This window comes from Anopheles ziemanni, chromosome 3, assembly GCF_943734765.1.
Source record: "Anopheles ziemanni chromosome 3, idAnoZiCoDA_A2_x.2, whole genome shotgun sequence".
Taxonomy (NCBI): Eukaryota; Metazoa; Arthropoda; class Insecta; order Diptera; family Culicidae; genus Anopheles; species Anopheles ziemanni.
The window spans coordinates 95107819-95229714 of record NC_080706.1 but is presented as its reverse complement, the minus strand read 5'-3'; the positions used below and the strand labels follow the sequence as shown (position 1 = coordinate 95229714).

General features: G+C 46.5%; 13 protein-coding genes across 13 annotated transcripts; 3 read left to right on the top strand and 10 right to left on the bottom strand.

Moving 5' to 3' along the window:
* Positions 1-1331: 1331 nt before the first annotated feature.
* On the bottom strand, positions 1332-12047 carry LOC131289904 (1-acylglycerol-3-phosphate O-acyltransferase Pnpla3-like). Its single transcript, XM_058319245.1, has 9 exons — positions 11760-12047; positions 4922-5154; positions 4189-4841; positions 3635-3703; positions 3297-3402; positions 3108-3229; positions 2881-3025; positions 2670-2790; positions 1332-2103 (listed from the first exon to the last, which is right to left on the bottom strand). Exons 1-9 carry the CDS (start codon positions 11944-11946, stop codon positions 1784-1786), a joined length of 1956 nt encoding a protein of 651 aa, XP_058175228.1. The 5' UTR covers positions 11947-12047; the 3' UTR covers positions 1332-1783.
* Positions 12048-14967: 2920 nt separating this feature from the next.
* On the bottom strand, positions 14968-22188 carry LOC131288189 (T-related protein). The gene is made up of 5 exons (XM_058317302.1): positions 21869-22188; positions 17129-17249; positions 15662-16564; positions 15407-15591; positions 14968-15334 (listed from the first exon to the last, which is right to left on the bottom strand). The coding sequence occupies exons 1-5, from the start codon at positions 22186-22188 to the stop codon at positions 14968-14970; spliced, it is 1896 nt and encodes a 631-aa protein (XP_058173285.1).
* A 10256-nt stretch (positions 22189-32444) lies between these two features.
* Positions 32445-34453, bottom strand: LOC131288826 (F-box and leucine-rich repeat protein 13-like). The gene is made up of 3 exons (XM_058318003.1): positions 34346-34453; positions 33045-34247; positions 32445-32963 (listed from the first exon to the last, which is right to left on the bottom strand). Exons 1-3 carry the CDS (start codon positions 34451-34453, stop codon positions 32445-32447), a joined length of 1830 nt encoding a protein of 609 aa, XP_058173986.1.
* Positions 34454-35190: 737 nt separating this feature from the next.
* Positions 35191-37298, bottom strand: LOC131285919 (F-box and leucine-rich repeat protein 13-like). The gene is made up of 5 exons (XM_058314772.1): positions 37236-37298; positions 35953-37158; positions 35649-35852; positions 35367-35573; positions 35191-35283 (listed from the first exon to the last, which is right to left on the bottom strand). The coding sequence occupies exons 1-5, from the start codon at positions 37296-37298 to the stop codon at positions 35191-35193; spliced, it is 1773 nt and encodes a 590-aa protein (XP_058170755.1).
* A 428-nt stretch (positions 37299-37726) lies between these two features.
* Positions 37727-39379, bottom strand: LOC131285918 (F-box/LRR-repeat protein 7-like). Its single transcript, XM_058314771.1, has one exon. The coding sequence runs from the start codon at positions 39377-39379 to the stop codon at positions 37727-37729; it is 1653 nt and encodes a 550-aa protein (XP_058170754.1).
* A 610-nt stretch (positions 39380-39989) lies between these two features.
* Positions 39990-42125, bottom strand: LOC131288968 (F-box/LRR-repeat protein 2-like). The gene is made up of 4 exons (XM_058318153.1): positions 41901-42125; positions 40632-41828; positions 40358-40561; positions 39990-40289 (listed from the first exon to the last, which is right to left on the bottom strand). The coding sequence occupies exons 1-4, from the start codon at positions 42123-42125 to the stop codon at positions 39990-39992; spliced, it is 1926 nt and encodes a 641-aa protein (XP_058174136.1).
* Positions 42126-42771: 646 nt separating this feature from the next.
* On the bottom strand, positions 42772-45008 carry LOC131288972 (F-box/LRR-repeat protein 20-like). The gene is made up of 4 exons (XM_058318156.1): positions 44820-45008; positions 43260-44756; positions 42984-43190; positions 42772-42864 (listed from the first exon to the last, which is right to left on the bottom strand). Exons 1-4 carry the CDS (start codon positions 45006-45008, stop codon positions 42772-42774), a joined length of 1986 nt encoding a protein of 661 aa, XP_058174139.1.
* A 680-nt stretch (positions 45009-45688) lies between these two features.
* Positions 45689-46951, top strand: LOC131287271 (small ribosomal subunit protein mS31). The gene is made up of 2 exons (XM_058316305.1): positions 45689-45720; positions 45794-46951. The coding sequence occupies exons 1-2, from the start codon at positions 45689-45691 to the stop codon at positions 46923-46925; spliced, it is 1164 nt and encodes a 387-aa protein (XP_058172288.1). The 3' UTR covers positions 46926-46951.
* An 815-nt stretch (positions 46952-47766) lies between these two features.
* Positions 47767-53504, bottom strand: LOC131289110 (E3 ubiquitin-protein ligase MIB1). Its single transcript, XM_058318311.1, has 7 exons — positions 53063-53504; positions 50772-51764; positions 50428-50535; positions 49283-50350; positions 48882-49219; positions 48035-48776; positions 47767-47951 (listed from the first exon to the last, which is right to left on the bottom strand). The coding sequence occupies exons 1-7, from the start codon at positions 53213-53215 to the stop codon at positions 47811-47813; spliced, it is 3543 nt and encodes a 1180-aa protein (XP_058174294.1). The 5' UTR covers positions 53216-53504; the 3' UTR covers positions 47767-47810.
* Positions 53505-55458: 1954 nt separating this feature from the next.
* LOC131289424 (mRNA (2'-O-methyladenosine-N(6)-)-methyltransferase) lies at positions 55459-59900 on the bottom strand. The gene is made up of 4 exons (XM_058318676.1): positions 59362-59900; positions 56603-58591; positions 56274-56417; positions 55459-56201 (listed from the first exon to the last, which is right to left on the bottom strand). Exons 2-4 carry the CDS (start codon positions 58567-58569, stop codon positions 55928-55930), a joined length of 2385 nt encoding a protein of 794 aa, XP_058174659.1. The 5' UTR covers positions 58570-58591; positions 59362-59900; the 3' UTR covers positions 55459-55927.
* A 712-nt stretch (positions 59901-60612) lies between these two features.
* Positions 60613-62369, top strand: LOC131287178 (trafficking protein particle complex subunit 12). Its single transcript, XM_058316204.1, has 3 exons — positions 60613-60754; positions 60823-61786; positions 61853-62369. The coding sequence occupies exons 1-3, from the start codon at positions 60667-60669 to the stop codon at positions 62229-62231; spliced, it is 1431 nt and encodes a 476-aa protein (XP_058172187.1). The 5' UTR covers positions 60613-60666; the 3' UTR covers positions 62232-62369.
* A 389-nt stretch (positions 62370-62758) lies between these two features.
* Positions 62759-64094, top strand: LOC131287740 (protein 60A-like). Its single transcript, XM_058316822.1, has 2 exons — positions 62759-62919; positions 62996-64094. The coding sequence occupies exons 1-2, from the start codon at positions 62759-62761 to the stop codon at positions 64092-64094; spliced, it is 1260 nt and encodes a 419-aa protein (XP_058172805.1).
* A 2410-nt stretch (positions 64095-66504) lies between these two features.
* On the bottom strand, positions 66505-74098 carry LOC131285917 (uncharacterized). Its single transcript, XM_058314770.1, has 4 exons — positions 74093-74098; positions 67523-67816; positions 66977-67449; positions 66505-66895 (listed from the first exon to the last, which is right to left on the bottom strand). The coding sequence occupies exons 1-4, from the start codon at positions 74096-74098 to the stop codon at positions 66505-66507; spliced, it is 1164 nt and encodes a 387-aa protein (XP_058170753.1).
* Between the last annotated feature and the right edge of the window lie 47798 nt (positions 74099-121896).

Below are 121896 nucleotides of genomic sequence, written 5' to 3'. Positions count from 1 at the left end.
GTACACGGTGGTGATGGCTTTCGGAGTACGGCACCATCACAAAACTGCTGCAGTACACCACCAGAGTCCTGCGATCCGATCGATTGATTTTTTTCCTCGTTGTTTGACTACCGAAAAGAATTTGACATTTGTGTCCACTTTTGACGGGGGGGAAAAGGCACGGCCCCTAGTGCGCATGCCACGCATCGAAAAAGGACCTAACAATACATACACAGCATTGTATTTATGGTTAGCCCGTGAGATGAACTCGTAGTTCACTTCAAGATACACGTGCAGGACACGTCCTTCTATATGCTTTTGTTGACAGCGCGCGGAAAAGAATACACAAATTAAAAAAAAAGGACCGTATTTGTCGTTCTTATATTTCTTTATTTATCTCATTTAAATCATTTATAAATAATAAACTTTCCCTACAACTACTGATAATCTGATCAGGCAACGGTTGTTGCGATAATCCTCTCCCTAACTCATACTCATCCCCATTTTCTTACCCCTCCTCTTGGTCAGCAATTCATTTTCCTAACTTTAAGAACTTTCTCGTGGCAGTGAGCCGCCTGGAAGAAAATGCCTAGCTAATTAAAATGATCACCGTCTTTTCTTCACATTCTACTACTTATTCTCTCTTTGAACACAATTCTCGTTTTTCAGGTAGCACGTCCTTGGCCATCGATATACACACAAAAAAGCCTCACAAAACACACACACACATAATTACTTTCTCCTCCTATTGCACAGCCATTGAAAAAGACATCTTATTCGCTAGCTTCTATTGATCACCGTTATTTAAATGTACACGCGTCTCCAACCGTTACGACATACAAGTTTCTTAGCACGAGGGATAGAATGGGGGGGAACGAGAAGGGAGTGGGGAACTATAGCTAAATCCTACTGGGAAGGAGAAAATACCTTCCAAATGGTTTTGTTTTGTTATTTGCATTGTAGATCACATCCGTTAATAAATCGCCTCCATTGTTCATTGGCTACATTGGTTTCAAAAATCAAGAAAATACACATTTAGGAAAATATATATAAAAATGTTCAAAATTAATCATAAGAATAAAACAGAGCCATAGAGAGAGATAGTGAGAGAAAAATAAGAAACAGACCAGTCGCTGTATTCTTGAAAGAAAAAACTAACCCCGTACACAACCTCCGGTCATTGCAAATAAAATTAAACATGTTTCCCCTACTACTGACTATCGGTTTTACTCTGTTTCAGATTCCGCTTTAAAACGTTTCAAAAATCAAATCCGGTGTGTGCAGGGTCTCACTTTTCATATCAATGCCAAACAAAATTGCAGGAATGCTCTTTTGGATTGTCTCTGCAAACCCCTTCTTTCGTGTACGGTCGCAATCGCTGTGAGTGAGTCTAACTCAGATCCGATTCAACCTTTTCTTCGAAAGATAAACAAGTAGCTGCCGTCTTTTTAACTTTTCAGGTTCCTGCCCATGAGTCCTCGAATGGAGTCTCTACCGAACCGCCATGTGTTCATCGTTTGAACCCCCTTTTTCAGGTGCCCATCGGGGACCAGCACGGCATCACAACAACCACCTATCGGGTGGTTGACATGTCCGCATGTCGCTTTTGAAGCGTACGCTATCATGCATGCGCAGCTGCTGCTTGCTCTAAGAAGGTAACTTTGGTTGCAGGTCAATATGGTAATATCATTCCGGTAAAACGTCGGCGTCGGGATAGAGGCCACTGAGTCGCCGTCATCGTCATGTTCCGTGTACTGGTTTCGTTTGTGAGCTCGTCCAGTTCCATTTTGCGGTTGCAACGCAACTACATCTCGATCGAGTACGACGAGGGAGGCTTGCTCAGGAGCAACGTGGCCGATTCCGACATAAGGCTTGTCTGCTGGTCTGCTTCTGGTTCTAGCGAGGGATCGTTGAAGTCACTCGGAAGCTCCTCGATCTGGACCTGCGAATATTCCCACGCGTTGACCGGATACTGCGTCGATTGAATTCCGTTGTTGTTATTGTTGTTATTATTGTTGTTGTTCAAATGATGATGATGGGTGCCATTCATAAATATGCTGGGATCGATAAACTCCTCGATGTCGATCATATTGTCTCCATCGTACGAGTTGGTGTAGAGGAAATCTGCATGGATAATAAGAGAAAGGAAAGTGGATATAGAATAACTTTCTTAAAATCCTTTTGCAACACAAATTTTCTTATTTTCTAAATTATGTCCCCCAAAAAACAATCAGCTATCTACCATAAGCCCTGAAGCCCTGTGTTGTTGAGAAACAACAGACTTTCGTGGGAAAAATTAAATAAATATACTCGAATACTGGTTTCTTAACACATTACACACATAGATTAACAAACAGCGTTCGGTGAGAAGAGAGTATTATGATTAGCTGAGGTGAAGGTTATTGAAGAAAGAACTCGCTCTAAACGCTACGGGTAGAGTTTCGTGAGGAGTCTGCGAATCGATAAAAGAAAACATCACACATGCATTACTGAACAATACCGCCTGCTGCGTTTTGAAAATTATTCAAATGACCCAGGGGTATCTACTAAGGTTTTAGAGCAAAGAACAAAATCATACGACTGGTGGTAAGTGGCACCAAACAACACTCTGGCGAGCTTTGGATGGGAAATGAAGGGACGTACACAATGAGCCATGGTTGATGTCCAACTATAACGTTTCCGCCCTGTACCTGGCTGTGTTGTTTCCCAGTCGGTATCGAACTCCAGCTGCTGATTGAGCTCCCGCTCGTTGGCCGTCTGTATGGCCGGGTTGTCACTCTCGCTCATGTCGAAAATCTCCGTCACCTTGACCTGCGAGACCGACGAGAACAAGGGTTTCGAATGAGGTTAATACATGGACGCTCCATGGCGGGAACGGAATGGAGTGGGTGACAACGCTACCTTATTGTCTTCGTCCATGTAATAGTAGGCGTACATTGCGTCATGATTGGAGGACACCTGCAGTATGTGATCGAACGCATCAATATCACCGACCACCGAATGATGGCCCGAGTAGCTTGGGGTCATCTCCTTGCCGAAAGATTTGCTGCAATACAAAACAGAAATGAAGCTTAGTTTATTGACCATATTTTCCGAAACACCAGTCCTCCTTTCGCTTTCATACATACCCTTCTTCCATTCGCATATCGATGATCGAACTACGGTGACTGTGGTGATGCTGCTGCTGCGTCGCACTTTGATTGTACTCGGTCAGGGCGATCTGGCATTGCAAGTTGGCGGTCAGTTGTTGCTGAGAAGAGGAAAATTTCATTAACTTACTACTCCAGGGCGGTGTGTGCACGAAGTTTTTTCCTTACCTTTTGTCGCCGACGCACCTTCAGCAGCATGGTGCTGAGGTTCTTCAGCACAAACTCACTGACGGCCCAAAGTTGTTTTCCTATCGATGGAGCTGCACCCATGAGCCTGCGAGAGGGGGGAATGAGAAACGGTAGTGGCTTTTTAGTAACCCATCTTTCTATATGGTCACCATGAACGAAAAACGCTACTGAGCACACCCGAATTTCCGCCACCAGCCACAAAAAAAAGGACAAGGGACACAGGTCAAACAACTGACAACGAACACAGGCCTTTGCCTTGCAACAGTTTGTAGTTACACCAACGTTGGTTGGTTTTGGTATAGAGAGACCGCGCTTACCGGTACACCAGACGGGATTCTAGTTGCGCCATAAAGCGCTGCCGATCGAGCGCACCCAGTGTCATCAGTCTGCCGAAGGGAAACGACGGATGGGAAACGGAGCGAGACGTGAAGGAGGAGGAGCATACGAGATGGTGGTTACAACGGTTGGTACGCTGGCAATCTGTACCGTTGGTGTCACTCTCCGTGGGACACACTACGTTACCGATCACTTTGTAGCTGAATTGCCTTTGCTCGATCATATCACCGACGGCACTAGCGGATTATTTAGCGGGGAGTTTTTGTTTTTTTTTTTGGGAAGAGGATGGCGGGACAGAACGGGGGTTGGTTTTTGCGGTTAGTTTAGGTTTTCTACTTGCAACTACATTAGCGACGATGGGAAGATGACGGGACAAACACAATAAGTCTAGAATGGAAGTAAACCCTGGTGGGGTTAGAACGCAATGTGTCTAACAAGAAATGGTGGCGATCAATTGGGGTGTGGTGGCGCGAGCGGAAGGAAAAAAGCATGATTTCGTATCAGATCTCAGGCTGTTCGATTCGGCGGTACTCACTTCGTCAGCGTGGCACAGACAATGTCGGCCGGTAGGGTTGCCGGAAGCGAAAGAGCCGTCAGCAGTTTGCCACCCCGGTGCCGGAATACCCAGTTGATAAGTCCCTTGTTCGCCTGCTCGATGTACGTTTGGAATACGGTAAGCACGTTGTCGGGCATACTGCCCACGAGGGCGTTGTTACGATGCTGCGTACACTCCTTGCACTCGCTACACTCCGGATCGTACTCCTCCAGGATCTTCTCCTCCAGGTTCGACGATGGCTGCTCGGCCACGACGAACGTCGACTGAACAGCGAGGCAGCGCGTGCAGCTGATCAGATTGTTTCGGTGCAGGAAGTTTAACGCATCGTCGAAGCCCTGCTGGCAGAAGGACGATAGGATCTCCGGTTTCGGTGGGAACAGGATGCGCCCGAAGCGGTTGATGTTTTCCTTCGACAGCTCAATGCTGGTGTTGGCCCAGTTTACGTGGAACATCTGGGAGCTGTTATCACGCGGGCAGATATCGCTCTCGCCACAGAAAGGGCTGACGGTGACCGTGTTTTCGTCCAGTGTTGGCAAGTTGTCCGAGAACGCACCATCCATGTACCGAACGCCGTGGAAGCGGGGCGGAAGCAAGCCAGAGAACACCGGAATAAAGCACGCGCACAAGAGGGCCTAAAACAAACAAGGAATAGATGGATAAGTGATGATGTTCAATTTCCCGCTTCGTAAAAGGGGAGATGATGGTCTCGTACCTGAAGCAGATCCTCGCGGCTGTTAAACTGCGACACGATCACGTTCTTGCCATCGTACACGCGGGTCAGCGAGATGTGCAGCTTTCCGTTGACGCGCTCGTGCGCATCGGGCGGCAGGAACTTCTGTAGCCCTTCCAGCAGGCACGTTTGGATGTTGAATCGTGGGCTGAACGGTCCGAGCGAGTGCGAGCGGGCTTCGTTTACCACCCGGAAGAAATCCGACGTCATTTCACCTACACGTCGTCGAGTGGGAGGAGAGACAAGTGGGACAATTATAATCTTTGATAAACACGGGTGCAGGTACAAACTGATTGATAGTTGTCGGCCTAACCTAGATGTTGTGCAACTGCAAGGTTAACCACTTGAACGTGATAGACTTGGGTCAAGTCGAGAAGAGTTCCGGGGATTTGCCTTGACTTGCTTAAAGTGGGTTCAAAGTTTTCAACAACATATGCGGGCACAGCAAAATATTTGCTTTCAATGTGGAAAATCAAAGCTTTTAAAAAAAACATCACAGCGTTTTACATTTCAGCTAGCAAACTCGGTAGTGTACGTAGAACATCAAAAATGCTAGCCTACTGTAAAGTATTTGATGTTGAATCGTTAAACCTCCAAATGGCAACACAAACGGGTCAAGTAGACAATTCATGGCTTTCTAGGATCTTCCGCAATGATAGTTGTCGCATGGATGTTTTTAGTAGACACGACCAGTCGAGAGGTGCAGGTAAAAGTAGGGGAAAATCGCTTTCCGGTCGAAAACATACTTTTGCGAGGATTGCTGTGATTCGCCTTCGTTTTCTGATGCGAAAAAGCGATCATAGCCTACCTTATCCTGTACGTTTATAAAAATATCTTTTTAAATTAAGTTCGACTAGTTAAAATGAATTATCTATTCTTCCTCTTGTAAAAGGGGCTTAGTCTTCGTAAAAAAAAAAATCAACGCGTATCTGTTGCGCGGTATCCTTAATTAGCCCCGTTGCAGCCGTTAGAGGCCGTTAGGTTGTCCGTTTCCATGTTCGTTTCCATTTCGCTGACGTCATCATGCACAACCGCCGACACACCTTTTTTCCATCCCTAGGCCAGCATCTGCAGCGGGGTCGATACCGGATCGTCGAGAGACGGGCCTCCAAAATTTTAGTGTGTCGAAAGCGGGCGCGTTCCCTTCAGTTCGACCGTTAGAGCGAGGCAAGTGCCGGCGCGCGGCAGATTATACATGCCACAGACTACCGTTTCCCTTTTCGGCGTCTCTTCTTGTGTTTCCCGGTGTGCGCTTCCCCCCGTTGCCCTTCCCTTGATCGACCCACCGTCGCCACACCGGCTATTTCTCAACATAAGTCGGCGGCGCAAGAGAGGAGGACGGTTGGAATCTGCTGCCTCTATATATATTTCGAAACGGCACCCTTAGGGTTGGCTTTTTGTACGTGTGTGTTTGTGTGATCGCAACATATCGTACGATGTTTTTCAGTTTCCCTCTCGTCGGGTCGACCAGCTCTCCCTCTTTCCCTTATATGCTTCCCTCCAAGGGCTTCGTGCGCACGCACAATTCGAAAGGGCCATGCGTCTCTACGCAGTTCCCGAAGCTTGTCGGTTGGCGGTCCCGGGACACTGTGGGCGAGTGGAGAAGTTTCTAGCAACACGTAACACCAGCCCCGGTGGCAGCTGGGGAAACGAAGGCAAGGGTCCACATTTTTGGAGGCCCGTCCGGTCGTCGGGATTTGGTGTGTCAGTTAAGCGAGGGGTTTTTTTTGCGTCGCAGTTAAACCAAATAATACCCCAGAGCCGGGTACGGACCCGAGATAAAATAACATCTCGAGGTCACACGACTCGCCAACCGACGCCACAATTTACGCACCACCCCCCCGACGGGGGACGAGCCCTTCGGATGGCGTTGAACACGGCGTGCGGACTGTTTGTTTTTGATTAGGAGGAATTCGTATCCGCCTCTGGCCGTGCTTGTTATTGCGTTGTCTGCGCGGATCATTGACACGATTTAGTTCAATGTCGCAAAACACGATTGCCAGCGGGAGGCAGAGAATAAAAATGTAAAGAACTCGTTAAATTGTTTAGTCAAAAATGGTCTCTTCTTATGCTTCTAAGTACACTTAAAAGTTCATCAACTTGGTGCCTTTTATCTAAGCAACACTTATCAAGCAAGTTTATCGCATGGAAACGGCATTAGCAAAGGGAACAGCTGCTCAAGGTAATACTCGCTAACCCTAACTACCGCCCCACATGGAGCACATCTAGTGGACGATTGTTGGCCGGAACCCAGAGGAAGGGGGCTCTGCCCTGCAAATCGACTACGCGTTAGAACGATAACAGGACAGGCATTGATTTGTGGCGAGACCTTTTCCTCGCAAGCGTCCACAAGCGAAACGAGCTGACGTCAATACACGACGACGGATGGGTTTTTCTTATCAGTGAACCACACCAAAACTCAACCGAACGCCATCAGATGTTACGTGGCGTTGCCTTTGAAACCCAATTCTATGCGAATTTTGCTGGACGGTAGATGTGCGACACGTCAACACCATTCCAGTTTGTCGCCCTAGAAAAGTAAAAATAAAAAAATCAAACCAGATTAGAATTGCTGCTTCCACCTCAGCACAGTTCTATTATTGGACGACGACACGGCCTGAAACCGAGAAACACATGGGGGGTCGGCGTTAGTGCGCGCGGGGTATAGGATGAACAACTTCCGATCATCCGATCCGCTCGCGCCATAACACCACGACCATGGCAATGGCATCTCAATGGCCATGCCGCCGCCACCGTCAACAGCCAGGTCACAGAGATCAACGTTCCCCGTCGGTTGGTGGTGGTGATGGTCACTACTCGCGAGCAGCTTCAGCCGTTCCAGCAGCTGCTCTGCCAAAGGGACGCAATCCATCACGTCCCTTCCCGGGGGGTCAGAGAGAAAGGTTATCGAAGGCCCTCGATCAATCAGGAAACTTTATCAACTAGGACAACGCGTCTCGAAGGGAGGTGAATTTCGGTGATCGAGCACGATGATCACGACTACAACCAGCCATCAATGAATGGAAAGGATCCGATTTACTACCACTCCATCGCGAGCGGGCAAGCAGGACGTTGGTTTCTTTGTTCCGGCGTGAACCGTTTTGTCTTTCCAGGTCAACTTGTGCCCCTGATAGAAGCGAGCACTAATCAGAGGCAAACCAAATGTTTACGTTCGCGAACAACGCTAAACGGTCCCCGTGTGTGTTTCGAACGGCTTCGGAACCCCGCCAGGCCGCAATATGGATTGATCAATCAACTACGCCCTTATCGCTCGCGTTCCGATGGCCCCACAACAGAAAAAAACGACGACCAACAGGGAGCGCGATTTGTATTGTACGATTGTGTTTTGTTTTCTAGGCGGTTGTTTTAAAGCTTGCCCCACAGCCACATTTGCGTCACAAATCCCGATCGCCATGTTTCTTCTCTCGGCGAATAGAATATTTTTTCACCTCTTTTTTCGTTACGAAATTTGATAATGACTCCCCCGGAAAGATACCACAAATAATGCAGCATAGCACACACGTTGGAGAAGACGTGGATGCCAACGTGCCTCCTTAAATTATCCTTAAACCCTAGAGAGAGCACGACATGCCACGTTTTTCACAATTGGTACTGATTGGACGGAGTTACTTCAAGACAGTGCGGTTCGCCTTATTTGTCACGTGTTATGCAACGAACGGTATCTGATATCCATGCAGAGCCTAACAAATCTTGCAAACACCTGACCCTCCACGTGACCAACTTGGATCACAACCTCGGAACATAGAAATCACAAAAGTAACATTGTATTAAAATATATTTAATGGCGATCGAAATTAGACATATCGTAGTATCGATAAATTGGTTTCCTTTTCTAGGTTAACTTTTGCGCACTTGACAAGTTGTTTACGTTTGTGCGGACTGGTGCGGTTCCGGTCACACATTCCCGGCAAGGCTCCATAGCGTAAACACTCGAGAACGGAGACTGTCGCAAGCCCACGTGGATTTGACCTTCGCATGAATAATTGCGCGCGTATGTCATCGCGTTACATCGGACATGTTTGCGAGATGGTGTGTTGGCGAGGCGTGGCGCAAAAGTGCAACGAAGGCCAATAAAACACGATACGCAGGCACAATATCATGCGTTGAGGGGGTTTTTTTTCCTTCCCTCGAAGCCAAACACAATCGCGTGTTGCTGTAAAACCGCCCCGAGGGCTGTTTACATCGGCCCACGTGCGCGAGTGTGTGCGTTTGTGTGTGACAGTGAAAGGCCTTCCTCCCTTCTCCCGGCCCCCTCTGCCACATGATAATCAATACACCGACCCTCATTCCCCCACTCTGCGCCCCACTGATGCAGATAAGACCATAAACAAGTGCATTCGTGTTTGCGTGGGGATGCGTTTACCGCGAAGGGAAAGTCGTATTTTGTTACCGTTGCTGTGCGGCAATGCAATATATCCCCACCCCATCCGTCTTCTCGTCTTCCTCCTCCCCGCCAGCGACGCATATTGCAAGCCATGCGCTTTCGAGATGAATTGCATCAAATGAAGAAAACAAAACGCATGTAACGTAATGCAATCGTCTCTTCTCTTGACCGACAACCAAGTTGTGGAGTTTATTTGGGGTAAGTTTGTCAATCGATTGTGGCAAACTCCTTGCCGGGCGGTCACATATAGCAAGCGGATGGTTAGGCAACTTAGACAGCTCAAATGTAAGCCGGCACACTTCGGGGTAATGGGAATAATTTATGCAAAGTCAGCCACACGGCACGCGCTAACGAGGCTAGGTTTCTATTCTAGATCTTGCGCAAAGTGTAAAGCACGTTGGCCGCAAAGCCACAAACATGAACGCGTACGTAGCGTGTGTCCGTTGTTATTTATTTTACCTACGATTTTAACACATGGGACAGTGGTTTAAATGTCTTGCATTTGCTTCAAAAGCGAGCAAACAATTCATAGAAAATCCTCCTTACGTTTACACCTGACCGGACAACTATCATGACAGCAAGTTCTTGAATCAATCGTCACAAAACAGCGTTCTAATCACCCATCGTTCAGTATAAGATGCTTTCCTCCAACACAAAACCGTGTGTACATTAATTCGCCCCAAGTATGTGGAGCAGCACAAACATCAACTACATGCAAAAAGTAACGTAAATACAAAGCATTGAATTCCTTCCCGCGATAACCTTACGAGGCACAGTTCACAAGGAACCGCGAGACGGAGTGAGACAGAACTGACCCAGCAAAACCCGCTCATTTTTACCACCAGTAGAGACTGATCAAGAACTTAACCCCCGGTTGGTTCGGTTTTGCGTCATAGCCACACCATCCCCAGGGCGAAGTGTGCGGTAGTTGCCCTTCACCTGCCTAATCTTGATCGCTTTCTTTTCAATCGAAAATTTTGTAGTCGCATTTCCAAATGCGTAGTACCACCGAATGTTGACCCCCACCTGGGGGTATGTGAAGGAAGGTAATTGCGCAAAAAAGAATTTCAAGGTTATTCTTAATGATGATTGCGCCGAGGGATATTTTCGGGAGCAACATAAATCCCCCCCGGTGGTAAAACCGATGCACTGGAACCGTATTAGAAGGATAAAATCAATCAGCATTGTTTTTAGATAACGCAGCGCCATGTCGCAGGTAATGCAAAAAGGCTCTAACTCCCTTCGGAGGACTGTCCGTTTAGATTAGATATAACGACACTGTGATTGCACGTGATAACGAAACTCCTACCCAGCTGGAAAGCACCAAATGTTCGATAAAGCCGAACACTGGCCTTTTCCCGCGAAGCCGTTCAAAGGGCATTCTGAATTCAAATCCGCTTCACAAGAATGATCTCATCGTTTGCGATTAGGGCACGCGACGTCAAACAAGCGACGTTTGGACTGCTGACTAACCTGCCGCCCGCCCCCAACCACCCACCCCCAACCTGAAATGAAACTAAAGGGTGGCGCGCGGCTTATCTTTCCGGTTGATGAAATTGGATCTGATTTCAACCTCATTCGATCACCCTTCCCCCATCTTCCCTTTTGCGTGTTGGAAGGCTTCCCTTGTCCGATGCAGCTTGCAAGCTTCTCCTGGACAAAGAGCTGAAAGTTGAACTTTAGACCGTGTTCTACCTCCTTCTCTTGACGCGTTCGGCATCAGCTGACTGATCGGAGATTAGTCGTCCCGGCCCTTTCCATATATGCATGAGCCTGTTCTTTCTTTGGTTCCGTGCACGATGGAAACGGATGGCGGATTTCCGCCGAAACGGAAATCCCCACAAAACTCTGGGGCCAGGTCGAGGTGCCGCCTGGACTGACCGGGGCTGTCTGAAGCTAGACACGCGTTTCCGTGTCTAAAGCAAATCATGATTATTCCGGTTTAGACAATCAATTGGTTCAGAACGTTGATCAACAAACAGAATCCCATTTGTTCGAACCGAATCCAAAGTTCATTACTCCTACGGGATGGCAGCGTATTGACGTCCCACAAGGCCATGATTCAGCCGGTCTGTAGCCCAAACGGTGACGCCAGCCGACAATTTTCAAACACACAAGAGTAATGATGTAGCAATTAGGTGCACCTTGCAATGTACCTCCTCTCTTAACGACAGCGATGTTACCTGACGTCAAACTTTGGTACCGTAATTTGCTACCAGGTTTAATGGTTCGCTAATTTCTTGCACGTCCGCCCTAGTCCTTGGTGGAAGTAGCGAGGCTCGTTGGCCATTTCCATAAGCCCGTGTTCCTCACGTTGCCCGACACACTCGTGTCGGCACTTTATCCGACACACGTTTCAAGGCGAAGGTCCCGGTCCGTCATGTCCAGGTAGGCTTTCTTCCTCGCAACACTTACCTAGTGGCATGTCGCACAGCAAACAGCAGGCCGCTAAGGATCCGGCGGAAGCGCCACTAATGCGATGCAGCAACAGGTGCGGGGCGTACTTCTTGAATGCCACCGCCACGCCGACATGGTAGATGCCCAGGAATCCACAGCCGGCGAACGACAGATTCATCTTGTTGGCTGAATTTAGTTGACTCATAAAAATTGTATGTGTGCTACTGTCGTACACACGATCACAAGGGACGTCCTTTTGTGTCGAATTTCCGCGGAGCGGATCGTTGTCTAAAACGGCTAAATCGTCTCACTCGATTGCACGGGAGGGTATTTCCCCAAGTGCTAGCTCAACAAATCACACCGCCACTACACAGTTTTTTAACCACTTTACGTAAAACTTTCTTCCACTGCAAGTGCCCACTTCAGGATTGGGAATGTTTGGAATCTGCTGTTTCACTTTTCAATTGACACACTTTTATTGCTCACGCGCGAAACGGTTTACATTATAGTAAGGCTGTAAAAGACAAAAAGAAAAGGAGGATAACATGTTAGTGATGCAGGACACTGTGCATTAGAAAAGATTACACCATAGTTATAAATGTTTGCACTTATTCGCACCGTGAATCTTTCTCTGAAACAAAGTAGATCGAAGTAGATCGAAGTAGTAGTGAAATCAACAAGGCGAAAATCAACCCAGACTGGTCACTTGCTCGTCCGGAAGAAGACTGAAAGTCGTGCGCCTGCTTGCATCGCAGTTTTATACACGCTAATCATTATATTATCGCGTAGACTTGTATTATCAAAACGTTCCACTACCACTCCTCCTGGCCCCTGCTCTAAGACCGCAACCAAAACACATACTGACAGCTGGGAGTTCGTATTGCGGATAATGTAAACAAACATATTTCTTCGACAGTTTTTACTCCCGCGTAACCAAAGAAACGAAAATACGATTCCTTCGTGGAACATGTTATCTGCTGTGAAGTACTACTGTAAACATGATGCTGGGAGGAATTGATCAAGCCTGCAACACATTTTTAACACCCGACCGTAGTTAAAAGGGGCGTAGTATGTAGTTTCCTTCTCTGTACGTTTTCTTTTAAACTCACTTTCTTCAGGTCCCACGGTATCAGTGATGCACCGAAATTAACCTTCCTCGAAAACTGGTATTCCAGCCGAATTCCGCAATCTTTGCATTCCAGAGCCCTTCGAAGAAGTGCTGCCCTGCGTCACGTACGAAACAACCCAAAGCAATTTCCGTTGCCTAGCAACGACCGACCGACCGACCTGGTAACCGTTGATTGCTTTTTCCTTCTTCTGCACGTTCGTTCGTCCGTTCGTTCGTTCGTTTGTGCGAGAAGGATCTACCTGTTTCTTAACTTTTTCCGGTTTTTCCCACCTTTTTCCCCGCACCAGCGGAAACAACTGACGAAAAATCAGAGGATCTCGCGCCAAAAAGGAAACGCCGATGGAAAAGCACCAGATGCTCCGCTTTACTGCATGCCATTTCGACACCGCTTATGCCTTTATTCTTCAATTTTTCTTTGTTGATATCCTTCTGCCATATCCTTCGACCGCAAGATCGTTTTTCTACAATGCACGTTTACCTGCAAAATGTTGTGCCATTCTCATTATCCTATCTGAGCATTCATCCCAACGGAGTTGCTTCATAAAAATTACGCGTTTCGAAAAGGACTGTAATGTATTCGACTGCCTTGCTTAGTGACTCGATTAGCATAGCGCCGAAGGACATAATTATTAATCATAGAACAAAAGCACTTACACTATACGTTTCGCGCAAATCTGCTTATAATGGACACACCCAAACGTATATTTCTCTTTTCCACTGTTTGTAAAATTTGATTACACTACGAACTTTTCTTCTAGCTTATATTTTCAAATACAATGCTTGCGAAGGATACGATCTTTTAACCACTTTACTTCGCTGTTTTACTTTCCACCAGAATACTATCACCAATATGTTTCTAATTTCACGCGCAATTCACTTGTACGTCCGACTTCCGACGCGGTCGACGAAAGAATGACTTCGGGTTGGCAGCTGACAAGCTTTAAAACCCCAAGGCAACTGCCTAAAAAAGCCAATTATCGAATAACTTTTTAGTTTCTTAACCGATTTCTACAAATGACCCCTCAAACGAATGGTCTTTTCAAAACGCGCAACTTTACAGAAGGTAAAATGGTTATGATAATGATTTTTAATTTATTAAGATTCGGATGGTGAGCAAGTGGATTGGGATTCGGGTTCGAAGATCCGGATCTCAAAACAGATTTGAATCAAAAGATTGGAATCCCAACCGGGAATCGATTTTCCCATCACTACTGCTGTCAACGACCAATCGGGAATAACCGGTTCGGTAAGAATCCATGGCCCGCGTTTATAGTGTAGTGTCAAAGGGTACAATGTTGTGTAAAGTGTCAACTCGGGTTTATGGCGGTTTAAATAGACTTGTTCAAATATACGTTACTAAAAATTAGTGGTTGCATCGTAGAATCGTTCAAATGCATCAACGAATGTTTTTGATATGTTATTTTCTTCTTTCCATAGTTTCTATCTACTTATGAACACGAGAAATCTACTTTAATATAAATAATCAAAGCAATTCGATTAATTTTGCCTGAGAAAAAATTGCGGTTGATTTGGTAATTGTGTTTAAAAATGGGATTGAACAAAATTGTTGTTAACCAGTATTCTTTCAGAATGATCATCCCGAACAAACGTATTGTTCACTAAAAGGATTCCTTTAATTTTGTTCCTCTGCCTGACACAAGTTTACAAAGGCCACAGACTAGCCTTCAACTCCAATTTTGCTGCTTCTATCCTACCTGTTTTACCAAATCTTTTAAAGTGTTGAGCCACTTTATCATTTACATTTACTTCGCTCTCATAGGAACGCTGGATACAAATAAAAAAACTCCAATTATTTTTACATGTTTATATTTTGTATTCTATCTTATTTAAAATTAGTTTAAAACATTTGTTGCTACTTACTACAAGTACTTTTGATCGCCTTTGAAATAACAAATAGCTCAAGTTTCAAAAGAGTGTACACCATGCCTCACTGTCGTACCGATCGCGATCATAAAACCCGGCAGCAGGTCGATGCTTGCTTGGTTCGGTACATCCCTGTTTAATCTTCGTGGAATGTTACGTGTCATACCCTTAACTATGTTTTAATACTGTTTTCTCTTCAGTATCTTTGCTTTCTCAAATGCTGGTGGTCTGCGGTGGAGTTAGTGGAGTCCACGCACTGCCGACGGGGTTTAGAGACGTCCGCCCAGGGCTTTGCGAGAGTTGATTAGCCCCAGCGGTGTTCGGTGACGAGGCGACCGAGTTGAGGGCGGACGAAACGACCGTTCCTGGCGCTGGTTCTGGACTTTGATTTTCGCTGCACTGGCCAACTCCCTGGCCGTGCTGGTGATGGGATGGCATCAGCGATGATCCTTCGCTCAAGTGATGGCTATGGTGATGCGTATGGTACTGGAGTGAAGACGCAGTTCCTGTGGGTTCCATGTGACGATGCGATGCTCCAACCGACGTCAGCTCGGTTATATCAGACGGATGATTGTACGTGCTAGCGAAACCAAAGGTAAGCGAATCAGATCATAAACAACAACCCATGGTCTGAAGTGGTGGAGTTACTCACTTGATCTCTCCTATCATGGGAATGTACTCGGCCGTCGGGTAGTGGTAAGTGCTTTGGTAGACACTAAAGTCGCTAGCGGCATGCCACGAGGTGGAGTAGCCTAGGTTGGTGATGGAAGGGGCATTCAGCACGTTCCCATACAGTTGGTGATTCGGTGATACCTGCGTCGGTGTAGGATGATAGATCTGGAAAGGAGTGAAATCCGATATATGAAGACAGATCCACAAGACCGTGGAAGTCAATCGTAAGTCTTACCTGATGACTCGAAGGTGTATAGACTTGCTGAGGAGACCCTGCCGGTTGATAGACTCCTTCCATCTGAGCACCGGATACCGGCACATACTGAGGATGCTGTGGAGTCAACGCCGGATGACTGGTCGGGTACGTTGGCGAGGATGTTGCGTAGGACGGCGAGCCATTTGAAGGCGTAGGAGAAATGTTAGGCGCCACTGAGTTAGGACTCCCGGGATTGACACCAGATTGCACCGTCCCCACCGATGGGTTGCTCCAGTAGGGCCCACTGGATGTGGTCTGCGTCTGCCAGGTCGAAGGATACGACGAAAAGACGGGCGTCGAGACGGAATCGAGTGGTAGGTAGGAGCTACCGTGCTGCGGCGAGGAACTCCCACTGGTGTTCCGCGAACGCTGAGTCGTGTAGGGAGTCACACGGTTCGTTCTCGGTACGGGATGTGAATGTTGGTACGATCGGTCCACCTGCGCCTGCAGCGGAGACTGGGCCGTCGCGTAGGACGGATGAAAGTTGAGCCACCCGTAGGTGGAGCTCTCACGGGAGTACACCGAGTCGGGCCGCTCCTTGGCATCCAGGAAGGCCTTCGCGAACGGATTGTACTTGATCTTGAGCGAGGTGACCTCCTCGTTCTGGTACGCCGTTACCGCGATGAACTGCGTCTCTGGGAACGGGTACGTGTGAACGTTCCGCTGATCCCGTCCGTCCGACACCACCTGCACCAGATGCACCCGTGGTTCGTACTTGTGCAGCGAGTTCAGCATGATCTGCCCGTTGCCGTTGGTTTTGTTCGTCAGCTTCACCTTGGCGAACGAGATCGGCTCCTTCATCCAGTGCTGGCCAAAGTTGGGTGACTCCGGGTGCACATACACGGGGTTCGGTGGGGGTGCTTCCGCCTTACCTCCTGCTACCTACAAGCAGGAGAAGAAAAAAAAGAAGGGCCAGCGCGTTACAGCCACGTTGAAACATTGCAATTTGCGGAGGGCTGGCGAAAGGACGAAGCAACAAGCGAAACCTTGCAACGGCCATCGGGCCGAGTTTTCCATTCTCATTAGCACCGCCAAGGGAGGGGTTTTGTTGTTCCCGTGCATTAATTAGCGTAATGTAAATAGTTTGTTACGGAATAAACAAGCGCTATTTAGTCTTTGCCTAGTTCGCTGCTAGTCTGCGCCCAAGTGTGCGGCCTTTGTGCGGTAAACTAGGAACGTTTCGCTTCCGATGGTCCGTGATGCACTCGCAACGGTTGATGCAGATGATGCACCCATCCTCAGGGCTGCCGGACGCCGTCCCGCGAGTAGATGTTTACCGTATCAATAGCGGGCACAGACAACAGCGCGAATGCAATCAAAGCCCGTATTCGGAATCGTGTTTGTCTAATCATTGCCAACGCACCAGCGGTGTCCGGATGTGGGATTTCTAGCTAAAAAGCTAGCCCTTCTGTGCCGTCGGGACTGACGGGATTGACGAACACTCACCCATTCGCCGTTGACGTACTTCCAGCGATGCGAGTCGACTTGGGAAAATTCCAGCAGCACCGTGTACATTGCCGTCGGGTCGAGTCCGGTTGCGGTCACCTTCACCACCGGGAACATGCGTCTGGTGTAGAAAAGGAAAAAGATTTACTAGAAAGTTAAAACAACTTTCCTAAGAATAATCCAAAATAACTTAAATCAAGTGCAGAGTTCTATGGATTCATATCTGTTCTGTTCTGTCATATGTTCTCATATCTGAATAGTTTTTCTTCTTGTAATAAAATTAAAATGCCATTATAGCAGTGGCAGATTTACACTCATGGGGGCCCTAAGCGGTAAAATAAACGGGACCGTAAAAAATTACAAATTTTCATCTTGTTTATATTCATTTCAACAAAATCAATGTGAGATATTACTTTTATTCAACAATCAATAAGTTTTCTGTCTGACCTCTCGAAGTTTGATTTTATAAATCTAGTTTAACAATTCTTATTCAATAGCTAGAGCCGAAAATCCGTAGGAAATATTATTTTAAACACGTACCTCGTTGTACAAGGACAGATGATATAATTATAATGTCAAACGGGATATGTCAAAAACGCATTGCTTTCTTTGAAAATGTTTTATTAATTCATCGCATTATTTTAATCCTATGCTTGATATTTTGAAAAATCTTGTTGTTTTCATGCAAATACATGCTTGTTTCCAATTGATAAATTATAAAACATGTATCTCCTGTTTCTGTAAAGGGTTGGATCCGACGCCTCCTGAAGGCTACTATAGGCTCTCCTCCCCAACTCCTACTCAATACGTCCGCGACGTACAGAACGGTAACTTGTCGCCTAAATATCCAAGCTTGGGTACACGGGGAAACCCACCCCCTTGGGCGGATGGGCGGCAAGGCTGAATTGAGAGGGGGAATGGACTGCTACTTGCTAGTAGTTCATCCCCGAGCGTCTGTTCTCCATGTTAGGAGCGGCTCGAACCAGCGTCTGTTCCCCATGTTAGGGGCGGCTGTACACCCTGTCCTGGCATCCTACGGGACGTAAAACAGCTAGGATGCGTTGTTCCACCGACGAGATAGGAGGCGGGGGGAGAGGCCTTGCAAGCCACCCCCTGTATAACCGCAACGAAAAGTCACTACGAAGAAAAACCGATTTGGACCAATCATGCCCGACCCTCGCAACGGAAGAAGGACTATGATTGGAAGCTCGGTACATGGAACTGCAGGTCTCTTACATCACCCGGGAGTACCAGAATACTCACAGAGGAAGTGAGAGCCCGCGGCTTCGAGATAGTAGCACTTCAAGAGGTTCGCTGGAAGGGAGTTTCGGAGCGCCGCTACCGCAGCGATTGCATGATCTACCAGAGTGGTGGAGATAAGCACGAGCTCGGTACGGCGTTCCTTGTTATGGGTGCTATGAGGAAGCGTGTGATCGGATGGTGGCCGATCAACGACAGGATGTGCAGGTTGAGGATACGTGGACGCTTCTTCAACCTGAGCATTATAAATGTGCACAGCCCGCACCTTGGGAGCAGCGATGACGACAAAGACGCGTTTTATACGCAGCTGGAAAGGGAGTACGACCGCTGCCCACAACATGATGTGAAGATAGTCATCGGAGATCTAAATGCTCAGGTCGGGCGAGAGGAGGCCTATAAACCTACGATTGGTAGCTTTAGCGTCCACCAGCTAACCAACGACAACGGCCTCCGGCTCATCAACTTCGCATCCTCGAGGCACATGAACATCCGTAGCACCTTCTTCCAGCACAAACCTCGTTTCAGCTACACCTGGAGATCACCACAGCAGACATATTCCCAAATAGACCACGTTCTCATAGACGGAAGGCACTTCTCGGACATCATCGACGTACGTACGTACAGGGGCGCAAACGTCGACTCGGACCACTTCCTGGTTATGGTGAAGCTACGGCAGAAGCTCTGCGCTGTCAACACACTGCGTCACCGGCCTACCCCACGCCTAAACACGGATCGGCTGCGAACACCTGCTGTTGCCGAGGGCTACGCGTCAGCGCTTGGGGAAGCGCTACCGGACAACAACGCGACCGCCACGATGTCCCTCGATGACCACTGGCGTATGATGGAGCGAGTCATCAGCAGCACAGCCGAGCAGACACTGGGCCATAAGCCACGTAACCAGAGGAAAGAGTGGTTCGATGACGAGTGCAGGCGGGCACTATCCGAGAAGAACGCAGCGCGCGCCCGAATGCTGCAGCGCGAAACCCGTCAGAACGTGGAACACTACAAACGACTGAGGACACAGCAAACCCGGCTCTTCGAGAGCAAGAAGCGCCGCTTCGAGGAGTCGGATGAACAACTGATGCAGCAGCTAACTCAGTCGGGGGAAACTCGCCAGTTCTACAGGATGTTGAAGAAGACACGAGGCGGCTACACGCCAAACGTCGCAATGTGTCGTGACGAGGAGGGCAACATTCTTACGGACGAGCGAGAGGTGATCGAAAGGTGGAAGTGCTACTTCAACGGACACCTGAACGGAGCGGAATTAGGGGAGTCCAGCAGCGGCGCAGGCAGAATTGAGCATCACATTAGCCAGGAGGTAGATGACGATGTGCTCCCACCATCCTTGGACGAAGTCACTAGTGCCATCAAGCAGCTGAAACAGAACAAAGCAGCTGGCAGCGATGGGCTGGTGGCAGAACTATTCAAGATGGGTTCGGTAGAGCTTGCCGTCAGTATGCACCAGCTAATTGTGAAAATCTGGGAACAGGAAAGGATACCGGATGACTGGAAGCTGGGTGTCATCCACCCAGTGTACAAGAAGGGTGACAGAATGGACTGTGCCAACTTTCGAGCCATCACAGTCCTCAATGCCGCCTACAAAATCCTATCCCAGATACTCTTCTGCAGACTCGCGCCCCTTGCTACAGATTTCGTCGGAAGCTACCAAGCTGGGTTTGTTGGAGGCAAATCCACCACCGACCAGATCTTCACTCTACGGCAGATCCTCCAGAAGTGCCGGGAGCACCAGATCCCGACGCACCACCTCTTCATCGACTTCAAGGCGGCCTACGATACCATAGATAGGAAGGAGCTATGGAAGACCATGCGGCAGTACAGCTTCCCCGAGAAGTTGGTTCGACTGCTAGAGGCCACAATGGAGGGGGTGCAGTGTAAGGTGAGGATTTCGAACATGCTGTCGGATCCGTTCGAATCTCATCGGGGTCTGAGGCAAGGTGATGGACTCTCCTGCCTTCTATTCAACATCGCTCTGGAAGGTGTCATGAGGAGCGCGGGCTTCGACATCCGTGGCACGATTTTCACCCGCTCTCTCCAATTCCTCGGCTTCGCGGATGACATCGACATCATCGGGCGGAACACAAGGACGGTGTGCGAGGCGTACACCCGATTGAAACGCGAGGCCGCAAGGATTGGATTGATGATCAATGCGACGAAAACAAAGTACCTGCTCGTCGGAGGCTCTGACAGTGACAGAGCCAGGCTGGGGAGCAGTGTATCAGTAGACGGCGACGAACTCGAGGTAGTAGAGGAGTTTTGCTACCTTGGCACTGTCGTAACTCCGGACAACAACGTAAGCTGCGAAATCCGGAGGCGCATTGTTCAGGGGAATCGTGCCTACTATGGGCTCCACAAACTCCTGAGGTCCAGATGGCTTCTCCCACGCACTAAGTGTGCCATATACCGCACGCTGATTAGACCGGTCGTCCTTTATGGGCATGAATCTTGGACTCTGCTCACGGAGGACGCTAACGCTCTCGCAGTCTTCGAGCGGCGCGTGCTCCGGTCTATCTTTGGCGGCGTGTATGAGCAGGGCGTGTGGAGGAGAAGGATGAACCACGAGCTAGCTGAGCTGTATGGCGAGCCGGACATCCTGACGGTGGCGAAGGCCGGCAGGATTCGTTGGTTGGGGCATGTCATGAGGATGCCGGACTCATGCCCCACCAAGAAGGTGCTCACCAGCGACCCGCCCGGCACGAGACGACGAGGAGCTCAGCGAGCTCGGTGGATGGACCAAGTGGAGCAGAACCTGCGAGACATCGGATGCGACCGGGGTTGGAGGGCTGCAGCCATGGACCGAGCTACCTGGAGAACGATTGGTGACCAGGCCATGTCAGCACGACGTGCTCAACTGCGAGCGGGCCATTGAAGAAGAAGAAGATCTCCTGTTACTCTTTAACCCTGATTATATACCGGATTATATATTTCGTTATGGATTACCCTTTATTGTAAAATTTTACCATATTAAAATCTGTTATTCTATAGAATATTTGTTTATGAATAAATTTTGAGAATTAGGCCACTTGAAGTTTCGGGGCCCCTTGCTCAGTCCGCGCACCGTTAAATCCGCCACTGCATTATAGTGAGAATATGTCATGATAAAATTGAAATCCTAATGCCAGGTTTAAACAGCATTGCGTAATGTCCTAAACAGCGTGGAAACTATGCTCTACAAATGTCTTCCATCACCTAACTCATTTCTCGATTAACTAAAACTTCTATTTTCTTGATTCAATCAGCTGAATCCGCTTCACTCTAGAATTGAACTAAGATATAATGATAATTGGAAATGATAATGGAACGATCGGCAAGTTTGCGTCTTCTTTACCTTTTGCTGAGGATTCGATCTCGTCGAGGGATATCGAAGTTATACGAAGGTTGGGTTCATATTAACTCAATTTAGATTTTTATTTAGTTGCATAACGAGTAGAATACTATTATTAGAATCAGTACAATCCTCACCTGCCGTTCTTAGTGACGATCATCTCGTTGGTAAGATTTTGAAAGCGCAACCACAGCTCACGATCGTCCAGGGTGACGGAGAGATTGCGATCCCCGTTGGCACGTCCGATGGCCGTCGATCCGCCGGACTGGAGCATGCTCCCCCCAACCGGCCCGCCGTTGCTACCCATCCCTCCGTTGGACCCGGGTCCCGCGTCACCGCCGTTCATTCCGCCGCCCTGCCCTCCACCACCGTTGGGCGGTGTGTTTGCCGAGCCAGTTATAACTGGATCAATGGCGGACAGTATGTGTGACGTTGCCATCTCCTCGACCGAACGCATCCGAACCTGTGCAGACCCCTGTGAAATGGAAGGCACGATCGTGCGGTGTGGTAAAACAAACAAAATTAGACAAAATGGCTGGACAGTCGGTCGCTCATGCGTTCATTGGTTATCGGAGAGAAAAAAAGGGGGAACTAAAGGAAAATTAAGGCAAGACGGGGGACAACGCGCAGAAAGGGTTTCAGATACGCTGGAATGCGAGCACCTGCGAGGTTGGTGTGCCTGCACCTGGAGAAATCTTTTCCCAATTGGAAAGTGCCATCATGGATGCCCCTCCCGTGATGAGATTCAAACATCTGATTGTGATTGCTTTGGTGAACCTCCAAACGGCTTGGGAGAGTCCACGGTTCCTCAGCTATTTCAGTCCGAAACGTAAGCTCTTATAAAACAAACAGTTTTCGATGGTCAAACAGGATCGAGAAAACACTCCATGGCAACATTAAATTTGTCGTCATCAAATTCCAGCGCAGTCCGGTGCGGTTTGCTACGCCTTCTCGAAAGTCGGTACGAAGCCGGGCTCGTCTTGGGGCAAGGGAGAAACCGAGTGAGGGGAGAAAAAAAACCCATGCGGCCACCAACGGATTCAACCTGAAACGTTTATGGAAAACCGATCGCTTGTTCAAACAGCCGATCCGGGCGAGCGCAAACAAATCGTAAAGTAATGTAGGCACGGTGTGGCGACGCACAGATTGGGATTGTGTGCGTATCGCCGGTCGAAACGATGCGATCGAACGTCTTTTGGACTTTCCGTTGGAATCGAAATGAGCAAATCGAAGCCAGGGAAACGGACACGGAACAAAATAAAAAGGAAATATAAATGAGCCCCGGTTGAACAAACGAGCCAAGAAGCAAACTAGTGCCATCGCATGGCACAGACATTACAAATAAATCAACCCAGCAAAACCGAAAGGTAATGTTGTTAGGGAGAAAACAAAGCAACAAACGATCGACTGCATTGAATCACCCGAAAGATGGTGGATGTCACAAAAAAGGAAGTCATGATCTGGAATATGGCCGCGGGAAAGAGCAGCCATTTTGATCTTCTTTACCCATGGTGAGGTCATGGGTATCGTAAACGCGTAGGATGCGTTTTAGAAGTTGAGAAAGAAGACCATAGACTAGACTAACTAGATTAACTAGACTAAACAGATTACAGACGAGTCTGTTGAGACTAAAGCTGGCTGTAGACGTCACATATTAATCTGTGCAGATCTTTGACGTCTACAGATTTCCTTTGTTCTCTCGTACCCATCGTCTGTCAAACATCCCTCGAGATATCCCGAATATCTCGAGGGATGTTGGAAAGAGCTAAGGAAAGGCTGTAGACGTCAAACATCTGTGCAGATTAATATGTAAAGCTGGCTGTAGACGTTACATATTAATCTGCACAGATGTTTGACGTCTACAGCCTTTCCTTAGCTCTTTCCAACATCCCTCGAGATATTCGGGATATCTCGAGGGATGTTTGACAGACGATGGGTACGAGAGAACAAAGGAAATCTGTAGACGTCAAAGATCTGCACAGATTAATATGTGACGTCTACAGCCAGCTTAACGTCTACGGCTTGCTTAAAGCAAGCCGTAGACGTTACATATTAATCTGCACAGATGTTTGACGTCTACAGCCTTTCCTTAGCTATTTCCAACATCCCCGAGATATTCGGGATATCTCGAGGGATGTTTGACAGACGATGGGTACGAGAGAACAAAGGAAATCTGTAGACGTCAAAGATCTGCACAGATTAATATGTAACGTTTAAATCCAGCTTAAGAATAAATCCTTGCTGCATCTTCAGCACAGTCTACTAGATAACTATAGACTACTAGATTGTTGAAATTGTAATCGATAACTCAACAAATTCGACCAACAAAAATGTCTCAAGAATGTATATGCCATGTGCCTCGGGCATGTTGGAAGAGAACTGTTTCATTCAACCGAATAAAAGGCAAGTGCGTATCGACGTCTAATTTACATCACACGACGTTTACACGCCAGCGACGTCATCGGTCATTCCCGTCCTTCCCGCCGAAACCAGTACGCCAGGTCTGCACCGGTACTAACAGGCTTTTATCTGCTCGGCCACAAATTTGCCTTTTTGGCTGGGAACCATTATAGGCGAATTAGCGATTTCCTGGTGACGTTGGCGCAAATTGGCTGAGCACATATACAACGGCGGCCCTTGGAAATGGTTTAGAGCGGTTCGGGAACAAATTTGCGCGTGCGCGGCCCAAACCTAATCGAACTTCTCCCGAAACCCCTGTCGGTATCCATCCGTTTCGTTGGCTTTCCGTCTGGTGCTCTTCTAGATACGGCATCACATGATCCCCCCAATGCGCTACGTCACCGTATACGCAATCATTGACGCAGCGTTTATCACTCCTAAAAGCGTGCCTCAGTGTTATCAATGTCTATTCACGGACCGTCGGCGTTGCGTGAGCTGCGAATGCAAGGGGACTGGATAAAACGAAACTCCCCCAGAAAAAAAACTCCCAAAAGTCCCACGGTTTGTTTGAAGAAAGATTGTGTGTGAATTTCGCTACCAAATCGAACGCGGAATCAAAGCGTTCACTGCGATCATTTGCTACTGGTTTTCCGGTCCGACCGTCCGCTAGAAAGAGTTGCGCGCGCAATCAAGCGACGAAACCGCGGCAAAAATCAAATTCATCACTTTTCGTTCTTTCCTTCCTTTGTTTCTCGAGTTTTTCTTCTGGAGGAGCATTAAATTGTCCCTCTCCTCCCTGGTGGACGGTTCCATCGGTTCCGTTAGCCACTGTTAACACCACCGAATGTGAACCACTGCCCGGGTGAAGTGGCCAAATGATAACCAAGGAACGAACAGTACGTGTGGGACCTGGTAGCAACAGAACGGACGGGCGTGGAACATAAAGCGGAGAAATATTAATTGATTCATCAACAAAACACTCGAGCATGGTTTTATGGCCTTTCGGTGCCTTTATGTGTGCGGCAACGGTTCAAAACCCATTCCTGCTCCCATCGGGCGATGTTCACCAGCACCCGGGGAAGCGCCCCGGTGCCTTGGTCGGCCCGATTACAGCCCGGTGCAGGAAGAGGAGACGATCGGGTTCGAAACACCGACGTGTAGAAACCGTGCTGCAGTCACCATTGGGTTGGCGGGTTCTTTGATTGTTTTTTCCCCAGCCACCGACCGTAAGCAACACGCTTCTGTATGGTAGTTCCTTTCGGACGAGGGAAAAGAAAACGGCTCATGCAGGAGGAATCTGAGGTGTCATAAACTACTCCTTTAGGATGTGGAGTGCTCGCGAGTCAGTTGAAGGTTGACCAATTACGTGTGCATATTGCAGAAGTTTTTCACTCGATTGCAATTTGTTTGCAATAGAAAAGTATAAATCCTTTTCAATTTTAAAACTTGGATATTAATTCTCTTACGATTTATGGGAAGCATTTCTTTAAATGTCGGTCCTGGATATGGCAGGAAACGCAGACCCCGCGCAGTCCGAACTTGACCTTGTGGTTCCCGGGCTTCCGTGCTTCTTGGTTCGGCGGGCAATTATTGCGTCCCGTTCTGGACCGGGATTGGTTCCGTGGCGGTACATCGGACCGAGATTGGAGCCGTTCGCGCGGGCTCACGCATTCGACAAGCGTCCACCACCGCCACCGCCACCACCACCCGATACGCCCGTGCCATAAAGCGATAAAAATTAAATGATATTTTCCAATAAAAGAGATAAAAATAATAAAATATTGATATTGCATGGGATCGGTTTTTCTTCACTTTTTTCCCGATTGGATGCTGCTCCCGTGTCAAGCTCCCGTCGGAGGCCCTCCGAGGGAAGACCATATTCCCGGCCACTTCGATGGAGTGAGAGACTTCAACGCCGTCGCCGTCATTTGTGGTTGTTCCGAATCGGGCCGACGTGCCATAAAGTAATATGGCAGGGAATTCTTTTACACCGATCGATCGAACGGGCCGTGGACCTGTGTCTCGAGTCCATCGTTTTGCTGTTTCGCTGGCACTTCTGTGTGTTTGCTTCTATGTCCGTCGGTCCGAACCGCGGACCGAGAGTTAAACGCTGCGTCCCGTTCGAATGCGTAATGGTGATCCGGAATAATTAAGACATTTCCGATGGTTGTAAAGACACACTCTCGATAATCCATCGATCCATCGGCGGCGGAGGCGATCGAGCCCGCGGATGGAGGGAAACAGCAAAATTGCCGGCCTGACCGCAAGAGGTCACTGGCGAATTGAGCCACAAAGCTGCGTTGTCTTAATTCGATCGGCTTCGACACCGGGTGCACTGCCAACTTCGTCTCGGAGCGGCACCTTTTCCGGCCAGATGGGGCAGTCACGGAGGACGTGGTCAAATAAATGTATCGCTACTCGGAAAGCGAATAGAAACGAAGGAATGGACGAGAAAACTTGAACGAATGAAATCTCTCGATGGTCCCGGTCAGCGTTAGAGGGCTTAGCGAGGCGGCTCGCGGCACGAAAACCCCGAAGCGACTCAACTCCTGTCGTAAAAAATTAACTCGTAATTTGAATTGTATCACTTTCGAGTGTTGCTAAGTGGCAAGCTACATGTCATGATGTGTTAATTAGGTGTTTATACATTCCGAGTGCCGAATGCGGGCCCCCGAATGGAAAGACGTGTCCAAAGTGCGGACGATCGGGACGAGGCGGAACGTAGGGATGCATACGTCATTTTCTTAGTAGGAAATAGTGCGTCAAGATTTAGATCAGATGCGATTTTACTCGTAGGCTGCAGGCAAAGTGCAATGAGTTCATTCAATGCAATGATATTTACAGAATAGAATCTTGACTTACTTTCCAAGCAGATATATTTTCAGAGATAAAGGGTAATTCTAAAATATGTCTAAAGTGTAATGACACGTTCCAAAAGATAACATACTGAGGCAGTGATTTGATGTTTGAAATAAGTTTTACCGTAAGTACAACATTCAAATCAAACGGGCAATATTTGTTCCTTCCTCGATTGATTTAGTGCTAGGTAATTTCTAAAAAAAATCAATTATTTATGAAGACTTTTAATGTGTGAAAATTGGAAATTGCCATCGAAACTTTTCCTATTTGGATTACGCTTACGATTATTCTCAACTGTTGTTGTTTAATTCCAATCCCAACCATTTGCATATACACACAACATTTGTTTTCCCACCTGTTGCCAAAAGTTTCTCCTCTTGTTTGAACTATCGAATAGTGTCATGATTTACATTCAGTTCGAAATCTTCCCCCACCACCACTTACCCCCTCGGTGGGTGGTCCCACCCTGGTGGGTGTGTAGTAAACGTTCCCACGCGTAGTAATAACCACCCGCTTACGGTGCAACCCGTGCGGATCGTGTGCAAACGGATTAGTGTTTTAATGTTGATTTCAAAGTTCAATAATTCCACCCACCTCCCGCGTTGGTGATTGCAGAACGAAGCTTGAGGACTGATGACTGAACTATCGTTAATCAGCTCCCGGACAAATGGGAAAATTAACTCCTCTTTAGGAACCGTTTGGCACCCGCTAATCGTCGTTTGGCGTACGCTGCTTGAGCGATGGGTTCTTTGCTCTTGATAATTATGACATCTCGAGTGCCGTCGGCAAATGATCCGCAGCCACTTTCTGGGGAGGTTTAGTACACAGTATCTCACTTCAACCTTTCCGTTCGTTAGTGCACTTTCGAAATTTTACTGCATAACTTCATTTGCAAGATTGTAAATCCATTATCCGAACGTAGTCTCACCACATCAGATCTAACACCTCGTTAGGACCTCATTCAACACACCTGTCCGGCTGGCCGCGTCTCGGTAGGAGGGTAAAAAATAACTATCACCTCAAAATAATCACACTCGAACTCGAACAATAAAACTAATAACGGTGATGAATGGAATCGCACGCGATATTTTACGCGTGTAGGCAAGAAAAAAAAAAAGAAACAAAACACACTAGTGAAGAACGCTACACCTCCACAAATATGGACAATTTTAATAATAATCTTTGTAATAATACTATGGATATACACTCATTAATTAGTATGGGTTTGTCAAATGTTTTATAAATAATCAACACTTCACCCACACGGCCCACCTCGGGTCTCAGGTCCCCCCGTGTCTCCTTGTCTCCTGATCTCGCACTTGATCGCGATTGTCGCGATGCTGCTGCACCACTAACCAGGGGTTGAAGACAGAGGGTATAGAACTGAACCGTTCGATTCGACACTTGACACACGCCGCGGCTTCGAATGTCCTCAACGCTTTGGCACTAATTCTCAGAACCCAACCTTTGCGCTTCCCCTTTCTCCCTCTTCGTCGCACACACAACACACACGCGCACACACACAAACACCAAAACCCACTCGATCGGTCAATCGAGACGGATCATAAAATATTCACCTTCAACAACGCCTCGTTTTCACCGCCACCGACCGCGCGCGTTCGGGGGTCGGAAAATAATTTGTCACTTTGTGGGAGGAGGGTTCGTCGCCGTACCACCGGCCGTGCGTAAGTCACCTAAGCTCGAACAAACTCGACTCGACTCCGACCGGTCCCTGTCGACGCGATGATGGCCGACAGCTGAGTGTGCCGTGCCGGACGGCTCGATCCACTCGACTCGACTCCATGACCACTGGACCGAGTCCATGCTGTAACAGCACAGATGCCTTGTGTCGAGCCGTCAGCAGCCATCTCTCTTTGACGATCGCGACGAATGGCGGCCGACGATCGTGTTGGTTCACCCGGTGGCTGCACGTTAGCTCCTCCCTTTTGCAGAGGCGAACAGAGCAGCGCACCGGACGCGAGCCTCAAAAGGTCGACCATAAACCATTATGGCCACCGGTACGCACGGGTCACGGCAGGGATTAGGGTTTGTTTTCCCTCGGGTACTCTCACGGGGTTCTGGTTTTTGCTCTAGTTTTTGCTTCTCAACCCATTCCCGCCGGTGTTTTCATCACAAAGCTTATATCGAAAATACATCTAAAAGATGATTCACATTTTGTTTAAAACAACTTTTCCAAGAAAAAACACAACATTGCTCAACAGATTGATCAAGAGATGACAAAGTTCCCATTTTCCTCGATTGTTCGCGCCGTTTCGCCAGCTTTCCCGTTGGCGTTGTTTTCGTTGATTTCTCGCGCAGTGTTTGTTCACCCCGATCCTCGGGGATGATTTACTTTTCCAATCAAACATTCATTTCAAACAGCAAACAGCTTGAAAATCCCTCGATGAAGCGTTGCTCTCCTTTTCATCCATCTAGGGGCCGCCGTTTGGTGTGTTTTGTTTGACCACTCCGGCCATTCCAAGCGATCTTATTTAAACGTCCCTCGCGACACGCATACACACGGTGTTGATCTTGAAGTCCCCGGGAGGGAAATGCGCGATCGCCATCGAAATTGTGGCCGGCCGGTCGTGTCGTGTCGTGTCGTGATACCGTTTTTTCCCAATCCTTCTAATTGCTCCGGCAAACAGCCAGGGCCACCTTCATCTGTGACGCTGAGCGCGGGGTTTCAGGCCGGGGCCCGGGGCGGATCAGCGTCACCAGGTCACAAACATAGAGGGAACAAAAAGAAAATGAAGAAATCTTTGCTGCTTACACCGTAAATGCTCCACCGTCGGAGAGCTTTTGGCGTGACTTGGAATTTATCCAAGCGAGCCGTCAACGCCGTCCAATGGAACGCAGAAGTCCCCCCTCCCATGGTGAGGGGAAAGAAGACTGCGGAGGGCTTAGGGAGGCCAGTCCGTGTCCAAAGTCGCTTTCAATGTCGCGCAACGTTTCCATTTTGTTGTCATTTAATTGTTTGCGTTACGCTGAGTATGGTCAAATAGTACCACCTAGTCCCGGGTATTGAAACGGTCATAAACTTGTGTACATCTGTGTGGCTGTGCCTATGTGTGTATGTGGATCCTTCCATCGTGCTCGGTTGTGTTTTGATTCCACATCCGCCGAGGAGCGCTACTCCGGTTTCTGCCCTGAAATCTGTTCTATGCACATCTGTGTTTGCCGAGTGCATTGTTTGAAAGTCGATGTTGTCACGATTTCTGCGCCTCTTCCTTCCAGGAAAAATGGAAGACATCAGGGGGCCCGTTTGCAGCCCCTCATGGAGTGTTTGTTCAAAATCGAAACGATCAAAACTAAGCCATCACGATGTAAGTAAATAATGCATGCCTTACATCGACGCCTGATCCGCTTCCTTTCAGAGACTATGAGTTTATTTTCCTATTCACACAAATTCACTCATTCGTTCTGGATGAAGGAAGCTCTTGCTTGAATTTTAAAGTTTTAATTTGTTTTACAATTACGCTAATCGACTTTGGAAATGTACTGAGTCTTGTACTCAGGATTTGTTTTATTATATTTTTTTTTACTATTATTTTTTAAAGAAAGTAGACGTCATCAAATCCAAGAATAGTTTTTCGTTTACTAATATTGTAGTTACATCTCCCCTGTACTTATTTAAGTAACTTAATTATGGCATGAATATCAAAGTATTGGGATGGATGTGCCTTAAAAGTTACCCTTTTTGTTTCCAACTTCTTCTTTTCTGCTTCTTCTTCTTCTTGCCTGGCCTGCTAACAGTTGGACACGTTGTACTGAAATGGCCTGGTCAATCGTTCTCAAGGATACTAAGTCCATAGTTGCAGCTCTCCATCCCCGATCGCATTCGATGTCCCGCAGGTTCTGGTAAACCTTGGTCCTTCCACCGAGGTCACTGGGCTCCTCGTCATCTTGTTTGGATCACTGGGGAGCTCCTTTTTGATAGGGTTTCCAAGTATAACAGAATCGAATTTATAAGCTTAAATTTTATTCATGCACAAGATCCTTTTTCTGCGCAAGAGAATTGTGATATCGAGAGAAAATTAAGCTTAGCTTTTGGTTTATTTTCGACTATTACAAATAACCAGCTTTGTTACTCAAATATAACATTTAAAAAGTATTCCACATCTTCACATTTGGCAAAATATTTGCAACCCCTAAGAACCTCAGCGAACAAGTTTATCGGCCTTACTTTCATTTCCTAACCCAGGCTCCTTTTGCATCAGTTCTTGCTAGCGATATGCATTTTTTATGTTTATTTTTTACTGCATTAAGGTGCTCCGAGCTCTAGAATGCACTTCGCCTGGTTCCCAACAAAAGGTAAAACAACAGAAAAGGTTAAAACCCGGCGGGAGTTGTTGGCGAGCAGTGGAACAACAACAGGGAACACAAAAAAAAAACACCCAACACGCATACAACAGTCCGGGTGGGGTGGAAAAAAAAAGTATCTACCGGTAGTCGGCGGCATTAGGATCTGAGAAGCACACCCGAAAGGTCGATGTTTAAAAACCCATCGGGCCGGCCAACAACAAGCGACAAGCGACGTCCACGGCGTTCCAATCCGTTCAAGTCCGTACCATAAAACAACACAAAAAATACACCGGAGATGCGTGCAATAAAATTATTAAATCATATAAATTTACTTCTGTATCTGCCGCCTTTGGCTCTCTCTCTCTCTATGTCTCTCGTTCTCTTTCTCTTCTGTTTTTGGTTCTCTTTCTTCTGTTGTACCAGGTCGTCTCGGTGGATGTTTACTTGGCAGTACGTTCTCCTCCACTCGCCCCGCGCTCCCGAAACCGATCTGATGCCTTACTGATGTCGATTCCTGTTTTTGGCCCACCAAAACTGTTGCTTCTTGGGATTTAACCAAAAATCCTTCCCTCGGCGTGCACTTTTTCCAAAGGGTATGTTTGCGCACGGCCACTCTGTTTGGGTTGCCTTATTTCCGATTCCGATCGTCCTGCCAGCCGCAGCCCGGTCTGGTCAACCTGTTTTTCCTCTTCGTTCCACCCCTATCCGGTTCCATCGAGAGAGGGTGAATGAAGGCGGTCCAACCCATTCCGAGAGTCTCGAGCGCGTAAGTCGGCGGCATCGTGGTCTTTGATGTCTCACAACGTAAGCAGCGACGGTTAATTAACCAAAAATCTTTACTGATCATTATTCCATCGTGCTGTGAAAGATGAGTGGGAGAGTTGGAGATGGCCAAAGGTAGGCTTTTGCTGTCTTGAGGAGTCATGAGGACATTTCGCTTAGTGCACGTAGAGAGGGTTAAAGGTGGTGGCGGTTGACCTCCGACGACGCAAGAGAAGTTGATTGACTTTCGAGCCGAAGCTGCGGAGGAGGAGAGAGAGATCGACCTTGAGTAGAATTTCGTGTTGGAAATGAGTTGAGGTCTTCCCATATTTTTCGTGACTCATGAACTTGCCTTTATTTACATCTAAACTAGTGGACGAAAGATTCTCAAAGCTCCTCCCGAGTGCTTCCGTACAGCTGCCGGAGTGACTTGATGGCCGACAGCCGCTTCTCGGCGTACGACGAAATCTTGATGCAGCCGCGAATGTTTAGCACCCGCAGCACGTGGCAGTTTTCGACGATGTACTTGATCGCCTTATCGGTGATCAGCGGGCAGTTCTGGAGCTTGAGCGTCGTCAACCGTGGCTCACACTTGGTGATGATCTCGATACACCGGTCCGTGATCGTGCGGCACTCGCTGAAGTCGACCACTTCCAGGGCAGGACAGCCCAGCGCAAGCTTCTCGATGCCCCGATCGGTAATCTGCAGCAACCGGGCCAGACTTAGCTCCTTCAGCTCCCGGAAGTGGAAGCAACGCTCGAAGGACGTGTCGGTGATTTTGTAACATCCGGAGAGCTTCAGCGAGCGCAATCCGCTCAAGTCGGCGATCGAGAACGTGAGCGCAATGTCCCAAATGGAAAATGCAAACTCTTCCAAGTTTTCCCCTGTTATGCCGGCGTCGGATACCTGTTTAAACAAGATTCACTCAGTTAGTATTACATTCTTGACGATTTATCCTTGAAATATCGTAAAGACAGTGATACGAACTTTTGCGCAACAGTCCAAATTGAGCTCCTGCAGCTTGGTCATGTGGTAGAAGATGTACTGTATCGAGAGGTCGTTGATGCTGTTCGAGCAGCCGCCGAGGTCGAGCACGACGAGGTTGCAAAACTCGAACGACACCTTCGTCAGCGCCGCGTCGCTCATGTTGGTCAGCAACCCGAGGTACAGCTTGCGCACGTCCTTGCGGTTATGTGTGAAGAGGCCGCCCACGAGCCCGGCGTCGGTGATGCGTTCGCAGTTCGTCAGATCGATGTGGCGCAGGTAGACCAGGCTCTTGATGGCGGTGATACCGTAGTCCGTGATCATCCAGCACCGGTTCAAGATCAGCGTTTCGAGCAGCGGGATCGATTTGGAGATCTGAATCAGCGCGTAGTCGTTGAGCGCGAGCGACTTCGAGAGGTCCAGGTGGGTGAGGGTGGTTTGCACGCGCAGCAGATCGATAATACCCGGCTCGTTGGTGGGAATCTTCTCACACACCATCAGCGCGAGGCTCTTCAGCGAAAGTCCCGCGACGTCGGCGAGTCCGCGAAGGAACACGTTGTCGATTGGCGTGCCGCCAAGGAAGAGATGCCGCAGCCGGTTTCGGTTCGTCCGCACAAACTCGAGGATGTGATTGAGCATGAGTACACGCTGGCGCGCCTCGATGCTGGTAAAGCACTCGGAAACGTCGAGCGACTCGAGATTCGGCGCCAAATTCATCAGATAATCGAAATGGAACTCCAGGAATCGATTGTTCCGTGCCAAATTGAGGTGTTTCAGCTCGGGCAGCACCAGATTCCACGTAATGGTCACGTTCTCGAACAGCTTCCAAGTCTTGAACAGATCCGGACAGTTGTTGATGTACAGACCCCTCAGTCGTGGCATGTACTTTAGGATCGACAGCAGCTTATGCTTCCAGATGACGCAGTTGTCGAGCGTAAGGTTTTCGATCGCCTCACCAAACTCGCTCCAGAACTCGCTCTTACTCCCAAACACCACCTTCGTGACGCGCACGTCCGTGAAGTACCGGAAGGAAGTCAGCAGGCTTTTCAGCGGATGCCCGTTATCGACCAGCTCGACGTCGTGAATGTGCAGACAGACGGAGCGCAGGAACTCCAGGTAGGTAAATGCATCGTACCAGGTGCGACAAACCAGCGATGCTACACTCCGATCGCTCGGGTTCAGATAGCGGAACAGATGGATGAGAAGCTGCAAGCAAGACGGTGGTGGTGAGTAAAGTTGGCAAAACTCCTGTAAACAACAAGCCACGGTGACACCGAACACGTTTAGCACCGATCTAACAATACCTCCGGAGGAAGAGCTTCAAAGTTCGGTTCGAAGAAGTAGACAAAGTTGTCCTCGTAGTGCGTATACAGCGTTCGTTCGATCCTCTCCACTAGCCGAGCCAAAGCCATCGCGAAACGCACTTGTGATCGTTAAAAATATCACCTAAACGAAGCGAAAGTGACCCAATCGTACAGTTTGTAATAAACACGTTCACTTTACACAGGAACGAACAACCCTTGGTTACATCTGACCGTTCTCAACGTTGGCAGTGAAATGACTGATCAGAGAGTTCTTTATTTCCTCCTCGTTCGACCCATTCGGCAAAAAGTGCATCGTGATTTCAATCGTGTACAATGCACGATCTCCCAAAAATACGAACCACTATACTGTCGAACAGAAAATGTACCAGTTCGGGTGTTCTAAACCCTGTGCATGACATAATTAGCAGCCCGGCAAGCCAGTGACGTGTACGACGTTCAGGTGAGGAGAGTTGAATTTGCAACAGTTAGAACTTGCACATTTGCCAACGTAATCGAACGATTTGTTGCTGCGACGGCGAGGGTAGACACTGGCAGAACTTGTCCCTTTGCCAATCCGCTATTGCGCATGTGAAAGTGTTTGATCGACGAGTTTCTGTAAAACTTTTCCTTGTTTTCTCTTGTTGGTGAAATTTTGATTTGCATTTCGTCTTTTCAAAGAATCACTTTCGCAATGGATTTGTTAGATAAATCATTTTGTTTTATTCAAGTAAAATTAAAAAAAGGGTTGGGATATTTACATTTCAATTTAATAAAATTAATTGCTTATAGATAATAGAGCGTTGATAAAGATAAGAAAATTACTACCATTTACTTTCTGATGTTGCTTATGATTTATACACCTGGCGAAGGGTGGGTATTTTCGACAAACGATCCGCAATGTCCGGTGGAAGCTTGAAGCATCCTCTGACGTACAAATACTGTTGATAAGGGCGGAAAGTTTTAAAATACTTTGATTATTTTCATATTTTTTAATTTTTTTTACTGAGGATTCACTACAAACCTTCAAGTTTTTGCAAAACGTTGTCAGGAAACTGATGCATGCCTCGGTCAACAGGGGACAGTTGGCCAACTTCAGCGTGCTGATGCGTTTGAGCTGTACCGCAATCATTTTCACGCAGTTATCGTTAATGTTTGGACATTCGCTCAGGTCCAGGTACTCCAGTGCCGGGCACGTTGCGACAAGACGCTCGATTCCGGCTTCCGAAATCTGTAACAAACAGATGAATTGTGTTTCAGACCAAATGTCCTCTGTTTGTTTGTGTCCCACCCGATTTGGTCATACCTGGTGACAGCGTGATAGACTGAGCTCCTTCAGTTCGGTAAACTTGAAACCGTAACGAAGCGCGAAATCGGTCATCCGATAGCATCCGGACACCTTTAGTACGCGCAGCTTCTTCAGCCGATCGATGGCGAACGTTTCCTCCACGTCCCAGATGGAGAAAGTTTTCTCCGGAAGATCGATCCCGGTGAACCCGGCGTCGGTGAGCTGGCAAAATAACAACAACTAGTATGAAAAAATCACTCTAATTTTAATCTCAAAGGTACAAAACCATGATCGTGTTAGTGAAACTTTAGTTACAACAAACCTTAGTGCTGCGTTCAATGTTTAAATGCTCCAAATGGACAAGATTGCGGAAAATGTACTGCGCTGACCAATCGCTCATGCACGTCGACGAACCGCCAATGTTCAGCACGGTAAGGTTAGGGAAGTTCGCCCCTATCTTCACGACACACTCCTCGTCCAGCGTGTCGAGCAGCTCGAGGTGTAACTCTTTCAGGATCACCCGATTGCTGAACGCCGCTCCGTCCATAATGCCATGCTTCGACATCCGGATGCAGTTGGAGAGGTTGAGCGTGACCAAATGCTGTAGGCGGAAGATCTGTTTGATGCCGTAGTCGGACACTCCCCAGCAGCCCGTCATGTTCAGCACCTCCAACCCGCGGATATGCTTCACGATCACATCGAGGCAGTAATCGGTGATGCCGGTCGAACTCGTCACATCCAGGAACCGTAGGTTCGTTTGCCTTCGGAACAGATCGACGATGGCGGGATCGCGGCTAGGCATTTTTTCATTGTACGTTAGGCTTAGCTCATCAAGCAGTAGCCCCGCTGAGTCGGCCAACCCCCGTAGGAAAATATCGTCCACTGGAATACCGCTAATGTTCACCGAGCGGAGATCGTACTGCCGGCGAACGATAAACTTCTGAATGCAACCGAGCAGGAACATCTTGCGCGTGGTGTCCATCTGCCGGAAGCAGTTGGAGAAGTCAACCCGCGTCAGGTTGGGCATCATTTCCACCATGGAATCGAACTGGAGCTGGCTAAAGTTGTTCCGCGCCAGCGACAGACTCTCGACGCCCGGGAAATCGATCGTGTAGAGGCCATTGTCGAAGAACTTCCACGTCCGGAAGAGATCGTCCCGCAGAAGATCGCACTCGACGAACCGTGCCACCCGGAGTTTGGGCATGAACTTGAAAAGCGAAATGATACGCTCCCGCCATATCATACACTTCTCGAAGGTAATCTCCCGCACGAACGGGCCGTAGTTCTGCCAAAACTTGCTGCTCACGTTCAGCTTCACCCGGGACAACTTGATCACGGGGTAGGTGCGATCGGCCAGGATCAGGTTCTGGACCGGTGGCTTGAAGTCGTCAAAGTCCACCCCGACCAGGTGCAGCACCATCTGTTCGGCGAACCGGCAATACTTGGACGCCTCGTACCATCGGCTGCACACGAAGCACGCGGATCTCCGGTCGCCTGGAGTGAGGTATTTGAATATCTGCACGATAAGCTACCACGAGAGGATCGTGTAGCGTAGGGCCGGTTAGAGCTAATATCACCAAAATCTCAACATTCGCGGGAACTTACCTCTATCGGCAGCAGCTCAAACTGAGGCCGAAATATGGGCAACGGTTTTCTGTGCAGGCGCATCCTTTATCTTAACTCCTCTAGAGACACACAGCGCGGAATAACAAACTTTAGACAATAGAACGGCCACGAGCTTGCCGGCCTGAGAGTTAAATAACTTCTGAGCCGCGGAGGCATCGATCGTGTTCATGAACAATCGGCGAGTCGCACGCGAATCAAACAAGGAAGCCAACGCTTCGCTCGATCGTTTGCCAAAAAACTGCAACAAGCCAACAAAAGCCAGCATCGATCGCATCGGCCGTCCCGCTCGAGCCGCTAGAGGTGTTTGAATATTTTTAATTTGTTTTCGGTTTCGGTATGCTGCAAACCCCCCGGCGTACGGCGCCATCCCCCGCATGGTTATTTTCAGGTTTGGCGACGATCAGCCATTACGAAACGGATAATGCGTTAAAACTTTCCATTTCAATCAACCAGGGAACATGCACGAATGGTTAGTTACGAACAAGAAACAATGCTGACCGGAAGCCGATATCCAGGGTACGTACCTTGGCGCAGGATTGTAGGTTCAGGTTGCGCAAATCCTGCGAGTAACAGCAGAGATACTGCAACGATGTGTCGGTGATGGTCGCGTTGCTGTCCAGATCGAGCACCTGGAGGTTCTTAAACATCAGCACCAGATAGTACATGGTGTAGTCACTGAGGTTGCACAGCAGCGAGAAGTACATCTCATCCATCCGCCGCGGACGCTTCCCAATGATACCCACACGCATGCCGTAGTCAGAGATCCGTTCGCAGCTCGAAACGTCCAGTACGCGTAGGTGCTTCAGCGTGTGCAAGTCCTGGACGCCTTCATCCGACAGTAACCAGCAGCGACGCAGCTTAAGAACCTGCAGCAATGGACAAGACTCTACGATGAGCTGTAGACATACGTCGTTCACTCCGATCGACGAGGTAAGATCAAGGTGGGTGAGTTTCGTTTGCACGGTGAAGAACTTCAGTATGCCCGGGTCTTTCATCGGGATTCGATCGCTATAGGTGACGGTGAAGTGCGTCAGGAAAAGTCCACTGATCTCCGCCAGCAGATGCCAGGCGACGTCGTCGAAGCAGGGAATGTCACTGATGTTGAGTGCCTTCATGATGTGCCGGTTCTTGCTCACCAGCCGGAGGACGCGCGAAATCATCGTCATACGCCGGGAGAGATACAGATTGATGAAGCAGTTGGACACATCGATCGACTCGAGGTTCGGTGCGGCTTCGATGAAGCGCTCGAAGTGATACTCATTGTAGTAGTCACACGCGGCCAGCGAGAGATGCTTCAGGTGGTTCAGCATGAAGGGAAACATCGGCTCGTCGGTGCTGTAGTCCAAGTTCCAGTGCTTGAACAACTCATCGCACTGCATCAGCTCGAGCCGCACGAGATTCGGTAGGTTCTTCATGATCGAGATAAACTTCTTCTTCCGGATCAAACAACATCGGAGCGTCAGCTCGCGAATGTACACGCCACTGTTGACCCAAAAGTCACTATGCTTGGTAAACTCCACAAACGTGAACGTCAGATAGGGGTAGGTTCTCATCGGTTTCGAGAAGTACTTGATCGGGCTGTCCTCGTCAGTGAACTCGATCCTATCGAAGTTGAAGTACATACGGCGCTGGAACGGTTCATAGTAGTGGGCCGCTTCCAGCCATCGCCGGCAGGTTGCACTCGCCGCCAGCAGATCGCTTGGGTTGATTTGCTTGAAAATCTTCAGTATCAGCTCCATCGGAAGACGATCGTACCGTGCGACGAATTTCCCATCGCAGTTGAACGGAGCCATCCAGTCACAATACTTCACTGGCACCTGAATGCTATCTTCCACCGTCGGTTTCCACTGCACGCTCGGGAACATGGTGAAGATGCTGTTCCGTTTGCGCATTTCTTTAGCTTGGGGTTTTGGTTCAGTTTTCTGACTCAAAGTAGCAGAGCCCGATGAGGAAGTGGTTGAGGATGAAGAGGAGGACGCTGCTATCGTTTCAGTTCCGCGATCCTCCACAACACTTGGCAGTGGCTGATCGAGGGACTTTGACCGCACAGCAGAAGCATGCCGTACAGAGACGGGAGCCGCTCTCACTGGCAAATGTACACTCACAGGACACACGAAATCCATCGCGTCACGATGCATGCGGATGGAAAACTTTCGATCGACTGAACCATCCGTTCGCACGCGACGATGAGGATATTATTTTCAAATCCTTTTTCCGATCTCGCTTTCATTCCGATGTTGGACGGCGGCGGTTCGGGAGTGAACGACCCGAGTGAATGAATAAATGAAGACGATGAACACGAGATCCTCGTATTATATAACCGTACGCGTGTCGAATGTTGGTTGTGCTGCCAGCTGCGCCATCGTGTGTGTCTTGGCATTAATTTGCCCCGTTTTCCCCGAAGAGGGGGCGTTCTACTTACCACACAATGGCTTATCACTTTTCTCTATTTAACTATTCATTCAATAAGGCAGTTATCGGAAGGTTGTTGGAAAACACATTTATTTTTTAACAGTTTTTAAATTCTAAAGATCGTTTAAATCATTTTACGAGTACTTTTAAGCTGCTTTTTGCAGAGTTCCGTCCGATAAACCTGTGAAAAAATAAGAAATACAAATTGAAAAGTTATATATAGCGGAATCATCTTCTTCAACGGACATGCAAAACGGAACTGGACATCTTCACATAAGGACATCAACGACTGCAACGGGACGAGACAACGGTACAAATCACTTAGCATTTGGGTATATTACGCAGGGTGGGAATTTTCTTCAGCCGCTGGGCGGAATCCTTCGGTAGCTTGTGGCAGCCACGAATGTGGAGATAGCGAAGCGCCCTACAGTTGTTGACTAGCGAGTCTACACTAGCCCCGGTGAGTAACGGTAATCGGACCAGTTTTAGTAGACGGAGCCTCAAGAGATTTTTCGAGAGATACTCGACACACCGATCGTTGACGTGAAAGCAATCGCTAAGATCAACCTGTTCCAAAGCGGGGCAGTTTAAGGACATAGCTTCGATTCCTTGCTCAGATATCTGAAAGCGACCAAGTGAGACGGAGAGTTAGTGGAGCCGAGAGAAACAAATGAGGATCATTCCATTACCTGTACACAATGTGCTAGATTAACTTCACGCAGCTCTCGAAATCGAAATGAATGCATGAGCGTGATATCCGTTACTTTGAAGCAACCGGACAGTTGAAGCTCCTGGAGACTCCGAAGTTCGCTGATGGAGAATGTTGTTTGAGCATCCCACATTTCAATTGCTGCCACCGCCAAGTTTTCCCCCGTCAGCCCAGCATCGGAGATCTGTAGAGAAGAGAGTACAGTTCAATCAGAATTACGTTCCCAAAATTTCGTTAGGAGTTATCTCGCTTACCTTAACACATCCATTCAACCGCAGGATGCGAAGACATTTGAGGTAGCAAAACAGAAACTGCACCGAGGTGTCGTTCATGCAATCCGAACCACAGAAATCTATGACGGTGAGGTTGAGAAGCGTAAGACATATCTTCAGGATGACACCGTCCGTTAATCCTGGCAGCATGCTGAGAAACAGCTGGTTCATGCAGTCCCGCTTTCGATCGACAATCGCCTTCATGAAACCCCGATCACTGATCTTATCGCAATCGGAGAGATCGAGCACGCGTAAGCGATCCAGCTTGTAGATCGATTCGACTCCAAAATCCGTTAACAGCCAGCATCCGTTCAGTTTGAGCGTTCTGAGTAGATGCAGCGAGTTGGAGATTTCTATCAACGCAAAGTCGGTGAGATTGAGAAACGAAGACAGATCGAGGTGCACGATGTTGGTCTGACAGCGCAGGATATCGATGATTCCCGGGTCCTTGATAGGAGCTCGCTCGAAGAAGGACAAACTAATCTGACTGAGCGACATATCTTCAATCTCGGCAAACTGCTTCAGGAACAGATCGTCGTACATTGTGTAGCTAAAATCGACCGACTTTAGCTTCTTCTTGCGCCGCTGCATGATCGCCAGGATGGTGGTAAGAATCTTCACTCGCGTCGGAGCGTCGATTTGCTTCAGGCACTTGGAGACCTCCAGAGCGGCCAGGTTGGGCCCCATCGCGATAAGGTAATCGAGGTGATCGACAGTGAAGGCATTGTTTTTGCGCAGGGCCAGCTTGCGAAGGTTCTTACAGGTCGGCTCGATGCGCTTCTTGTCGACCGGCGTCCAGCTCTTAAACAACTCATCGCACTCCTCCAACACCAGACACTCAAGAAACGGCAGCCGCTTCAGGATCATCGTGAGCTTCGACTTCGTCACATTCGGGCAGTTCGAGAATGTGATCTCGTGAATGTAGTCCCCGAACACGTCCCAGAACTCACAGTACCCGTTGAACGTGACGCGCGTCAGTTTGATGTTGGAAAAGTGCCGAAAGCTGCGCAGAAACAGCTCGATCGGGGGTGTCGCATCGCAGATGGTCACCTCCTCGAAGTGGAAGCACACCTCGCCGAGAAAGTCCCGGTAACCCATCGCGTCGAACCACCGCTTGCAGGTGAGTGCAGCCGAATCCCGATCCACCGCGTTAAGGAAGCGGAATATATTGATCAAGATCTACAAAGAGGAGCATGTAAAAAAATGTAGATGTGGAAACGCACTCGAATGGTCACACAATTAAAGCATTACCTCCATTGGAAGATTATCGAATCCGGTGCGAACTCGAGGGCCTTTTAGGTTTATGTAGAAAACATCATCATGAAAAGGAAACTCCCGATCATCGATCTCCTCAATCGGTTCTTCCGGTGTACTCTCTAAATCCTCTTCGTCCTCTTCCCCATCACTCAACGGTTCGCCGTCATGTCCGAAGCCGTAGTAGTGCAGGTTGAACCAACTCTCAATGGACATCTCCATCGTGACAAAATCAGCTGTCTAAATGGCGCGATACAACGGTGCAGGCACAAACAGATCGGTGAAAGTCACTCTAGTCACTACCGATACCGAGAACCCGGTTCCGCCTTACCACCGACGACGATTAGTCGTCGATCGATTGTTCTAAAAATAGACACACGATCACGCCAGGATATCACACACCCCAGCTGAGTATCACCGATTGCGTTAACGACCGTGTATTCAAGGGCTACGACATTGACATTGACACTTTCTTTCACACTCACCCATTGACGCTGCTTCCCTCGAAGACGAAGCGCCCACGATCTTACAATTGGTAGATCGTTGATCCTCGGAGGAATAGTGTTTAACGGTGATCAACGGAAGTAATTTGTTTACAAACAAAATACGTGTAGTCTCGTGGTGCTTCGATTGTGTCATCGATCTCTTCGTAATAAAATCGAGTCTGCCGTCTGCCATTGAACACATTATTGCAACATACATGGGACTTGCTTAAAATAACTTTTACTTTATTTAACGAAGAACATTCATCATTTGACCGTCGTCACTTTTTCGAATAGTTTTTGATGCTCTATAATAGTTCTTATAAATTCGAAACATTTAATTACAATATGAGTTTGCAATTTCCTTTCACTTTCTGTGCTAGATGCTACCACTCAACATAGACCGCCTTCAAAGACGTCAGGTGCGCAAGGCGCTCCTTGGGCTTCTTCAACCGCGGGCAGGCACTAACGTGCAGGAACTGTAGGGAAACTTCAAGCGTGTGAGGAATCTGGACACAGTTGACGGAAAGGCATCGGGACGGCACAGGATGGAGCACAGGAAGAAGGAGGGAAGCTAGGTGGATGGGACGAAGCTTACCTTTAGATAGCTGCAGTTCCGGCCGATGATCTCCAGGCAGGCGTTCGTCAGCTTTGGACACTTGTTAACCTTCAGTGTCCGCAGCCGCTTCAGGTTGGACGTGAGCATTTCGATGCAGCTATCGTTGATGTTGGGACACTCGCTAAGGTCGATGAATTCCAGCGCTTTCGCGCTTTCGGAGAGCACTCGAATGCCCTCTTCCGATATCTAGTGGATAGGTGAGGACGAAGAAGAGGTTAACTAAGAACCCGAGGATCAACGATCTCCGATTATTACCTGATAGCAGCGAGCTAGATGTAACTCTTTCAGCTCCGCCAACTTGAAGGCATTCTGCAGAGACAAATCCGAAATTCGATAGCATCCGGTCAGATTCAGCACTCGCAGTTTAAATAAACGATCCAGTGGAAACGTTTCCTCCTGATCCCACGTGATCATTGGCTTCACGGGAAGATCAATCCCAGTGAGACCCGAATCGGTGAGTTTGGTGCAGCAGTAAAGATGGAGCTGCTTCAGTGACACCAGGTAGTAGTTGATGTACTGCATCGTAGCATCAGTGGCCGCGTTCGGGCTATTGCTTAGGTCCAAGATTTGTATCATTTCATAATTGAGCGTCACCTGTATCAGCGAATAATCACTCAACGTTGGGAGCTCGCAAAGGTACAGCTCGGTGAAATTTTTCATTTTCCTCCCAATGACCCCACGGTACATGGCTTGATCGGAGATGCGGTAACAGTTGGACAGGTCGAGTACCTCCAAATGCTGAAGATTTACAATGTTCATAATGCCCTCATCGGTGATCAGAATGCAGCGGCGTAGTTTGAGTGTTTGCAGTTTGGGCAGACAGGTCGTGATCAGTTCCATCACCTCATCGGTAACGCCCAGGGAAGAGGTCAAATCAAGATGCACAAGGTTTGTCTGCCGGACCAGAAAACTGATGAACCCGGGTGCCTTAATTGGGTGACGGCCCACCTTCCACTCAAGATCCTGCGTTATGTTGAGATCCGGTTGGCGACGCAACAGATCTATGATCGCCGCAGGAATCTTATCACAAAACGTCATACTGAACGTGTCCAAGCTCAACCCATCGATCATCGCGAGCGTACTAAGGCAAATGTCGTCTATCGCGAGGGTTCCGCTGAACTTGAGCGTTAGCAGCTGGAACTGGTGCATGTTGATGAACCGCATAATGTGCTCAACCATGGCCACTCGCCGGTGGGAAGCGATCATCTTGAAGCAGTGTGAAATGTCCAAGTGCGCAATATTTGGCGCTAGGGTCATCAGCTTGTTGAAGTGCAGCTCGTCCAAGAAGTCATTGTTCGCGAGCGACACGTCCACCAAGCAGGGCAGAACAAAGTGAGACTGGCAGCAGCTCATCCGTTTCTCGAAATACCACGAGCGAAACAGATCGTCACACTGCTCTATTTTCAGTTGGCGCAGATTTGGCACGTTCTCCAAGATGTACAGGAGCTCGGTGTCCTTGATCAGGCAGTTCTTCAGCGAAAGCTCAATCACGTACTCTCCAAAAAGCGACCAGAACTGACTGTTCCCGTAGAAGGTGCACGATTTGATGGCGATACGCGGGAAGATTCTGAACGCATCGAGGAAATTCTTGATCGGTGGCTCGTAGTCGGTGAAGTTGACGTTGGTGAACTTGTACACGATGCGTTGATTGAACGGAAGGTAGTAGTGTGCCGCCTCCATCCACCGATGGCATGTCTGTCCGCACGCTAGACGATCGTCGACCGAGATTTGTTTCATTATTTTCAGCAGTAGCTAGCGAAAAAGGACACACATTTCATCACATCACTTGTGGTGGAAGTTCTAGCTTCTACTTACTTCCATCGGCAAATAATTGAAACCACTGAACACTGGCTCTGGAGAGGGCGCGGCTGGCGTGGGCTCAGCCAAGGCCTTCATCGAATCAAATCCATTTTGGCTCTCCTTCTTAGTATTCAAAGTAAGAAGTTCTACTTTGACTGGACTTTCGGAAGTGTTGTGATTCTTGGCAATGAAAAAGTCCATCATCTTGCACTGCTTTTACGATCAATGAGAGGAAACGACTGAACCGGTGGAACTCAGATGACTGACTGCGCGACCCTCCTCCACGGAACAAGCAACAACTGCACGGCAATGGTATAAATAAATTCGCTTAACGGAAAGACCGAAAACATCAGATCCGAACTGGCGAAGAATCCATTTGTTGTCTGATGTCTTGCCAAAAGAGTTTACTCTTACTATCATGTGCTGAGAATGTTGAATTAGGAGTGATTCGTGCGTCGATAGCACTCACGACATGCGTTGCTACAATTGAGATAATTTGTTGCAACTATTCAACTATTCTTGCCAACATTGTTCTCGTATACGGTAGTTTACTCAAACTATTCCTTAAGATGTTAAATTAATGTTACTATTCGTTAGTAGTTCAAACTATTCACGTGTCATGTTATTGTAGTCGATGTTAAAATAAAATTGAAAATTACTAAAACTAACGGTTATTCAAACCAAACACGTGAGGAATGTTCGCAAAAACCGCGCCTGATGTTTACAAACTGTCGTGAAACGTTTGACAGATGTTTCCCAAAGAGAAACGTCATTCGATACCGAAATAACGTAAACAATCACATCGTGGATAGATCGGTGGTGTTAAAATTTTATGTTTGCAAAGAAATTTCCGATTTTCGGGATTAAATAGTCAAAGTATCGAAATGTTTAACATAGCTCGCGTTTCTCTGTTAAGGTAACTATAGTTTTCAATCCTTCCCACAATCCTATTGATCATATTGTCCCGGTTGCCGGTGTTTTCATTGTAGGTTACATAAGATAAAGAGTCTCCGAGGCCTATTATCCAGCAATGGGTTTTCGAGCGATTCCAACACACCCGGAGATGGAAAAGAAAAACCCCAACCGACCATCAACCAGCGTGAATCGGAAGAAGACTCCAAAAAGTCAGCTAAAGCACTGAACCGACTGAACGAGCTGCTCGCAATGATGAGCACGGAAAGTGATGTGAAGCTCGTCAAAAAGGTGGACCTACCGCGGCCGAGAGGAAAGAAAGCGAACGAGAAAAAGAAAGATGCCGATTCCGACTCCGACTCGGATGAAGACGAGCGACCGAAGGATCTAGCGCAGGCCACGCGTAAGGTTGCCAGTGCTTTGGGAGGAGATGAAAAGAAAACGGAATCCGAGCTGCTATCGAAGCTGCTTGGTACGACTTCCCCTACGACCGGTGAAGGCAATCTCACCGACATCATCACGGGTATGACCGTAGATAGGAACACGCAAGGCAAGGAGGCCAGAGATCAGACACGCAGTTCCTTGGTGAAGAAGTCCATCGATTCCAAGCGAGGAGGCAAACAGAGACGTGACGGCGACGATCAAGACCAGCAGCGCACGTTCGGAGCCCCGAGAGAACGCTTCGAGAGACGACGAGCCAGCTCTAAGCTTTTGGCCCAAAGTCCCGGCGGTCCCGGAAGCGTGAAACTGTTCAACGAAGAGCCGCTTGGTATTTTTACCGATCTTGCATCATTGAAGGATACCCCGGACAAGCTATCCACCTGGCAGAAGCTGAACGATCGGGAACTCCGGCTTGCGGTCACACATCCACCGGCAAATTATTTCCAAAAGATGGCCATCTGGACGGAGCAGGGTAAGCTGTGGAAGTTTCCCATCAACAACGAGCAGGGCCGCGAGCAGGAAGCACAGGTGCCCTTCACGGAACACGTGTTCCTCGAGGAACATCTGGAATCGTGGTGCCCCCGTAAGGGTCCCATCCGACATTTTATGGAGCTCGTCTGTGTGGGTCTCTCGAAAAACCATTACATTACGGCTCAGGAGAAACGTGACCACATCTTCTGGTTTAGAGACTACTTTGAACAGAAGAAGGACATCCTGAAGGACATTATCGTGCAGGAGGAGGCCAAACCCAAGGAGATTGAGAAATAAATCTATAATCAATCGCGTAGTTATGAGCCGAGGAAACGCTTTACTTGTTTGTTTCTCATGAAGATGACTAAACAAGGGTTTTTTTGATGTCATATATTTATTCTTAAAACAAACACTTTTTAATTATGATTCATCCGTGATAGGTCTTTCCAACCAGTTGTGTGAGAAGCTTAAAAATATTTGACAATTAAAAGCGTGCGATTTCAACTGTGGAACCTCAGGAAAATGTTGGAGATTTTACGATTCCTGCGCTTTGTTTGTGTTTTTCACACGCAACATTAAAAAGGTGCGATTTACACAAAATAAAGTCAGATATTAATTTTGATACTGAGGATAACTAATTTTCCTTTTCACCGGTTACGTGGGCTTCATTTTAACTAATTAACATAATGTGGAAAGATATAAAACAAAATTTATAAGATAAAAAAATCGAAACAAGAAGCTGTAAATTAAATTCCCTACTACTAAAAAGTAGAGCTAATGCGTGAGTTTCAGACATGGGATATAGTTCGTTCATACAGAAGAATACTGTATCATACCGTGGCTCCGCTCTTTTATCCATTTGTGACAGATGCAATATACGTTCAACATATAATTAAATGCGTGCAATTTACGTCTATTGTGCTCTGTCGCACAAAATATACGGACAATACTACTTAAACATAGCATCACTTATGTCTGTTTTCTTGTATTCTTTTCTTAGATAACTTGTTCAGGGGCATTGAATTCAAGAGATCAGTTTAGATAAAAGGCCATTTGAAAATAAAATTTGCAATGAGCGTCAAACAAATTAGCCAAGATGCTACTGCAGTGCAGATGTTGCCGATATGCATATCGGCATATCGGTCCGATTCCGTTTCCTTTTTCCGATCGTCCGTTGTGCGTCTAAAACAGAAGAATACGCTTCTCCACCGTCTTGCGACAGATTGGACAACCGTCTATTTGGTCACCGCACATCTGGCATGTGCCATGGCCGCACAGGAACACCATATTTTTAATACGATCAAAGCATACCGGGCACATTGTCTGCGAGGGTTACCAGAAAAGAAAAGAAAAGTACAAATATTAGCATCTCTGATTAGTTCCCCATTATGACCATCTTTTCCTACCTGTTCCTTAATGTCCTGTAGCTGTTGCTGGAGCTTTTGGAAGTCGTCGACGAGGTTGAGATTATTCGGAGCTACGGTGGTGGATGATCCAGTCGCCCCAGTGTTGTTGGTCGTAGTAAGCGTCGTGCTGTTGCTACTAGATGCAGAACCGCCTCCTCCTCCTCCTCCCCCTCCTGCACTCAGGATACCGTTGCTAAGCACACCCGCCACCATCGAACTAGTGTTGGGCGACATTGTGTTGTTCATAGCAACGCCAAGGCCTGCCTTGTTTGTACCTTGCAACAGCTGGTGCTGAGATGAGTTGTGATTGTGCTGGTGGTGGTCTTTTTTACCCGGCTCGTCCGGATGGTGCTGAATGTTGATGACGCTTCCCTGACCTCCGCTGCACACCGACAGTGGCACCATCTGCTCGAGTTGTGTGCGACACTGGACGCACTTCTTCATGATCGGAGCGCAATGCTCACAGGCCACCATGTGCCCGCATGGTTTGAAGAATACCGACGCCTTCCGATCGGAGCAAACCAAACACTCGTCGATCTTCTCCCGCGCCAGCACGGACTCGCGACAGATGAGACACTTCTTGATACGAGGCCCACAGTTCTCGCAGCAAACCACGTGCCCGCATGGCTTGAAGACGGTGTCCCGTTTCTGGTCCGAGCAGAGCAGGCATTCATCGAGCGGACCACTACCACCGGCTGCGCCATTTGCAGTGACGGCTGCGATTGCGGTGGCAGCCCCACTACTAGCGTTACTATTGTGCACACACACGTTCGTATTAGCTCCACCGGCTACGTTCGGCTGAATGGACATTTTACTTAGATCCAACAGCAGGTTTGGATCGATTTGCGCATGCGATAGTCCACTAGAACTAGCTCCGCTGGAAGAGCCCGCGAGACATGCGTTGGCCGTGGACGATGAGCTCGACGTTGACGGCTCGCCGGATGTCGATGGACCCGCACCCGTCGGTCTCAGTACATTCGGTTGGACAAGGGCACCGCCACTTGCAGCCGTCATGTCCATATCTTCCGTCTTACGCTCGTTGTAACACTTAATCAGAGTCTTGCAGAGGTTGGGATCGGGACAAAGATCCAATGGAGTCTGCAGTTTCCGGTTCTTGATGGTCAAATCGGCCCCATTCGCTGCCAGGAAGCATGCAATCGAAGCCGATGCTTTCTTGTCCGTGTTCTGTTAATAACAAAAAATAAGCCCCGTTACAATTATATCGCACATTCTTTATCACACACTTACATTTCGCAATCCCATCAATATTTTCCCGAATCCTTCCACATCCTGCAGCTGACGCAGTTGTGAGAGTGTGTGATGCCGAAGCGCCTCGTGCAGCGGCGTATCGCCGTCCTTGTCTGGAATGTTTAGATTCGCGCCCTCGCGCACCAACAGCTTGACGATCTGCACGTGTTGTCGCTCGACCGCCAGGTGAAGTGCCGTCTGCAGGTTTACGTTCTGACAGTCCATGTTGGCTTTCCCCATTCGCACGAGCAGCTCCGCTATCTCCACGTGGTTGTTCAATGCGGCGAGATGGAGCGCCGTATAGCCATCGTCCTTTTTCTCCTCCACGATCCACAGGCGGTTGGTTTTGGTGAGAAGTATCTTCATCGCGCTCGGATTTCCCTTCAGGGCGGCATGATGGAGCGCGTTGAAACCGTTGTTGTTCGTCAGCCGTATGTCCGCGCCGTAGTCCAGCAGCAGCGAGAGCATGTTGTCGTGCTCCTTCGAGATGGCATCGTGCAGCGGTGTGTCACCCTCGGAATCCTGCAGGCTCGGGTGGCAGCTCAGTTCCAGTAGCGTTTTCACCACGTTGAAGTGTCCCTTATTGACCGCGATGTGCAGTGCAGTTTGGCGGCGTTTGTTGCGCGCGTTCAGGTCGGCCCCTGCTTTGGCCAACAGGCCCATCACGGCCGGTTCATCCCCGAACGCGGCATGGTGCACGGCACGATCGCCATCCTTATCCTCGATCTCAACGTCGGCCTGGTAGCGCAGCAGCACTTGAATCACCTCCAGGTGTCCATTCTGGCTGGCCGCTTGTAGCGCCGTATGACCGGCAAAGACGCCATTCACGTCCACCTTCACCACGGACTGCGATTCGGATGAGCTGGCGGATGAGGACGGTCCACCATTCTGAATAACCGTCGTTCCGGCGAGGAACTCCTCGACCTTCGAAACGTCACCGTTTGCGGCGGCCTTCACTAGCTCTTCGGTCGTATCGCCGGATGCGTGCGGTTCGAACAATTTCTTTAATATCGCCGAAAGCCGTTCACCGTTCGTCGTAACGGCGGTGGCAGCATCTGAGGATGAAGCCTGTCAATAAAAATTAAAGAATTTTGTTTAGTAAATTACTCCTAAACTCTTGAATCGTGATGTTTCTCTAAACTTACCACTTTGGTTACGGCAAGTGGATTGTACGTCCAAGATGTGTTACAAACCTCTACTTTCAGGTCATTATCATGATACACTTGCTGGACGCGGCCAACCTTTCCCAGGGTCTGAAATTTGTTTAAACCAAAAAGAACGTAAGTAGCTGATGGTTTTCTTGGAGTAGAATACCATTTTAAAGATTATAGTGCGCACTTTTCAATACAATTTTAAATACGGAGGAGTTAAAAATCAAGTTGGCAGGTCAAACAAAGTATGCACTATTACCCTTAAAACAAGGTATTGGCACGGTAAATCAATGATAAACATCTCTTGTCCAATAATCTATTCCCTTCCCTGAACTTACCGGAACCATCGCTTCGGCCCACTCGCCATGTCCTCGCTGAAGAATCTTGATGCGCTCCAGATCGCTGCAAATCTTCACAAAATCACCCACTGCAAACTGTTTCGGCTCGTTGTCGGTCAGCATGGAAACGGGCGAGGAAACGATCGTCAGCACCGTCGGATTGAACGTCCACCGGTGGGAGCTCGGGTACGCCACAACAATGTCGTGATCTTCATCGATACCAACGACCGTGCCAGTGGTGCTGAGACACTCGTACATCCCGTCGGTCCAGCCGCCGTGACCGTGCTGCAGCGATTGCACGATTTCGATGTCCAGATCCACCGTCACCTGGTCGCCGATCTGGAAATTGTGCGGACCCCGACCCGGTCCGTACTCGCCGAGCAGTGGTAAATGATCGCGGTACACCGTCATACCCTTGGCATCGTTCACCACCTTCAGGTCGGCCATTCCCTCGAACCCGACGCGGTATAGATTCTTCGCCCCGTTGTCCCACACAACGTACGCGGCGGAACGGGGTGATGCCGAGGACCAGTCCTGGATTTCATTCACCTTCCCGCGCCGCCCGTTGCCACCGTCCTGATCTTCCCATTGCCAGTCAACGCCTCGAACAACACGCGAGCCGGGGAAAATTCCCCGCACGGCAATCTTTTTCGTTTTCCTCCTCGGTTCCAGCAGCGTCTTCTCCCCGCCGGGGGTCGTAATCCGGTGGAACCGATGGCGCAGATGGTGTTTGTCGCTGTGGTAGCAGATCGAGCACAGATCGTAGTTGTTACACTCGGCACACTTCCACCGGATGCCGAAGATGGGTTGCTGCCGGCAGGTGTCGCACATCGTTCCCTCGTGTTTGATGCCGGTCGGGGCACTGTCCAGGATTCGCAAATCGTATGCGCCGGCGCACCGATAGTTGGCCGCCGTTCCGTTGTCCCACACGACCACCACCTCCTCCTGCGACTCGAAGTTACGAACCGTTCCGACGTGTCCTTCTCCGCCGTCCTGTAATGTGTGGTGAAGTGAAAGGGTAAATAAACGAGTTCACCCGACGAGCCACCCCCTTCGCTCCCTCATCATATTATATTTTGCTGACAACACCGGAAACAAAACAAAAACCACCGTCGCTTCGCCAAGCACGACGCCATCATCCGAGGGCGGAAATGTTTCCCTACGGTATTACCTTATCACCGATGATCATGACCAAACCGGCAAACTTCTCATCACGTTGCGAACGTGATGGTGTGATCGATAAAGGCGTAGTCCCGACGTAGGCGTGTGCTCCTCGCTGAAGCATGCAAATTAACCTTCACCGAGCTAAAGTTGCGGCGTGGTTTTGATGTTGTTTTGATTTTTAAATGCTCCATCAATTGATTAATTTTCAATCGCGGCGCCGGCTACCATGTTGCATCTATACTATTTACTGCTTAGCGCCTTTAGAACTATTGCAAGTGTGCAACTTCTCTGAAAGTTGGCCTTGATTTTGGGATAATTATAGTTACTTATACATCAATGGTGTCTACGATAAAAGCGTAATCAACTAAAGGGAAATATCAATTGTGTTATATATTTTAACTGTTGTATTTAAATCGGTACAATGCCGAATTCTTTTAGAGAATTGATCGATCCAGTAATTACAGCAGAATAATTTAATGTTTATATTCATCCTAAACGAAGATCTTGCAGATAGTTTCATTCCATCCGCTGTCGGTCCACAACAAGGATGTGTATTTCTCGGGCAACGAACTGAACCCAGCAAGTGAGTGTGGGAAAAGAGCCCGTTTTCCGGTGGTCTTCTTTACTCGATCATTCTTGTCTGCTATTTTGCTTTACTCGCCTCATTCATGTTCCTCCGTCGGCCTTACGGGATGGGAAGCATTAACGTTGCCCTTTTCCCTTCGCATTCTAAGCGCACTTTGGAGTACACCATGCATCCCTTAAGGCTTTATGTGCCTTAGGCTAAGCGGAAAAATAATAAATCGGATCCAGTTGTAATACCTGAGTACCTGATCTGCATGTTCCGTACCGTATCCGACACCTTTTTGTTCCCTTTAAATCACACATGTTAGCCATGTGTATCTTCTTTCAGCGCCTGTTCTCTCTGACCCAAATCAACCCGTGCGGACTGGATTCCAGCACATGAAAACTGAAACGCTCTACGCTTTCGCCCCTTGCAAAAATTACTCTTCCCGAAACGTCCGGGACGGGCATCGGAATGTACTGGATGTCGGAACGCTGGACGGAGTTGCACGGAGTAGGGGGGGGGGAGGATTGCCCCAACCGTCTGAATCGTAGTGACTCACCTGCTTGCCCCACTTCCAGTCGGGTCCGCGGATGACCCGTGACCCCACACCTTCCATCGTGAAGCGTGAGGGTCGGGCGGCCGCAGCAACGTTGGTTGGTGCCGTACTGACCACTTCCATACTGGCCGCTGACGACGTACTAGCACACGCCATGTTTTCCACAATTCATTCGATTTTCTTGAGCGAAACTTTTTTCGTCTCGACTGCGATTACGTCTCAGACAGTAATGGCTCCGCGGAGACGGCCGTGATGGTAAAGGAATGAGGTTTGCTCAAAGTCGTACAGCTACGCACTTGGAAATAGATTAAATCACAACACGAACACTTCACTGGCGAGTTTTCTTTTCCTCGAACGATGAAGGAAAATATCTTTACACTATTTTTCCGGGATACTTTTCTAGTCCAACCCACTTTCTCTACCTGTGATGTTTCTGGCACGGAGGACACATGAACTCGAACAAATTGTGCGAATGCAAACGCAAAACTATGGAATGGAACGTTTTGGGCTGTTGACAGTCTATTCCCGAAGGCAGCCAGCGTTTATATTGCCGTGCTATTGTACGATTATACGCTTTTGCGCATGGAAACAGAAGGTTTGAGGAGGTTTGAAATTCAATTTTTCAAACTAATTTGAAACGAACGAAAAGAACACGGATGGTAAAGAACATGAAGGTGAAATAACAACATGCATTTTACTGCTTTTAAATTTGAATAGATTTTGTTCACAGTTAAAAACCATAATTTATTAGGAAAAGAATTTGTCTTGCGTTGTAGAAAAGGCTGCTTAGAGCATTCGTTTAAAGCCAATTGAGATATGGATCATTACAGCTGGTATCTTTTTCAAAACTTGTATTTGCGAAGAAGCTATTCCGATTTAATTGCAATTTAAAACATCATTCTGCATACCTCGGATAGTTCCAGGCAGAAGAAATAATTCGATAACCCACAACATACCTGAACATTTATTTCAACTTTCCTAATCCCCATTGACTCATTTCCAATATTATTTTAAAAGGATGATGCAATCGAAATACTTACCCGCATAAATTCTGCTTTGCATGTAAATGTTATCGACTTGCCGCCATAAAATATCTAGTAGAAAGCGTGATTTTTACACGCGAATAAACACTTTAATGTAATGTTTTTGAATGAAGCCTTCGGGTTTGAATGTTTTCAGATAATGCTTATTTATTGATCCAATCTGTAACACGTGTCCGCTTGGAAACTAAGTTTATTCCAGTTTCATTGCTATTATGGAATTTACCCGGAAAAACCACGTACGTTAAGAAGTATTAGATGCCAGCAAACCGTACGTTAAAAACTGTCGGATCGTTTTTCACATTTAGAGTAAAAACTTCGTGCAAATTTTGTACATTTTCTGCATATGGTGAATCATAGCTTTCCATAGTGGATTTCCAACGAAATGTACTCCGAAACTGTTGAAACAATGCTATGCACGGTTGTGAGTTGACTTTCGTTTTTACATTTGATAAAAACTGCTGGTGCTCGAATTCTCTGTACAATGGCGCGCTTGTTTTAGTGTCCAACAGGAAGAAATCATCAGTAATGCTGTTGAAGCCATTTTTCACGTGCCCCATGCACATTTACTGGTTTATCGCCATTCACTCTTCGGAGCAAATTAACCAATCAACAATCCATTTGTAACACACCTTGATTTCTAGCATTTACTCTGCCCTGCATAACCCAATATAACGAAAGTATTCATTTAAGTCTAAACTTATGGAGTAAAGTTAGTTAGAAACAGGAAACAAATAAACGTCACTTATCGGTATTGGATTGCAAAAATAAAATAAAACCGTAAAATTGCCACAGTTACACAGCGTAGGACTGTTTTTTTAAATTAATTGTAGATGATCGACTATGAGACCACGCCGAATGGGGCCAACAATAAAGATATTTTGCACTCACTTATTCAATTCCACGACACGAAACGATATATTAACCCAGTTCATGTTTATGTACATACACATAAAACACGTGTCTTTCCATGCTGGAACAAAGCATACAACTTCTTGATCTTTCGATGGTAATAATTAATAAATATATGCCTATTTTCTATATTTTCCTACCGTCTTTAACTCTACTCCGCTCTACCCAGAAAAGCCAACAGAGCATCTCGTGCTCTGCTTAATCTGCTCGGGGAGCTGATTTACCTAATGCGTCCCTCTCGTCCACAAGAGGTGCGTGTGTTTATGCGTGTGTGTGTTGAGGTCGGAGCATATGTGGGGCATATCTTTTACTAATTTATTTCTTAACACACATCATTTCTTAAAGTGACATTCTGATGTCACTATGTTCTAGTTTGACGCCTAGAGTTGTTCGTTAATCCCATTCCACAAATTCAGGTAGTAAACGTTCTTTGTACATCTACTGTTGGTTGCATTACGTCGGAGAGAGTTGCTAAGGGGGGCAGAGGTTGCATCTGATGCATTTCGACATCAATTGCACCGGATTAGGATGCATTTTATCTATTTTGTCTAACTTAATCGATTTCGTTCTAAAACGTACAACAATGTCTGAAGCTTGGTCACTTAAAAAACAACTAATATCCACCCGGTCCCCGTCGGATCGAGACGACGAAGCGGAAGGGAGTGTGAAAGCAAACCTCAAGTTAACAACATTCTTGTTCGAGGACAGTGCTACTTGAGTGAAAGTTCTTGTTTATGTCTTTTGAAATTGATAAACGTGGATAAAGTTACTGACTACTTCCTAAGGCCGGAACATAGGGTGATTTAAGCTGTATGACAGATTTGCACTTGCCTTTGATCTCCCTATTTTCCGCCATTATTGATATCAATTCTATTGATGAAGAGTGGATCAGTGCTGAATGCGTATGTTAAAGACTTTAAACAGTCGCTGGCGTTGAAGGCTTACTTGCACCGGTCGTAACTTCAGGCGCCGTTGTCGTGCTACCGGGGGAGCTGGCAGCATTTGCGGAGCAACTTGTCTGCACCGGTACGGCTGCGGTGGCTTTATCACGATCCCGTTCCCGTCCCGGACGGAACGCTTCCAGCAGCGCATCGACACGTTGCTCCGTAGGTGCCCAACGTGCATGACCGGCCGCGTTCTGTAGCCAAACGACCATCGTTCCAACGATGCTTTTAAAATTGGCTTCCGTTCTGTAAAGGGAGTGGCAAAATTTACATATATTTTGCCTCGGAAAAGAATCGAACCCAATGATGGTATCTTACTTTGGTATACAATGCTGCAACCCGTGTCGATATTCGTGCTCCATTCCCATCACAACGACTTGCTTCCGTTTGTACGGACTGTCATCGATCTTCGAGAGACACTTCAATGGCGGGTCTTTCCATTCTTGCAGAAACACGATAAAGCTAAAAAAAAGATGGCGTTCGAGTTATTTTACAGTATAATGTGTTTGTAACAGAAGTATGACGGTTCGAAATAAAAGTTGACGTAAGTAGGAACATTAATATTCGATTGCAGCAACCTGATATTAATTTTGCACTTAAAAAATTGATGGTGAAAAAAGAATACGCCTACTACGTTGTGTTCTCACCTCAGTGGTTCCGTCGAATCGGTCAGCAGTCGATCGATATGCTGCAGGCTAGCGTCGATTAATTCTTCGCAGTACGGTGGATTCACCTGAAACGATCCGGACACGGGCTTAAACTCCAGAAACGAACCCCGCGAGCCGAAGAACGAATCCGTATCACCGAACGCCGAGCAGTACTGCCGGAAGTAGCAGTTTAGCGGGCTGGCGAAACACTCGAACGTAACGCCGAAGTGCACGTTCAGACACTCGAAAACGACGGCCGGTAGGGCGGCCTGCGTCAGCTCCGGCTCCTGCTGGTTCGGATTGGCGTTGTTCCCCAGGAACGTCGAGTAGCGCTTCAGCATGCAGTACGCGCGGCCAATGAAAAAGTCAAACTTTTTGTCATCGAAACAGTTGTACCGGTACAGTTGCTCGAGCTTCTGCAGGTGAGAAATGTTGATGACGTGCGTGTCCGCACCGGCCATCACGGCGGCGTTCGTGTACTTGATCACCATATGGTCACGATCGTTGTTGTAGTCGATCTGGGGCATTCTGGGCGAGGGAAGCGCAAACTGCACCGGATAGCACCACACTTTCCTCGTTATCGGCGGCTGCAGGGGCGCACTCAGTTCGGGTATGCCGTTTTCCTTCAGAATCAGCGCATGCCGTTCGCGTATGTTCCGCGCGTGCTGCATCGAGAGATGGTACAGCTTCGTGCACAGCTGCTCCACGCTGACCCTCACCGTCGCTATGATATGCGGTTCGCACTGACGTTGCAGGTGCATCAGCCGGTCCTGAAAGTCCTCGTAGCTGGCACCGACCGTTTTCCGCAGCCACTCGTACGCATCGTCCGCGTTCCATTTGACGATCTTCTTGCTTTCCTCGCTGGCTCCGCGCCGCTCGACGATCTTCTTCGCCGCATCGCAGTACCGGGACAGCTGCTTCCGGGCGTCACCCGTGAACTTTGGCTTCACAATCTTGATCGGAATGTCGCGCAGGATCTCGCGGTACAGCTGGGGGGAAATTTCCGGCGAGCATTGGCTCGGCAGCAGCGGATCGACGCCCTGATCGATGATCCTTCGCTCCATGAGCCACCGCTGGAAGGAATCCTTCGGTGGTGCGATCGATTCACGCTTGTTGCACAGATCCTCGTACGTTTTAGCCAACCGCATCGTCAGCGACCCACGGAGCGCTTCTATTTCCGGGTACGGTTGTGGAAAGGTTGTCGGTAGTCGCTCGTAGATCAGCACGTTCGTCGGCACCTCGAGATCCCAGGGCCCGGGAAGGACGTATTTCTTCAGCGGTGGTTGTCCAGCCGCGCCTGTCCCGCTAGCCGCCACGTTCGCATTGTGCTGCGCATCCTCCGAGGCACGTCGTTTCAGCGTGTGGTTGTGGTTCTGGGGTGATGCTATCGTGTTGTTAAAGCTATGGTGCGGATTGTGGGGCAACGGACCGTTCGGACCCATCGGATGACTGCTGCAGATACCGAGCGGATCCGTCAGCGGATCGAACTGTTGCGGACCACGGTTTAGCGAAGGCGGTTCCCACAGTGACTCGCCGGTGAGTTTGTTCCAGAAGTATGGGCGACCTTCCCGCTTGGACCAGAACTTCCGCCAACCTTGCTGCTGGAGCTCTGGGGAAATGTCTTCGTTGCAATTTGGTCCACCGGCCCCGGGTGCACCCATGGCCGGTGGTGCTGCTCCCGAGGGTGTGTGGGCCACATCGGGTGGGATCGTTTTTGTAGGAGTCATTGGCGGGGCGCTGATGGAGGTAGGACTCGACGCTTGCAGTTGCGATGTTTGTGACTGGTTTAGGTGTTGATGCTGTGCTTGTTGTTGTTGCTGCTGTTGTTGTTGCTGCTGCTGTTGTTGATGTTGTTGAAGCTGCTGCTGATGTTGCTCTGCAAGTGCTGGATTAGTCAGTTGCTCCCAAGCGGAAGGTGCTGCCGGTAGCATGGTTTCCGTTTTACTCGTTACGCCTACTTCATTCATTGTGAGCGTTTTTAAATTGTTTCTGAAAATGTATGCAAGAACAACCCATAGCAGGACATACATAATTAGAATATGAAATCCGTCAAGTAAATTAGTCTCCCAGCTGATCGTCACATATTAAATCATCGCAGATTTAACACTCTTCTCGGAACATCTCGCTCTCAGCTCACCAGAGCTATCGGATCGTACGGCATCATGCAGTGACGAGAGCGCACACCATCATTCTGACGCTTGCCGAGGTGTCACATGGTTTTAACATTCTTCCAACATGTTCCACGGAGCTCCCGCCGAATTGCTTCGACCTCCTTCGACAGTTCGCGAGCGACTGAATCGGGTGCGGGAAAAAATATCCGCCACTGACTCGGAATAGTGCGAGCATCGCGCTGTCTGCTACCACCACCCCACCCAAAGCAACAAACATTGTGTTTTGGTTTGAACATTCAGCGTCCGTGAGTTCGAGTCTCCGGAAAAGGGTAAAGCGTACGAGATTTCCAAGTTTCCTAAACAAATTTAAATGCATTCTTCCTTTACGTTCTTCTAATCATGTTTTTTTTTAATGTAATATTTAAGTGATGCCACCTGTCTCAGCTGCTTTTCCCGCGAGGGGATTCCAACAAGTGTAGATTTGTGTGCGTAAGAGCATCGGAAAGAATACAAACAAACAGTCTCCGCCGCGAGACAGGTTCGCGACTGCTGCTATTGCGGTGCGCTGGCGTTCGCGGTCGATTTTTTCTTCGACTTCGACGATGCGCTGAAAACAAATGCGAACGATTAGCGTTCTCCAACACTCACTCGATTGCGATGCGATGAGGCGAGCGGACGCGTATCTGCTGCTCGACGGATCCACTGCCGTCGTGGTCGTGGGAAAACGGCTGGTCGTTGCGTTGTGTCCGTGGCGCGACCACCGTCTCTCGCCTGTCACACAAGGCGGACTCGAAAAACCGCGAAAAATCTGTTCACTTCCGAGCGGGGCTCCCGTTCGATATGGCACCGTGTTGTGGTAAACTTAAACCAGGCACCGGACAGCAGCTAGCTGGGCCGTTGCTTTTCACTCGGCCGGTCGAAGATCGAGAAGCGCCAATTGCGCCCGCTCCACTCTGTTTGCTGGCCAACAAAACACACCTAGCGAAGAAGAAGCTTCCCGTTCGTCTTTTCACACCGATTCACACCGAAAATGATGCACACCCGAGTTTTCGGGTAAAGGGTCGCTTTGGTCCGCGTACTCCAACACGCTCAGCTGCGGGGTCGGTTTCACTTCACTTTTGCACGGAAAACACTGGTCAAAACATGACGTAAAGTATCGTACGAAACGAAAAACGGACGACGAAGAAAAATCCACTGCACTTAGTACGCCATTTGCATTTTCTTTTCGACTGACTAGTTTAGAGGGTTCGCAACTCGTTGCGCGTGCCGTTCCTAGTTCCTAGTCTAGGATAGTTCCATAGGACCGTATCGGTGTCCGCACTAGTGTTGTGTAGCGAGCGAAAGAGGTACCTCACCTCACTTAACTGATCGCGCTCTTGCGCTCTTAGTTAGAATAAGAAGTAGCTCTTTAATGGGTGAGTTTAGATCCAAAGAGGCGTAACAAGTGCTACGGAACACTGCAGAGCGAGTACGAATTTCCCTCCGAAGCACACTTCGCGTCGCGGAGCATTGCAGAGTAACATTGAAATTCCCTCCGAAGAATTCTGCTCCGCTATGGAGCACTGGAAGCGTGTTCTGCGGGATAGCGGGATGGTCCCGTAATCGCTAGTGCTCTGTAAAGCCCTTCGGAGTGATTATCGCAATCGCTCTGTAGTGCTTGGTAGAGGTGAGCGAGAGTAGCTCGCTCTACTGCTTAAAAAGAGCTACTTGATGCATCACTAGTCCGCACACAACGTGTTGTTCTGATAGTTCCGAGAAGCAGAACCCACTACCATGATCTAGGTTCGATGATGTTTATAGATTGAAGCTGGTTTGAAATCATGTTCTTAAGCTAGTTTCGAATTTTAAGGCTGGTTGTCCTGTCAAATCAGCTGTGCAAAGAGTCATCAATCAGAAGTTCTTGTAAATAAACAGTTTCACAGCTCCACTTTATCTGCAACTGCGGGAGACACAATGTCCCTCAACAATCCCGAACCGAATATAAGTAAATACTTCGCCAATGATCCTCCCAGCTGTTTCGACAGCTTGACGGAATCCAAAGGTAAGGCAACGGATCTTTCAATGCTTAGCAAATGAGGTATGGTTCCTAATTAACTATCACCCCACTAGGAGCGACGTCCCAAGGAGGTTCTGGAGTACCAGAATCCTATCTGTCGTATGATTACCTCGGCAATAATTCCATGGAACAAAAACCTGCATTTAACATCCTCGATAGCGTGCGTGACCTATGGGAGCCACCGACCGTTATTCCGGGCGTTCCGCCCTCCAACCTAACCATGCCGGGAGTGAGTGTCGCCACCGATCTAACAGACCCGGTACAAGATGCCGTTGGTTTGCTGGTTGACACGGCCGAAGCACAGCAGCGCAAATTGCTAACACCCGACAATGTTACACAGGACGAGCGAGGCCTACGGGAACTGATCGAAAATGGGTGCTTCCGTTCCGCGGTGAACCTTACCGCTCGTCTGTTGACCATAAAACAGCAAGGATTCGGACACGCCGGGTATCCGGTGAAGCATAGTCCAAACTCGCTACAACTATGGTTCACCCGGCTGGCACTGCTCGTTAAGCTGGGACAGTACGAAATTGCCCGCGTGGAGGCGGAACCGTTCGGGTCGCTTAGCAATCCGGACGTATTTTACGAGTTTTACCATCCGGACATGCACAGCGACCGAAAGGGTTCGATGGCACCCTTTTCCTTCCGACTGCTGCTGGCCGAACTTCCCATCTATCTTGGCACGCCACGGCTTGCCCTCGACCGTCTCACGGAGCTGTTGGCGGTTGTAAATCAAATCCGTTCCTACTTTTCCCGAGCGACCGTCCCTCAGGCAAAGGAAGCTACCGAGTTTTGGTCGGTGCGTGAAACACGCGTTCTACATTCCATCGTCAACTGTGCGCTGGCTGTGAAAGACTTCAGTTTGGTCGAACAATTGCTCGAGCGGCTGGTGGAGGGTACACCATCGGTGACGCAAAAGCGAAACCTGATTTCCGCCTGGGGCCGAATCCGACTGCAGTGTGGTGACATTCTTGGGGCGGAGAAGAAATTTGCCGAAGCTCGTCGCCTGAAGGACGAGTAAGTGACCTCCAGGGACGTCTTGTGAGCTTATTTTCTAAAACAAGTGTTTTCTTTTTTTTGTAGTAAAAATTCCGAAGTTCCCGATCTCATCGACCGTGGCCTGTTGGCGGTCGCGCAGAACGACTTCCAAAATGCATTCGATCTATTCCAGAAGGCATCGGCAGCCGCACCGACCAACACGATGCTGTACAATAACATGGGCGTGTGTCTGCTGTACTCCGGCAAGCTGAAGGAAGCGATCAAGCTGTACGAGGGGGCGATCCAGCGCCATCCCAAACCCTGCCTGAACGAATCCCTGCTCGTGAACCTTTCGACGCTGTACGAGCTGGAGTCGAACAATGCGAAGGAGAAGAAGATCAACCTGCTACGGCTCGTAAATCGACATCGGGCTGATCTTACCGTCGGGTTGGATGTTTGCCTTAAACTGCAGACAACCGTTTAGGAGGGAGGTCCGCCAAAAGGATGAGACTACATGCATAACCAACAGCGTAAAACATAAAATCGAAAAAAGACAAAAATCAATTGGCTATCTAGCTTAGGTATGTGCGCAATTTCCGTTAAAAAAATAAAGCACCTTATTACGACCAAACGATCGTCTTGTGTGTGCGGGAAAGGGGCGCGTCGTTTGTGGACCTCAAGGGTACCCTTTCTCGTTTTGGCCTACCTGCGCGGGCATGTGGTGGCGCCACGCGGGTTAAAAAATGTTTCCCTTAACGGTGGGTGTTCCTCTCGTGTGTTCTCTACCCTGTTTATTCGTGCTCTCTTTTCAACGCCCTTTCCATTCGGTTTGTTATGCGGCTGTGGCACGAAAGTGTGGCAAATTTATGGGTTTGTTACAAATACTATCCATCCCCGCGTATGCGTAGCATTAGTTTCGTTTAGGACGTCGATCAGCGTACATTGTTTGGGATGGAAGGAAAAATGTCCCGAGTGGTGTGTTATTTGGTGCTGTTTTTCACTGCATTTGGCATGGTGAGCCCATCCGGGTTCTACATCGACAACGGAATTGACCAGACCGTCCGAGAGAAAAGTGTTTCGCTGCACGAACGGCAGGAAATTGAGCACGAGATATTGGAACTGCTTGGGCTTCCGGATCGGCCCAACAAGCAACACGTGCATCCTTCGTTGAGGTAATTTGGGTGAAGAGTAATTTAATTTGTTTTCCCTTTTCGGTATTTAATTTGTTTGTCTTATTTTTTTTTACAGGAAATCGGCACCACAGTTCCTGCTCAATATCTACCACAAGTTTACCGAAGAAAGCAATGGTGGTCGCCCGCGGAGAAGGCGGTTTGCGGACAGTAACAACGTGTTCACGATCGCCGATGAACGGGCGATCGGGGAAAGTGACGTGATCATGTCGTTTCTCAACAAAGCGAACCGTCATTTACCAAAGATCCGGCATCATCGCGGGGGACATCGCCTTTGGTTTGATACGGCGGAAATCGCATCCGACGACAATCAGCTTCTGTACGCGAGCCTGAGGATGTTCAAGAACCGCAGCGCCATCCGACCGTGGGATGCGCTCGTCCACGGGCAGCAGATCGTCGTGCGGGCTTCACTGATCGGAGGATACGACGAGGCGAAGGATGGCCATCGGTTGGAGTTTGTCGGCGAGCAGGCGGTTCCGTTCAACTACGAGGGTTGGGTGGAAATAAACGCCACGCAAGCCATGCAGCGTTGGGTCGTCGATCGTGTGGGGAATAAGGGTATTTTTGTCGAAGTTTACTTCGCCGAAAGTCCCCGCAAGGAGGTGCTCCCGCACGAGGTGGGTTTGATCCTGTCGAACAAGTTCGGACGCTATCAGCCATTTCTCGTCGGTTACTGCAAGGGTCCGGAGCTCGTGAAACCAACCGTCCACTCGGGCAACGGTGGACGGAGCCGCACGAAGAGAAGTCTACGGCGCAAGGGTGCTGATGGTGGTGGCGCCAGGAGACGTACGGACCGTGTAAGAAATCCCTTTCTTGAACGCTTCGGTGGTTCGGAGCGGTCGAAAAGCTGCCAGATTCAGACGCTGTACGTGAGCTTCCGGGATTTGAACTGGCAGGATTGGATTATCGCACCGGACGGATTCGGGGCGTTCTTCTGCTTCGGCGAGTGCAACTTTCCGCTCAACACGCACATGAACGCGACCAATCACGCCCTCATCCAGACGCTGGTGCATCTGATGCATCCGACGCGCGTCCCCAAACCCTGCTGTGCCCCGACCAAGCTGAATCCGATCTCAGTCCTCTATCATATCGACGATGCGAACATCAATTTGAAAAAGTATAAAAATATGGTCGTCAAAAACTGTGGCTGTCTGTGAGAACAGGCACAGGGACATGTGACCTTCATGTGAAATCAAACCGTTAGCATAAATGTAGGAAAATGTACAGACTGGTTCAATAATTAAATATAAATTAACACATCAACACGCCATGGTTTTACTTTGTAATTTATTATCGTTTAAGTCGTCCCTCAAGTCGCACCTCGTTTTTTTCTACCCGGATTAATCGTAGCTTATGCACAACCCATCGTTTTTTTTTAACTTTGCGCTTTGGGTATCAATTTCCTTGCACTACCTTCCTTCCCCATAATGGGTAGATACCCTAACCATGTGTTCTATAATTAGTAGAGCAGCACGTGGCCTGTTGGCATGGTAACAGGCTCGCTTTATGTTGCAGCATTTTATATGTTGTATTCATTATGATGTCATGGCGCATATCGTTTCATTTGTTTATTTTGCATGTTCCCGTTTCACGTTCGGCTTTTTTTCATGAATTCTATGGATCACTCCTAGCTTCACACCTTTCTTAATACATTTTGTACAATGTTTAAAGCTGATAAATGTGTCCTTTTCCTTCAACGGTTGTCGCTCCTCCCGATGCGTACTTAAAACTTTGGAAAGCGGTAGGAATTATTTGATTTAATTGTTAAAATAATCGCATGGTTAAGGATTATTTAAGAAACGTTTCATTTTTTTGTTGCATGTATTTAGATTATGAAATATATTTGTATTTCGGTACTTAAACGGTTTAACAATCCAAACCATTCCTCTCCCATTCTCACTCTGTACAAGATAGATGTTTTTATGTTTTTTCTGTTTGGGTAAACCAGTATTGGATTTATTTACAAAAAAACATGACAAAGCAATGAATGCAAGCGTAAATGGTTTGGTGAAGTAAATTTGTAATTTGTTGATTCCTTTCATTTTTCTACCAATTTTTTTCTTTGCGGGTCAAACGGAATCCACGCACTATGGTTTGATATGCAACAAAGTGAGTTTATCGATGATTTGGTAGAGGAAGAGGAAATTTCCTGATGGTTTACAAACTTTTCCAAAATGCCAAGTAAATGGCAAACAATGTAAAGCTAGTTCTCGAATGTTGAAAGTTTAATATGTAAAGAATAGAAAATGCTATGAAAACGCTACCCTCCAATGTAAAGTGAATGGATTATCGATTGAATAATATGTAATAACTGTTATTTAATCACTGGAATTGTTATAATTAGGGACACTCTCCTTCTAGCGTGGAGGTGTATATATGTGTGTATGTGTATGCTTGTGTTTATTGTTTCTCCCTTTCTTCCTTCATCATATCCTTATGTATTTTTCTTTCCTTTAGCGTGTATGGATCACAGAGTAGAGTTGCTTTTGTTGCGCGAAAGTTTTCGTGGCTCATGGCCAACGCAGATTATCGCGCACACAGTTTTTGCTTAACGTATCGATTTAATTTCCCAATATGCTATTTACATTCGAGCGAATCTTGAGCATGATGTGCAGCGAAGCATCGAACGAACTACCTTCTTATGATGATCGTTTTCCTCTGGCTTAGTCGTATCTAAGGGTTACCGGGAGGAAAATGGGTCGAATCTACCGCGGGAACAAAGAAGCAAACATCGATTTTCGACATCAATTCAGTGATTTTTTAAAAGAAGTAAATTTTAATCAAGAGATTATTGTCTTTTTACCAAGCAACAGGTCACGCAAAGGTGTGTGTGATGCAAAGTAAGAGTTTAGTAATTCATAAGTTTACTTTTGCCCTAGCGAATCATTGTCGATATGCTACAATAAACAAGAAGGTGTTGAACAAACTACATCGGATAATCTAGGTGTTATCACTCGAGGTGACTAAAAGCATTCCACATCAGTCCAATTTGCTGGGATGAAAGATGGAATAAACGTACTACCGAATGATGATGGTGAGGGAACTGGCCATATCAAAACTCGTTTTTTTTTCACATGAATTTTCCTACCGACGCTCGTAAAACGCACTATGGAAACCGATGGTTTTAATGCCCTGGACACAAGGGTTTACCTTCAACGATGGTAGAGGGAATTGTTTTCCTTCCTAATCCCAACTGTTGTGTTTATTTTCTCTAAATTTGGCGAACTAGAAGGCAAATCAATAAGTTTCTGTTCCTTAGTCGTCCTGGGTCGGTTGTTTGGGGAGGGGATTTGCGGATAATCCCCATGATTGCTGATAGCAAGAGTTGTGTGCAATTGGCGAATGGTGGTGATAATTGGAGTGTGAGAAGAAGGCCGCCGGGTGTCCGACGACGCACAGCACTGAACACGACACACACACACACGCCGGCTCGTGTTACGTTTCGATGTTGAACAGCTTCCTGAACCCCGACACCATCGTCTTGTTCACGATCTGCTGCTGGAGCGTCGTGGCGATGGTCGTGGTCGCCTGCATGGTGGCCACATTCGTCGGGGCCAGGAGCAACCCTCACGTCCGCACGTACTTGTACACGACGAGAAAGACGAGAAAGCTCACCATCACCAGCACGCAGGCGGTCACCACCTTGGCGAACGTGTTGAGGCCCGACTCGTTCGGATTGAGCGGCCGGGACGAGCTCTGTTCGGTCGAGTTGCGCCGCTTGGTCGCGAGCCCGCGGGCCAGCGCCGGGAAGGCAAGCGATTGGGTGAAGGTGAGCTTGTGGAGTGATTCGCTGAGGGAGTACGGACCGACGGAACCACGGGCCGCCGCCCTCAGGAGTGCGTACTCGAGGTCCAGCGCATCGAAGAGGGACAGCCGGGCCGTCATCGTCGATGCACGCCGTTGGTCCAGCTCTGGATTGTCTTTATCACGCTCCGGTCGTAGCCAAGGATCAGAGGATCTAAGGGAAAAGTACCCGTCAGTGCCTACTACTTCATTATAATTTGGGGGAATCTCAAAGAACTCCCAGCTCAGATATTACCGCTGCGGATGGTGACCAAGTGTGGCCACCGCTATCGAGGTCAGCGACGAGGTGGTGCTCGAACTCGCCGTGCAGAGATGGTTGCTGGTGGTGGCGCCCCCATTGAACTCGGTGTTATCCTCCAGAGAAGTCTGCAATGGATGGGTAGGAGTAGGAGAGGTCCTATGATTGTCGAAAATGGGTAGGCTGGCCAGGCTCACTTGGTCCGGCGACGAGGGGGCTCGCAGTGCGAAGATCCGTGCGTGATCCGGATGCAGCAGGGACGTAGACGGACGCCTCGTTCCCCTGTCCACCGAGGGCGTTGGGGAGCCGGCCGTGGGCGAAGCACTTGGTGAGATGGCGTTGGACACGACGAGCGGATGGCACGGCATGGCGATCGGCGACGGAGACGCTTGCACCGAATCAATGCCGGAATCGCCAGCCTGCAGCTGATCGACGAACAGTGAGTTCCTTCGGCCATTGCTACTCGATTGCTGGAAGAGACCCAAAGCAGAAGGTTGTAGTCGCGAAGGTCGAAGACTTAGAACTCCAGGAAAGACCACTCACCTGATCGTCGGCGATGATAGGAAAGACAAAACTCTGGCCATCCGCCTCCCCGCGGGGCGAGTCCTGACTGGGCCACACCTGGAGCAGCGGAAGCGAGCAGGTTGGGTGCTTTGGAGGACTATAGCTGCTGCCGCTGGTGCTGGCGGTGGCCGTCCCACCCGTCTGCTGCTGGAAGGCCTTTCGTCCGAGTTTTGTAGGACTTTCGCCGCCGCCGGACTCCTCGGAGGATGTCGGCGGTTTGGCTGTGGTGCGCCAGAACCGTTTCAAACGTAGCTCGCGACGTTTTTCCTGTTGCTGTAGGGAAAAAAAGGTGTTCAGAACGGAACGGCTGGTAACGAAGAATGTAACGAGTAGATTCGAGTAGGCGTTTCTTGACTGCGTTTCAAGGGTGCATTTTTTTACCAACGCAGCAGGCTAGGTTAAGTTTTTCCGGTATTGTACATCTCTTGCGTCTTGTAGAAGCACGCGTTTACTACTTTTTGAAATAAAACACAACGTAGGAATTAGAGGAAACTAAAAGCGATAGTTTCAAGAGGCAGTTTCGAACAAAACAACAAATCAATTCGCCAAAGATGTGGTTAGTATCGGAAAGGAAAAATATCTTAAAGGTCTAAGAGCATGAGAAGTTTTCCGATATCAAATTTAGGATGAATAACCTTTCGATTCTTGTACGATATGACCTTTACACCTTTTCCTTACAGTCTACCAGGCTGTTTGCATAAAGAAAACATGATTTAACTCTTGTAACATGGTCCACCAAACACTAAACACCACCTCGAATCCGCCAAAAGGTGATGAGTTGAAAGTCGGGCCCGGAAAGAGGGAGAGAGGGAGAAAAAATCGTAACAGATTTTTATTGCAACCCCAGCCTTTTGATTTGGTTGATGGATCTTTACGACCTTCCCTCCCCCGGGGTGGCCTGGGGGACCATGTTATTCTTCGTGGCTTCGGGTTGGAACTTTTTAAGCGCGAAACGGTGTTGTTCTTCCGTTCCCGCTAAGCCGAATAAGCCACCGACCGAAAGCTCGAAGGGTTTGCTAATGTTTGCCACTCAATCCCTGACGTCAATGCCGGTGCGGCTTTGAAGCGAGCTGGCGAAAGCCGTTGCATCGACGCACTCGCGCGAAAAACCCGTTTACCCGCCGTGCTCGTAAAAGAGAGACACCGCAAAAGATTCCCTCGTGGTACCGAAACCCATCATAATAAATCTTCATTTCCCTTGGTGGCCCAGACCCATTTTTTTGTATGTTTCGGGTGGCCGAAAAATCTTGTTCTTCGTTGTGCGATTGTGTGTTGCAAGTGTTTCTGTTTAGCGAGTCAAAAAGTCTCGCCATCGCCAGAGAAAGAAACCCGTTGAGGTGATGACGGATGTTACGGAAAATATGTTGCAATTATTCACTTCCTCCCCCCCGCGGGGCGTATGAGTGCATCCGGTGGAAATAATACTATTAGCTCCCCCCGTTACGTTTTAATTCATTGACGGTCAATATGCTACCGGTGATTATTTGTTTCGCACCGATTTATAGCTGCAGCACAATTGTGTGTGAATGGGATTATGTTTGGTTTACGCTTCTGGTCGCCCGAAACCCGATGGAGCCATTCGTACCGGGTTTTCCTACCGCATCGAACGGGACTCATCCGAGCAGGCATTGGCGATTTGCATAAAGTATTAAATTTAATTAATATTGAATGCAACGTCTTCCTTCCTTCCTTCGTTCCATCGTGCCATTTTCGAATCGTTCTCGGGCAAGTGCTCAACCATGCAGATACCGTTGCAGTACGGTGCATTGCGACAGCAGCAACAATTTGTAAGGGAGCAATTGCATTCGGCTAGACACTGGCAAGGGAGTCGTTCGACACGAAGAACATTTTACTGTAGAGCATTTGAACTCAAGTGGGAGTTTGGGTTGTTGGGGAGTTTGAAATTGATTGGCGTTTCCGATTGGAGTATGTTAAAGCTTCCAATAGAACAATTTATCGACACAGCATAGCATGTTGTATTCCAATCGAAAAAGAAACCTTACCTCTGTATGTAGCTATCAGAATACAATAAATTAGCTTCACACACCAATAACAAAAAGCAAAATTTTTCCCGGTCGCAAAAACGAGTTTAATAAAAAGAAAAATCATCAATTCTGATACCTGATGAAAAATAGTGTTTCATCCTAGGTTAAAAACTCGATATCCACGTCAGTTTTTCTCTACAGTAAACCGAGAGGATAGTCATTTTGTATCCTTCCTAACTTTTGATGTTTTGCGCCCGGTTTTTTTTTCTTTCCTCACTACTTTTTAGACTTTTTCGCGTAGGATTGCGCTATCAGCAACGCAATGACAGCGGGCATACCCGGGTTGCATCACGTTTTTCCCGGGCGAATTCTAAATGCCATACCGAGAGGAAATGTTTCTCAGGCAGGCGCAACGGAAGCCCACGGGGGATGTTTCAGTCGCGCTCTTTGGATTATGAATTATGAATTGGATCACTAACGAACCGAGCTCGGGCGGCACTAAAGCCGTGGACTAGTTTCTTGCCCCGATTGAACGCAAGGGGCAGTTTTCTAACAGTCAGCACATACTTTCACGTTCGAATGACGAGGATATTGCAACTATGTTAACGATTAGCAACGGACGTATACATTGAACCTCTTTTATGATCAACAAAGGGGATACATTTTTCCATCCGATGTTACGCGTTTTTTAGAAGCGAATTGAAAGCAGTGTGTTTTATGCAAATGAACGGATGTGCGTTTCCAACTGCAAAATCATAACAAAGTTGAAAAATGAACAATAAAGAGAAAAAGGCTACCCACTAATGGTCGTCTCACTTTTCAATTATCGAGTTTCAAACTCCCAATTCCGAAGAGAAGATAACCGATATCTCCACGGCAATGCTGTCGTACTTTGGTTTGTTCTTGTTTCTTTCTTCTCCCGGGGCCGAGTACGATTTCGTTACATCGTCCTGCGAGGCTGGGAGATCGGGGAAGGGGAAGTTTCCTTTTACGTTAACGCCAAGCTCGCAAAAGAAAAAAAAAACGACCACAAGACGGGCGCAATGGGGCGTACCGCCGACCGCTTACGCTTACAAATTGCGTCGGGGAGAGCACGAAAGGCACGAAATGAAAGTGAAAATATGTGTCGCTTGGGAAATTTATTCCGATAAGCGACCGTCTCTCGCGGGTATTGGTTATATTGGCAGGCAGGGTGGATGATTATCACGATTATTTGCGCTTAATTCGATCCCTCCGCCACGCCGTGGGTGGGCAAGATTCGATGGAGATGCCGAAGCGACTGGCTTGCTCTCGTTCGGTTTTCCTCGATATCGGTGAGCTCTTTTTAGCACAGTGGTGCTTTTCTTTTATTCTTTATCACACACACGAGACGTGAGGTTCAATTTAGATTTGGAAAAGAAACCCACAGTTTTAAGTCCGGGGTTGGAATACATTTCGGATACTTTGTATCAAATGTCAAAGGTGTTTAGGGATAGAAGAAAACGTTTTTTAAAGTTAAATAAATTGAGCGTGACCTTCTTTCTACCATTCCACTGTTATTTCGCCTGTTTTTATCAAGTCGATTCCCTCTGTTCTCTGTCCGCAATATTCATCGTTGGAAGTTATAGTTCGTGCCTAATGAACTGGATGCGATTTCAGCCACTTGTAGCTCCCCCGGTATTATCGTCAGCATCGTTATCCTCGCCCCACCCTCGGGTAAATCCACCTGCACTGCATTAAAACACAAAACCAGCTCGACCGCATATGTTCCGATTTCTGGGCCGTATTTACCATCCCGCTGAACACTGCCTAACCGCTACTAACTGCTACTGCCGTTTGATGTTCTCGCTGCACACCGAAAGCTCAATCGACTGTGTGTGTGTGTGGTTGATCCTCGAATGCAAAAGTCACGCAGCAACATGCCCATCCCACGCCAACCCTCTTTTGGGGGGAAAGATAGAGAGCAATTGCGATTTAATTAGCGGTGGTTTTAAAGTTATGCCGTGGTACAAACAAATCCGGCATCGATTACAGCGTACCCGATAGCGTTTGCGCTCGGTTTGCTGAATGGGCAGATAAAGTGAGGTATTTAACGCGAGAGAAGGTAATTAAAAGTATTAAATTAGAAATAATTCCTACAGTCAGACTAAAAAAATGTAAAGTGTTTGCTTAGTTCACTAACAAATATTGATTTGAAAACAAGTAGTACAAAAAAGAAACAACTAAAGAAACAAAATCCTTCATTGGGAGTTGAAACTCAGATATCCTGTATTTAATTAAATCTAATCTATTTATGTACACATAAAGTATTCGTCCTATACCAATTATACGCAAAAATAAAGGTAAGAAGCTCCTAGAAAATGTTTCAATGCAGTTTTGAATCCAATTTAGCTAGAAAATAATTAGCATAAAAAAATAAAATAAAAAGTTAAAATACTCATGACAAACTTAGTTACGTATTTCTATTTTAACATGAGAATTTAAACACTTTCACTTTTTTACGGTATATGACAAACACTTACAACTGACTAACGCTTGGTTCAATGAAGCATCGGACTTTTTAATCTCGTCAAGCAACTTATAAAATTAAAAGTCAGAAGCGCATAAAAAATTGTTCAATATAGTTTTGAATCCAATTTAATTAGAAAATAATAAGCACAAAAATAAGATAAAAATTTTAATGTAAAAATTAATACAATCACTCATTAAAATACTGATGACAAACTTAGTTACGTATTTCTGTTTTAACATGTGATTTTAAACACTTTCACTTTTTACACACAACTGACTAACGAGTCATTCAATGAAGCATCGGATTTTTTAATCTCGTCAAGCAATTTATTGTCCTTCGAGAAATAAGCGGAATCTTTTTTATTCCACGCTAGGTAGCTGATGTGTCAAATAGGGAATTCCTTACTTCTAGCAAGTGGCAGCTTCATCTGAAGTTCAAGTAGAATCGTTCATTCTGGCTTCCGGAGGAAGTTTAGTAGCGTTATGCAATTTTGCATCGTTCCGTCATAACTTCACAGCCGTGTAAAGTGGCACACTCCACTCCCCCCTTTTCAGTCAATCAACCCGATGCAGCAGCTGCATCGCTCCCCCCCAATTAATTACGAATTATTTCGTCCCAGTCCCGCACTCACACTCACGAATGAACGCTAATGATGATTGAGTTTTGAAAATTCAATCACTCCCCATCACCATCATAATCATCATCATCATCGTAACTGCGGTGGAATGCAGGGATACTGGGCCGCCCCAACCCCGTGTTTCCGGACCGGATGTATCAAAATAACCCGAATTGTCGGTAGGTTTTGGTTGGTTGGCAAAAGTCCCGGCGTTCGGTTGGGTCTGCAGCAAGTAAGCAGTTCGCTTGTTGTTATTAGCGTCCGTGCCATTTCCGGGTTTGTTTGTGTTTGCGCCCAGTGTCAAAAATGGGTACGTGATGAGTTTCTGTTTCCCGCTGGAAATGACGTCCTTTAACTGCTCCGGCGTGGAAAACTCATTTGTTCCTCCACCCAAGGCCAACGTTTTGTGCCGGTTTGGTGGAAGCTGCCGGAGCAAAGGCAGAAGTATGGTTTGTGATTATTTTGTAATTTAATTTCCATCATCATCGGGTTGCAAATAATGAATGCCGGTGTGTATGTGTATGTGTGTGTGTGGTAATGGCTTGAGCTGGTTGCGTTGATTAGCAAGGACCAAACCGGGTAACCTCGGGTAGATCCGTATCCGGGTGATTTATATCGTGCTGATCGACAGGCGACGAGACAGTTATGTGACAGGAGGTTGAAAGAGGTGGCAAATGGAGGCGCCGGCGGGGGGGCGTGCAGTTTCCCGAAGAAAATAGTACCACGAGCAGTGGCATAACTATAAATTTAGCCAAGCTCGCGCGGTATCTGAATTATTTATCCCGCTTTTCGCAACTATTCCGGTGTATGCGTCTGGGAAACAAGCTGCCAACCGCCGGTTTCCCTCAATTTTCCCCCGTCTCCCTCTATGTTTCTCTCCGCGTTTCGAGGACGTGCCCGGATGTTGGCTGTTTTTCCCGCTACCTCGGCCGTTGTTTGTGCAAAGTATGTGCGCTAGAGAGAGAGTGTGTGAGGGCGGAACGCGTTCATATTTCATGTCGAGATGGCTTCCGCGCGACTTCCTCCGGTGGCAGAGAAATGCACAGCAAGAACGAGAGTTGGCTACAAAAAGCCAACACTCCGGGCGGGAAAGATGAAGGTGAGTGGTTTTATGCCAAAGTTTTGGTCTCAAGATTTCGCGATGTCGGCCCAATTCTTTGGCCCAGCCATGTTGATGTTGTTGATCGTGATCCTGTTGGTGGAGGGGTTGAAGCGTTTTTCGTTGAACGAAGCAGTTTGTCTAGTGTTTTTACTAGCAGTGGCCTAGCGTAACGTTTTTTTTGCAGTTTTTACTGCATCCGTAAACACTCCCGTTTTGAATGAAAAATAAAATTAACCAATTTTAAATTAAGAGAAAATGAAATTATTTTAGACAAAGAAATTGACAACATTATTCGATCGATAACAGTGGGAAACAAAAGAAAGATAGTGGTGAATGACTAGATCAGCAAACTCACCTGCATCCTGTTGCTTTCGGTGTTCGGTTTCAACCAATGTTTTCATCCCCAAATCGATTCTAGGAATTTTGCCACCTCAGCAAAAGCGTAAAGCTGCATCCAGCTGCTACGTGAACCTGTTTCGAGAGTGATGAGGAACAAAAAAGAAGCCGAGAACGAATAAGTTGTCAGTTGAACGATGGAGAGAAAAAAGGAAAATTGTACACCACCCCGGGGGGTAGGGGTTGGGTTTAGGATTATTGATGGTTCATGTAGATGCTGCGCTTTCGATCGATGTGTGTGTGTTCCCCCCATTTCCGGGCACGGCGTGGCGAATACTAATCGAGATTCTAGTTCGTGAGGGAAAAAAAAACAGAACTCCCGGTGCAAGCTGGAATGCCGACGGGGTTCGTCTTCTGCTGGCGATGTCAGTGTGAAGATGGGGGCATGTTGGCGTTTGGCAACAAATAGACCCGAGAGACAGGTCGGGCCAACCAGTGTCCTGTGCGCACCGGATGCAGAAAGTATGCAAAATACAATATCCTCCCTCCGATATGTGCCGACGATGCAGGCCAACTATATATATTTCCCCTCCACGTGAAGTGTTTTCCATGTGCCCTTCAACCCCAAAAATGCACTTTCTTTCCGCCCTCTCCGGAGGCCTCCACAAAAACCCCAAGACAGCGGGTGAGTGATTTATGAAAATATTTAGTGGAAATCAAAGCAGAAAGGCAAACATCGTTGCGGCGCTGGCCCGAGCCGACATATACATACAAAGAAGTGGCCAAGGACAAGTAGGAAGGAGTAAAACAAGATTATTCCATACACAAACCATCGATGGATTGAGGGCAGAAAAAAAAACAAAAAAAAGGGGGGGAAAATAAACGAATTGCAACCGCATGGAGTGCAAATCCACTCGATCGCACTCGACCTCCGCAAAGTGGGATATTGAATTTTGGGATTGCGGGGGGATTTTTCTAGGTCAATATTGGCAGGCCAAAAGTGGTAAGCTTTCATTTCTGAGAAACGTGTGCAGTTTTTCCCTTGCACTTGCACACACAGCATCCCGTAACAATGATGACGCTGCATCGCAAAGGCATAACCGGAATGCACATCCCGTAGGTAATTTTTCCCGATGAGATAAAATCATTAGAGGGAAACTTTTTCTAACATTCAACGAATTGCGTTTCGTCATTATGGAAGGGAAAATCTCCACGCGGAACAACTGCGCAGGCCATTAGAAACAATTAAAAAAAAACATTTACTTTAATGTCGCACCAATCTTTTACAGAGAGATACAATCACAAAGTAAATTATCTTCGAATAATACCCATAATTGTGTTATGTAGTTGAATTTGCGACTTTGAAAGCTATCGATAACACCTCTTCGTTGATTGCAATGTTTCCACCATTATCGGTTCCAGGTGCAGACAAGGCTGATGCAACTACACGTCCGTAAAACACGTACAAACACAGTGATATAGCAATTTTCGCACACGGTAACACATTCAACACAAGCCCCGGTATGTGTTCCGCCATCCGTTAGGGTAATTTTATGTTAGTTTTCAGTTCACTGGCCACATTTTCTCCGTATGTTTCACGATGGTGGGTGGGTTTTTACCCGCCCCCCTTCCCGGCCATCATTGCGTGTGACCATGAACGTTGGCATAAAGGCACAGCGTTGTTCCTGTGACTTTTGCCTGGCCGCGATGAGGGGGTGGGAAAATCGATGAAAATGTTAGTGACACTCGGATTGAATAAAGGAAAAACGGTGATGAGGAGGGAGGGAAGGGAGGGGAGAGATTGCTGCAATCAGTGTCAACCTGTAGAACGTGCCAAGCGGAACACACGAAAACGCGAACCCGTAAAACCGTTCTTTATGGCTGCGTCATTGTAATCACGATGGTTTTGGAGCCGGTGAAGGGAGTAAAGGGGGTGAAGGGGATGAAGGTTTTCCACCATGTGTATGCCATGTACAGCCAAATCAAACAAGTAAACATACGCTACCCTTGTGGGGGTTGAATGAGTAAATTTTATAGTACTCTCCCCCCCGAAAGGGGGATGACTAATAAATTCGTTCCGAGGAACAAAAAGTAATTTCCCAAAAATTTGAAAAGGTGGAAATATGTGCTTTTTTCCCTCTTGTTTAAAAGAAAATTGACGATCGAACGGGTGCAGGAAAAATGGTTCCGTCAAGTTCGACGAGCTTTCCGTTCCGCAATGAAAAACCCGTGTATTGTACATTTCTCCACATTTGTCAGATTAAAGTCTTTTGTTTCGTGCAATGGTGAAGCGTGAAAAGCATGATCCGTCCCGGGGTTCGCTGCCGTGAACGTGAAGAAACGTGAATAGATGGCCCCGGCCAGTGCTGCGGTGTCTGATGGCTTCTGTGGCAGCGAAACTACCATATTTATACATGTTTATGTCTTCATTTCGTGCCGAGCAATTGTATTTTGCGACAATTTCGCCTCTTTTCTGTTGTGTCGCAGTCAGCAGAAATGGGAACAGGAAAAATGGCAACCCGGCGTGCGGTGAGGAGTTCCAGGCCAAAATAAAGGACAACTGAAATGATAACTGGAAACGAAAAGTTTCTCCCGCTGAAAAGAGTGAACACGGAACGGGTACATTCATGGAGCACGCAAGGAAAAGTGTGACTGGAAAAATAGACCGTTGGCAAAAGTACAATGATAAAGTCTCGGCCGGGATGAATAACGGAAGGAAACAAAAAGCCGGCGACAACGACGACGACGACGACGACGAGTGACTTATGTCTATGAGTGACTCTGGTGATGAGAAGGGAAGCCGTAACGTCTTTCGCTGGCAGGTAAAGACAATGATGGAGAAGTCATTTTTTAATCCCAACCCATAAAAGAACGAGTGTGCCCTTGAGTTAGCTCGGCATGGTGCCCCTCCTCCCTCATGGTCCTTCCCATCCCTTGACGCTAGGCGAAGAGTGACATAGGTTGGAAACATTCTTCCGACCGGGAAGTTTGGGGAGGGATGTTTTGGAACAATATTAAACGACTTCATCAACGGCCGACCAGCCATCGTGTGTCACGATACACAGGGCCAACGTCTTTGTCGAGGCGCTTTCATCGAGGCGAAAGGAGGTTTTCTAAGAAACCGGCGTGGAAAGGTGTGCTACAACATCTTCTGGCGAAACCGTTGGATTTAACTTTCGCCGCCGGCCGTCCAGCTCGAGGTCTCGAAGACGAAAGGGAACGGATAATTGGGCGTTCGCTTGCCCCCTTTTTCCCGTCTCGTGTGTATGTGTGTGTGTTTGAACTATGGCGTCGGTCTATCCAACTTGCCCTTTCCCGAGAGGTTCGTGACACTTTATTTCTTCCGGTTCTTTGTGCCGTGGCGTGCCTTCGGGGGGGAGTGGGAGGGTGATTCAATTATTGCACGCTCCCTGGCTCCCACCCTGATTTATAACCTTTTCCATACCACTCGATATTGTAGCATTTTCCCCTTAACACGAAGCAAAAGAATCCACATCGGACGGAGGCATGTCGTAAATCGGCGTGTTCAGCCGCCATTAAATGCTTCAAATAGCAGTTTAATTTTACCGAACGGCCTGTTCGCAGGTAAACCACACGGGGTAAGAGCTTTTTGGTACACACTTTTCCAGGTCCCAGGTTTTACCAGACCGATAACATCGGGCCCAACAAGTTTGTTTTGGAAATATTTTCCTCGGGAAAAGTTTACTTTACAACCCGATGGAGACGCCTGGTTGTTTTTGGGGGGCGGGGGGAGGGTTCAACGATTTTTGGGGGGTGTTTATGTTTTCGCACCTTATGCTAATGTTTTGCATGTGTTGAGTTTTTTTTTCTTGCGCGATATTCAGCAAACCTGGAAAGGAAAGTAATAGACCATTTAAGCTATTGATTGAATGTAGTGAATTGTTGTGGCCTTTCCACAGTTTCCTGTTATCAGAGCGCTTCACAGGCGAATGAACAAATTTGATGTTCGAAAACATTGCTTTCACACGTTTCACTAAACAGCACGGCGTCGAAGCCGACCGCGTTCGGTTTGGGTTCAATCAACGATAACCTCTTCATCGTTATCATCTTCAGTCGATGGTCTTTGGCTCATCGTCCGAACGGAAGTACAAACGGAAGTACACTGGCATTTGCGCACACACGCACCATCATGATTATCCTCGTTTGGCCGCCTTTGGGATTTAACCGTTCGCATGTCACAAGGTCCGCAATAATGCCCCTCCCCGAAAGACTGGCATCGTATCATTATTGCATAAAGCAGCCCCGGGCACCATTAACGAACGAGGTGCCCATAAAAAGGGATTTTATTATCTCGGAAAACGGACCAGGTCAGTCGTGCCATCGCAGTGACGGTTTTGCACGAAGGTTGCGAGAGCGTGGACCAAGACAGAGAGTATGGTGATAATTAATTGTACGGATTTAGCGTATTTACGGTATCCGTTTATTCAGTGGGATTCTTGTTTCGTCTTAGTTGGCCATGTTCGAGCATTCGAGTAGAAAGTCTGCAATTGCATGCTTGTTTTCAGTTTGTTCTGTTTTAAATTTAATACGAACATTTAATTTTGATGTTTTCATGTTTTAAAGAAAAAGTTTTCTTCAGTATAGATTTTTATTCTAGTTTTGTAAACGACCTTATTTTTGTTTTAAATGAATTTAAATTGTATGCAATTGCATGCTTGTTTTCAGTTTGTTCTGTTTTGACTTAAATATGAACATTTAATTTTGATGTTTTCATGTTTTAAAGATAAAGTTTTCTTTAGTATCAATTTTTATTCTAGTTTTGTAAACGACTTAATTTTTGTTTTAAATGAATTTAAATTGCATGCAATAGCATGTTTGATTTCAGTTTGTTCTGTTTTAAATTAAATACGAACAGTTATTTTTGATGTTTTCATGTTTTAAAGATAAACTTATCTTCAGTATCGATTTTTATTATAGTTTTGTAAATGACCTAATTTTTGTTTTAAATAAATTTAAATTGAATGCAATTGCATGCTTGTTTTCAGTTTGTTTTGTTTTAAATTAAATACGAACATTTAATTTTGATGTTTTCAAGTTTTAAAGATAAAGTTTTCTTCAGTTTCGGGTTTTATTCTAGTCTTGTAAACGACTTAATTTTTGTTTTAAATGAAACATATAAAATTCCATCCTAGGCTAATTTATAATGAAGATTAAAATCACGAACTCAATGTTTTTTTTATCACAAGAAGATTCTCATACATATTCAACTACCAGATTGATTAAAAGATCCTTGACAACAACTCAATACGTTGTCCAATGGAGAAATCGTGTGATTTCCAATCAATGTCGAAAACCAACCTTTTCCGTCTGAACACGCTCCAGGTTGGAGGTGTGCAAGCCCGATGGTGGCAGATAAGATGTTGGCGAAAAGATAGACACATTCGATTGCATTAGGCAATTCCGTCTGACCAATCGAAAGCGGGTCAGCGAAGGTGAACTTGAAATCGTCGTAGGATGTTTGTCACACGGTCGACGAGGTTCTTCGCGGGGGCAGAATCTTTAATTAACAGATTTGGGTCCGTAGTGAAGTCAAGATAGTCTAGCATTCCGTTTTGCTACGAACTGACTTCATTTGAGGGCGATGGAAAATTGGAACATCGAGGCAAAATACCCAAAAAAAGAAGAGAGAGAGCCCAACCGTTTTACGAACACAACCGAGAAAGCTCGCGCTTGTAGCCGTTTGTTTTAGGAAAGAATATATTTTCTTCTTTATGCAGAAGAAGATGCCGATTTCGTTCGGCGACTCTTCGTGACAAACAGTGAGACACATAATGTGCCAAGTCGGGTACCCAAAAAAAAATCTCTAAATTTACTCCGATGCAAAACATTTCAGTCTGCGGGTGAAACCTTGCGCTCGAGTCTCGAGGTTTCTCCGCCGGTCCGGTTGGTTTCGGTGTAATTAAATCGACGAATTCATGCCTCGACTACTCAGAACAGGCGACCCGGCGACGATGGAGATTGTGATTGCGATGGAAATGTCGACAACGAGGTGCTATTTGGGAGCGTTTTTCTGCTTCACTTTTGTGGAGCATCATTTTGCGTCGAGCTTTTTTTAAAGAGAACATTTTCCGAGCGAATGATTCTTCAGAAGTTGTACTGTTGGGCGAATTTCTTGGTAAGATTTTCGCTTCAGACAATTGCGTTTGTCCCAGAATGAATGGTTAAATTTATGTGAATTGTACTAGGTTTGTGTGTACCATTTTCGTACTCTAGTCTCCAACTCCAACGTTGCAGTTCTTTAGAACGAAATATTCCTTCTTTAACAACCACACATGAAACCGCCATCTGTAGGTCTTTCCATCTGGAGAAGCCAGCAAGATGCCGTCTGCTTTTACAATCCGTCACATCTGGTTTGAACGAGTACACAATTATTTCCTTGCGTCTTGCGGGAAGCGCCATTATTTGGCTTTTGATCCCACTGATCCTGTTCCGCACGGAGATTACCTGCGCTTAACTTTTTACGACTCTATTCGGAGCCGTAAAGTGATAAAAAGTAGATAGTTTAGTTGGCAATAGGGGGACGCAGATGAATGGCAGAGCATGAGGGCGGCATAAATCTACACCACGTTCAGCTGACAATGTGTGTATGGAGTAGTAAAAACCGGAAATTTACTCCCTCCCAAAAGCAGAAGCTTCGTATAACAGAAAAAGGGAAACAAAATTGTGGTTTTTAAATCTTTATCCCTAAAAGTAGAGGAGAAATGGAGAAATTTTGTTAGGTCCTCTTCCTCGTAAAACTTATCCCCACGAAAATGCGGAGCGGAGACTTATGAATATTAATCTAATAACTTTGGGCAAAAACTTTCTCCTTTTTACGACACTTGGTTTATTTGTTTGAGCAGCAGCGGCAGCATTTTTTCACCTGTCATTTATTCGAGGTAACCTCGATTCGAACCAACTTTCATGTTCCAGATTTGGTTCACACGCTGAATGTTTTTGGGAAGGCTTCAACTTGCATTACCTTTTGCTCCGTTATCTATCTCGAACTATTCCGGGGCAGCAACTTGTTTGATCTTGTTTTCCTCTTTAAAGAATTTCAAAGGTCACGAGATGTTTTTCCCGAGAACAATCTCGGTATTTTGTGAATATAATTTAACTCATAAATATTAAATGATGTTTGTTTGATGTTTTGTTTCCAATGAGGAGGAAATAATCCAGGTATTCAGGCAAGGAAGGCCAGCAAAACAACAAATTAATTATTGAAACTGGGGATGAACATCGCGGTGGAGTTGGTTATAAATGGATATTTACATCAGAGTGTATATTTTGCATTTTACCTCACTGTGTCAAATATCATCGCAACAGAAAGTTATCCACAGACGACTTAAAGAATTGTGATGTATAAAGTTAAAAAAAAAAACATTTTAATTGCTGACAAGATAAAGAATGCAGAAGTTGGTTGCGGGAAAAGTTGTGCAAATTTCTTTCCTTTATTCCGCTCGGTCTCTACTAATTGCAAAGTTGGACCGGTCGGGCGTTGGACAGACTGTCGCCATATTCGCGACCACATTTCGTTTTTTCGCGCCTGTTGGACGCAACGTTCATTAGTCTAAATGTACTTTAAATTGCAACCGTACACTGCATACTAATGCCAAGTCAGGGAACAAAGAGTAATGCGGTAAAAACGACTACGCTACGAACTGGGGATGAAATCAAATCCTTGCGTCTGTTCCTTGTAGCAAAACATTTATCATGAACGGCGGAACGAAAATAAGGATAAACTCGGTGAGGAAACCAAAGTTGGAGCTGTATCATGAAAGTGATGTTGGATGATGTGGTGGAAGTAGTGAAAAGTGTTGAGATAAAAGCATCGTTGCGAAAACCTCAAATGCAATCGGATGAAAGCGATGTTGCACTTTGTGGTGCAACCATCTGCACTTTCTGAGTTGTAGAACTCTATGATGGCTGGACGTTGGGGGAAATTGAGTGTTAAAAATTGAAACACTTCAACAAAGATGGCCTGCAAAACTTAAAAAAAAGCCACTCTAAAGCTCGGCTCTTAAAGAGACGATTTTGAACACGTCCAGCAGAAGAATCGAATGAATTTCGTCCATAATGTTCACTCATTTACATTGCCAGCCTGGTCACGTTGACATTTGGCAGAATGCCCACCGGAAGGAGTGCTGCGGTATTGGAATGGAAACCAACCACGAACGAACACGGTTCGCAGGGTGCGGAATACGGCTACGCTCGGTTCCACTTCATTAAGCCCATGAATTATTAATTATTTGTTTTATCACCACTTGTAACCACTCTCTTTCTCTCTTTGGGTGGAGAGCGTCCGGTGGATTTGGAGTACTTGTTTTTACTACCACCTCGCTCGATTGAATATGATCGCCAAAGTATAGTTCTGCTCGATGCAGCTGCGCTCCACAAAGTTGAGGCTATAATGTTGAAAAACATGTTGCCTCGGGTTTATTGTGCATGCCTTGAGGACCAAGAAACTTTAATGCAAACTACGGCACTCAAGTTCGTTGCTTTGAAATGATCTAGTCTCTTAAGGTGCAGATAAATGACAGCAACTTTCATGCAACAGAAACTTTCGGTTGTCTTCATTTCAGTGGACTGAAAGTTTCCGAACGCATCACGCGTTTACACGACTCACAACAATTTAACGCTAACTGTCAACCGGCAATGATGAATCGGTAAACAAACTATGTAGAATTGTAAATGAGCTGTATTATTTCATCTCTAAAATTACTAATAATACTCATTTAACGTTGTGAATCATACAAGTGAACTTAAATCGCATAAAACTACTTTGTTTATTTTGTTTAACGATCTTTTCAAATGGGTTTATACTGTTGACGCCTTCTAAATCTGTCAGTTGCACGAGCTGTCAAACAAATTTCATTGCTATGAAATAAATTTCTAGGCCGGCTACGCTAAGTGAAATTTTAGTTGCGCAACTCAAATTGTTTGTTTATTTCGCGTTTAGACGTGCTAAGTTGGGTTTCAGATGAGTGAAATGAGCAAAGACAATTAACAGACAGGTCGCAGCATACCATGTAACGAGCCGAAAACCGTGGGAAAATTTTTGACAGTTGGTTAAAATTTTGTTTACTTCTCACGAACAGCGAAGAAAGTGGGGTAAAACTGCAAATTTGGTATGTTTCATCAAAAGAACAAAGAGTTGAGGCGTTCCAAATATGTTCTGGAGGAAAACGGGGTATAAGGCACACCAACACACTTAATTTCGGAAATCACAGCGAACAAAAGGATCCATATCACATGATTTCACACAGAAGAGCAGTTTCTATCCGCAAGACCATGGATACTGTGATCTAGAATTGCCAACTACCTATTTCGCGAAGATTTTGGCGGAGATCTCCCACAAGTAAGCTGGATTTTTTTGAAAACACTTTTTTAACCAACTGTCACAACAATAGCGGAGCAAAAAACAGCTTTGACCCGACCTGTCTGTTAATTGTCTTTGGAAATGAGTGTTTGACAGTTCCTGTTACGTGAAAGTTGCAATCGTTTGAAACGCCTACTTAGATTTTGAGATGTCTTCCAACGGAGGTACGAAAAATTGTTGCGATTCCGGTTCACACTTCACTTCTAAAGATTGACTTCCATCTTCCATCCAACTCCAAGCACTTGCGTTGCGGAAAATAATTGATGGCGTGCGTTAAGAAGCTCACCGTTTCCGGGGCCACAATGCTGGGACAAAGATCGAAGGGTCGTCGCTACCAGCTCATATATATAGTTTTTCCTCGAATCACGCGGCAATTCGCTTGACAAACAAAGGCCATTCATCTCTCTCGGGCGAGGGAGGGGGGCACAATGTCTCAATCGTGAAAAATTGCCGCTCGTTAAGTGCGGCTTGCTTGGTGGTGGCTTGAGCTGTTTCGCCGATAAACAGCGCCACTTGCATCCGTGCGCCAACGAACACCGGTTCGATAAGGTTGACGAATGTTTCAGAATTAGAAGCGCTCCACGGAGCAGAATGGAAGAAGTAGATAATAAATCAATGGTTTTGTAGATTACTGTACCCAAAGTGCTGGTGTTTCTGACCTTTTCTAGTTAACTCTCGTCCGCGAACAACTAGACCACAATTTATGTTATCAAATATGACGCGAACAATGCATGGATGTGATTACTTTGATAAATAATGTTTTTTTATGATTTAATGTCAATTATAATTGAACCTGATTGTAAACCAAATAGCTTTAAAAATGCTAAACTATAATTATATTTCTGGCTTTGCGTTGATCGAAATATCGACTGAAATCACGTCATTGCATCTTATTATGTCCTCAACTGAGCCAGTCTGCAATTCCAGCTCAAAGTGCCTCCCAACGACGGTGCTTACGATGACGTCGATGATTGACCGATGCATTTAGCTTCATTAACTATTCACAATGCACCTGAGAATGCAGACCAACCGTTCCATGACGATGATGATGATGTTAGCTCATCGTTTCATGTTATCATTTCGTCGGTGTTTCGGCACAGGACTGCCGATGCGAGATGAAAGCGACGTTGACCGTTATCGCATTATAACGGTTACCTCTGGCGAGGCTTTTCCTTACTCATCCACAAGGAATATGTCACATACGGAGTCGCAGACGTGCCCAGCGTGCAAAATAGTTCATGCTGTCCGTTTTCCAATTTACTTTTTCCCGCACACGGAATGATGAGCTCGACGACAAGCGTCGGTCAGCATGTGGGAAACAGAATAAGCCCCCCCCCCCCCCCCCCCCCGGGGGGGGGGAAAGTTTCCAGAAGTAGCTTAACTGTCCACCGAAAGCTCACCCCAGGAATGCACAATACGGGGTTTGGTCGGCGAAAAACTTTCTCCTTCGATTCTCACCCACTTCAAGCGTGTAATCGAGACAGTTCAAAAGGGAGGGAAAGAAAAAAACGCCGATGAAGAAAATGTTTACCCTCCGCACCGCATTTTCCGCAAACACATGGAGCAGCAAAATCTCACGTCCCTCGACGATGAGACGACGAATTTGAACGGCCGTGTCCTCAACCCATCCCAGCGTTTTGCGCTCGGCTGGGCAGAAAGGTTAGTTACTTTCCCTCATCCATTTTCTTCTCGAGAGCGTGGTTCAATGGGAACCACACAAGTCGCGCAGGACACGCTGACTTCGGCACCGCTCGGAAAAGAAAATCCGAGCCACCAACCAACTGGAACGGAAAATGAAAGTGGCGTTGCCTTGCTCGAGGCTACCTGAACCAGCAAACGATGGTACTATCTCGCTTCCGTAATGAGTCAAAGTTCAGAGACAAAATCACTCCAATCTTTCCTCTTTTCCCTCCCCCTCGCGAAAACTTTAAGTTCATCAAATGTAAGCTGTCGAATGGGGAAATTAATTTCAGCTTGACTGACTCGCTATGTTTGCGCTTTTCCTAGGTTAAAAAAAATGAAAAGAAGAAGGTCCCGATGATATCATGCCACATTGTGTAGGTGTCTGTTTGGTGGCTTTTCCGGCCCAACCGCCCAACGAAAGGTCACTCACGGAAATAATCGTTAAGCCATCCTTTTCCGCATCGTAGGTCATTTATTTCCCTTATAAAACACACGCACACACACATACAAAACACGGAAACTGATTCCTCGTAGCGACATTAGCAGCGGTAGATTCCCGATAATGTTTACGGGGTCAGCGAAATGTATGGAGTTTTCCCGATGGAGACGCCTGGTGGTTGATGGCGCGTTGAAAAAAAAAAGCGATTTCCTTCCTCCAAGAAGGGTAGTGTTGTAAACATTTGAACAGCATTTGTAAATATAAAAAAAGCATAAAAGTATGCACACTCGGAGGGGAAGAGATTGTCCAGTGTGCTTAGTTTCATGTGCGTTTACGACGGGCGTATGGATGGAAATGTAAATATTTTAAATAAATAAAGGAAAACGAAGCTTGTGCGCGAAGTTCCCTTCTCTTGGGGATAAAACATGTCTCCCCACAGGAGCGAGGATTTTTTGTTAAATTTTGAATGAATTTTCACTCACATCGAGACGGTCACGCGAGCACGATTGGACTCCGTAGTACCTTTATGCATGCGCTCGAAGGCATGGATTTGTCATGAATTTTAATAAACCACCGACCAACAGAAGCAATCCTGCCCGCGCCCGGGGATAGGCCATTATGAGAATTAGCGAAGATTTTATGCGTCAACCGGGTTGAGATTGGTCACGACCAAGAGTTGGTGCAGTTCAACGCGAAAAACAAGCACACACATTACGGGATAAGACTGTTGACGCATGGTCGGTTTTTCCTTTTTTTTTTTTTTTGGGAGGGGGTTCTTATAGGGCTTTTCCCAACACACCTGCGATGGTGACCGTTCCGCAACATTAATGCGAATGAGTCAACGCAGCAGCGGAACCTTCGGAGGGACCACGGTTCTGTTTATGACGTGACTTAAATCATTCATCACTAATTAAGGGGATGTTATGATTTGACCGGGAGGGCCGGGAGATTGTGGGAAAGTGTTGCCGATCCCTAGCGGGCCGACTTTTGGGAGCCACGGTCAACTCCCAGGGGGTGCGAACCGAGGCCGGGATGGTTTAATGAGAAACCGTTGTTGTCACGAGTGATGGAATGAACTCGAGCTTAAAAACGTTACGCTAGCGTATCATTTTTCGTGAGGTACAGAATTTTCTAAATACCAGGAACGCTTATTACATCAAAATGAAATTTTCATGAACTTATGAGTTTATTCAAAACATTAAATAAAACTCGTGTAAAAGTTGCTACCACAACTGTGCGTTAGAGCATACGTTTCTAATTACGTTGTTGACATGGCACTGTATGGGGTCGCTGGCATATGCAATTACTCTTCTCAAACAAGCGTACGCTTTTTTTCTCCTACCCAGACCTAACAGTCACGAGCGAATGTTCGTGCGCACCCAACACACATCCCTCCCCCCCACGAGCGGACGGGTGAAATTGACCAAGTTCATGAATAATAAATTGAGGCATGCGCTATTTATATATTTACAGTGCAACATCATCATGGACACGCGGGGGGAGAAGGGAACGGGGCGTGTGTGTGTGCAGTCTCGTTGGCCCGGAAAACTCCCAGCACGGAGCCCACGTTATGGCTTTTCTATTTACCGACCATGTTTCTGCCCTTGTGCCATAGGTTAGGGCTTTGGTGTCCAGACCTCGGCAAAGTGTGGCGAGTTATTAGGTGTGACAATGGCGTAACGATGGTTCTGCGTGTGTGTGTGTGTGTGTGTATGTGTGCCTCTTGTTCACGCACTTCCGGCCACCGAAAACCGGGGGGGAAGGATGGGCTGCCGACGTCAATTTGATTACTGAACCCCGACGTTCGTTAGACGAGTGAAGGTGAGAAGGTGTCGTGTTCTGCAGATGGACGATGGAACCCATCGTGTCCAGGTTGGCGTTGGGGCGAGGTCGTTGCCTGAGCCAGATATAAAAATAATATTACCTTTATCACACGCACGGCACGCGAGACTATCGCTTCCACTCTTTGGAGCTTGGTGTTTGGAAAGAGACCATCGCCTTTCTCGTGTAAACGTATCCTCCGAGGGAATCAAGCCACTGCAAGCGAGCCTGTCACGATGCTGTCTAGCTGGCCGCTTCCGGAAAAACGCTGCGTGTAGGTTCCGTCTGTTAGGAAAACCACCAGAACCAGAAGCGCATATACATTCTTTCCCGTGCACGCGCGCTTGTTTGAACTTCGCCTACTGGCGCTTCCGGTTTGCTGAGTTTCGTTCTCGTTCATTCGAAATTAATTTTGCACCCAAGGAAAACGCGAACCGATCGGCCGGTGCGTTTGGTTGAAAAATTAAAATATTCTTCCGCAGCCCCCGCGCGGAGGCCGTAAAACTCGGAATGTTTTTCTTTTCTTCGAGCGTGTTGTGTGGAAAAAACTAAAAGAACATTCAACAGTCGTTCGTATTTATTGCGGATAACATTTAATGCGCCAAACGATTGCTAACAGCTCGTCTTGACCCAATTACATTTAGGAGTGTCTATGTGTGTGTTGGTGTGAGCCTCAGACCACTCAAAAGGCACGGTTGGTTCGAGATAAGCGGTAATACACTCCCGGAAACGGCGCCACCAAGGTTCCTCGGTGCTACTTTTTCCGATGAACTGGCAGTACACCTCGGCGCACGTTCAAATATTTACCACAATTTCACCGAGAACGGTTTTCACGAATTTTACCCCCCCCCTCCCATCCCTCTCCACTTGATTACGCCGGAAAAGGGCCACCACTATCGGGTGACGGTGGAGCGGGAAAATGTCCGTATGGTTCGACGGACTCGCGTGTGTTTGGCTCTTGTGTGGCTCTTGGCCAGCTCGGTTGTTAACTGTGGCAGACATGACAATCGTTATTTCGACTGCCGAAAGGTTCAGAGAGCACCACCAAAGCACCCCCCCTCCCTCTCTCTCTCTCTCTCTTGAAATGGTTTTATGTGGGGTGTTTGCTTTTCATTAGAATAAAAACGATTTTATTCGCATTTCGAATGGCTCCGGGAACGGTTCGCTCCATTCCGCTCCGACTCCGCATACGTGCTCCATGGAGGGGGTGCGATGTAGCGTTTCCCTTCCCGTTTTTGTTTAGCATTTGTTGATTGTAGTTGAGAGCTGTGTGCGCAACACTCGCTCTTGTGTTGATGAAATTTTTAATCGATTTCCATTTGCTCCGGCACAAGAATGGGGAAACTATGCTTCACTCGGATTGTTTTATGCTTTATGCATCGTATTCGTGTTTGTGTTTTGGGGGGGACAGGGTGGAGAAAAATATCGACTGGTTGTCAGTCGAGCTTCGGGTCGATTGGTCAACGACGATTGCTCGAGATTAGTTCCCCGATGCGAGCAACAAATACAACTGACAAAAAACCTTTCCCACCAACCGCAAGGCCAAAGCTATCCACAATCCAATCGCCGCTACATTCCGTCCTTTCTAGTGTGACTTTTTGTGCCGGGATTGGCATTCCAATGTGGTGGGGAAGTCAAAAAAAAAACGAGGACATACGAGTCGAATGATTGCTCCGATGCGTGCGTATCTTCTTCCGAGCTCGAGGCTCTGCTCCAAATCCGATTTATTCTGTTCGACATTGAGGGAGCGATGGTGAAGAGAACCGGCCAGGGAGGGATGAAGCGGCAGAGTTGATGCCTCGATAATCGATGTTGCACAATGTTGGCTCGCCGCCGTCGTGGGAAAATCGAAACTCACAGTGCGCATTGTCATATGCACAGACAACCGAATTTGTCATTGATGGGAAACGTATTTCCCCGGTTCGTTTCCGTATCAGCAGGGATGCTGCGGCACGACTCTCTTGGAAAAGCGATGTACACATATGAATGTTCCCAGAGGCTCGATGATGGCCACGAATTAAAGATGTTTCCGACAGGTTCCGAAGATACATCAGTACGGATTTGACGATAAATTGTCCTTTTGACTTTCGACTAACAGTTTGTTATCAAAACAGACTTAATTGCTCCGTTTCTAATTCGTTGCTCTTTAACCAAGGAAAATTATTTTTCACATTAACTAATTATATAGATAATTCCAAGAAAAAGAAATTTAAGTTATTTTCGATCAACCATTTTATGACGTAAATGACTAATGAAGCAATTTTCGGAAAAACCGAAATTATCTTTTCTACAGCAACAATTCAAGCAGAGCGGAAAAGATAGGGACTATTTTTTGAGAACAAGTTATGGTAGTTATAAATATAGCTACATCAACAAATCTGACGCCATTTGGATGCTATTTCTCAGAAGCACGAAAATGGGATAGATTATTTCCGCTGAAAATTATTTCCGTTTTGGTTCTATTTTCATTACACCAGTCTTCGGCCGATGAATATTAATTCGGCAAAGTAGAAAAAAGAAAACCTACATGCTTTTATCGTCCGCACGTGCTTCCTTCTTTCAATTGAGGTTGTCATGATCCACCTGCATAGGACCATAGCACCATCCCCAAGGTGAGCGGAGCGAAGAGGCAGATGAAAATTCTACCGGACGTCCGTCTTCCGGCAAGTACAAGGGATTTCCCTTAAGAAGATGAAAATGATGAGAAAAATCTCTTCCTGCTCCATTAAACGATCAGAAAACACAAAAGCACCTTGGTTCATTACGGTTCTGAAGGAAATGGGATAGACTGTTGCGGGAATAGAAAATAAACGGGCAATATGGGCTCATTGAACTATTCTCTGTAAATTGTTTGTTTAAACGTCAGAAAAAGTTTTGGAAATATTTTATAACAAGAAATTAAACAGTTAATGGAAAACATGAGGCTTTTGATGAGAACAAGTTCACACTAGACAAATATAATTGATCTAACTACCAAAGTTACGATCACTTTGTCAGTCTTTAAAGATATTTTCATTCGGGTTAGATATTTTTTTCAACGGTGTGAAAGATTGGTTTTTGATACTCCACAATCCGGTTGAGCTGTGTTGTTTTTGAATTTTTGCTTTCTCTCCACCTTCTGAAAAGCAGGAAGTCGAGATTGAAAACCTTCAAGGCTCGTTTACATAATTTCAACGGTCCAATCCATCCCGATACCGATTCCGGGAAAAGAACACTCGGAAGAAAACGCTGCACAAGACAGGGGAAAGTTTGGTTTTTGTTTTCCATTTGTCGGTTGTGTTTTGTTTCATGCGACACCATGCGTCTCCATCGGAGTGACGGCCGAGGGAAGCAAATTAGATTCAATTTATGGGCTAACATAATAAGCAGCTGTCTACACGGCTTTGTTTTTAACCGACACTTTTATTTTCTTTGAACTGTCGAGAAAAGACGAGATGTTATGAGTTAATAAAGTGGATCACTGTTTTGAGCAAGTCTGTCATCAGCTGAAGGTAAATGACGGGCGGAAGGAATAGATAAGCATATGCCGGTGTCATAACTCCAACAAGGGAATTCGATACCAAAATAAACAAACGGGAGAATACAATGAAAGCCTTTTTAACTATGTGCAATCTCTGGCCGACGGAAGGCTGTTGTTTCTAAAGAACAATTGTCTTATTGTGCTCTTGCAGTGATGACGTCTATTCAGTACGGAGGAGCATAAATCAAGCATCTGAACCGAATGATGTTGCACTAAAAGTGTTCTGTTTTCGACAGCATAGCTTGCCATTTTTTTTTTAACTTCACCTCCGAAGTGTATCTGTCAGTTTTCGGAGTGTATTTGGTATTTGCAGCACAAAGACCCATCAACAAAAGTATCATGCGTTCTGCTGCTCATCCTAGGGTCCTGTGTATTTGAATCACTCACACATATTTTCTCGGCCTTATGGGCTGTGCTACGGAAGGGCGGTCGGGAGTTATGTTTATTTTGTAGCAATGAAGGCGCTAGCCTAAGAATGTTTGGAAAATGTTCTCCGCAAATCGCTTCAGCGGACGACTGATGTTTGCTTGCGTATGCTGGGTATGGTGAACACATAAAAATAAATCGCTTTTCTTAGCCACCATAAAGAGAAAGCAACACTGAAAGGCTACTGACACATTCGCTGGAAATGTGGTATGAATTGTTAAATAAAAGTTGGAGAAAAGGGCCACACGAGAGAACACAATGATGTAGTAAAAGTGAAGACAAAAAACGAGATACCCTTGTAGATCATAGCAACCGACCCGAGCGAGGCTATGAATTTAAAACAATTTCGATGCTGTTGCTGTGACCTTGATTTGTTTCGCCGAAACCAGCCTTCAAAGCGCTTCGTAACTTAAGAAGGGTGAGAACACTTCGTGTGTCGTGGGTAATGATAGATTCTTTTACTCTCATCCTTACTTTGTAAGATACTTTGCATATTTACTTCACCCGACCGTTGGGAGGGAACCGGATATGCTAAGGAGCCTGACAAAATCGTGACTTATCCTTTGCTAGCAATCGCTAATAACAGAAATAAATAACCAGAGATAGAGAGAGGCAGAGCACTTCTATCTTTCTTCTACTTTGGCAGGGAAAGTGGATGGCCTAAACCAAATGTTTGCACGCCGTTTAACATCGGCAAAGGAACATAAAGTGGTCGCGAACCGGCAAACACTCTACTCTTTCGCATAAAAGTACCTGATTGGCCTCTCGTGCGATGAATTTCGAAATATTTCTTCGCCGGAGCTGTCAGACAAGAACGCGCCTCTCTGATGGACTTTAATTTTGTTGATTCATTGCGGTTGGTCTGAACACACCACCAATCTTTTATGGCGTGTTTCCTTCTGCGCGTTTTGTTGTTTTCTTTAGATCAACATTCTCTACCTCAAGCAGATCAACGGCTTTTGCTCGACGGAATCTGTCGGAATCGGTTCTAGTGCTAATAGATAAACACGGGGTAAAGCGAAATTCTTGGGGGTTCTCTTATTTCCCAGCCTAGGATTAGCAGTTGCTAGGGAAACCTCCCGTCCCGCTCGCGGCTCGTGAATAATCACGAGCGAAGGCAAAGAATCATAAATTTCATCCCTCGGACCATCCGGAATTTTAATCAGCAGCAAAAGCGCCCTCCCCTACCCTGTCCGCAATGCGTTCGTCCATTTTACCGACCGTCTGGGAAAGCTCTCGGGAAAAATGGTTCATGCAAACGTGGCGTGTCGAATGAGCGCTTTTCCCGCTGTCGAATGTGCGGATCAACGATTTACCGATTCCGGGCACGATCGCAAACCGATGGTCTATTTGTACACAAATTAAGTCCGGGAATCATTGCGCCCGGGAATGGGAAAACCATTCCGCCTTTTCTGCTGAGACGGCTTCGGTGCGGTGACGAGGACAATGGGTCGATGGTGATGACGATACCCCCACCCCGTGGGAGCACAGCTGGTTTCGGTTTCCGGCTGTCAGCAGGCGGATCCATTTCAAAGCGAGCGGGTGACTCTTCGGCGAAAAACCCCTAGACAAACGTTTCGCTCGATTTGCGTATCGGAAAACCCGCACCGAAGGTTTGAATCGCCCGGGAGAAAGCATTCTTGGCGTGTTTGTGCTCGTACGTGGGGATTAAAGTCAGCACACGCTTATTTAGGGTTTTCTCAGATTGCCATCGAAACAAGGTCATCACAAACGGAGGCAAGTCGTATCGAATGGTCTGGGAAAGGATTTTGAGACAACCGGTTGATCTCGAAAAACATCTAGCAAAACATCGATAAAAGACTTTTTGGAAGTCCTGCATTTACTTGCATGTTTGAGGAAGGAACTTCATTTTGTTTAATGTTTGTTTGAGAAACGTGTCTTCTTGGAAAATAGTTCTCAAAGCAAATGATTGTTAGTGAAATAAGTACCTAAGATAGTTTAGTAATTGAATCGTTGATGTTTCGACAAAAGAACGAACGAAATTGTAGGTGTTGATACTAGTGATGGGTTCTCGGAACCGCATCCACCGCCCGGAACCGCTTCCGAGCATCTTTAAACCGGTTCCGATTCCGACTTAGTAAAACCCACGTTTGCGTCTGAAGCCATCTGGAGCCGTCCGGAGCTGTCTCCGGCTGCCGACTAGCGGCTCCGGACGGTTCCGGACGGCTCCAAACGGCTCCAGCCCCGGGCGGTTTCGGACGGCTCCAGATGGCTCCGGATGGCTCCAGACGGCTCCGACGGATCCGAACGGCTCCGGACGGCTTAGGACGGTTCCGACTGCTCCGACGGATCCGGCCGCCGACTAGCGGCTCCGAACGGTTCCGGACGGCTCCGGATGGTTCCGAGTTCGGAGTATTGCACTTACCTTACGGAGCCGCTTCCGATATTGGTGGAGTCATTCGAAAGCGGTTCCGGTTTTTTTTGCCGAATTTACCCATCACTAGTTGATACTAAGAACTATCAAAGAATCGCTCAGGATACTCGTCAGCAAGACTGAAATGTTCTGCTATGAACAAGATAAAATGGCAAAACAGTTTATAGGGGATACTTTCGTCGGCATGATCGTAAAATCGGTTCTCCCATGTTCAGCGTTATTATAGTAGACACACGAGCACAAACACCGTGACCAAACAGAAACCCTTTTTCGAGGGCGAACGTGACCGAGAGTAGATTTCAGGAGGTAAGCAATGTTTAAACGTGGATCCACTGACTGAAGCTGTAAGCCATCGAATATTGTGAATCGTTTGGTTGATTGGTTAGTGTAAATAATAACATTTTAAACCTATGAAAGCTTCTTTGAAAGCTACCTGAAACACCATCCGAGCACGCGGCACCTGCTTTTCTCAAGAACCAAGAGCTGGATTGCCTGATGAAATCATTCCGTGTCGCATTCATTCATTCAATGCCACTGATTACATTTCTTCCGGCTCTCTACGGTACGAGGCGTTGCGTCGTGTAATTTACATCTTATCATACTACGACATCGTCCGGCATGGTTTCAACCATGAACGATGTCTACGGTACCATAAAGGATAGGAAGTAATATGCCAACGCTGGTAGATTGTTTCGAACGTCGGTGTCTTCAATGTCCCCCAGGGTGTCTATTGAAAGGAGGACTAATGCGAAGTGCGATGCATCATCATCGTCGGTAGGAAGAGTTGTTGATTGCGCTCCAAAAGCGTCGTTTCCCAACCAGTTGCAGAATAGAATACACATCACAACCTCGAGGAAAATGAGCGTTGAGAACGTTGAGCCACTAGAATCAGTGATATGCATTGGAATCTCTTAAGAAGGAGAGGAGGTTTCTGGGAAAACACAAGAGATTCTTCCGTCCCGTCGAAGTCCACCGGCATCCAACATCAAGTCTTGCGTCTTGACGTGATTCAAGTGATTTCCAGATTGAAGCGAGCTACGATGCAACAGTCAAAGGCAGAGATCCACAATGTGTCTCACTTAGAGTCAGGTAAGTGAAAGCCACTAAATCCAAAGAGATCGGATAATTTCCGGGCCCGTCTTTATCTTTAAGTTCCCTTGTCCGGTACCTGGGCCCGCTCGCTCGTGTTCGTTCCTACAACTTTCGTGAACAACGATGCACTTTCATACCTCGTGTTCATTGCACGATAAATCAGACTTAATTTTCGAGTTTCTCTCTTCTGCTGAAGAAATGGTGTGCCCTTCCAACTACTGCCCTCGGGAAGGCAGAGTCCCTTTGTTGACAGTGGTAAACAGACCGGTGCTTTCTGTACAGAAGAAGCCCTTCTGCTTACCCTCCACTCCTCCGCAGCAAGGGAAGGAAAGTCCCTTTAAGAGTTTTCTGCCTTCGCTTGAGGTTATCTCTTGTGAAGTGACTGAAACTACTTTACCAGCAGATAACAGCTACTCGAAAACTACCAGCTCCTTTATCGTACCCCAACAAGCCAAGGGAAACGGCACAGTGTTTGTGTTGTGGAGAGGAAAACCAGCGGTTGGGGAGGAAAAAAGCCAACGCCTCCGGCTTGTACGAACAAAGAGGCTGCACAGATAAAACCGGAGCCTCATTTGCAGGGACGAGTTAGCGCTGGAATGGAGGTGGAGATCATCTTGAAAAAGTTAAGATGTCTTGTATATTCATTCCGCTAAACTTCTTGCGCTTGCGTTCCCTTTAGCCCATCGTCGCACGGGTTTTCCCTTAACTCGAGGTGTGCACTATTTGGACGTTTGTCTGTGGGGAAAATATAGTACCGCGACCCGTTGTTGGCGTGACTTTTTATCCGAAGCATATTCCGTGTTCGCCCCAGCCGACGTTTGGCCAGCCGTTCGTTCGGCCGTCGTTATTGCCACATTATGCCGGCGTTTAGCATTTACTTCGCCATCAAATATTCACGCCGAAAAGCAAACGGAAGATCATTGGGAACACAAATTTATGCCAATATTTCCTCCATTGTTACGCTAAATTTTCCGGGCGGGTCCGAACCGGGTGGATGGGAGGAATTTATTCAAACCCAAAAACAAACCGTCCGTACATTGAGTGAGTGAAAAAGGAATTCACAAATGTGTCCGATAATCGTCCAGCCGGAGACAACCGACCGCATAAACTCGGGCACTCGGAATTGTTGACAGTTTTATTTTTCGTTTTTCCTCGTGCTTCCGATGGTGATTACTTTCGAAAAAACGAGGTGGACATCCGGATGCCATCACCTGGCGGTTCAGTGACACGGCTTTGGTTTTTGGCGCAACCAAGAACCGCGCATGGTTACTGCGGCCACTCTCGTGTGTGGAAGGTTGCTTTTTGTTGAGCTTGGCGTGGAAATGTTCATTTTCATTAACTGAGGGCTTTTCAGATTGCATTTTTTTTGTTACGAAAACCCTATGTAAAGAACACATAATTTTCGTTAAACTTTTTATGCGCTTGCATTATCATATCAGATTGGAAGAAATATTTGTTGCATGTCTGTTTCTTTCCCAGATATAAAACAACTGATTTAATAACCTGGTATGAAATGAAAAATAAATTCTTCCGCTGATGAATTCATCGTTAAATCATTAACCCTCGAGCTGCCAAAGCGACAAAACAAAACGAATAAATGTTTCCCCGACCACTGCCAACGATTTTGAGCTCGAGCAATTCACTCGAGGTGGTCAGCTGTGCCAAACCGACAACATTCTTGAAGCTCCCACGCGCGAACCAGATAGCATTTTATTCTGCCTGCCCGCCAACATTGCGCGTTCCACTTCCAAAGGGGGCAGCTGGCAGTAGATGAAATTCAATTAAATTAAGTTTTAAATTAAACGTCCCAGCGTTTCGCTCGCTTTCTTAGGGCTTTTCTTTTCTCAAAGCGTTCAGATGCTCCGGTCGCGGGACCGGATGTCCCGAGTTACTGCACCAAACGGGAAGGGTAAAAATGATGTTGCCCGCAAAAATCCCCCAAGTTAGCCAAGTGTCGGCGACTGGAAAGCGAGCGGGACGATGATAAGACGAAAAACAAAAATAAAACACGCGCCCCCTTACAAACGGATCAAAGTAATCCCTTTGGTCTGATTGGGAAAAACCAGCGGACCCAGATGCACGGTTTGGAGAGCAAGGGATCTCGCTGGGAAGTATAGGGAACATTATCGTTATTTCCATCGTCTTTGACGAACGGCAAACGGGTTCATCTTTGGAAATTCTTCTTGAGAAAAGTAGGTTTTGTAAGATATTTGTAAATCGTAGTTTGAAGTAGAATTTAAAATAACATTCCTTCAATAAATAATAAAACCTTGTGTGTTGAGCCAATGAATGAATTCATAAAATTGAGAAGAAGTTCCCAGAAATAAGATAAACTGGAGGAAAGACGTTGAAATATCTACAACAATACAACACAATCCCCTTTGGCAGTACACATGATGAGAATACTAATCGATATTATCTGACCACCTCCTGCTCCGAGTCAGGAATCGTTTGTAAAGTGTAGTGCATGAATATAGATCCTCCGGATACCAGTAGTGCTTAAGCTGGGTGGATCGAAGTAGATGGCTTCGAAGGAAGGGTCTGTCGATAAATTTCCCCGACATGCGGTTTTACAGCACCGACCCATTTCCATCGTCCATGATGGCGCGTTTTTCTCCTCTCCCTGTTTCCATAGGCATTCCGTACCGAAAACCTCGTTTCCCTTTGGCAATGGATAGTATCCTTTTTTGCCACTTGAAAAAACGGGAGGAGAAGGAAACTTTCACTTGTGTGTGTGTGTACGAGTTCGAGTGGTTGAACGCTCCGGCACTCACTTAGGCATTGGCACGCAGTTCACAATTTAGTGAGCAAAGTTGTGCCATAAGTGCATCGTCCCCGTCGTCGTCGTCGTCGTCGAAACCAAACCCTCCCAATGGAGCGTTTTATTTTGGCACGCACCGAAAGCCGTTCGGAGGAGGAGGAGCACGGCACGAAGGGCAGCGTTTTTAGAGCCTTCGGTCCATTTCAACGTCGCGAGCCGGCGCTTGACCGGCGTGACTCCTAACGACAACCGACGGGCTGGAAATGGAAAACAGTAATTTATCTTGTCGGATCCATAAAAACAGGGATCTCACCTAGGCTTCTTTTCGCTAGCGCTTAGTGGGAAGCCAAGGGAGAAGGTAAGGGAATAAAGAAGAAGCAACAGTTTTGTCCAGAAAATTATCTGTGGCTTCGGATGATAAGATCAAGCCAGACCTTGTTACACCTTGCGTGGGTGGTTTTCTTATCCCTGCCCAACGCTTTTTTGTTCGCAGAAATTTGTACTCAGCTTCTAACTCACAAAGAACTCTGGTAATTTCTGTTTGTTTCACGATTTTTCTTAAAAGATAACTAACCAAATGCCGTCTGAAGGGATCCACTTCAAGGTTTTTTTTTGTTTAGAACCTTTAAGAGCTTTTGGGGGAACACTTCAACGCAAAACAATTTGTCTTTTGGAAGTGAAGTTTCGGGTATCCTACTTCCAAAGGCGTTGTTTGTTTAGGCGAGAATGCTTCCTAAGCGTGTCTAATCGGGTGAACCGGTTTTGGGCACTGATTAGAGAGGTCAGAAACAACAATGGGGTTGCAGGAGGAAGATGGGAGTGGAGAAGTAAAGTAGTCCACTTGCCGTATATGTAAACGACGCTCATTACATCCGGTCGTCATACTTTGAAGGGGTTAAAATTTAATTTCCTCAAAATAAAGTCAATTTAAACAAACAGTCTCAAAAAAAAGGGTTTGAAGATTGAAATGTAAGAAGAAAAATGATTAAAAAATGAAAAACAAACAGCAATATAATATAAAAAAGAAAATACAAGATTTCGCTATTTGTTACACTTCAATCAAGAAACACGGATTTAGCTCGTCCTTACTCTTTATCGCTAATTAAATACTGCTACAGAAATGGAAACTTCATGGCGTCAAACAGTCAACAAATGTGAGACCTGTTGTGGCATGAAAGTTGGAAAACAGTTTCCATTCCGCGAAGATCCAAAGCAAATCATCCAGCGAACTTGACAGCGCCAGAGAACGTAAACAATTTTCTCCCAAGTTTCCTTTCCTACCATCAAAGAGCATTGGCTAGGACTATCCGATGGCAACAGGGAAGCTTTTCACACTTTGCTGCATCAGCATCAAACTTCTTCTCGACCCATAATGCAGCATTAGTGGCATAAATTGGTGCATTCCGTTACGCGGTATTTATTCGAGACGCGACTTGACTTGACGTCAGTTGATCCCAATCTTCTACTCCATGATTTGATTAGGTATTCGGAAGCAGAAGTGGGCGCTTTAAAGTTTTAACGATGAAAGCTGGGGCTCAATTGAACCAGAAACGGTAATGTGAATCTAAGTAGCAGGATGATGGTGAACTAATTATTTTAACGAGCTACCAACAATGATCTACTAGGGATTTTCTAGACGTTTGTTGAAAAACTCTTTGTTCACTTTGACAGCAAAAGATTTTTTAACTTTCTTTAATTTAAGTATAGGAATAAAAAGTATTTCTAATAAAAACTCCACAAGTATAAAGTCAACGGAGCAAATAATCAATCGGTAAAAGCTTCAAGCCAAACGATCAAGTCGATGGTGCACTGAATCCATTTCACACGGTCGACCTACTCCCGGTGGAGTGATAATGAATTGAAATTAAATTTCAGCAGAAGGAATGCCACTGCAACCGAAAGGAAGTTTCGAGTGCCAAGATGAGTAACCTGCCCCGATAATGAACGAAGTTGAGCATGCAATCGAAAAACCGCATGCTAACCGGAGCAAAAGGACTTGCCGATAGAAACGCACTCGAAGGTGAAGCAATCCATCCAGAACTAGCGCAGAAAGGAGATAACGGGAACGAGTAACTGAAATCCCACAAACCCCCCGACCTCGAGAAGCGTTTGCGGGAGTGGAATGCAAAGAAAACGAAATGAAAGATTTTAACAAGGATGGCTCGAAAAAAAGGGGGGTGAAGTCCGAGAAGGAGGCGGCACCCGGGTGGAAAGAAAACAACGATCGTATATCACCATAAATGGAATGGAATGGAAATTGCATGGTAAGGAGCCATAAAACGAATGTACTCCGCGTCCCCACAGCACTCCTTCTTTCCCTCTTTCTCTCTCACACACACACACACACACACCGACACCCTGCCTCAACGCTGCGCCAGTTGGAGTATTTCGGTTTCATTTCGGTCGGAAAAAATCGGAGCGGCACGTTCCGAAAGGACCGAGCCCTGGATTGTCGTTCGTTTTTATAACAGGGTTTCCGTCCGCTCGTACGCTCGCTCGATGCCCGATTACTCGCACGCCGTACTTTCCAATGTTTTGACCTGCCGACCATGTTCTGCAGGACATGCCGATGTCCGGTGAAAGGATTCCAGCAAAGAATATTTGGAAGGAAAGGCGAGAATAGAAAAAAACCCCCGGAGTTGAGTTTCTCGCTCACCAAACACGGACTGCCAGGGAACGTTAAGACCGGTCGGGTTTATGCTTCGTCCGATTTCTCTTTTTTTTTTCGTGTGGAGGACGGCGAAGAATAATTCTGGCCATTGGCCATTTCCTTCCTCCCGAAGGTTGGCTTACGTTTGATTATTACTGGCTCCGAAACAGGTTCCGGACGAGCGCAGAAGTTTGGCAATTTGACACGATTTGCTTCTGGTGGGGAGGGATTTTTTTTTCCATTTCCCAACAATAGGAAAACCCAACATCGGCACAAAGGAAGGCTACTTGGTGGGTCTTGCCAAACAGTGCCAATCCCGGATTGCGGATTTGTGCGAAAAACTCGAATGTTGAATTTGATCCTAAGCTGCGTTCCGGAGAACGATCCACAATATCGAATACTAAGCCGATTTCTGCTCCAATGCCGACGTAATGTTCGGTTTTGTTCAAATGAAATGTGTTTGTGTCCTTTTTCTGTGAACTACCAACATATACTTCTGTAGGAAGAAGGTTTATTTTACATGCAAGACTATTTTTATCGATTTTCCTTAACACCGTTTAGTGTTTGAATGTTTCTAACAAAGTTTATATGTTACACTTCACTTCACTTCTTTCGCTTACTACACTCATTTGTTAGGTCAGTCCTTTGGGAAAACATGACCCTCTGCCAACGGTTGTTTCCATTTCCATCGACCCGAACCACCGTTATCCGGTAGATCACCTCGGGTCAGATGTCAGCGGGTGGCGTGAAACATGACAAAAGGGATAAGAGAAAATTAGCCGCAGCGACCGATCGAAGTACGGAAAAACCTTCGCGCTGTGCGGGATCTGTGTCCAGCCAGAAGCGTTCCGATGGCACGCGATGTTGCATGCAGTTAAAAAATTCGATTTCCTGGACATCGCGCTCGCTAACTCCCAAAGGGGGAGTAAGGGTCCAGTAGCCTCCGGGGTCAAATACGGCAACTGTTGGCGTGCTTTTTTTTCTTTGTTTCTCTTCGGAAAAACCCCCAACTACCCTCATACGAGTAGCAGTCAAAAGGTGTCGTTTTTTTCTTTCTCTTTTTTTCCAGGCCCGAAAGCGGCGCCATTTTGTTTATCACATTTTGCATACGGCCTCGGGGGCGGGGCCGCAGCAAATGGTGGTGGAGTTGATTACTGCCGCTTTTCCAGCGGGACCTTTGGGGATGAATAATTTGTAAATCTTTGACGGGCGCATTTTCCCCACACGGGGACATGATTTTGCGCAGCGTCCCCCCGGTTTTCTGCCAGGCGGTTGGATTTACGACGAGCGACGTTGAACCTCCGAAAGGGACCTCCCTCGGAGACCCGCCAGAAAGTCCCCGACATAAATTAGATAACAACCCCGACGGGGCTCATTGCGTGATGATGTAGAATTAAGGAGGGCGGGGGGCGATGGTTACTAATTTCCGACATTGGAGAGGTGTTACGGCAAACCCCGAGGTTAAAGTTGGGAGACTCAAAAGACTTTGGAGGAACGAAATATTTCAATACAGGGTTTCGATCCATATAACGGAATGTTTAAATAGGTAGAGAGAACATTTTAAACGCACAAGGGATATTTTCAATCGGTTGAGAGTACTTTGCAATCATATAGGGGAATGTTTCAGACAGCTAGGGGAATAGTGCAAACTCATCGTGGAGCTTTACTACCGGTTAGGGGAACAAGTTGTCAACCTCACCAAAGTCCTTGTTTGTTGTAATTTGTTTGTTTACTTTGATTCACCCCTGTACGTTCACGCAAGAAAAGTAAATTAATTAATGTGTATTTTTAAGCGTCTATTAACCCTTTGCGCTCGAAAGCTTTTTCGCCTGCGCAAACCAGCAACTCGAGGCGAAATTTACCAAACTGGTATAAGCAGTGGCGGATTAAATGGTGCGGGGTCTGAGCGGCCGCTCTGGGCCCCGAGCTAGCAAGGGGCCCAGAACCTTCATACTTTAACAAACATTCTATAGATTTCATTGACTTTCTTCAATGATTGACTAGTAATAAATCGTAACCGGTCAATAATGGATACTTTTACTGCATCCTATAAAAATTATTGCCAAGAACCATGAGGAAATAATGAAAAGATGGTTCGGTATATAATCAGAGTTGAAGAGTATCAATTGGAAACAATCAAATTTATTATTTTTTACGGTGTAGCGAAGAGATCCCGTGAACTTTACCGCTTAGGGCCCTAATGAGTGTGAATCCGCCACTGGGTAAACGTGTTATACGTGCGCGCGTAAACTGTTTTCAAGAAACAGCGAAGCAAAAGTTTACAGTTATGTAGTTTATTCATTAATTCATTCATCGTAAATATCAAAATATCACTTTGAACGTAGAAGCGCATGGATCAAGAACTGCAAATTGAGTAGGACTACGGCTTGGCGCCGTAGCAGCGCCGCTCGAGTTGGTGCTACGCTACTGCTGGGCGCCGTATCCGCGCCGCTCGAGTGCAAAGGGTTAATATAATTAAAACTTGTATTTTCGATATTTGCATCCACTAGTTTCCACCCGTTTGTCAAGCAACGAATTTGGTACGATAAACGTGGAACAACTCACATCGAATATCACACATTGACTTGTCAATTTACCTCAGCGGATCGATTGCTTGACCGAACCGTTCGTAATAAGTCGAAAAATTGCTGAAAAATCTGAGAATATTGTTGTATTTTAGTTGGAAACAACTTATTGCATAGTTCTCTCAACCGATTGAAAATATCCCCTCTGCTTTTGAAATATTCTCTCTTCCTATTGAAACATTCCATTATATGGATCGAAACCCTGTAATCTCTCGCTCACAACAAGGCAAATTATTTTAGTCGATAATTCTTGGCATTCCTGATTACCCTTGGAACAATTCACCGAATGGTGGAATTTTCAAAATGGATAAATTACAAAAAAAAAAACCGGCAATTATTTGTCCGGAATTCCCGGTAGCAAAATGGCTCCCCGGTTAAATATTACTAGTCCCCGTAGGAGTACGTCCCCGTCTCAGAAGAAAGGCATTGCCCAACTCGTGCCCATAATTCGCTCATCCCTCACGTACCTACAAACCTCAGCCTGTGCCAGCCAGCTGAACCGTTATCATCACAGTAAATACGCGCAATTACGACGGCAGACGACATCCCCCTACCCTCTGTCGACACCACCCTTCGCTTACTTTGCTCATCATAAAATTTAACGAACTATTCATGGGGCGCTTCTTCTAGGAACTCGAGGACCTCATCGGGGGAGAATGTTCGTGTTAGACGATAGGAAGGTGTACATTCCACCAGTGTACAGACACTCGAAAGGATAACATGGTCTACGACACGACCAGGGATTGCCTTTAATTTGCGCCTCGGGGGCAGGTGAGCGTTTCCTCGCCCGAAAAGACATCACCTCCGCATCGTGACCCGAAGCTCCGCAAACATGCTGGTTGTGTGGTGAGCCGATGTGTACACATACACACACATACGGTTATGGTTATGCTCATGTGTCAAGCACACCGCTTATCACCTGCACTGCACTCACTCGCGGTAAACGGGAAAAGGTAGGCACACAAAAAGAGTGTTTCAACCCGCCGTTTGCATTTAAGCTTAAAACGGCTCGCCGAACACCGGCTTTGGAGACAACTGTCTCGTGTATGTGTCGCCTATGGGCCTCCCCTTAAGGCCATCCATCAGCACCTGAGGCTCGGTTTTAATCCTTTTCCATCACCGACGAGAGTGCCGCGGCTAAATCATAAACTATCAAAGGCGGTGGCGGACAAAAATCAACAGTTGCAGTGGAAGCCGAAGCGAAACGAGGCCATCTTCTCGACCGTGACGCTTTCTGTTTGAGTATTTGTGTGTGGAAGTGACACCAACCCCAACCCCCGGTGGAAAGTGGGCGCTATTTGATTTCAAAGGGTAAAAACTTGAACGAAATAAGCGAACTTTTCGCTCGCTTCCGCACTAGCGGCTTCCGCTTTCCATCGGGGGAAAATTTCGGGAGCGTTTGCGCGTTTCCCACTTCACCGCACTTTCCCAACCGTTGTTGGGACGTTTCAGACGCAGGGTGGTCGCGTGTTCCGGGTTGACGGGTTCCGGGTGAAAGGATCAGTCGACGGGAAAATCAAAGAAAAACCGCCGGTTGGAACCTGTGGCATCGTGCGAGTGAACGCTAAGCCCTCGTTAGTAGAAGGAGTCGTCGACTGATCAGACGATAAAACATGACAGAAGACCGCTACATCAAACCGTGTTCACGAAAAACAAACGACGGGCTCTTTGGACGAAGGCATGGAAGCGAACAAAAATCGTTCGTTGGCGGATGACTTTAAAGTTTTTGAAAAGTCCAACTTGTGGAAGAAAACTCATGCTTTTTCATTTCGCAAAAAGGGTTGTTTTCACTGGGAAATCTAATACGCCTCTAAGCTTAGATGATGATGATACGGAAAAGCAACAGTATTGCACACATTTCCTCTAACCATGAAAAGGCTTAAAGCGTTTGCTGCAGGCGGAAAAAGTAGTGATGTGCGCTTTGAGTGAGAATGAGGGAGTGCTTTGAATCTTTATATTGAATAAATTATTTAAATCCTGACAGATAGTTTTTGTTACTCCCTGTGATTTGAATCCTTAACAGGGATTCGAATCCCAAAAGAGTGAACGAGTGAGTAAAAGAATCGCTAGTCGTCATACGAACCCATGTAGTGTTTCCCAAACTGGGATTCGAATCACTACATGGGATGCGAATCTCTATGACGACTAGCAACTCTTTTACCTACTCGTTCACTCTTTTGGGATTCAAATCCTTGCTAAGAATTCAAATCTCTTTGACGATTAAAAGCTCATTTTACACATTTCAATTCGCAAAAGAGTGACTTAAAGAATCGAATCACCTGATTCACATGTATAAAAGAGTTGTTATTCTCATCACTAGAAAAATGAGGATCGCAGCTGCGGTGGTGGAAAGCGGGAAATCGAATGACAAACAGCGTCGGAAGGAAAACAATGGTGCGTCCGTACGACAAATCGCTGCAATAAACTTGATGTTGGCGTGCGAACGGTTTGCTTTTTTTCCTCCACACATGCCACATTCGTACCGAACACGCTCTTTTGTAGCCGGTCAGACGTGTAGATGTGTCAGAAGTTCGTCCTTTGTCCGTGGTTCGTTGGAGCACAACCCTTTCCATCTTTCCCGGAAATGAATACGGCGATTGGACGATGGAATAAAAAATCCAAATACACACACACTCACACACGTATGCATATTAACTTGATGTAAAAGTTAAACAAAAGCTGACGAGGGTGAAAAAAATGCTTTCGAAATAAAAACGGCCGCGTTTCGCAGCCTTTAGTTTGAAGTGGAAAACTTCATCGGCTTCGATCGCCCCCGATCGGTGGATGATGTGAGCTCTGGGAGGGGGAAAATAGTTGTAACAGCTATCGTTTCCACCTCGGCCAGCTGGGACACCACAATATTGCGTCGATAAAGAAGATTCAAGCGCCACCCGTTTTATGTCCGACCATAACACTTTGTCGTTCCGAGAGCCGGGCGGCCGTTGTTTAAAGTTTTGAATTCGGAAAATATGTATTTACAGTCACGAACACCTCACCTCATGTAATGGGAAGTTTTTCGATATGCTATCAACCCCACCGGAGCATGCCCATAATGTGGAAGCATTGTGGGTTCGCTTGAGCACAAACTTGTGCCGTTTGTGGATTGTCTTTGGTCAATGGCTTGGAACACAAAATTTAATGATCGTCTTAAAGTTCATCAAACGGTCGTGTCTTGCTCGTCGAAAAGGTTGAAACGAACATAATCGTTTCTTTTGAAAACGAAAGTTGCTTTTTTTTAATCGTTACGAGGTATCGTGAAAAAAGAACTTTTCCTTAATTGTTTACTTTCTTCTCTAATCATCCGTCCACAGGGCTTTGTTTCCTCGCAAATGCTTATACTCTGCATAACATATGGCTAATGACCCGCTCCAGCTCGCGATGTTTCCATTTCGTTCTGCGGTGCGATTATGTGGCACGCTTCGAATGGATGGGTGGAAACCATTTAATCGCTTCATTATACAGACCACTTCGACGGTCCAACCGTCAAGCCTCATTTAATGACCACCGATTCTGAGCATCTGAATATCAATGGCGAAGCGGAAGTGGTGATTTTCAGGTCTCGAGAGTTGTATCTTATTTGGTCCGTGGGGGATGTACTAACCAACATCGGAGTTTCATGCCTTTTTCATGCTACGTTTATTTGTTTTTTTATGCCTATATCATTAGTGTACGATGTTTAGTAAACTGTAATTAAGGATTAAATTAAATCGGTTTACTTTCAAGTTGTTATGCATTTTATCATATTCGAGAAGCAAGTTTACCATTCAAATACTTGGGATTCGAACCCACCTCGACGGCGTGGGTTCGAATCCCAACCGAGACCGGACCCTCCCCTGTACGAGAGGACTGACTATCCACGTACAACAGGGAAATAAGTCTCGTAAGCCCTTAACGGGCAGGCATGACCAAGAGGTCTTTACGCCAAGAAGAAGAAGACTTGATTTAAGTTTTATAGTTATTTCATGCTACGTTTATTTGTTTTCTTACGGCTATATTATTATTGTATGATATTTAGTAAACTGCTACTATTAAATTAAATTGGTTTACTATCAAGTTGTTTTTCATTGTATCATATTAGTGAAGCAAATTTACCATTAAAATACTTAATTTAAGTTGTACAGTTATTTCATGCTACGTTTATTTGTTTTCTTACGGCTATATCATTATTGTATGATATCCAATAAACTGCTACTATTAAATTAAATCGGTTTACTTTCAAGTTGTTATGCATTGTATCATATTAGTGAAGCAAATTTACCATTAAAATACTTGATTTAAGTTTTATAGTTATTTCATGCTATGTTTATTTGTTTTCTTACGCCTATATCATTATTGTATGATATTTGGTAAACTGCTATTATTAAACTAAATTGGTTTACTTTCAAGTTGTTATGCATTGTATCATATTCGTGAAGCAAATTTACCATTAAAATACTTGATTTTAGTCTTGTTGATTAATTCCTACTTACACTTTGATCCATATATATTCTATTCTCTACAGTTATGTGTAGTTATTTCCCCATGTAAAAATAAAATAAAATTGAACATGCAAAGGCATATCATTCTCCATTGTTGAACCCTTGTATGCTTCCGATACAAAACTATATTTCCCTACAGCGTCCTATGCCACGCTTAACCATACAGCTGGCGACCATTCATTAGGGAAAACCCCGGCGTCTGGCTTAGTTTCGGGAAGGGCAAGTGTTCGCTTGTTACCAATCTCTAATTGGCACAGGCACCCGAACTAATGACACTTGATCCTCGTAAGGGCCTCCCGGAAGGCACTGCTGTTTTCCCCCTTTTACCGGCATGTTTGTATTCTCGCATTTGCACTAATTAACTTACCGAAGCTGGCCTACCGATTTTCCGAACGCAGCGGTGCAAATAATCACTTCAACGCTTCGTTGGATGCGTTCGCAATGATGTAGGTATGATTTGGGAAGTTGTGGCGAAAGTTGTGCCGATCCCTTCGGCGAATCGAAGATCGATGGGGTATCGGTATCGGAGTCCCTTCTCCGTCGCCTGCGATTTTAACGCGCGTAAAATATTAAAAACTCGCGCGTCAAAGCCAAGAAAGACGGAGCAGCCTTAAAGTTTAGCACTTTATTTTGATATATTTCTTTCGGTGGTCAGAAAAGCGTTGCTTTAATGATGTGCTGAGTAAAATTAAAATGGCTTTCCTAACCACCTTTTCTTTTCTTTGGTTTCTTTAGTTTTTCACGTCTTAAAACTTTCATTTGTCTTTGAAAGAATGTTTTCCTATTTCCTGTACTTTCTACAACAGAAAAAAAAGAAGTCTTTAGAAAATGGTTGTACACGGCCTGGCATAATATCCCTAGCTGTGCTGCTTTGCGCATAAAACCTTCAGCTGTCTAACACAGAACCTCGTAGGGCCATAACAAAAATCCCATTCCTTCCCGCGAACCGAAAAGGCCGCTTCCGGCGGGCCCACGGAATGCCGGGATGAACGCGAATGACGGTCGACATAACGACGTGTGTTTTTCATAATCATTGCAAATTTTCTTGCGCACACAAACCTGCACATACATACGGCATAGTTTCTTCCCCGATTTTTTTTTTTTTTGAGCAAACTTTTCCATTTCTTTGCCGTGAGCAAAGAATATCCATTCGGGCTCCAAATATATGCTCCAAGGATGCATGCGACGCGGCGTCACATAAGCGCAAGCGGTATGAATACGAAGCTTGTACATTCATAATTCAGCGTTTCTTACGTTTCCTTTTGTTCCTTCTCACCGATTTTCCTCGGTTTTCTATTTTTCGGGCCTCTTGCCGGAATGCAGCGTCTTTTCGCCCGGGCCTAAGGTGGGTTGCATTCACGTGCCCTGACGTACGCTGGCGTATCAACTTTTCAGCCTCAAATATTTCTTTCTCAAAAGGGGAGAAAAAAATCGGAAAATAGCGAGCGAGGGCACGCGAAAGAACGAAGAACGGCGGTGCACTAGTTCTATGAATTCTAAATTTTTCCCAGTTCCCGTATCCTATATCCAGCCGGCCGCAAACACCACTTTGCCCGAATCATCTCATTCCGGCGCGTTGATGAGGGGAAACAGCACATACAGTGAAAAAAGAGGAAGAAACTCCCGGTAGAAAATTCAGCCATCGTCCGAGCGTAGCACAAACACACTTGGTGACAGGAAAAATCAAAAAAGAAAGAATGAAAAAACTGTGCGAGGCCTTGTCGGCGTTTGTTCAGCGGCTCCAAACACCACAAGACACTGGCCACACTGGAACATATTGCAATTTTGTGTGGCGCGATGCTATGTCAACTATTTGCCATCGGTGCGGTTGACGACGGTTGGCTTTTCGCTCGCTGGCTTTAAATCGTGCGTGAAAATGAGGAAACGAATCGAACATGTGGCCAGCCGGAAGCGGCAATTGATACGGGTGCCGGAAAAAAGGGACCAGCTTAAAATAAGCTAGAAGTGATAAAGAGGAGTACAAAAAAAAAACGAAGATGAAAACATGATTGAGAAAAACATAAATAAATATAAACTCTTTTAGAGACATCCTTTTGGCGGAAATAGGAAGGGTTTGCAACTAAAATTGTCAGCAGAGAGTGACTAATCGTTCCGGAACCCTTTCCCTTTTGAGTAAAATTAATCGATTTGGCCGGAAACCAAATCCTAAAATGGTCCCACAGTGCCCCTTTTGCGAAACTTATCGGTTTATCCTGGAGGGATCTTTTGGAAGGAAAGGAAAAAAAAAAATTAACAATATTAACCCAACACCGTTTGCGCTGGATTATTTTTGACACATTAAAAAGTGGTCTCATAAAAACGTTTACACCCCCAAGGTGTCCTTCCAGTAATTTTGGGGACGTTAATGCCCTACCACGGGGCCGGCTTTATGAGGTGCTGGCGAGGAAATAGTTTCAACGGGTGGGAAGGAGTGTTTATTTAAATTAATTAACAACCCATTCGCTTAACTCGCACTTTTCCAACCCGCTCGTTTATGCTGACGACTTCAGCTGAGACCTAGCCTGGCATCACTTGAAAGCGTTTGCAGTGTCACAAAAACGCTTCCATTTAAAACCGTTCTCCCTTTCCGTCCCTTCAACACAAGGATAGAGAAGCACTTTTGAAGAGGATTCTTTCGGGTTTTCCGTCCCGAACTCACCTGGTGCGGTTCCAGGGAAAAGAGCTGCTCATGTGGAACTGCAAAACGGATTTTGTCCCCCCTTTCAGAAGTATCTTTGAGAAAAGCTTAAATTTAAATTCAAGTCATCGAACCGGAATCCTGCAACAAGGGGAAATAAACGGAAAAGCGCACCATTTTACGAGCGCTGCAAGTCTCGAACGGAAGTGAACGGGAGGGGAGAAGGAAAAAGTAATAAATCACTAAACAGAAATAATTCCTTCAGCGTATTGCAGAAGCTTAGGTTTTCCTACTTCTTTTTTCTTTCCCTAGTTTCGATGGTTTTCCTGGCTCGAGTTACCGTCGGCACGCCGGTGCCGCAATTGATTTTTTTCCTATCTCCATGTCCATTTTTCCACCCACTGTCCCGGAACGGATCGTCGGATAAGTGCTCCGAATCCGGGCCCCCCAGAAAACAATCCGAGCCTAGCCACAAGCGGCGGAAAAGCATATGCCGACGACGGTGGAGCTTTGATTTTGTAAACCACAAGTTTTCCCTTTTATTTTCCACAGCACCGGTTGAAAGAAAGAAAGGCGGCGGGAAGCAAAGCATGGAAAGAAATGGCCTTCGACGGTACGACAAAATTGAAAATTGATTCCATTACACGATAAATGCTACCCTGCTTCACGGGTGTACCGGAACGGGGTGGCGCAGTTCGGGTATTTTTCCGGCGACTTTTCCGACTACTCCCTCGTGAGAACAATGCGGCTTGCCGATGAGTATCGGAAGATGACAGGGACCCGTACCGTGCCGTGTGTCTTTTAGGATAAGACTAACTGCCGAGGAAGAAAAAAAATGTCGCACACTGTGCCGTGAAAGGGGGCACTGGCACTAGAAGGGAGGAAAAACAAACCCACCGAGCACCAGTCATCAAGCCGCTGAAGGTTTCACGTGGTTGATTGCGATCGTGATTTGAAAGGACAAGAAAAGAACCGGCACCGGCGAAGCTGGGTAAAGATAAAAGATTTATCCATACATGCTTGTACCTGTTCATGTGTGTATGGGTGTGTTGTGGGAAAGCACTGATCACAAATGTTGATGGCTGCTGGTGCGCCGCAAGAAGCGAAATCGGCGTAAAGGTAAACGAGAAGAGAACCCACAGGAAAAAAGGAAACAAAAACACTGAAGGAATTTGCAATTTGTCGACCCGACTCCAGAACAGAAGTTTTCCCATTCCAACCTCGGTGGCATCCATCTGTTGCCGCGAAGAAGATGATGAAGGCAACCAATTTTCGTTTTGATGGATTGCGGGCCAAGAAATGTGTGATAAATGCCAAAGGTGAACGGAATGCTGGCCAAGAGGTTGGCGTTCGGTATGTAGGGGAAAGTTTTGTAGCCTCGGGAAAATCGAAGAAACGAAGGTGAAAACCATCCAAGTTTCAAAAAGTAACATTAAATTAGAGTGATAATAGTTTTATCGTCGTTTGTGAAGTTAAAGTTTATGAAAAGATAATTTGATCACAAAACAAACGTAGCAAATTTGTATTGATCAACTAAAGAAAACAACTCGATCTCAATCGTCCACACTTACCATCACCAAAGCCGCTTGCCAGGGGGAAAATGTCGATGCCGTTCCGGGGATTCGCCTAATTGAACCGAGTGCTGGAAAAGCCTCCGGAGAACGTGAGACTCCGATAAAATTTCAACTTCACTACCGCTCCCCTGCTTGGAGCACTCCCTTGGGGCCGTTTGATGCGGGAGTTATGAGTGCTGTTGCTTCAGAGTATCCTTTAGGCGAGCCTCACAAACACCAACACCTCTCTCTACCTTTCCCGTTGTGGATTTTTTTCCACTGAAAAAATATACTACAGTATTAATTTCACCGCACGATTCATTTATCTGCCGCCACCTTCTGTTTCACCCCTTTTTGCTTGGTTTTTCACTTCCTTTCCCGGCCGTGCCCGGGACCTTCGTCACGCATTCCTTCGGATCGTTGGGCACGTTCTTCTTCCCTATTTTCTCCCACTACTTTTTTCTTCTTCGGTTAATTTAATTTGGAACTTTCAACCGCGCCATCCCGGCTTGAGCGCGTTCTGCTTGTTGCGCCAGATGCGATGTGATTCCGTACACTTGTGTCGTAGTTTTCCACCGAACACACACACACACAGACATAGCCACACGCAGTCGTATACTACGCACCGCACCACAGCCAACTCGATCGAACGTGAGTCGATTTTCCCGACGGATTATCCATTGAAACGGTGACCGCCACAGCTAACGGATCGCCGGCTTGGCTCCGGAGCAGATGGGGTTTTGGAGGAAATTTCTCTCAATTTTCAATCCCCCGACGGGTATTCCTTCTCGAAGGCGAGCCTCCTGAAGTAGATGGAGCGCTGGGGTAAAGGGGAAACGAACGCTGTAACTCACCCGCGGGCGGCTCCAAGTGCGGTCACGCGCTTTAACGAAGATCGATTGGTTTTCTTCACTAATCATCGCTTTCCCGCAAACAGCGTCTTCGAGCGGGCGGTTTTCTCGAGGGAAGTTTCGGACCGGTTGAAATGATTTATAGGTGAACGCTTGCTACGATTTACACTGTTTCAAACCGCACACTACGATCCATTCTTCACACCGAGGGTACTTTACTTGGGGTTGTTTACTTGAAATTGTTGGAACGCTCTTTTCTTTACACTCGTTTACGGAAAAGTGCAGCGCATCGCTGCTTGTTTTAATATTTATTCCCCTCTTTTTTTACTTTTTCAAAAATTTTGGGGTTTGTTTTCACCAGATATTGATATCTACATTCCCCAAATTGACTTGATGGATTGTGCCTGCCTGCGAGCCTCGGTTCCGCTTCACGGGAAACTTTTACCGAGCGTTCGGAACCGGAAAAGTTTTCCCCACCGACAACCTGGGCAAAACGAAACCTGCCGAAGGCGTCGAATCGAGGGAACGAAAGGTTGGATGCAGCCGGGATTCAGCACAGGATGCGCCATCGGATGGTGAACGGCCGGAGGCAGAACAGGGAGAGCAGGCGGGGAACCCACCGCAAGCCACCGCAGGTGTGAGTAATTACTTTTCCATGTTCGGGTAAATAATTCCACACTTTGCCGAAGAAAGGGGTTTTTTTGTTGTCTCCTATCGTTCCGAGATCCTGATGTGTTAATTATCGACTCCGGCGACACTTCATTGTCTTTTCGTGGCGAAAAGGAGATCGGCTAAACAGAAAATGAACTTTTTAGTATTTACCTTGACGATCGCACTATCTTATTTCACTTTTTAAATATATTTTATCACTCGTGGAACACAAAACTATATTCATCCAAACACTGCAAAAAAGGATAGTTTATCACGATCAAGAAAAGCATCTGAAGAAACAGCGAACCAAACGAGGACAAACCGTCTAGAGTGAACTTTATCTTTCTCCAACTTCTTTTCTTTTTGACACACACACAAATACACACCCACACTCACCGTGAGGGTCCTGGGCCAGACGGTAAAGTCCAACAGCTGGCCAAGGACTGCCGAGGGTGCGAAAAGGACTCAACAACGACGACGACTCCGACGACTCCGACGACGACGATGATTCCGGAGCGACGGAACGGCACACTCTCCCATGGCAAGTGTCAGCAACAAACTGCCGACCAATGGCCCGGCAAAGAGCTCGCTGCTGCCCAGACCGGGAATCCTACGGCTCGCTACGGCTTGCGGTGTCGGTTGCGGTGTACGAACCGCCAGTTCCGCCGCGAGAGAGCTTTCGTCGAAACGGAAAGGGCAAATCCTTATGCCAGCGCACACTGATCGTTTGAGGCACATTTCGAGGGACTGAAAGTACATTAGGATGTTCAACAGTTATTCACAAATCAGTGAGATTGAACTGAAGAAAATACACACATTGTGGGCGACATCTTGCAACGGAAAATATATTGGAATTTTTTGAAGAATTACAGATCAGTGGAAAATATTTAGAACATAGCAATAACATTTACTAAAGAAAATGCACCGCTCTCAAGATGATTAAACATATCTCATTTGAGCAGGATTAAAACAAATTTTTCTCAAATTTTGAATAAAATCTTAAAAATTTCACGTTTAGCAGTGTTTATGAAAATCCACTAGAAGAATAAAATAACTAATGTTTTAACAAACTGTTAAAAAAAAAACAAACAAAGGTTAGGGACTAAGTTGAAATATAAGTAAGAAGGATAGCGATTTGTGTAGAAGCTTGGCAACACATTATGGCTACTATATCAAATAAACCGTTCCAAGCAGAGTATTAAAGAGTTTCCTTTTCGAAAGCAAATTTACAGTACTTGTTCTTTTCCTTTAACATTTTGACGTCCGCACAATTCACGGTATCGCAACGCTTTACGGCCGGCGCGTTTGCACACCACAGTGATGTGAGCGGATGAAAACTGAAACGGAGCCATTACACTCATGCGTGTATCCGGATGTCAGAGTGTTAATATCGGAATTACTTTTTGTAGTTTTAATACAGATTTATAAACAAAACTTCCTTTTAGGAATAATTGTGAGAAATTCATAAGCCATTTTTTTATCCCTAAGAGCAGCAGTTGGGGGTGCCCATGGCGCAGCGGTAGCGCGAGGAAACACCACGCCACAGGTACGGGATCGAATCTCGAGTCTGGCACCCTCCGGTATTACGAACGGCTGACCACCGATCTATAATATACCGTCTTTCGGTCACCGAAAACTCTCCTCGGAGAGAGGCCTTGTCCCACTTGGGGCTGTCGTGCCACATAAAAAAAAAAGAGCAGCAGTTGAGTACTTAAAAAGTTATGAAAATATTTACAATTTATATACAGTATCATAATACCCAACTCAGTACCACAGTGCAAATAGTGGAACGAACCGAACCGAACCGAACCGAAGCTTTGCTTCCGCCAATGAAGCTTCGGAGCTTACCGAAACGAATGGCCGAACGATGCTGGAGAGCTACAGCTGGCGCTCGTCCGGCGATTGTGCTGTTCCTTTATCTGGCTTCCAAATTCCAGGTACCGACCTCGATGATAATCGGAAAAGCGCGACTGGCAAGGACACCCGCATACGTAGCGACTGTTGCTTTTTGTTTACGTTGGATCCGAGGAACGGAGAAAGAGCAGGCAACGGCAGGTGAGGAGGCTCTAGGAAAAAGGGACGGCACACGGTGGACTTGATGGGAAGCAAACGCGGAACTTCAAGCGCCGAATAGAAAGGAAGACGAGCGGATTTAAATAGTTAATGGCGATCCAGATGATGGTATCGCGAGCGATGGAAAAGCGGTGGAAACTGCATTGCAAATGGCTCCTTCTCGAGGTGTCTGATTGTGTTATTTTCCTAGAGCAGATGTGTGTCGGTTTCACACTCCAAAAAACACACAGCACGTTCCACGTTTTCCCACAGTTTACAGTTGCAAGAGACTGTGTTCCGCTTTCTTTTGCTAGAAAAGTAATTGACCATACGGCTGAAGCTGCAGCAATAAGCACTTCAAGATCTTCGCTAGCATCGTTTCGTCCACTTTTCCTCCCATTGCGTATTCCCTTTAGGACCCCTTTGGCGGGGGAAATACGGAACCAACGGAGAGCACTTCCCGCAACTGAGGCGTCCGTTTGACTGTTGATACCGTTTGCAGCAGCACTTTCCACGCTTTTTCACGCTCGAGCACAACCGTCCTGTGTGAATAGCATTATGCTGCGGGGAGGCATTTCAATTCTTTGCTAACCATTGGCTCCTCATTTTCACAAACGTCCCGCCGACGGGGGCGAAGGTTGTCGGAATGTTTGCAATCATCCGGAATCCGCCGACCATCAGTTTCGTTGCATTGCACATGTTTTCCTTTTGATGTTTTAGTGGAAATTCTCTAGGCTTCTTGCAGAAGAATGGCGTTTAATGTCTGTTTTATTCACGCCGAGTCCAGCGTTTACTCATTAACTGCATCAACTGAATCACGAACTTACTGTGGGTTTTCTCATACTTAGTTTTCTTTTAATAAAAAGTTAATTAAGCGAACGAAATTATAAAACGCAATGTCTTATTTCTCTCGCTTCTTTTCATTCTCCAGCGCGATACGAAGGGAGCTCTGTCTGTAACCCGGTGTTTCGTGTCTTTAATTTATTACGATAAAAAGTTTTAGTGGTAGACAGGCATTACTTTTTTAGCTTTTCCTCCAACAGCAACACAACCGTATGTCACGATATCCAAAACGCACGTCCAGCGATAAGTTGTCACCGGGGGGTGCTTTGCGGTGAAGTCACGAGTTGGTAGTGTTCATAAATTTCATTACGAAAATTGGTTTATGCAGTAACACCGAAAAAGAGCTCACGGGGGAAAGAAGCGATCTTTAAAAGTGGTTAACGGCATTGAACCAACACGTTGTGTTGCACTAATATTAGGCGGTGCTCTTCCGAACTCATGAAGGTATCATAGTTGTTTGGGAAAAAGTGAAATACATTCCCTTTGACATATTAATTCCATTATTCCAAAGCCTTAATCGCATACTTCAGGCGTACCCCTTAATGTGAGCAAGCTACACAAGCAAACACGAACATTGATCCGTCCTTTTTCCCACAAGAAGCGCTTGAATGAACGCATTACGAACCTTTTTCCAACGGCTACAGTTTTTTTTTTTCAAGAGAAACTCACAACATGCGCTGGAGTTTTCCGACTTTCGCACCTGTCGAAACAGCCGTTGGTCACGATTTTAATCTACCAAATTGAAGGCACGCTAGGCTGCGAACCGATACATACCCGTATCTCTTCCGTTATCCGTTATCGGTAGCTAAATCATCCTTTTCTGTTTTCCCTTTCACTCGGCCGCCTCGAGTACAAGATCTGCATCCGTGGGGGTCTTTGTCTGGAGGGGAAGAAAAAGGAAGGAAAACGGTTACCGAAACCTACCGCAACCTTCGCCGGTTGAACGCCGCTGACCTGGTGGGTTCCATCTCTTCAGCGATCGTCAAATCGATATTCATCGACATTTTCCTCCCTTCAATCAATCGCGCCATTCGGAGAAATATTATTCACTAGGTTTTTCTCGATGCTCGGAAAAGATTTCTAACTTCTTTGCCGTTTTTTTTTTCACCATCACAATGGTTTGTGGCGCATAAAAAGAAAGGATGCTTAAAGACTAACTCCTCCTAAGGGATTTCGATGGAAATGGATAAAGTTTTGCGTCGGCTTACCAACCGGCTGTGACAAGTTTTGCTCGACATGCCTAGAAACTGTCACCATGGGATGGGGATGCCGGTGTCCAAAGAACTTTCAAGGGTAAATATGAATGTCACAGGAGCTGAGGATAGCTGCGAGTGACCAATGAACATTATTTTGGAGGTCGCTTGTAGAAAGCTTCATATTTGTATTAACAATTATTGTTTCGTTGTCCTTTTCATTTCAGCTATATTTCTAAATAGTTCATTCAAAATTGTAAGATACATTTTTAAAGAGAAAACATTCCCTCCTCAAAATCGGAATCGGGCACGACCGGTTCGGATTTTCTTTCGACTGGAATTCATATATCGAAGTGGCGATTTGCTTACTTTTTGCTCTGTTTTTTCACAACAGATTTTGTTCATTACTCTAGGATGAACAATACGCTAAAATCAAACATGCAAATGATGAAATAAGAGCCTACTTTGATAGTAAAAGTCTGGGCAAAGATGACAGATAAAATCCTCGTCTAATAAGGGCATAAACATTTCATCAAACGAAGTCGCTTCCAACTTTAAAGGTAAACAAAACACAAGCGTATTAAAAAATATCACACATACTTTCAGCACTCGTCGCAGTAGATTCAACCGGTTCAATCCAAGCCGATCAGGGTCAACCACAAGCGAGGATACGAAAGCTGCCAGAATTTATTCCCTTTTTTTGTCATGTCTCCAACCTTTTCGCTGGAAAATCACAACGAACGCCCCCGGTGGGAGTAGGTAAGTTTTCCAGCATGTTTCCCCTCCGTCCTTTGGCACGGTGGAAAATCGAACCGTCCCTTTACCCACTCGTTCGAGCAAAACTCGGAGCGCTGCGAAAACGGAACCGGATGTGAAGTCAGTTTGTAGTAATGCCGCTGCCATGCATCGGGAGTGAGGTACTGTATCGCCGCCAGCCCACCAGCTAGGAACGGGGAGGGGTTTTTCTGTCTTTCCTTTGGTTCAGCTACCATTTCCTGCATCCGCAATGCGTACATTTTTGCACATTTGTTTGTCTGGTTTGGTGCTAATGTACGCCCCGTTCCCCGACACCGGATAACAAACGATGGCGAGAGATTTAAAGTTGTATGTATAATTTGATAAATGATATTGTTTGTGTCAACGGTTTCGCCGAGGCGGAAAAAGGGGTATGAAAAAGTGCAATGAATCAAGCAAGGTTAGGGTTTCATATTTATGTTAATAAAAACAACAGGTTTAGCAAAATCATCGATCAATCAAAAGCGAAAAACGACCTCATGAAAACTCTAAAGCACGTCGCGGTTGGGAAGTGAATTTGATTTTGCACGATTGTCGACAAGTGAGGAGTTTATAGGTCAAAGTTTTTGACCCCCACCGCGTGGACTTCTTCACTTTGGCGCAGGAAATTGACCCAGTCTCCCGAGGGCGCGTTCTATTTCTAGTGGGATTTCAATTTTCACCACACATACGCCATAATCCATCCGGATTTCATCGAGTTTTGGGAGGTTAACAGTCAACAGAGAAGTCTCCGGCGAGCAACGTCTCCCGTGTCGTCGCTATCAACCGGTAGCCAATAATCGTAATAATGTTATAAAGTTCAGTTATACGCCCTCCTTGGTACATAAATCTATTTTATGGACCTTACGTGTTTAATATTTGTGCTCGCGTTCGTTCTCAGCGCTCCGAAAAGTGGTTGTAGTATTGCCCGATGCTGCTTTGTTCTGCTGTTCTCACGCGGAGGAGGTGGCGGCAAAGGTCAAGAGATAAAGAGCACGATTCTTTTCGCTTCATCTTTCACTTCGCCGGTTGATGCTATCATAATGATACCGTCGTGTTAAGGTGGCTCAGGTTTTTGACGCATATTGGCGTGTTCTACTTTCGCTTGCCTCTTTCACTTCTGCTTCTTCGTTTTAGGTGTGGGCTTTATGTAAATTGAAGCACGCACAGCGTTGAAGAATAAATGTCACTTGGAGGGAACGCGGTCTGGACACCGAGCAGACGCCCCAAAAAAAAAGGAGCAATCCTGCAATCCACTGCAGGGAATCGATGGTGGTCTAGGGAATCTTTTCGCGTATTGCGGTTGTTTACGATCGAATCTGCGTACCTGTAAGCAACAAAAATAAAGGTAGAAAAGGAAGGACTTTCCCATCGCCAGTAATTCCCTCGAGCGCCTTTCCGCATCGAATATTTGGCTGAGAAGAAAATAAAAAACAATCAGAAAAGACAACGGTGAAACATCTAAAATAGATTCAATCATCGACTAGCCTGAAGTTTATTAGAATGTCAAATTCTCCGCAAAACTCGGCACCTCCTATCGGTAGAAAAATTTCAGTTTTCCCTCGGGAGGAAACTTTGGTTCTTATTATGTTAATTAATAAAGGATAAAGCTTTACGAAGAGTAAATCGCTGACATCTTTGGTAGCAAAACATGGAATTGGCTATGTGTTCAAAGTTTATGTGTACTATAGAAGTAAAAGAAAGGAAAATGAAACATTCCTAGCATCGTAGTCTAAGGAAATGAACGTAATCAAAATGGTAACGGAATCTTATAAGGCTCCAAATATTTATTTAAACCCATTGAAAACGACCAAACAAAAGAAAAATATTCTTTTACATACGTAGAATATCTAAACCATGATAAATAAAAAACATAAAAATGATTTCAAATCAATTTTCCTCTTATTACCATCAATACAAAGTATAACGCTTCTTTGCATACAACCTGCCGTGCAACTTGCATGAAACAGTGAAAGCTTTTCCAAAGCTCGAAGTCTCTACAACCCTGTTTATGTGTGAGTTTATGTTCGGAAAAACATGTAATTGAAGCATGCACATTAAAGCTCGCGCTGTACGGAACAGGATATCACATTCGACGGACCATTCCTTCTGTTTGCGTTCCGTGAACAATAAATCAGTACGGTTAATTGGTTTCAAACCTTCCGCGCAGACTTCTCTCCTACCAAAAAACAACGGTGTGGACAGCGTAGTGGAGGTAGTTCATTGCCCGGCGGAACGGTAGCCAGTGCTTACTATCGCTTCCTAAAACCACCCTGACCCGCTCGGCCACTGAGATTTGAACCTTGAACCTCCGGCAAGTTCCACATGAAGAGACACCGCTGTCCACTCAACACGACTCCGATACCCCATCCCCCCTCCCCTCGCACTCGCATTCCACGTTGACGCTGACCCTCATCGCCGTCTGACCGTCAATAAATAATTTATGAACAACATTTTATCGTCCACAATGTCTTGCGCCCCCGAATGTATAAGATATAAAAAGAGATGTGTGTTCCGAAAATAGCATCGAAAATATGATTTACAATTCCCCGCCGGGCCAGAACTCCTTTATCAGTCGGCCATTAGCATAATTGTGTAAAAAGCGATAAACACCACCACCGAACGATTTCACGCACTGCCACCGGATTTATTGCCCGCCGTTGCATATGGTGGCGTTCAGTGGGGACGGTGGAGGGAAGGATTGTGTGTGATGGGCCGGTTTTTCAGGGCAAAAACACGATCGCGAGAACATTTGCATTTCAAATCGATCATCAGTAGAAAAGGATACGCCACGAAATGCTGGTGATTCCATGGATCATACTTTACGACGTGCGGACAAAATAGAAATTCCACGCTGGAAGCAACGGGGCGTCGACGCTCACTTATGATCTTCGGAGATCTTGCGCCATTTTTATCACATCCACGTACACACACACACGCACGCACCACACCTGCACGATGGGAGAAGACCTCATTCCTTGGACTACCTTGGACCAATTGGCTGCAAGCGATGGGAGGCAGGAGGCAAAGAAGGTGGAGGTGTGAAGAAGGTTGTGATAAAAACTCCTCCAGTTCGACCACTTGTGTTCCACCTTGCTCCACCCTCCTCCCCCACCTCCCTTTCCCTTAGCTTTCGCATTCGCTTCCCTCGAGGCATTGGACCGTCTCGAGATATAATCATAATAATTTCAAGGTGAACAGAGCTTTTCGCTTGACGACGTCGTCGCCGACGACGACGATGACGCCGGTGGTGCCTTCTGGGTTCCGGGAGGAGGCGCCACCACTCCACAGCGCCAGCCCGACATCTTTTTTCCCGCCTTCGAGAATGTCTTCCTGCACCAGAACCGAAGAAAACCTGTCGAACGAGCGACCCGGCTCAATCAAGGTCAGTGTAACAAGTCCACCGAAAATGGAACAGGCGTTGAACGGAAGGGAAGTGGTTTTTCCCCCTTTCTTGCCGGTGAGAATTGTTCCGCGCGAGGCGAGAGCTTTGAACTTGCGCGAAAGGACATTCGAGGTTCGAAACGACCGGGAAACGGAAACCGGTGCCCAAGGGGAATAAAACCGAACCCTGGAGTCAGGAAACCTCAAGACCATCCACATCCATGCACGAATAGTGGTGTAAAAATTACCCTCCGATAAACCGCCCGAGGCGAAATGATTGGATACTTCTTTTTTTTTGTGAGGGATTGAGAACGTGTCGGATTCAGCTTCTACCGGGCGAAGTTTCCGTCACTCCAACGGCGCATGATTAACGCTTCTAGGATCCTCGATGAGAAGATGAAGAAAGGGCAGAGGGGCTGAGCACAAGAAATGAATATGCTGGTGCCGATGCATTGCGCCACCACGCGATGCATCTGCGCTGCATGAACAAGTGCAGCCAAAGGCGAAATGTCATCGTAGCTCATCGCGTCATATGTCACCATCGTGGCCCGACAGAGGATCGTTTCGATGTTACTTGCCTTTCTCTAAACGACCCAACTCAACCCCGGAGCTCCTTCTGAGGTCCTAAGGTGCCTTAGAATTGATTTAATATTCA

What these genes read in the sequence shown, in the direction of transcription:
- LOC131287740 (XM_058316822.1), top strand. Translation starts at nt 62,759, where the DNA reads ATGGTGAGCCCATCCGGGTTCTACATCGACAACGGAATTGACCAGACC. An exon ending in CACGTGCATCCTTCGTTGAG is followed by an intron (nt 62,920 to 62,995) that starts GTAATTTGGGTG and finishes TTTTTTTTACAG; the next exon opens with GAAATCGGCACCACAGTTCC.
- LOC131288189 (XM_058317302.1), bottom strand. Translation starts at nt 22,188, where the DNA reads ATGCGTTCGGTCGAGGAGATGGCAACGTCACACATACTGTCCGCCATT. An exon ending in ATCGTCACTAAGAACGGCAG is followed by an intron (nt 17,250 to 21,868) that starts GTGAGGATTGTA and finishes TTTCTACACCAG; the next exon opens with ACGCATGTTCCCGGTGGTGA. An exon ending in ATACACCTTCGAGTCATCAG is followed by an intron (nt 15,592 to 15,661) that starts GTAAGACTTACG and finishes ACTCCTTTCCAG; the next exon opens with ATCTATCATCCTACACCGAC.
- LOC131285917 (XM_058314770.1), bottom strand. An exon ending in CTATCATCGCCGACGATCAG is followed by an intron (nt 67,450 to 67,522) that starts GTGAGTGGTCTT and finishes GGTCTCTTCCAG; the next exon opens with CAATCGAGTAGCAATGGCCG. An exon ending in CTTGGTCACCATCCGCAGCG is followed by an intron (nt 66,896 to 66,976) that starts GTAATATCTGAG and finishes CTTTTCCCTTAG; the next exon opens with ATCCTCTGATCCTTGGCTAC.
- LOC131287178 (XM_058316204.1), top strand. Translation starts at nt 60,667, where the DNA reads ATGTCCCTCAACAATCCCGAACCGAATATAAGTAAATACTTCGCCAAT. An exon ending in CAGCTTGACGGAATCCAAAG is followed by an intron (nt 60,755 to 60,822) that starts GTAAGGCAACGG and finishes TCACCCCACTAG; the next exon opens with GAGCGACGTCCCAAGGAGGT. An exon ending in GCTCGTCGCCTGAAGGACGA is followed by an intron (nt 61,787 to 61,852) that starts GTAAGTGACCTC and finishes TTTTTTTTGTAG; the next exon opens with TAAAAATTCCGAAGTTCCCG.
- LOC131289110 (XM_058318311.1), bottom strand. Translation starts at nt 53,215, where the DNA reads ATGGCGTGTGCTAGTACGTCGTCAGCGGCCAGTATGGAAGTGGTCAGT. An exon ending in ACTGGAAGTGGGGCAAGCAG is followed by an intron (nt 51,765 to 53,062) that starts GTGAGTCACTAC and finishes CACACATTACAG; the next exon opens with GACGGCGGAGAAGGACACGT. An exon ending in GGGCCGAAGCGATGGTTCCG is followed by an intron (nt 50,536 to 50,771) that starts GTAAGTTCAGGG and finishes AACAAATTTCAG; the next exon opens with ACCCTGGGAAAGGTTGGCCG.
- LOC131288972 (XM_058318156.1), bottom strand. Translation starts at nt 45,008, where the DNA reads ATGATGGACTTTTTCATTGCCAAGAATCACAACACTTCCGAAAGTCCA. An exon ending in TCAATTATTTGCCGATGGAA is followed by an intron (nt 44,757 to 44,819) that starts GTAAGTAGAAGC and finishes CTTTTTCGCTAG; the next exon opens with CTACTGCTGAAAATAATGAA. An exon ending in ATCTAGCTCGCTGCTATCAG is followed by an intron (nt 43,191 to 43,259) that starts GTAATAATCGGA and finishes CCTATCCACTAG; the next exon opens with ATATCGGAAGAGGGCATTCG.
- LOC131289424 (XM_058318676.1), bottom strand. Translation starts at nt 58,569, where the DNA reads ATGAATGAAGTAGGCGTAACGAGTAAAACGGAAACCATGCTACCGGCA. An exon ending in GATTCGACGGAACCACTGAG is followed by an intron (nt 56,418 to 56,602) that starts GTGAGAACACAA and finishes TCTTTTTTTTAG; the next exon opens with CTTTATCGTGTTTCTGCAAG. An exon ending in TTGCAGCATTGTATACCAAA is followed by an intron (nt 56,202 to 56,273) that starts GTAAGATACCAT and finishes CTCCCTTTACAG; the next exon opens with AACGGAAGCCAATTTTAAAA.
- LOC131287271 (XM_058316305.1), top strand. Translation starts at nt 45,689, where the DNA reads ATGTTTAACATAGCTCGCGTTTCTCTGTTAAG. An exon ending in GCTCGCGTTTCTCTGTTAAG is followed by an intron (nt 45,721 to 45,793) that starts GTAACTATAGTT and finishes TTTTCATTGTAG; the next exon opens with GTTACATAAGATAAAGAGTC.
- LOC131285919 (XM_058314772.1), bottom strand. Translation starts at nt 37,298, where the DNA reads ATGCGCCTGCACAGAAAACCGTTGCCCATATTTCGGCCTCAGTTTGAG. An exon ending in TTGAGCTGCTGCCGATAGAG is followed by an intron (nt 37,159 to 37,235) that starts GTAAGTTCCCGC and finishes CTCTCGTGGTAG; the next exon opens with CTTATCGTGCAGATATTCAA. An exon ending in ACATTGAACGCAGCACTAAG is followed by an intron (nt 35,853 to 35,952) that starts GTTTGTTGTAAC and finishes TTATTTTGCCAG; the next exon opens with CTCACCGACGCCGGGTTCAC.
- LOC131285918 (XM_058314771.1), bottom strand. Translation starts at nt 39,379, where the DNA reads ATGGATTTCGTGTGTCCTGTGAGTGTACATTTGCCAGTGAGAGCGGCT.
- LOC131288826 (XM_058318003.1), bottom strand. Translation starts at nt 34,453, where the DNA reads ATGGCTTTGGCTCGGCTAGTGGAGAGGATCGAACGAACGCTGTATACG. An exon ending in TTGAAGCTCTTCCTCCGGAG is followed by an intron (nt 34,248 to 34,345) that starts GTATTGTTAGAT and finishes TCTTGCTTGCAG; the next exon opens with CTTCTCATCCATCTGTTCCG. An exon ending in ATTTGGACTGTTGCGCAAAA is followed by an intron (nt 32,964 to 33,044) that starts GTTCGTATCACT and finishes TTGTTTAAACAG; the next exon opens with GTATCCGACGCCGGCATAAC.
- LOC131289904 (XM_058319245.1), bottom strand. Translation starts at nt 11,946, where the DNA reads ATGAGTCAACTAAATTCAGCCAACAAGATGAATCTGTCGTTCGCCGGC. An exon ending in GCTGTGCGACATGCCACTAG is followed by an intron (nt 5,155 to 11,759) that starts GTAAGTGTTGCG and finishes GACGACGTGTAG; the next exon opens with GTGAAATGACGTCGGATTTC. An exon ending in GCCGCGAGGATCTGCTTCAG is followed by an intron (nt 4,842 to 4,921) that starts GTACGAGACCAT and finishes TGTTTGTTTTAG; the next exon opens with GCCCTCTTGTGCGCGTGCTT.
- LOC131288968 (XM_058318153.1), bottom strand. Translation starts at nt 42,125, where the DNA reads ATGGAGATGTCCATTGAGAGTTGGTTCAACCTGCACTACTACGGCTTC. An exon ending in GGTTGAATGGATGTGTTAAG is followed by an intron (nt 40,562 to 40,631) that starts GTAAGCGAGATA and finishes TCTTCTCTACAG; the next exon opens with ATCTCCGATGCTGGGCTGAC. An exon ending in ATCTAGCACATTGTGTACAG is followed by an intron (nt 40,290 to 40,357) that starts GTAATGGAATGA and finishes GGTCGCTTTCAG; the next exon opens with ATATCTGAGCAAGGAATCGA.